Source organism: Amia ocellicauda, chromosome 10 (genome assembly GCF_036373705.1).
Source record: "Amia ocellicauda isolate fAmiCal2 chromosome 10, fAmiCal2.hap1, whole genome shotgun sequence".
NCBI classification, from domain to species: domain Eukaryota; kingdom Metazoa; phylum Chordata; class Actinopteri; order Amiiformes; family Amiidae; genus Amia; species Amia ocellicauda.
Window position 1 is genome coordinate 28,384,523 of NC_089859.1, and position 144,179 is coordinate 28,528,701.

Here is a 144,179-nt window from a genome sequence, read left to right on the forward strand (position 1 = left end):
TAAATATATCCAAGGACTTGGATTCACTTAAACTCAGATTATCTTTCCTTTTATTTATTAATTTATATTTGAAGTGGCTATTAAATTGCTGAGTTCCGCATTACAAGAAATAATCAAAAATTATTTCTGCTGTTTAACTTCTGATGAGAAATTATGTAGAAAATGATTGAGGTAGATATTCAAAGAGTCAAGATATCCTTATGTATTTCTCTGAGTTGTAGCCAGGTCAGTATAATAAAAAATCCCATAAAGTAGAACATTTACTAGTATTACCACTGTCACATCAGGAAAAAATAACATTGGTCTCACAGATGGAATGAAGCTTGTAATACTTTACTCTATGAAAATTAGTTCAGACATAAAATGCTGATGATATTGATTAGATTATTTAATACAGGCTGAAAACTACTAAAAGAAAATCATTTGTAGCCTAAAAAATAATCTATTTCTGCTTAGATTAAATTGGGTAGGTGGGAAGACAGCGATCAAGTACATTACTTGTTATACATCAATTGTTGTTATAGTTGTGAAATAAAGAAAAGCAATAGTTCAGGCAGGAATCTCACTTTTACCCCAAATAACCAACAGAACAAAACCAATAATATAAGATGTATTCAAATTAATCTTTTGTGCATCAAGGCTAATTCAGTTGTCTAACCTATTTCATAATCAATTGGGTAACCATATCCAATGCCTTTACAAAGGCAAATACTGAAATTGCAAATAAATCCGCATCCACCAAATGCAACTCCTCTGCAGTCCTCGCATCCTTTTTGTCTTTCCCCAACATGTGAGTGGCAGTTTCACTGTCATCCAGCCTATGGCTTGCCACTGGTCAGTCAAGTCAGCTACCACAGTATTAATATGCTGACAGAGCTACCTTAAAGGGTGAGGCCAAAGGATAGGCATGAACTGTGAAATGCACGCTGACGAAATCTTGTCAGAGCACTATTTATTATTTTCTTCCTTCAGTGTTTTATATTCCAAATTTTTTCTAGTCCTAATATGAATACATTGGGCTTCTTAAAGTGATTGACAATGAACAGCAATGGGACCGCACATTTCACAATGCTCAATGCTCATTGGAGGGCCCAAACCTCTTAGTACGCCACCAATACCTGTGACAAACTATGTTCAAAAGCATATGCATATGAATGGACTATTACAGAAGGCTAGAATACTCTCAGTGTACTCTGGCAGTATTAGACCTCCCTTAATTAAAAACATGAATTATATTATGGAGTTGCAAAAGAATTGAGTAGGTCTTTGCTTGAAGCGCCATTTGTAATGTATGTTGAAGCAGCTGATGAGAGATTGTCAAACTCTTGAAGGAGATTCAAGCTGGGTGAGATTTGGCTAAAGTGGCTGTATGTCCTCCGTGTGACAACTACCTATCAATGCGACTCCTTATCAGAAACCTACAGGGCACTTGACAACAAAGAATTGGAGGTATTTTTTTACCCAGCCTCTCAAAGGAGGCGAACACCCGCCAGGTGCAATCATACATTTCACAGCGCCGGCCCTGCCACCAGAGCAGCTTTGAATTAAACTCCTCAGCTACAGACCCACAAGTTCAGAGTGAAATTCTACATCCTCCAGGCTCCCTATTGTGTACAGAAGAAAATAAAAGTCCAGATAGTACAGTTTACTGGGAATATATCTATATCTATACTAAGAATTGTCCTTCCAGTTCTAAGAGTGTTAACTTATTATAAGTAAAAGATTAATGGTGCAAGTCTGAAGAGGAATTCGTTAAATAAATAAATAAATAAATAAATAAATAAATGCATACATACATTCAGTGATATCCTAGATTTGGTTCAAGATAAAGAACAGTTTAAATAATTAGATTAAATAAAGATATACTCAAAGAAACGTGTGGTAATGAGCTGAAATAAGTTAATTAAGCCTTCTTTTAAAATTTGTGAGTGAAGCTAAAAATAATTTCTGGAATAAATATGGGAACAAAATCTGAATTAAAATCTGATTTTCAGCCATTAGATGTACTACACATTTGCATAGTGGTTAAGATAGTTACATTAATTAACGGACATTCATTAGACCATGATCTGAGATACATATGAATTCAAACTTTTGTCTTTTGTTCTTTGCAGTTACTTCCATAAAGATTACTTCATTTCTCAAGAGGGAATTGAGCTTAATAAATGACACTGCATTGCCTTTGCAAAAATGCCTCATGAAGATTTAGGAAAATGAGAAAGTGGCGGAGGGAAACGGAAAGGTGAGGGATTGGTGGAGGTGAATTGTACAATGTTGGATGCCAAGGATTGTGGGATTATCTCCTATTTAAAATTGGTTGTTTTGATTGATTGGCAGATTGAATGGGTTGCGGTGAACCCGTTTTGTTCCCTATCTCTAGCTTAAGTTAATAGCTTTCAATAGAACAGAAATTCAGAAGAGGTGAGGCAGTAGATTTTACATTTCACTCTTAATCACTCCGATCTTTGTTGGAGGAAAATATATATATATTATATTTACAGAAAGAAATAATTCCTGTTCCATAGCTAGTCAGGTCATCCTCACACACTCCAATCAATATTTCATTTTAAAAATTTCAATATCTTTTATGCAAACTCATTTTCTCAAAGAAACCCTGCAGACTCCATCTACACGTAAAACTGTAATTCATTTTGAATAATAAATGTCTTTCCTATAAAATTCTTATAAAATGCAGCAGTTTCTGAAATACTGCTTGTCGCCTGCAGTCTTTGAGGAACTGACAGTGTGAAGGACTCCTTAAGCACTCCTTGCATATTCACGTGCCTCTCCCAAACTGGAATTTTGATATATTGTTTCTACTTAATGTGTGTTTATAAGCACAGTATTGGTTTGGAGTATTTTGGTACCACTACTGTAAAGAGAAACTAAAACATGGTGATCCATATGGAATAGGCCAGTGCTGCACAAACCCAATCCTTAAGGGCCCCTATCCAACAGGTTTTATAGGTAACCTTTAATGACCAACACATGGAACTAATTCAATGTGATCAATTAAGCAGGTGATTTGTGAAATGAAGTTATGTAAAGATTTGGTATAAAGAAAATTAACTACCCTGCTCAGCCCTCAATGACCAGAATTCCATTAATTGAACAAGTTAAGGGTGACTGACAAAACTTACTGGATAGGGGCTCTCCAGGACTTTATTTGACCACCACTGGAATAGGCCTTGAGTTTATCAGAATCATATTACAGCAAGATCCCCCCTCCTGATGTAAATTAATATAAATCTGTGATTAATTAATGTGTGATAGCGTTATGCAGCCATTAAGTGAATTATGATTTTTTTTTTAAATATTTTAAAAGGGCACATTTCCAAGTGCCATTGCAACTGCCTCAGATTGCAGTATAGTTTTATCATTCACTTCAGGGTCCACTAAGAGATCATTCTTAGATGTTTCCAACCTAGAAACCTGTAGAACATCACCCCCAGAGAGCATACATTATAGGCTGGTAATGAGGGATTAAGCTTGTGTAATATTTTATGACAAAGAAAAAAAGGGATAGAGGCCCAAATACTGAAATTCTTCAAAAACGATCAAGATACAGCTGTTTCAATGGGAACAATATGCTACCTCTCATTACCCACAGCTTCATCAAAATGCTATTAAATGTTCTAATTCTAAAGGCTATAGTTAAAAAAATATCAGTTGAATTCTCAGAATAAGAGCACAAATTAAAACATGAATGTATACATAGAGAGATGTTTTTCATGTTGTGAACAGATTGGATCTTCCTTTATATCGTCTCTTTTTTCCCCCTGGTATACAGAAGTAATCCCATGATGAAGGGGGAACCTTCATTTAACAGACATTTCTTGCTGCTAAATTCATTGCGTGTTAAGATCTGGTAGAACAAACTTGCATGCACAGTGTTAATAGCATTAGTGCTGAAGTAGATGTGGAAGAAGCTGAGATAAAAGATAAGTATCAGTGCAGTTATTTAATGAGTTCTTTGTCTCAGTTCCAGCTAATTACCAATAAATTACTCCAAGGAGGTTAATTGTGCGCTCAATGTATCTTTTAATCCTTCATCTAAGTTTATCTTCTTTACTTTTAGAAGTCCAAAATTTACTGAGAAGCAATTAGAAAATAATGGGGGGAAAAACACATCCCTTGATTACTCCTTTGTTGCAAATCTGAAATGAATAATTCATGTCCGAAAAAAATAAAATATGTATATATACATATATAAAAACACATATATATCAGTTTGAATATCATGAATTTTTTCCGAAAAAGATTTTTCCATCATGAAGATAAACACACAAAAAGGTCCTCACGGAGCCCCACTGAGTTTCAATGTACTTACACAGGCAAAAAATCTCCTGCATAGCTAATGCTGCAAAACTGAGCAAAGAAAATCAACTTAGACCGCAAATAGCATTACTAGTGGAGTATTTGAAAGGCTTACAAAAACAGCCAACAAGGAATGCACACACAATCCCATCATGCAACACAATGCTAGTGGTGTGAGAGGTTTTAAATTTCTGAACTTCTGTTTCAGTATCCCTTTATTGTGTGACACCCTGTCATTCTGTTTAATATTAGAATGGGAAACTACATAAGAATTATTAAATGCAGGGGACCTTTTCTTGTGTAACACAAACCATGTTGGACATCATCTAATTCAATTTGCACATCTGATACTTTTGACATAGTCTTAAACCTTAAAGAAAGGCATGATGTGTAATTTCTTCTGAAGACAAAACCGCTTTAGAACTATGACTTCCTCTCAGAGTTATGTTCTATGACACTCCTCTGCTGATATCAATGTGATACTTTAAAAAACATTAGCACGCAGCAGTAGAAGGTAGTCAATCTGTTGTCTGTGTGCACTATATAGATTACCCTTAGGCAGGACTTATTATTATCACAATTGTTTCCTAATGACTTATCAAATGCATTTTCCCTGTTGGTATTATTCCCTGTGCATAGAAAACGTGTTATTAGTTTATTTTGGTTTGTTTGTTTCTTCTATTAAGAAATCATAAAATGTGAAGTCAGATATTTATAATACACACTGTAAGATAAGCTCATTTGACTTCAAACAAATATACATAGACCTAATGAATTAATTCAAATTATTCCCACACTGCTAAACTTTTGGTATTAAAACAAAAAAATCTGCATTAAGAATCATGCTTCATGCAGCTCTGGTTTTGCATAACAATGATGTGGGAGTGATCATGTCCTTGCTGCATTAAAACAAAAATCTACAATTGGGGAAAAAAAATACTACAAATACTCTTGTTTCTAGACAGTTTCAAAGCTGTCTAAAAACCCCTGGAGGCTAAACAAAGCACGTACAGTAAAGTTTTGGTGACATGTTTCTCACAATCCATCAGTTAATTCCTTACTGCATTTTTCAGTTTCTCTAGCCGTTACACCAAACAAATCTTAGAAGACCTCCCTCAGCTTCCACCCTAGGTTTAACTTGAATAACAACCACTGTGGTTGGCTCACACTGACTTTCTGCCTGCCCCTAATGTAAACCAAACCAACTAACCTGTTCCCATTTGAGATATCTTAATTTAATACAGTGAGCTCTAAACCAGCCATATTCAGGGCTGCATTTTTCCTGTAGCTTCTCAATCTAGCAGCATGCAAATATATATATATATATATATATATATATATATATATTAATCCAGCTCTGAAGAATGAAATGAAGTTTGAAGATTACATATTATAATATAATTATTGATTTACCATTCATATTTGTCGAATGCATTCTCGGAGAAAGAGAAATGAAGGTGTCGACATTGTATTTGACGATACAATTTGACTTAAAAGTGACAACCCTGTATTTAATCATGCTTTGGAATGACAGACCCTACTTTATACAACTGATATATTTTTATGCGTCAAGGAGCTTTTGTGACATTCTTGCATAAGATTTAGATTGATTCTTTCTTTTCCTTTATCAGTTCACAATTATGCCAAAAATACTTTTACAGAAGTCTAGTGTGAACTAAGCTTTCATGTTTTCAGGTAGGTACAGATGCAATATGATTAATCTTATAAACCAAGATGTGCTACTCAATAACTCAGACCAAGTTGAGATTAACTTTAACTCTGAGCAGGTCCAATTAATTTAACAAATTATATTATAGCCTCATAACTATACACAAAGGGTGCCAACATCAGCCTACTAAAGCAATGCAGATATTATAAGACCTGTGCACAGACTTAAATTATTTCAATTTTGTGAAATATTAAAATATAATTTTCCATTCTTATAATTCTTCCATTCTGCAAGGAACGGTGTACAAATATATTTTATTTGACTCTAAAGGTATATACAATTATTGAATTACCTTAGAGATAGTCAGAAAACATTCTGGTCCTATAACCCTAACCCCCCCCCCCCTACATTAATAGCTCATTAATATGAAAAAGCATATTCATATTTACACTTGTATAATCAAATTAGCTAAATGTAAATAGTTTAGTGAAATGAAAGCAAGACCGGGTTGACACGCAAGTTACCACAATACTTTACTAATACGAATTCAGATTAGCAGTGAGGTTGATCTGCATGAATTAACATCAAGGCTGTTTTGTTCAAATAGGATATATGTTTATTAAGAAAATATAAATGGACAACACGAAATGGTAAAGGTAGGAGGGAGAAAAGCAGAGTGGATAGGATTAAAAGAGAGAGAGAGAGATTATCTATTACTCAAGTTGATTCGAGGCATGTAAAATAAAATAAAAATATTTTTTAACGCTACCCGTTCCTACACTTAGAGCCCATACACAACTAGGTTTTATGTAACTGTGATTTACCTAATTACTGAATAGTACATGAAGCTTACTACCTGTGTGGTTTACTGAGGTTCAGTTAGGCAGAGTTCAAATAGCGGGGAGGCGCTGTGGATTCCTTCCTGGGTTTCCACTTCGGTGTCTTCCAATCTTCCCGGGTTCTTCTCCCAGGTTCTTCCACTCCACTCCCAATTGTGCCACTCCGAATTGTTAATTTTCTGTTTTTATACATTTTAGACAAAGAGATTCTAATCTCTTTCCTTCCAAACTTCTGATTGGTCTGGTTTGGGGTAAATTAAATTTGAATCGAAGCCATTCCTCTCCCTTGATTCCTACAGAATTTGTATTGGGAGTGTGATGGCTTTGAGGAATGTGAAAATGGTTAAAATGTTACCTAGAGTTTCTAACTGTCTATATTGTCAAGTTTTAGTTCTATCAATTACATTTTCAAGTCCCTCAAAGCAGGACCTAACAGTTGATACCAAACAAGCCAGGTGGTCTTTTTCAGTAATGGTAAATTTGAGTCTTTTTGGAATCCCAGGGGGGCTGGTCTGATGCTCATGTCAGTGGAGGATCAATTAGGATGTGTGAATACTTCTTTTACCAAATGTTAATGTTGCATTGTATGTGAAATATAGATGGTCCAATGGTTGTTTTAGCTAATGGTCTTTCTTTTAAGACCAAACATGGCTTGAGCATGTTTTGGTTCTGAGGTAGAATTACTTAAGTGTCATTAACTTAGTTTTAAGTCACCTTTTATTGGTTGTTATCAAACTGAGGAAGAAGCTGCGTAACACTTCTGTTAGCAGCATGTAGTTTGTATTTGGGTTTGTTGCCCTGGTCTATGGAATATATAAAGTACCTTGAATGTCTGTGTTTCACAAAATAAATCTTCAATTGGAATGTGATGCTAGTCTCTCTGGAGACGGGGCATGGCAGCCCATTTGTCAGTTGGGGGGGTCCTTCCAGCATGGATGTGTTATCTGTCATACTTTGGTGAGCACAGGCCTCTCGTAAAACACAGAGCTTCAAAGCTGTCTCCTTAAGTCCTTTAGCACAAGCCTACATTTGTCAGTTAGAAAGGTATATGCATTTCAGTATATATTTGCCAAAATAAGGTTGTATGATTTACATAACATACATTCAGTGGCCACTTTATCGTGCTACTGACCTCTTGTTCCACCTCATCCCAAAGGTGCTCTATTGGATTGAGATCTGGGGACTGTGCAGACCATTGGAGTAAACTGAAGTCACTGTCATGTTCGTGGAACCAGCTTGAGATGATGCGTACTTTGTGACATGGCGCATTATCCTGCGCAAAGTATCCATTTGAAAACGGGTAGACTATGGTCATAAAGAAATGCACATGGTCAGCAACAATGCTTAGGTACACTGTGGAATTCAAACGATACTCAAATGGTATGAAGGGGCCTAATGTGTGCCAAAAAAACATTCCCCACATCATTACATCACCACCACCAGCCTGTACCATTGACACAAGGCAGGATGGATTAATGTGGTTTATGCCCAATTCTGACCTTACCATCTGCATATCACAGGAGAAATCAAGATTCGTCAGACCATCTGGCGACATCTTCAATTGTCCAGTTTTGGCGATCACATGCCCACTGTAACCTCATCTTCCTGTTCTTAGCTGACAGGTGTGGAACCTGGTATGGTCTTCTGCTGCTGTAGTCTGTCCGCTTCAAGGTTCGACAAATTGTGCATTCAGGGATTTCTGCACACCACTGTTGTAAAGAATGGTTATTTGTGGCCTTTCAAGGATCCTATCCAGTCTGACTTTAAATGTTCCCAAATTTTCAGCTTCAACCATATTGCTGGGGAGTTTGTTCCAGATTGTGACGACTCTCTGTGTGAAGAAGTGTCTCCTGTTTTCTGTCTTGAATGCCATGAAGCCCAATTTCCATTTGTGTCCCCGGGTGCGTGTGTCCCTGCTGATCTGGAAAAGCTCCTCTGGTTTGATGTGGTCGATGCCTTTCATGATTTTGAAGACTTGAATCAAGTCCCCACATAGTTTCCTCTGTTCCAGGGTGAAAAGCTTCAGTTCCCTCTGAATATGATATTCCCTTCAAACCTGGATATTTTTCTTGAAGTGTGGAGCCCAGAACTGTACACAGTATCCAGATGAGCTCTAACTAGTGCATTGTACAGTCTTAACATTACTTCCCTTGTTTTAAATTCTACACTGTGTTTTTCTACACAGGTGTCGGCCCACAACTGAATATTATCTAAGTCCCTTTGAATAGCCTGTGCTGCCGAGATTGTATCTGCTGAGCCACCTATTTTAGTATCATCTGCAAATTTGACAAGTTTGCTAACTGTCCCAGAGTCCAGATCATTAATTTAGATTAGAAAAAGCAAAGGCCCTAGTACTGATCCCTGTGGAACTCCACTAACAACCTCACTCCAGTTAATGAGTTAGTGACTCCTCTTATCGACACCCTCTGTATACTATACATCAACCAGTTCATAATCCATCTATTTACATTACCCTGAATGACTACAACTTCCAATTTTAGGATCAGTCTTTGGTGAGTTGCAGCCACATGATTCAATGTTTGGCTATTTGTGTTAACAAGCAGGTGTACCTAATAAAGTGGCCACTGAGTGTGTGTGTGTGTGTGTGTGTGTGTGTGTGTATATATACAGCTCTGGAAAAAAATTATGAGAACACTGATTTCTGAACTTGGAGTGGTCTCCAAATTTTTTTCAGAGCTGTATATATATATATATATATATATATATATATATATATATATATATATATATATATATATATTAGAGATGCACCGGTCCGATACAGACCAAAAAACACTGGATCGGATATTTGAAATAACTGATGTTGTAATCCAATACGATCCACTGAAGTCGAACCTGAAACTTCGCCTTAAAGGGGAACTCCACTGAAAATCCATATTTTCTCAGGTTATTCTACACCGTTCAGCCATAACATTATGAGCACTGACAGGTGAAGTGAATAACACTGATAATCTCGTTATCATGGCACCTGTCAGTGGGTGGGATATATTAGGCAGCAAGTGAACATTTTGTCCTCAAAGTTGATGTGTTAGAAGCAGGAAAAATGGGCAAGCGTAAGGATCTGAGCGACTTTGACAAGGGACAAATTGTGATGGCTAGACGACTGGGTCAGAGCATCTCCAAAACTGCAGCTCTTGTGGGGTGTTCCCGGTCTGCAGTGGTCAGTACCTATCAAAAGTGGTCCAAGGAAGGAAAAGCGGTGAACCGGCGACAGGGTCATGGGCGGCCAAGGCTCAATGATGGACGTGGGGCGCGAAGGCTGGCCCGTGTGGTCCGATCCAACAGACGAGCTACTGTAGCTCAAATTGCTGAAAAAGTGAATGCTGGTTCTGATAGAAAGGTGTCAGAAAACACAGTGCATCGCAGTTTGTTTGCGTATGGGGCTGCGTAGCCGCAGACCAGTCAGGGTGCCCATGCTGACCCCTGTCAACTGCCAAAAGTGCCTACAATGGGCACGTGAGCATCAGAACTGGACCACGGAGCAATGGAAGAAGGTGGCCTGGTCTGATGAATCAAGAGTTCAAGGTGTTGACTTGGCCTCCAAATTCCCCAGATCTCAATCCAATCGAGCATCTGTGGGATGTGCTGGACAAACAAGTCTGATCCATGGAGGCCCCACCTCACAACTTACAGGACTTCAAGGATCTGCTGCTAACATCTTGGTGCCAGATACCACAGCACACCTTCAGGGGGACCTACACAATATTAGGCAGGTGGTCATAATGTTATGGCTGATCGGTGTATAAGTACAAACATATTCTGTGGAGTAAGTTTTTCATGTCCAACTCATTCTATGAACCAGAAATCAGAGATCGAAAAATATGCCGTGATGTCACCGGGGTGCTAATTCTGGAGCTGGAGTCAATCACAAAATCATTCATAAATAACATTTTATGCACGTTCGATGGCACCAACACCCTATTTTTCTGAAATATTGTAGTAATTTTATTATTTATACAATTATTAAATTGTAGTAATAAAAAGTGTCGCCATTATTTTACATGATTATTTTATTCCAGGCACTGTGCAAACTGTGCATGCATGTCCTCCAAAGACTGCACTGTGCTGTAGCCTACATGTCAGTCCGCCGAATACAATAATCATGTAAAATAATAGCGACATTTTTTTAAAGAAGAAATTATGCCCCTCATTATGTAGTGAGGAAACCTCAGGGCTCATTTACACTAGAGATTTGTTTCGTATTCAGTACGGTTTGGTTTGAACAGAGACACCGAAAGAGCTGGTCTTGGTCCATTTGGCGAAATAACCGAGTTCGGTTGGCTTGAAAAACTTGAATGTGACACAGGAAGGTCTCTGTTCTTTTGCAATCAGTAAAAAACTCAAAATTTCACCCAATAACGTGTAGTTTTGACTGTACAGCAGTACCAGCGAGTTAAGATAACATGCGCATTTATATGTATCTGTTCAATTACTTATTGTTAATGGTAACATCAGTAATCTTAACACAATTGAATATTGGGGTACATTTATGAAGGATATTTCTGTATTTTTTTTCTAAATGGAATAAAATACAAGTAAAGTTAACATGCTTATATAGAGCGTAAAATTTGATCTAAAGATGTCGCATGGGAGTGAGAAATGTTTCATTCATTTTGTGGCTTTTTTGTACTTGTGTTTTTGTGAGAAATAAATTGTCAGAAATAACTAATTGCTGTAAAAATAATAATAATAATAATAAACTTGATGAATAAACCCCATTATGTTTAATTTATTATGTAAAGTAGCCCTATATGTTTAGAGGTATGGCAGTAGCAGTAAAATACTCCTAGACAGATATTTATGGGACGTCGCACTACTGTTGTATATTTTTATATAGGCAGAACAATCATCATGCAGCATCGCAACTCTGATTATAATATTCACAAGTATAGTAGCCTATTGTTGTATTCAATAACTGCATACAGTATGTTTAAATAGACAGTTGGATGCATTCACTATTAAGACTGTCATAGATTCTGAAACTGAATTGCTTTGCTGGTCAGATCTGTGCAGAATGCCAGTGAACACGTCCATTTGGCCTATTATTTGGTTGCACAAATGTGTTTGGACTACTGTATGTAGTTACTGTATTGCCTTCATATGTCTTTGTTATTGTACGCGTTATGCTGCCATTTCTTATATGCACTAATCATATAAAATGTAAATATCCGGTGTTTTATCAATATAAAACTAACCAGGCTCACTTGATTATTGCAATGTGAACACAAGCGATCTGAGTCCTGAGAAAACACGGAAGAGAACCACGAAAACGAACCCGAGTTCATTTCAAAATGTTTCTAAAACAAGGCAAGTGTGAACAGCGAGCACACTGATACATTGTTCCAAACCGAGTTCATTTGACCTCCTATTCACACTGGGTTCTTTTCAGTCACATAGAGGGCATAGAGGGCAAAACAGTCACATTAGAGGGATCTGTAAAAGATGGGCAAGTGGCAAGATTTTTGTAACACAGTTGTTACAGATGAAGCAGCTAGATCTTAGTGAAAACTTAAATGTATGACTTAGGACTAACACTGGAGATGCTATTTATGTTAATGTTAAGTTATTTGAGTTACATTGAAAAGTATTTTTTTAATGGAAATGCTTTTATTTTTAGATATATACTGAGGTTTGAGTTATTTATATTGTCATTTTTTAATCCAGCGTTTAATCCAGTAGAATCATATATATATATATATATATATATATATATTAATTGATTGACAGCCCTAATATATATATATATATATATATATATATATATATATATATATATAGTTATGTGAATGCTGCGATTTGAATTTTCAAAAAATAATAATTTAGAAGAGTTTGACTAAAATAAAAGGAAGCAGCATTATTGCAAAAGCCATGTTGTTGTGGGCTTTGTATTTTTTTCCAAGAAAGTCAAGGTATTGGTATTGGAAAAGAAAAATTGGTATCGAGCCATCCTTAATATATATATATATATATATATATATATATATATATATGTATTGGAATAATATATTTGTAACTGGATAACTGTATAACATTCCACAAAGATCATAGGAGTTTCTGGAATTTTCATAAGATTTATTGTTTTCTCTCAAAACATTTAAGAAAAACATTTAACTTCCATATCTTAAAGCCACCAGAAATGCACATCTCACAAAGACACAGACCATTGTGTTCAATATTAAAAAAAAAATTGGCTATAAATTTTGCTTTGGCTGATGTTATCACCTGCTACTTTGCCTCAAGAAGCAATATCATGGACGTTCAGTGTGTTACCTAAACTGCATCATTTTGTATCTAATATTTAATCACAGAATTAATACAAAAATAGCTAGTCATTAGTCCAGAACATTTTAAATGTTGTTTTAATATTATGTAGCTGTGGGATAATTCATATAATGATCTTTGATTTTGCTTGGCTTTTTTATTATTTTACTGAATTCCAGCTCACTTTCTCTTCTTTCAGAGTACCATAATTATCACCTTATTGTTGCACTAAATAGCAATAGCTCAAGGTTAGGGAGGAAAAAAAACATAAAATGTAGTTTATACCAATATAATTTTGAAGCACACAGAAGAGATTTGCTTACGGGAACTACATATTTGTGAATTTAAATACAGGGACTCATAAAAGCGGCACAGAATCGTATTGGTCTTTATGAAAATGGAAGTTAATTTGTTTTTATATGTGACTAAATAAAACATAGAGTGTTGTCTTATTCATAACCCTGATACTGAGGTCTAAATATAAAACCTTTATGGGACTGCATTAGGCACTAATGACAACACTGCGATGCAGTTTAATGGAAGGACACATAAGGAATGCATTATGTGGGGTAATATTTTATAAATACAAATTTGATGATATTGAGAAAAATGATTTCATGAGACACGCTAATGAACTATCTTAGGAAGGTGTGCGTTGAATGTTTAATCAACATCTTTAGCCAAACAATATAGCCAGTTTGGAGGACTGGCAGAGACAGCAGGCAACTGAACTGTCAAAGTAGATGCAAAATAAATGGCTCTTTGAATACGAAGGGTTAATTCAGTGTAAAACCATGCATTCAAAGGAAGAATGTGTTCTCCTGGTGCCATACAGAGAGGCCTCAATGATGCACACAGGGAATTGTAAGAACTAACTTGGTCTGAGGTTTTGTCAAAGCATTTCTCTACCTAGTTTAGTTTAGTATTACATAATTATTGATTAATTACGATTGAGGGTTTTTAATCATGGTAAAGTACTATAAAGCGGTCCCTAGCAAATTGGGAAAAATTGTTAACACGTATAGCTGTTAATTTCTCCGCATGTTGGAAAATATGTATATAAAGATTGTGTACTTATATATGTATATATAAAGTAGAACGCATGCAAATAGGTTCTAACTTATAAAACCCCAAACCCTGTATGTGTTGTCACAAGATCACCTTTGAGAATCTGTAATTCTTACTAGTGTTTTCACATTTCTGTTGAATGTATATTCTACTCTCTCATTGGTCAATATCTCCTGGCTGTCTGGCACATTAATATTGCTTATTTTACATGATATTACTGCTTTAAAGTAAGCTATTCCAGATCAGGAAACAATTCTTAACAATGACAATCTCTGTAACTTTGATTGCATTACACCTGGTCAGACGAATACAGATTTTCTTAGGATTCTGGTATAATACCATTTATATGTACCTTGTTGTATAACCATTGTTCAAACCTGTCCTTTAAACATAAATTACCATTCAAGTACACAATCTATCAAAAGATGCATACATTCGGAATCTAAAGCTTTGTGTTCTTATAACATAACTATATATTTTTGAATATATTTAGGCTACATAATTTAACTTTGCATACAATTTGAAAAGTAAGTTGTAAGCTGTCAAATGTAACACCAGTTGCATCTGTAGATTTTGGACATGGACAATCAGTCTCCTTGTGTCACTCACTGATGTAGCTGTGATATTATTTGCAGCTGTTGTGATGTTTACACTGCATTCACAGTATTTCAGTTCTTTACTCTGAGAATATAATCTTAATTATGGAATTATGCAAATTGGCATCAATGTCATTAAATCTACAAATCAAGTTTCAATAGCAATAACTGTGATTTTATTCTAAGGCATCAAAATACCTGAACTAGACAAACCTCTCATGAAAAACAAGGCAAACTATATATATATATATATATATATATATATATATATATATAGTAGTTTTTTTAATGTTCTTAACAAGTTATAATTCAATGTGTGCACACACTTTGAGCAAACTCACAATTACACATTCTGGGTCTTAATCATATGCCTCTGGTGAGTTTGAATTTTTATTCCGGTCAGCTACACTACTCTTTTGGGAAATTTAGCAAAGGGCTATTTAATTGGAATACTGGCCTGTATTTTACTTATTGCAGAATTGAAGCAGGGTCGTAATTACGTTAGTATTTGCAAACATATCCTAAGGTTTTGAATAGTACTACCAGAGGTGATTATTCACATGGAATGGCTGTAGACTTAACAGGCTGCGAGGTCAGGGTTACCTGCAGCCTGGCAATGCTGTTCTAATTTGTAGCAGAACAAGATTTGTGATGTATGATCATTAAATTAATAAACCTCAACCAGAATAATTCTGAGATTCTGGACAATACCAAGGGCCAATGTATTCTATAAGTGCAAGTAGAATAAAATGATGTTTTCTATGCACTTGGGTTACATTTCTTATGGGGGATTACATAATTAAGGCAATTTCATTCACATCCACTGTGCAATCTACTTCTTTTTACTACCACTAGCATTATGACTAATAATAATAATATTTAAAATGATCATGATAATAATGTGTGTAGTAGTAGTGGTAACTACTACTACTACTATTTCACCCAATTTAGCCACATTTAAATAAATTCAACCATTGTATGTTTATATTTCAACAATATCAGTATTTGACACTACAAGGCTATAATTGGGTAAAAGTAATACAGGATAAATTAACTCCTTCACTTATAGACACCCACACAAATAATAATAAATTATAATAACTAAATTATCTAGAGGTTTTTCTTTTGCATTTATTCATAGATATCTAGTTCACAGAAAGTACACTTACAGATGAATAAAACTAAGAGACGCTGAATCCTTCTCTCCCACACTGCATCTTTCATCAACATCTTGTCTCTTCAGACTTCATTTTGAGCAGATGATTACTTCACAACAACTCTAAATTAAACCTAAACTTGCAACCTACAAACATAACACTCAGCCCTACTATAAAAAAGCACCTCTTGTGCAAATGCCAGCCTAATCACAATGATTTGAGTTTCCAGTGGCATTGACAACTCTTTGCAACATTCTAAAATCAAGTCTAGTATGTAAAAATACAGTGCAAGCTCAGTATTAAACAGCAATGTTTTGCCCTAGGGGGTACTTTTAAAATAATGAAGTGCACAAAAATATTAGTACATCTAGATACATTTTATTCCTTACTGATTTATTTCAAGTGATAGTTTGGTCATGCTTCTGTTGTCACTGTTTTATAAACCACTACAGTGTGTATCAGACAATAATCCTACAAAGTTGTACATATCTTTAAAGGAAGTAAACATTTACTAATATATATGATGGACCAAAATTAGCCAGCCTTATGCTGTGACCTTGTAGCATTTTCCTATATGTTGTCAACGCACTGCTCATACTTTTGGCCATGTTTTGATGACAAGGCTGAAATAATGATATCAAGATGAACAAGTTTCAAAAACCTTCAAACCTACTTACTGGCACAGAAATAGCCCGGCCCCTTTGTAGTATTTTCTTTGTAAATTTGCCCATCATGCCCTAAGACACTTAAAATGGAACATACACAATTTTATGGGAATGCATTTTGTTTTAGAAAGCTTATTTATATTATATTATAGCCTTGGCTTGAAGAAAATCAAGTAAACTCCTGCTGTGAGACAGTTAAATGTGTTATATGTGTTTCTTGTGAAAATTATGTGTGAGCTGGTGGTATCAGTAAAATGTTTCTATTTCGTTAGTCAGTTAACCATTTCAAGTTCAATATCAGTGCTCTTTGCTGTCTCTGTTATGTGGTTAACATACCTTGACAGGTAGATTAATGTGTGCCATACGGAGCAATTTCTGAACATGAATGTTTGATGTTTCTGATCCCTTTGTTGTTTATGTTCACTATTTTCTAATTGTGGTGATGTTAAACTTGCAGACTACATTGTACTATCAAACAAATTCAACGACTATGCAAATCTCTGGATATTGAACTGGAGGTTTATAAAGATCTTGTAAAAAGGCGGTATTCAGTTAAAGAAAGAAAGAATTGAAGAATGCAAGAAAGATAAACAGCAGATAAATCTGACCTCTCTCCGGCATTCTTTTCTTTTACATATTTGGCTGGGACAGTGGACTTAAACTACCATTTAATCATCTGATAGCAGCTCCAAATAAAATAGTCTGTGTTTAGAGACTGCCTGCAGCTAGTGATAAGTACACTTTTCTCTTCTTTTGACTATTTTGACATTATTTACCTTTCAATTCCAGAACATTGGTTACTCTGTATTACATTACAGGTATATTCTATATTTTCTTGAAGTTATTTTTCTAATTTCAAGAGAACTGCACTAATATGATTTTTTATTTTTTATTAAATTCTTTATAATGCAATAGGTTTTGGACAGGATACAATTTTCTATATTTTTCACAATTTAATGTAAGTCATCTTCTGTAAATCACAATGAACATAATAATTTATCTGTAATTTGCATTTTAAAAGGAATTATCAAAATGGAACAAGACACATTTGAATAACAGATACATCTATTCACTTTCCTGCCACAAATCTATAAAAAGTCCTGATTTTAATGAAGGCACTATATTAGATTATATTGAATATTTTTAAATCAAAATTATATTACCAGTATTCAAATATAATACAATACAAACAAATACAATAAAATAGAATAAATATTATAATAAGGCTGGGGGTTGGTGTTAAGAAATTATGTAAAAAATACATACAGCTCTGGAAAACAATAAGAGACCACTGCATTTTTTTTTTTTAAATCAGCATCTCTACATGTATGGCAGCCATTCCATTCCATTCATATTTTTATTTGGAATTTGGGAGAAATGTTGTCAGTAGTGTATAGAATAAAACAGAAATGTTCATTTTACCCAAACACATACCTATAAATAGTAAAACCAGAGAAACTGATAATTTTGCAGTGCTCTCTTAATTTTTCCGGAGCTGTATAAATTCTAAATCTAAATAGATGTTTGGCTGGGACCATCTCAAAATTAAAATTATAGTTCTTCATGTCAAATTTGCATTAGGTGCAAGGAAGCATCCTCTGCCAAACAAGCAGCTGCCATCAAATACTGGAATTATAATTTGAAATTGGTGAGTAGATAACACTAATGATTTGATCCGGGCCGTTTAAGTTGTGCTAAAAACCTAAATTGTAGGCTAAAGGCAGCTTTTACACACACTGAGATGACTCAACCTTAACAAAGGAGGGAAAAACTGGTAAAACCATTCATCTGTCCTATACAGATATTTTGTTACCACACAATTCATAGTTTAAAAAGCAGACACAAAACCCTGTGAAACTCATCATCTTTACAATGCCTCTTGAATATTTTGCAATTTCTGTTATACGGTAGCATATTACATGATTCAATGGTTTCTATTTTTCTTCTTAGAATGCAATGTGCTGAAAAGTGACCACGGAAATGTGTCTGAGCTATTCAGCAATGAAAGGAGCTACTTCTGACCGATTTTGTTAACCTCTTCCATTCACACACTGACTTTGTACAGAATTTGTCCTGGGTATATTCCTCGTCTCAAATTCCCATCTGAAAGAGTTCAAGGCAACAATTGCAATGATGTAGCATAATATTGCAAGTGAAATTACGTCTTGAACATTATATTTTGTAAGTCGCCCTGGATAAGGGCATCTGCTAAGAAATAAATAATAAAATAATAATAATGTACAACACAGAAATGCTGTTCAAATTTAGAAATCATTCCCAAGCAAACACACACAACCACAACAACAGATCATAAACGTGTATATGAAAACTAGCGCTCTGGACCCTTGTGGAATGCAAACCTAGATTCCTTGAACTCTAATACATATGTACTACTACTGCACCAAAATACCCAGCCAGTGTATTCCAGGCTATGTAGATATGCACTTTAGACAGAATTCATCACATTCACCCCCGGGTTAGACAGTACTGAAGAGACAAGAGAACTACCAACTCCTGCCAGGCAGTGAGGAGACACAACACAGTAAGACCGACTCTCTCTCAGGACAGGGTTCAGTCAGTGTTGGTGTACTCTTTTAATTAAGTTGTTCTAATTCCCAGAGTGGATGTAAACCAAGGTCTACCAGACTATAATAAACATGCTATTGCTATACTATACTACAAGTGTCATAAATACCAGAAGGCATATTGTAGTTGGGGGTTTTAAATTTCTCCTTTAAAAGCTCCTCTTGTTTCAATTAACGTTGTAGAAAATGTTATTTGCTGAAACCCACTTCTTTTAAGGATGTCCATGAGCATCTATCCTTCAACGAGCAGCAAACCTCACTAGTTATCCCAACTGCACAGGTTATGAATGACCTGAGGTTATGATAATGTGACCTGTATATTCGTAAAGAAAATTATAAAAATGTTTCTTATATGCTGACATCTATTCTGGGAAAAAATGCATATTTAAAAATAAAAAGTACAGAGGAAGAAATATTATAAAAACCCTTAAGTAGTAATTACACTATTACATGATTTTGAATTAGCAGTTTGTATCCAGTTAACATGTTAATTATTAACATTTACTCCTGGCCTCACATAACAGGACAATAGATACATCTCTCAAACTGCACTACCTCACACCATTCTTTTTCATATCACAGTTTTAATTCTTCACAAGAGTCATCTTAAAAAAAAATTACAGCACAGCTTTTAAAAGTCATGGACTATTTAAAAGGTTACTGGCTTTCTATGCTAAACAGACAAAAATATCATCCTTTTAGTTCCAGGGTAGCTGGCTACTCTAACTTAGCTTTTCCCATTGAAGGTTTATGTCAATACAACATTCAATTTTTGTGGAAACTAAATACACAGCCTATTTTAACAAAAACTACACTGCTCTGATTTAAGGGATTTAAGGTCTTCTAAGAATAAACAAGCACTCCCTTAATGCATTATTTAAAATTGATTGTAAACAGCAAACAAATGAGCAATTGTTACATTTTGATGAAGAAATTCCAAACTTCTTACATAAAGCACAATTCTGTAATCATAAATAAAATAAAGACCTTTAAGCAAAAGTATTTAAGACTGATTATGCATCAAGCAAGACATATCAAATACAATTATATAATATAACTGACAAGGGTCATGCTAATCCTGGCTACATTATAAGAAGAAGCTTAACAGTACCTCTGAAATATTACAAATAAAGTGCATGCATAATTGGAAGTGCTGTGTGTAATTTAATATCGGTTCAAATGTGAAGAAATCTCATATGGATTTAAAAATGATAGCACAGGCTATAATCAAAACCTAGCACTGTGACAGATACAGACACCCTTGGTTGGTACAAGACATAAGAATGACATGCCATAGACTTAAACATTATAGACTAGCTTAGTTTTTATTTTGATTCTTTTTTGTGTTCTACATTGCAATTTAAGCCTTCTGTAACAACTTACATTATTCCCATACAGTTCAACTATTAAAATACTTCCTTGGTATACTGATGACTTCTGTTACCTAGCAACTAATTTCTTCCCTGACATAAGGTAAGTATTATAATACATACACTGTTTAAATGTGTTGTACTAGTAATACAATTTTCCAGATTTAAAAATGCATAGCTGGCTCCAATGTGGGGGTTGAAAATCAATATTCCCAATATCGCTTAACTTCACCAAACAATACTAATGTACGATGCAATAGCATTCTGCAAATATATATTACATTGTATGTTTAAAAAATGCTCCTCCGCATTTTAAAAGTGTTTCAATGGATTTCTCATGCGATTTAATAGGTGTTTCAAGGGGGCAAAACTCATTTCAATTTTTTTAGCATGACCAGTTGAATTACAAATTCATAGTAACATACTTCATGGTATTCCTGCAGCTGGGTTTCTGGAAAGCAAATCGCTTGTGGAAATGAAGCACATTGTCATTCTCCGAACATAAAATGTGAATCTCTGGCTTCTTTTCAGAATCAATGAATGTGCAGACATTTTGGCCAAAGAACCTGATCCCTTCTAACATTGATTGCAGCTTGAATAAAGCTCAGCTTAAATACCTGGACGGAACAGTTGAAGGTATTTGTCAATTAAAACTTAAACCAAACAAAGAAATAAGTATGACTATAAAAATCAGAAATGAAGGAGAAAAATAAAGGGACTAACCACAAATGTTTAGAGGAATACATTCCCATGGTGAATAATATATATGAATAGTATACAACTTTGTTGAAGAAAACATTAATACAAAACTATCAACACCAACAAATTATGAATGTCTATTGCTGGAGTAGATTGTGCATTCTTGATGGTTCTTCAAATTAAAATGATGAATCTGAATTTACAAGGGAAATGACTGTGCATCAGTTTCAATTTAACTATAATTTAGCGGATGGTAGATGATGTAACCCAACTCTATAATTATCAGTTTACAGTATTCCAATGTCATCCCTTATTCGTGTAAAACAATTGCATGCCCAAAATTGAGTTTTCAACTGATAAGCATTACTAAATTGTGTTAAACATGTGTTTTACACATATATTTGATCAGTGCACAAATTTTCCCATTGCTTATACCACTGCAGGAAGATTGTATGGTTACTCAGTTGTAATTTAGCACTCATCTACAGAAAAGATACATATATTTGTTACTGCTAATTACAATACATACTGAGTGTACCTTGATAAAAATACGTCATAATGTATTGCATTTCCCCCACAATATAATCTAAAATGAAATGGGAACTACTGCAACACATTTAATTTAACACAAGCTAAGATGCAAATCTTTCCATTTTAAGATGCAGAAGTAAAATAATATAACAATATTGTAATCTCTAGACATATCTGATGTGTACCTGTATTTCAGAAATGCGTAAGGACTCAACTTAAATAATATTGTTGCAGAAACAGTAGAAATCTGTGTGTGCAGTAACAATAATGATTAATAATATCTTTTGGAGCTGAATAAGATGATAATAAAATGAATCGGCATTCACAAATAATATAAGCAAGCAGGTATCTTGCATATTTGTCACAGTATAGAAAATATACAGCTGAAATATGGTTCACCTAAAAAGGGGGTTTATATGTGTGTAAGGGGGAGCATTATTTTAGTAGTAAGTGTAATGTACAGAAATAAAGACAAGACAGGGCTGGAAAAGAAAGCTGTTAAAATAAAATAAAATCCTGGATATACATTACAAACATTTGTCTTCAAAAACATTTTTTTCATTATTATCTTCAACTTTGGTCCTGTATTTAATTCGTTTTCTTCATTCCACAAGTATTTCAGGACTGCACGGTATGTCCTGCAACAAGATTATGCTGTTAAGTACAAAACCTTTTCTACACTATTTCTGCACAGGTTGCACATGTATTCCTGGTCTCTAAAAATGTCAAAAGCAAAACTGAATTGTACAGCACTCCTGAGAGTTATTAGTGCAAATCATTCCTTGAAAACTGCCTACCAAATGCGGAAATAGTTTGGGCAATTTTAGATATGTCACATGCAGTGGCATATTAATAGACAGTGACAGTTAGTTTAAATATATGACAGCTTCTGTGAATGTTGTTTCAAACCTCATGCAAGTAAGCTGGCTCAGATTGTTAATGATCCTATCCCTGGATCAGGCTAGCTGTGTTACCTCTTGGCCTGTTCTTATTTCAATTCTGGGAAGCCTGCAGTGGTTCATCAATGGCAATTGACAGTCTGCAAAGCATTTTACACTTTGGTCTGCTCCACATTTATCTTAAGCAGCTCAACTCTTAATAATTTAAAGAATAGCTTCCCAAAGAAAAATATGCCCTATGAAAAAGTAATACTCAGCAAATACTAGACAAAACGTATATTGAAGACAGCAGTGGCCACACCCAATCCAAACTCTTCACCTACCCAACAGTTGAAAAAGATGATTCTAATACTCTTGAAAACAATTGAATGTATTATTAAATGCAAATATTATGTTACACAATAACAGGTTCTGCTCAGATTTAGAGAGCTTTACTTAGTAAAGTTAGCACCCTGGAGATAACACAAGAGCTAAATCTAATTTATGATGACAGATGTGTCCTACACTACTGTTTGTGAGAAATTATGAATTTCCATTTGTGTGTTTTTTGAAACCACTGGACAACAACTGGACAATTCTCATAAAATATTATGGGAACATTTTAAATTCCCTTTAATTACCAAATATATATATTTAAAAAATCGTTATGTACTGGACTTGAGCAGGCATAAAGCCTCAGATATTTCAGGTTTTAAAAGGGAGTTTGGTAGTCCATAGACTGAAATAAAATATCTTATCTTAATTTGAAAACTTTGGTTTTGGGCTACCTAATAACCTAGCATTAGAATTGCATTCATCAAAGTGACTTGCCATTTATATATGCTGACAGATGTTGACAACTGATGCTTTATCATATGTCTTGACATTACTGCTGCATGTGATACCGTGCAACATAGGAGACTGACTGTAGTGACTCAAGATATACAAATCTTATCTTTCAATTGAGTGGCAATTTGTCATCATGAGAAGTTATTCGTCAAGCTCCAAACATATTAGCATGGGTGGTACCGTGGGGGGTTGGACACGGCATCCAGGCTTAAAGGTGGGGTTTAGGAACACATGGCAGGGCAGGGTGAAGTATGTGACATATTTTGTTAGTGTGTTGTGATCAAAACCTTGAGTCAAACTAAACATGGAAACAGGTCCCTCTCAACACATACAATTAAGAATAAGGTAATTTGCAAAATACAAGGGAGGAGAGTGGTCACTTTATAATGTGCTCATGCTGTGGGCTGATTGTTGAAACCTGTCAACCAGTTGGTCCTGGACCACTCCTCGTACCGCATCACACATGTACTTTACTGTTATGACATAGCAATATATACTATTCTTCTTTTATAATTGTTCTGGTGCAAGGCCCATCCCTTTGTTTAAAACAGTGACTATCTGTTTGAGTAGTGCCATTGTGTACTCTATTATAACAGGAGGTAAAACAAAGCACAAATAGACCTGCATGTTCTAAATGTATGGCAGTGCACAAATTGTTTAAAAGGGAGGGGAAAAATATTAAACTTACTTGTTGGTTTGTTTGGGTGGGGATGGGGGGACGGCCATGTTTGGTGAGGGAAAGGAGGGGATTACAGAGGCCATTTTTCTTAGGGTTTTTATGCCGCTCCAATACCATAATGCTCCTAAGAGTGGATCCAAGATATTTTTCTCTGTTTGGATAGTACAATATTTGTATTTGTACTTCGTTTGTAAGGTATGTCGGTTTATAGGTTTTGTTGTGTTATGTTTTTATTTAAAGAGACATTATGATGTGTTTCCTCTTGTAACTTATGTTTGCTTTTGAATGCATTTTTTCTGTTTGTTCCCTTTGGTGGGGAATGGTTTGATCTGAGGTAGAGACCATTGAAACTAATAGCATACAAACGGGATTAATGGAGTCAGTTACAGATAGCTGTTAGAGCTAGGTGGCATGAATACTAGTGCCCAACTTTGTACCTGCTTTAGGTTTGATGGTTTTCTAGTTTAATCAATTATCTTCATTACTTTATTGAAGTCATTATTTATTTTCTTCCTTATTTTGTTTTATAACACAAACCAATACAAGCTGATATTTCTTATGGAACCTTTGCTGCCTTCTCAAGAACTGTCCCCAACTTTATAATGCCTAACGTACAGCTTTCCACAATAATATATGGAAGAAAATGTACAACTGTATAAAGCCACCCTTTCCTGTCCTCCACATCAGATTCCTTTTAAAAAAAAGTTGTTTTCATAATACATTTCTGCAGGTTAACTGAACTTTTCATAAAACTAAACAAATGCTGTGAATACATTTTACAGCATACATATGATCATGTGGAAATTGAGGTTTTCTATTATTAGTTTTGTCATTCTCTGTTCTCCACTCTCAGACCTCAGATTTCACGGCAACAGTATTCAGAATGGTAAAATAATAACAAATACAGATTAAAACTTGTCTTTTATGAGCAGACTTCAGAATTCTTTAATGAGGCCTTGTAGGTAAATGTCAAAGAAAAAAATAAGATGAAAGAGCTGTGTAGTCCAAAAGTAAGGAAGACTTTCATGCCCGCTCCCATAATGTCCAGGAATGTTTGACTGACTGCTGAGGTCATTTTTTAAAGAGAAGATGTCAAAAATAGCCCGCGGCGATCAGAAGCATAAACATCTCTATGTATTTGCTCTGATGACAGGCTGCCTGTGAAGTTAATTTGAGAGATCAATCAAACATTTTAATGGCATTCCCAGTAAGAAAACAATATTTACTATTCAGCAAATTCATAGAGGCGCAGTACCTGGGGAGAGAGCATCTGCCATAATCAATGTTGCTTAACACCTAATCAAAGGTATATATAAATGTTATGCTTGTGTTTTTTCATAAATCATTGCAATTTTATACTTGCATTACCTGGCATGACTTAGCAAACTAAAATGAATGCATCATTGTCTGAAACCGTAGATTGGTGTAAATGTTTGCTTTGTGCCAAATATGCAGTAGTACACATTGACCTATAACATTCATATCAATGGAAATTTTACTAAAAAAATAATAATTTAATAGATGTATGGAAGTTACTAAAAATTAGCTCCATACTCAAATGTATAGAAAGATTCCAGAACAGTAGCACTCTCTAAAATAACATTTCCTTAATTACGTAGAGATGTTTTTCACATCTGGGTTAATTTACAGAGAATGCAGGACTTCTGAGAACATTGGTTTAGTTTACATTATTTGCAACCTTATGTTTCTTATGATTCCTTTTAAAAATGGCCTCAGTTTGATTTTCACACCTGCCTATTTCTGTAGATAAGATAAGCTACATCCATGTGAAATATTAATTATTTCAAAAGAAACTGCAGCTTATTCAACGTTAATGTATTCTTCATCCCAATGTCAATTTGATCTGTTTGGTATGGTAAGAAACAAAAGCCACTCTCCTGATTTCAAAAACACCCCTGTAGCTGAAACAAGATTTGTTTTCCTTGTAGTACGTCTTTGACAAGCAAATTATAGCATTGAAAACATCTGCTCTCACTTCATTTGAAAAGATTTTTTTTCATTATCTCCCCTGCTCCCCCCACATGCCACACACACATATTCTGAACTGGAAATATCCTAAAGCACTGCTAATAATTAAGCCCACTCTAACTAAACTTAGCAGAGGTTTGAGAGGGGGAACACAGAGCAGAGGAGGAGGAGATGAAGATGAAGTAGTGAACTGGAATGGATTACAATTTTAACCAAGCCCTACATTTTATATCATTTTTACAAATCAATGGATAATGTTATTCTGAATACATTACATACAAAAAACACAAAGCTACTAATCAATTATTATGCAACAATGAGCAATTCATAGAATAGATTAACTAAAATATTATGCTGACAGAATCTTACATTTCTTATTTTTTGTTAATAATGTTCTTATTGTTGCAAATTATTTTGCATTTAACTAAACATACATGTGTTTATCTGTTGAAAATAGCATCACCTTCAAATTATGTTTAGTTTGTTTTGATTACTTGCTAAACTCCAGTATGTTAAAAACATCCAGCAAGTTCAGTTGTTTGTATTCCCTAGTTTTGCTTTTTCTGTTCCCCTTCCTTTTAAAAGGTACAATTATATTTTTTTCAGCTTCTGAGAATATTATTGAAAAGCCACTAAATATCCTAAAATATCATATAGTGTTTTAAAGGCAATAAAAGTTTATTTTGCTCTCTTGAACAAGCATTCTCAGGAGAACACTTTTTGCTGAGGTAATAAAGTCTTATTGAACAACTCATTGGGGTAGATTTACAATTTAAAACAAAGCCAGTACAAAGACTGAGATGTCAGTGTGAAAGTGTGTTGAGCTGTTGTGAGTGCCCCATCCCTTACACATTAGTTAACTATTTAAGGCAGGTAAATGTATGTCCTGTATTTCTTTCAGCTGGTTTAATATTTGACCATTTTCACTCATAGGCACCAACCTTAGCACAACTTAGAGGTTCAACAGCCTGTCGTGCGACTCATCTCCAAGTGCTGCTATTAATGAGGCGCTTGTATCTGAGTGGACTCACACTACACACATCATTTGCAAGAAATATATAAACATACAAATACATTAAAAAAAACTGCATAAATATCAAGGTTAACAGAGGTTCTGTGATGGGATATTGCAATGAGTTGAAGCCGGAAAAAGGGATCCTAAATTTCAAAACAGTTCCTCATGGGAGAATGGGTCATCACCTTTCTCACAGAAGCAATGAACAGTCTTATAGCAAAGCTGCCGATAGGCCCCAGTGTGCAGTGACTCACTTGGCTTGCCACCTGCTACAGCCCAGATACGCTGCATGCAGGCGAAATATCCTCTTTTGCCTTTTCACAGCACACAGTCTGTGTGTATGCTGGATTGTTTTTCCTACCCACTCAGCATCTTGTAGCGACTCGCTTTATATATATATATAGATACACTCACCTAAAGGATTATTAGGAACACCTGTTCAATTTCTCATTAATGCAATTATCTAACCAACCAATCACATGGCAGTTGCTTCAATGCATTTAGGGGTGTGGTCCTGGTCAAGACAATCTCCTGAACTCCAAACTGAATGTCTGAATGGGAAAGAAAGGTAATTTAAGCAATTTTGAGCGTGGCATGGTTGTTGGTGCCAGACGGGCCGGTCTGAGTATTTCACAATCTGCTCAGTTACTGGGATTTTCACACACAACCATTTCTAGGGTTTACAAAGAATGGTGTGAAAAGGGAAAAACATCCAGTATGCGGCAGTCCTGTGGGCGAAAATGCCTTGTTGATGCTAGAGGTCAGAGGAGAATGGGCCGACTGATTCAAGCTGATAGAAGAGCAACTTTGACTGAAATAACCACTCGTTACAACCGAGGTGTGCAGCAAAGCATTTGTGAAGCCACAACACGTACAACCTTGAGGCGGATGGGTTACAACAGCAGAAGACCCCACCGGGTACCACTCATCTCCACTACAAATAGGAAAAAGAGGCTACAATTTGCACAAGCTCACCAAAATTGGACAGTTGAAGACTGGAAAAATGTTGCCTGGTCTGATGAGTCTCGATTTCTGTTGAGACATTCAGATGGTAGAGTCAGAATTTGGCGTAAACAGAATGAGAACATGGATCCATCATGCCTTGTTACCACTGTGCAGGCTGGTGGTGGTGGTGTAATGGTGTGGGGGATGTTTTCTTGGCACACTTTAGGCCCCTTAGTGCCAATTGGGCATCGTTTAAATGCCACAGCCTACCTGAGCATTGTTTCTGACCATGTCCATCCCTTTATGACCACCATGTACCCATCCTCTGATGGCTACTTCCAGCAGGATAATGCACCATGTCACAAAGGTCGAATCATTTCAAATTGGTTTCTTGAACATGACAATGTTCACTGTACTAAACTGGCCCCCACAGTCACCAGATCTCAACCCAGTAGAGCATCTTTGGGATGTGGTGGAACGGGAGCTTCATGCCCTGGATGTGCATCCCACAAATCTCCATCAACTGCAAGATGCTATCCTATCAATATGGGCCAACATTTCTAAAGAATGCTTTCAGCACCTTGTTGAATCAATGCCACGTAGAATTAAGGCAGTTCTGAAGGCGAAAGTGGGTCAAACACAGTATTAGTATGGTGTTCCTAATAATCCTTTAGGTGAGTGTATATATATATATATATATATATATATATATATATATGTAGTATAATTTTATTTTATTATCATCATCATAACCATCACCATCAGCCCATTTCAATCCACTGCTTGATGAAGGCCTCCCAAGATGTTTCCACTTGACTTATTTATTTTATTACTTTGAGTTGTGGCTTTCCACTGTGTACACCTGTCTATCCACTCGCTTGAGACTCAACATTGAGAGCTGGGCTCGAGCTTCTCAAGACTCGGCTCGAAGTCGAAGTGCAGCTCGGAGACTCGAGATTCTCGACTTTGCATTTCCTCTAGCTTTTCTTGAGAAACTTGTAATTTCTCTTGAGAATAATAACATCTTGTTGAGCATCTCTCAAGAAACGGCAAGTTTCTCTACATTTTATTGATGGATCTCGAGCATACCTGCTTCTCCTCCAGCCATCTCTCGAGAACTAGTGGTTTCTCTCGAGAATAGCATTCCTGTATGTTTCTCGATATTTTCCTGATGCATCTTGAGATTAGCCTTCTCATCTGTGAGTCAAGTGAGTCACTGCACACTGGGGCCTATCAGTAGATTTTCTATAGGCTTTCTATAAGTGCTTCTGTATAAAAGGTGATGTCCCGTACTCCCTTGGGGAATGTTTCCTCATTTCAGATGATCAAGGTTTCATCTGCAACCCAACATTATTACTGCTCTCCTATTATAGTAAAATTATAGTATATCATGCAAAGAAGCAATAGTGACATTTACTAATACCTGGTGTTTAGGCCTTTTTATTTTTGTTGGTGCTACTAGGCACTTTCACACTACCATTTCTGATCCAGATCAAATGCATCAGTACATTTGAGCATGATCAGTGGTGTTGCGTTTACACTGCCATTTGATCAGAATCAACTTTCAGCCTCCACAGGGGTCTTTGCATGCACACTAGCCTGCAAGTCCTAACTTCATTATATGCATATATTAAATTAGTCATTTAGAACACAGCTATAAAAAAACGTTGTTATATCTTTTCACGAATTAGTAAAGTAAAACCAACACACTTGCATATTTTTTCGCAATCAAAGCATTTAAAATAAATATACAAACTTTTTTTGCAAACATTTAGGTCCATAAATATTTGGACAGTGACACAACTGTCAACATTTTGGCCCAAGAACCAGCAGCATCTAAAGACAGCCGCAGTCCAGGCCTGGCAGAGCATCACCAGGGAAGAAACCCAGCATCTGGTGATGTCTATGGGTTCCAGACTTCAGGCAGTCATTGACTACAAAGGATTTGCCACCAAGTATTGAAACTCACAATTTAATTCATGATTATGTTAGTTTGTTCAAATAATTTTGAGCCCCTAAAATTGGGGGGACCACCTACAAAAATGGGTGTAATTCCTACACCGTTCACCCAATTTGGATGTAACTACCCTAACATTAAAGATGAAAGTCTTTAAACTCTGTTTCCTTTCAAATCCATTGTGGTGGCGTACAGAGCCAAAATTATGACAATTGTGTCACTGTCCAAATATTTATAGACCTAAATGTAAGTTACTCTTCGCACCCAAAATATTTTAAATTAAAATACAATTATATATTTTTGTTAACATAAAGTAACAAGCTATTTAGTGTTAATTTCAACAATACTTTATTTATACTAAGGAAAGTAGGGAAGGGTCTCTTATCTGTGAGACTGCTGCACATCTGCCTCCTGCCTTTAAAACAAACAAATATATATTTAATGTATATATTAAATTAGTCCTTCAGAAGACAGAGCTATATCTAAAACAGTCTTTATCTCGTTACGAATTACGAACACATAAAACCAACTCACTTGCACTTCACAACCAAAGCATTTCAAATAAAAATTCAATTATGTATTTTTGCTAACATAAAAGTGTTAATTTAGTGTTAATTTTAACAATACTTTATTTATAATACGGGCAGTAGGGAAGTGTTCTCCTGCTCCACTGATGTGAAGGGTGTATGTCTGCTACCTGCCCCTTAAACGCTGCCGCAGTGCATGCCAGAACTTGAGCCAGTGCATTTGATCTGGATCTGTACCATCTCCCTGAGAGGTGCATTTGATCAGATTGCTGAGCGTTCACACTGCCATTGTTGAGCAGAAACAAATCCTACCAATGCATTTTATCCGGATCAGAAATGGCAGTGTAAAAATGCCTACTGTTAGGATTACTGTTTAAAATGTACACAGAGTCTGTCAGTCTAACATGCTTTGATATGAAAATACAAGGAAAAAGAAATGCCATATCAATGAAGATACCTTATGAGAAACAAATAAAACAATGCAAAACTTTCCACTACTATTCTTATTTAACTCAGTATTCAGTTCGTTTTGGAAATACAAAAACCCTTGCAGTTTGATAGATTTTATTTTCAATTGTATAAAAAGGGCTGTGTATGTCCTTTCTGTTATACAGCTCTCTTTCAGATACATGTGAGAATGAAACAACAGAAATCCTATCTATGGTTCTAAGAGAGATGACTGTGAAATGACGTGTGAGTGGAATTATTAATTTACTGTTGTGTTTCTACTTTTAAATACATGCCATCCTCTAGCACACAATAGACTGGCAGCACAAATCTGCTTTTACTTTTACTGTGTTGCAGCACAGGCAACTATGGAAAAGATCTACATGAGATGGAAATTGTGGTATGCTTACCAAGAGGGTGAATTAAGGATAACACTTGCATGAAGCAAGATCAGATTCAGTGGTATGACTCCCCCGTCTATTGGAAAACAGCATCAAGACATTGGAAAGCACACTAAAAGTGGAAAAAGGAAAAGTTACAAGACAAAGTACAAACTGTTCATACCTGCATTTTCGGACTACTTTAGGAACAGAGGAAAATCACCAACAGATCAGTCCAGGGCCAAGATGAGTCCTTCAGCAGCACTGAAGCAGGGAGGGGAAAAGGAAAAGACTGTCAATAGAAACTGCATTTTGTAAATGGTCCCTGTTTGTTAAATAGATGTTTACTGCTACTGCTGGTTGGTGCCATGTTTCCCTGTGTTGAGAGGTTTTAAACAAAGAGCATTCTTGTGTCTGACTAAACATGGGCAGCATTATCCTGTATGAAGCCCTGTTAAACCCTTCTATGTCTTTGATTATTGATTGTCACTTTTAAGGGAATAAATAATCTATACATAATCTGCACTTGTTTGTTTTCTGAAAATCGTATGCTTCCCAGTGATGTAATTTGTTACATAGTGTTGTATACACAGAATCAAATTATAACTGTATTGCTTTCAAATTAAAAAGTAGACACCGTAATATTGTAATAATAGCCATAATCATATTTTTTTAATTAACATTATAAACAGAATTAGTTCTCTTTTGTTGGCTGACAAAATAATCAACACAGTGATGGTATTAAGATAATGATCTCATGAACATGAACATGTAATGCAAAACTACAACAGCTGTAGGTAAAGTTTCATTTTGAGGATCATAAATAATAATTTCACTTATGGCTGACTTTATTATTATTTGCATTTTGGGGAGGAAATTGATAAGACCCATGGAAAACATGTAAATAGATTTTTAATTGATATGTTATAGATTGTTAATTTATGAATTAATTCAACATATACTACATGCTTAGTTGTACAGTAATTAATTTAGAAAAACAATCTAGTGAACAGGCACGACCTAGAGTGGGAAAATTAAGATAAATAGCTGAACACACTTTTTTTAACTGGCTATTTATTTTTATTGTTTCCACTTGTATACAACAGAGCACATTTGATCATTAGGAGTCTACTACAGTTTACTTCACCTGGTTATTAGTTTTCATTTTGATCTCCCCTCACTGAGAAACACAGTCTTGTGTGTGATTGTTTTGTTTCTGTTTAATTGACTTCAGAAATGATCAGACTGCGTGTCTGTGTTATTTGCATACTAAAACTAAATAAATAAATGCATGGGTAGCACAGCAAGACACTTCCACAACTAAGTCTTTGCAAGTAAAAATACCGTACAACATTTTGGTTAAGCTAAAACAAGAGGCAACTGGTTGACATACTGGTTCGTGCACTACTTTGTTGGCCTTAAACAAGGAGCTGAGTCCAAATATAGAATATGTTCTATACTATACAGATTTCCCTAGCATTTCCTGACATCCCCATGTTGATAGTGTATGTGATTTTATTACCATGGAAACTTAAAAATGGCTGCTGCCCCCCCTTATCTGAAAATATATATGCACTGTGGGTGGGTTGAGGGGGATTTGAATCCAATTAAAAAAACAGTTAAATATAGAGAATGTATGGATCGAGACAGCAGTAATTGGCAGTGAGATGTGGATATCAAACAGAGATATCTAAAATACATACAATCAGGAACCCCATATTTTTCAATGTTCATTTGTAGTGAAGGCTTTGGGGTGTCCATGCTGCTTTACTGGGGGAATTGCTAGGCAAATGTAACATACATATAAATGAGCAAAGCTAGTTAATTGAAAAGTAAATTAATTCAATAAGTCTGTAGGCCTTCAATCAGGAATTATTTTAAAGACTTGAAAAACAAACAAACTGTTTGACCTGACGCATAAGTACACACATACAGACATGTATAGATACACTCACCTAAAGGATTATTAGGAACACCTGTTAAATTTCTCATTAATGCAATTATCTAACCAACCAATCACATGTCAGTTGCTTCAATGCATTTAGGGCTGTGGTCCTGGTCAAGACAATCTCCTGAACTCCAAACTGAATGTCTGAATGGGAAAGAAAGGTGATTTAAGCAATTTTGAGCGTGGCATGGTTGTTGGTGCCAGACGGGCCGGTCTGAGTATTTCACAATCTGCTCAGTTACTGGGATTTTCACGCACAACCATTTCTAGGGTTTACAAAGCATGGTGTGAAAAGGGAAAAACATCCAGTATGCAGCAGTCCTGTGGGCGAAAATGCCTTGTTGATGCTAGAGGTCAGAGGAGAATGGGCCGACTGATTCAAGCTGATAGAAGAGCAACTTTGACTGAAATAACCACTCGTTACAACCGAGGTATGCAGCAAAGCATTTGTGAAGCCACAATATCTACAACCTTGAGGCGGATGGGCTACAACAGCAGAAGACCCCACCGGGTACCACTCATCTCCACTACAAATAGGAAAAAGAGGCTACAATTTGGACAAGCTCACCAAAATTGGACAGTTGAAGACTGGAAAAATGTTGCCTGGTCTGATGAGTCTCGATTTCTGTTGAGACATTCAGATGGTAGAGTCAGAATTTGGCATAAACAGAATGAGAACATGGATCCATCATGCCTTGTTACCACTGTGCAGGCTGCTGGTGGTGGTGTAATGGTGTGGGGGATGTTTTCTTGGCACACTTTAGGCCCCTTAGTGCCAATTGGGCATCGTTTAAATGCCACGGCCTACCTGAGCATTGTTTCTGACCATGTCCATCCCTTTATGACCACCATGTACCCATCCTCTGATGGCTACTTCCAGCAGGATAATGCACCATGTCACAAAGGTTGAATCATTTCAAATTGGTTTCTTGAACATGACAATGAGTTCACTGTACTAAACTGGCCCCCACAGTCACCAGATCTCAACCCAATAGAGCATCTTTGGGATGTGGTGGAACGGGAGCTTCATGCCCTGGATGTGCATCCCACAAATCTCCATCAACTGCAAGATGCTATCCTATCAATATGGGCCAACATTTCTAAAGAATGCTTTCAGCACCTTGTTGAATCAATGCCACGTAGAATTAAGGCAGTTCTGAAGGCGAAAGTGGGTCAAACACAGTATTAGTATGGTGTTCCTAATAATCCTTTAGGTGAGTGTATATTAGACCAATGGTATACAACCCTGGAGTACCACATTCTTAAGTTTGATATAATCAGCCCATATTGATCCACTACTGGATGAAGTCCTCCCCAAGATGTTTCCACTTGTTTCGAACTGTCGCTTCTCTTTTCATGTCATGCCTTGCAAAGTTTATTAATTAATCTTCCTATCTTCTATGTGGTCGTCTTCAATTCAATAGCTTCCTTTGATCTGTTCTTCTTGCAATGTGTCCGGACCATTGACATTTTAACATTTTCACTCTTTCAAAGGTGTCACGTATTATGGTTTCTTTACAGATCCATTCATTTATTTTTCTATCTTTTCTTGTTATTCCAAGCATTTTTGTTTCTGAATCATCAGCACCTTAAGGTCTTGAAAATGTTGTATAATTGGCTACAGAATTAGTGGGATTACATAGTCAGGAGCTCAGTTAGACAATATGACCCACCAGGATCACCACCAAGTTAGACTAATAACCACAGATAGACTTACTGAAATACAACATCAAAGAAAGTACTAACCTGAAAGTATTAATCTTCCATCTTCCATTGCTAACCTACAAATAAACGCAGCAGAGGGCATTGAATGCTGTTGTTAAATTGCAACATCTTCTGATCAATATACCTCTCCTTGTTAACTATCACACTGACACCTGCAGTTGGTAATCTCTCACATACCCTCAGCAGCATATTGCTACCTTTTTCTTTTTGTGATTTCTTTCCTAATCATCTCCTAGAGCATATTTACCCTGGCTCCATTCTTCTCAGAGCCATTAAGGTCAGGAGTCTGGTACGATCAGGGTATCAGTTTAAAAACATGTTGTTTTTGTTTATGATACTTATCTGGATAGATTTAGTTTGTCTGTGTATTTTATTGTCAATACCACATTGAAAATATACATATATTTATATATATATATATATATATATATATATATATATATATATATATATTCATATAGCTCATGTATAGCTCATGTTCCTATGTCTATTACATGATATGCAAGAATGAATTAGTGTTGTGCCTTTATAAACACAGGTTTGATTTGAAGGCTTGGGATGCTGTTGCTGGTGTACACACAGATGATGTGGTAAAGACACATGTTGACTCTTCCTAGTGGTATTCAAAAAAAAAAGTAATCGTCAGTTCATATATAAGTGCACATGTATATACTAATTATGTGTCAGAAATTCTATATAATTTAAGTGGAATATTCAGGAAAGTAATCAGTGATGCAAGTCCCGTTTTATTTGCTGAATGCAAGACAATTATCCAACAAGCACCTACGGTGACTGTTAATTAGTTATACTTTAGAGACTGCTACAGCAAACAAGAGAACATTTGTCTTACTTCTGAGGCAAAGTGCTCAGGCATCAGAAATGAAACTGTTTCATTTGGAATGGAAAGAATTGAATGGTAGCTTACTTAATTGTGCCTAAAACTGCAGAAATGTAAAGGTACACACTTTGAGTCCAGATCTCTATTTTCAATTGAAACGCCTGCTACTCTTTGATTTTCTTTTAAGCTAATTTAGCAGGATACAAGGTGATATTTTAGTTTAATATAACTATCTATTACAATTTCTGTTATGAATCACTTAATTATCAGTGCAGTTTTTTTTTACTCGTCTGATGGCATATATAAATTCCACAATTAAACTATCCATATCAAAGGATACAATACAGAAATATCTTTGGGAAGATGTTATGATGCAAAGAGTTCCAACGTCAATGTTTGTGGAGAAAAACATCACAAATTCACTCTTCATTCAAACCAAGAAGATTGGTCAAAGGAGCATGGATTTGTCTTTTATTCTCCTCTGTGTATTTTATGTTAACTGCTTTACTGTTATACCATTCATGTTTTTCAATATTTTTACCAGAACTCAATAAATAGAACTGACAAATACCCCCAGATGTATTCACAACACAAACAGTGAAACATGATGTAGACAAACCAAATGTCTATTTGTTATTATATTGTCCATTACTCCATGTGTAAGTGACAACTTCTCAAAACACTTACAAATAATTGAATTATAAGCTTTCAGGTGCATTGATGTCATGATTCAGTTTAAAAGCTTGATCTTTGAGGTTGCTGCTAAAAAGAGAAGTGTCTTACTTCAATATAACATTCTTACTACAAGCAATGTCCCTGTATGGAGATAACCATATTAATTGCTGTATGACGGAAGGCCCATTCAGAGACATTAGATATGATCTTTTCAATCTAATAAGCATGTTGCAATAGTGTATAGTAAAAGTTAATTAAAAAAATACAGAATCTACAACAAAGTAATGATGAAATCACGTGTGTGTACTAATTTCAATAATGCTTACCAAATTTACAGTACTACAGCTAGAGACTCTGAGAAACAGCAGAAATCAGAAATAAACAGTTGTGTGTAAAAGGGGTTAAAACAAATGCAGCCACAGATTAAGGGAAAACTAGAGAGATGTGTATTAAAACATGAATAAACAGTAATATTAGTGTTATTGTTAGCATTATAGCGATTGTGTGGGCATTGTCCACTGGGGTTTACACCACTGAAATGTTGTATATGTTAATTTACTATTATTATTATTATTATTATTATTATTATTATTATTATTATTATTATTATTATTATTAATAATAATAATAATAATAATAATAATAGGCTGGAGGTGTTGGCCAGTGACAGTGTATGCATTTAAAACACAAACCACCACAATGAATTTGGTAGCATTTCCAATGTATGAAAATAAACAGATTCTGTTCCACTGAGTTATCCTTTTAGTAATGGACAGGGGTGTTCCACAAGTGCGCAGCGGTTCTGGATCAGCCAAGACTGGGGTTAAGTCTCAAGGCTCTGTGACTTCATACAAGCATCAGCAATTCATGAGCTCCTATTTAAAAATAAATAAATACATTTAAATTTTAGATCCCAAAGACAGCGAAAGGCCCAGGAGCAGCCATTACAAACAAACCCTTGCTGTATTTCATAGCATCTGTTAAATATTTAATTCTACAGACTAAGGGGCAAATTGATTTAACTTTTGGAGTTTTGGAAAAGGCCTTTTGTGAATCTAATAAACAGTAGAAGGTTAGATTAATATTTACTTAGATTTAATTGAAACCTCAATGATGATCAATTCAAAACAATTTGGCTTGAAATGTATTTTGGCACTGCATGACTGTTGTTTATGGACCCAGGCAGAGTGCAGATTTAATCAGGTCCTGTCTTTTTCTCAGAAAACATCTAAAGTGGTCCACCACCACCAATACCACCTCTGACTGGTCTGTTTTTCTTAAAACAAATAAGCAATTAGTCACTTCATATAGGAAAATCAAAAACGTGTAATTGTGATTTAGTTCAGTCATGCATTTTAAATATATTCTGCATGCTGCATTTTATTAGATGTTTTGTTTTTGTTTTCATTAAGAAAGGTATAAAATGTAACCAAATATATTGATCTAGTAAACAATATTTGAAGGACTATTTAAGGTTAAACATCTTTATCATCTGGGAATGACCACTCACCACTTCGAGTTATACATGCTTTTCCCTGACAGTAAATTGATCATATATCTGTGGGATAATCCCTTGGCGCTTGAATTGCAAATCAGGTGTAATTGCAAACGTCCACTACCAGAATAATTACATTTTGATACAATATAACCCTTAGTCTCGTATTTAATACGTTACTTTATAGTTGCCGATGGTACTGTGCGCTTAAATCTCGTTCCACACGCCACTAATGACAAATTATTTTAAAGAAACCTGGAATTCAGTCGCAGCATTGGAAAGTGTGACGATACAAAGAAAACTGTATCCTGTTCAGGGATTTTTACAATGTATACATTCATAAGCAATCGCTAAGCAACGCAGCTAAATTAAAATCAGTTCATTTAAGCAAAACGCCATGCAGAGGTTTACGCGTCTGTTAACAAAACGCCCTGAAGTTTAACATGATCGGATCACTGTTCCTGATCTCCAGCACGTTACGCGATTTACAGCGATAATAGCATCCTCCATGTCTCTGAGCTAAAGTCTATGCTATGCCGATTATGTAAAATAATAACTCCGCACCCGGGTTATATTCCTGTTGTGATGCAGGATGCATATACGCAACCACTACCTCACACCAGAGATCATCATTACGGGGGGGGGATACGCATTTCCTCTGCTTTGGGGGAAATATAGGACCACGTGGGTACCTGCAAAACCCCAAGAATTGTAATATGATCCTGAGTAGGAGGTGTCCAGGGCTGGGGGGGTTGAGGCAGACTCGGAGAGAGACTGGGGAATCCAGGGGATACAGACCTCCTCAGGAAAGACGTCCAAAAGGAGAAAGTACAGAGGGCATGGCTTTAAACAGGGAGCCTAATGGAGGACCTCTCTCCTAACTGCTGCCATTGACTAACTTAGCAAATAAAGCTTTTTGTAATGTCATTGATAAGGAACACACGGGTATTGAAGATTTGTGTATCCATTTTTCTCCGATGACGGTGACTCTACCTGATATAAAACCAGAAGCCCCCCTTTTTGTTTCAGTCTGGTGTGCTTGAAAATCAAACGGAAAAAACAACATAGAGCTGTTATTCTCCAATTTGGTCTTATGTCCCCAGTGTACGACCCCCCCCCCCCTTCTGCCAACCCTTCTTCTGTATGTTCAGTCATGTCTTGCTTCTGATGCACTCGAATATAACCCAGACCAACCTGTCTAATACATTCAGGCGATTCTGTCAGGTCTCTCAAGCTGGCTGGCTTGAAAGCTGCTGTGGGTGTCTGTCCTGATCTGCATTTTTACCCAGAGCAGGGAGCCGAAAGTCGTCAGGCAGTTCCTTTGAAAGACTTTGCTAAGAGACTTGTTCGTTTTGCTTCTTGAATCAATCAGATTCTCCAAGAGAGGCCGTTTTTTGTAATCGCATATGTTCATTTCTTTAAAAGCAAGGGCAAGACAGGCGATCACATTTACAGTCACGGATGCTATTTTTTTCACAGCGATCTGCTTTATGGTTGACTCCTGCTCTGTCTAATGTAGGATCATCGCCTCTGATCGCAGACCCCCACAGCCATCCTCCAGTGAGTTGCACTTCTCTGATCCTCTGCTGGGTTGCCCTTAACTCGTTCATTCATCTGTTCTCCAGATCGCCTCCAAACGAAGCGACCACTTTTGCCATTCCCATTTTTATTTGGTGTTGCATGGCATTGCGCGTTGGGTTTTTACAACTTCCATCTCTTTTCTGGAAAAAGGAGCATTGCGTTCAGAAGGCGGCGGTGCATCTGTTGAGTAAAGCGATAGGAAACTCGTTGGGTCTCACAGCGAGAAACTTCGGCACAACATGTTTCAGGATGCGGCTCCTTGCACCTCTTTTCTCGGCTGGATCCTTTATTTTTTCTTCTAAACTGAAGAGAATGTCTCTGGCACCGCCTGGTAAAACGAAACTAAAGATATAAGTCGAATATACGATCTGCTTTCATTTCAATACTACCATATGTATTATGTTTGATCATTTGTATCAGTTTCCACCTTGAACTCTAGTAGTAGCATCACAAAGCCAGGCGATCTCGTTTGCTGGTTGTTGATGGCACTACGCACTGGGACGACTTGGTTTGGGCAGGTCTTGCGCAGAGTCTCTCGGCTGCAGGGCACCTGGTCCCGGCGATCGAGCAGCCTCTTGTGTCTCTCCTCTTCCCAGGAACAGGAGCAGGGAGCCGGTAACAGGGAGCACAGCTGTCTCCCCCCCTCTAGCGATCATCGCCCTCGCCATCCCCACCACCACGATCTCTGCCCCTCCGGGTCGGATCGCTGCCGGAGTCTCCCCAGCTGCTGCTGCGCCTTCTTGGAGAAGCCGAGGGGACATGAGCCCCTCCGTCGCCGGTTCCTGGTGGCCATGAAGCGGCAGAACGTGCGGACCCTGTCCCTGATCATCTGCACGTTCACCTACCTGCTGGTCGGGGCGGCGGTCTTCGACGCCCTGGAGTCCGACTTTGAAATGAGGGAGAAGGAGCAGCTGGAGATCGAGGAGAAGCGTCTCCAAGGGAAATATAACATAAGCGAGGACGACTATCGCAAGCTGGAGACCATCATCATGGAGGCCGAACCTCACCGGGCTGGGGTTCAGTGGAAATTCGCTGGTTCGTTTTACTTTGCAATCACAGTCATCACCACTATAGGTAAGTTCTCGGTGAAAGTTATTTGGGGAATAAAACTTGTTACACGCGAGCAATTTGAGCCGACACAAAAATGCTGAGTAGGAATACAACTTTCTTACATGCATCTTTGAATTTGGTGTCTTTTCACGGCACTTCGTAACAGTACTGCCAACATTGTGAGGACAAGTTGTGTCCCCTGACGATGCCTACAATACTGCATGTTGCACGGAACTGTTAATGCACCAAAACGGGCATCTTAACTAGAGGAAGTATGCAAACTGAATGAGCAACACGTATCTATGCATTTTAATGTTTTAGCCTCGATATTGGAGTAGATATATTTCTTTTCCGAACATCTGTGCTAGATAAAACTGAACACACACATATCTATAATAATATCGAGTAATGTCATCAATATATAGAGGATTAAGTTATCCTCTGCAAGACTGTACTGAGTTGTAGTAATGCACAATTGTCCTGTATTCTGCATGTATGCAAGTGATACCTAAACCAAAGAACATATAACATGGCACAGTCTGCTGTGTATTCGGTGGTTGAAGGGGTTAAACATGCTAGCTGTGGATAAATGTTACATAACGGGTGTGTCTTTTCTGCTGCTCAAGATTTGTTTAGCTACGCATCACGTAAGTTATGGACATCGATAAAGCACGCGTGTTTCAGTTCACCTTCATTGTCATTTGAGAGGTTTGCATTTTTGGACGCACAACGACATGCTAGATAGCTCCGCTTTCCTAAACTTTGCAAGGTTGAAGAATTGGGACAGCACCGAGAACAGAAAGCAATATAACGTGTTACAAGTCTTAGATTGCACTTTACGAATGCCCTTTTTAACCTGGGATGACCTGTGGTGTCTCGTTTAACACAAGTCATGTGAAATGATTGCTGAATGTTAACAGGTAATGTGGGTAACTTTTGGAGATATACTTTTAAAAGAAACACCAATAAGGGTTATTTTTCATTCTGTGTAGGATTACATCCTATAAATGGCCAATACAAAACACACCAGAGTTGCAGCACACCTTTGTGGTAACACGTTTCTCCTTGGAATTTGTTGATTTTAGCCCAAAATGTATTTATTTATAACATGACTTGATAATTGAGTTATTGTGTCCTGTTACATCTAATGGAAAACATGTATACCACATACAGATGCCCGTATTCAGAATACATTTTGATGGACATCTAGAATTTAAATTGAGCAACATCTTAATCCGCAATTTGACAGCCTATATCTTCATCACAAAACAGATTTAGACAATATATAAACAAATTAACATAAAACACACACACACATATATATATATACACACACACACACACACACACACACACACAAATGCACGGTTGCATGGTGTATTTGATGACACTTTTGAGTTACCAACATATATAGCACCAACATATACACACACATTAACATATACATATATGTTTCCAAAGATAAGTTGTTAGAACATCTAATTTAAAAATGAAAATAAACAATGCATTTACAATTTACATAAACATTTATATCGCGTGTTTATTTTGTGATTTTAAGTCACGATGCTATTATACTTTGGCAATAAAAAGGGCAGCACTTATGAACAATAAATGGTGTGACGTTACATTTATTTTTGTGGTTCTTAAGGCTCCAAGTTAAATGAGATCTCATTTTTGATACACTGATATCAATACATTATAAACATTGTACTGTACTGTAAAGAACCAGATACATTTGTTTTATGGTTGACTGATGTGGCTTCTGCGCTTGTTCTATAACGAGATATTGTCAGAATAAAAAGTGGAGACTATGCTACTTCCGATTTATTTTTAGTATATCTTTATTAACGACGACGAATGTACTCAATTAACTGCACAAATATATGTATTGTTACCCACTCAGGGATCTGCTGTAATATGAACATGACTAACTTCGTTCATCAAAAAATAAATTATATTAAAAAAGTAGTACTAGATCTTTCCCAACTGTTTGCGGAAGGCAACTTCATCTTTCTGCTGTTAAAGAACGAGTGTATCGGTCGCGTTCTTGAAGCGCAGATTTCCGCAGTTCTGCGCGGATCTGCGCTGCTCCACCAATGGGATCGGGGAATTCTGCAGCGCTGTGAAGATCTGCGCTACAACAACGCCACCCGAAACCTCGACTGTCATGAACTGCAGTTGCTGTTGCTGTTGCTGTGGTGCTGAATAACAGCTCCTAACATACACCCTCGTCTCAGGAAAACGCTTCAGTGATGATGAAATTCACTGCACTTGTAGAAGTTCACAAAGCACCCGCACATTCGGCTTTCTGAGCTACAAAACTGAGAATGTACCATATATCTGTGCCGAATCGACACCAGGTTTGTATTCACACAGCGTTTGAAATGTCTTACTTTTAATTCGAAGTAGAACTTGTTCAACCTCTCCATCTCTCTCTCTATGTTAAAAATAGTAAATACGTCTTTTTAATTGGAAGGTCAATTTTTCACCCATTAGCGCAAACTGGAAGCTTTTCGCAATCGCTTTACTAGCAGTTTTATATGGGGGCCCCAGAATTGTGGTGTTGTTTTTACCTTAGAGAAAGAGCAGAACTGTTATTTCAAACTGACCATACTGGGACTGTTGTAATTGACAAATATGGAGTATACGTTTTAGGTAAGACTGTGTATATTTTTAAATATGTACTTTAATTATAATATCCCTATTGAAACGAACATGTATTGAACAATAGCAATAATACAAACGTTCTGACACATGAAAAAAAAACATGAAAGAAAAACGTCAGCACATAAGTATTCCTCGTCCAGCAAAATGGGGTTGCAGCATATTTCAGTAATTTCTGTGGTTTTGTGCAACAGCTGTTCCAACAGAACTAAAATAAATGTATCTAATGTTGATAATGTGGAGCACACTGGAAAACAACGGGGAACATGACAATGCCTCATCAAGCAGTCCTCATGTTTTAGTGTTGTTTTTTGGTGGTACAGTAAACAAAAAATTTAGCATATCTGTGCTAAGAATGCACTTTATGTACTATGTGTTGTTTGATTCTACCGAAAAGCAATGTCAATAGTATGCCAGAATATGCTATTTTTAGCTTTGACTGTAGTGACAGTGTAGAAACACCTGTAGCTATGATAATTTATTTCTAAAATGCAGTCCATTTAAAATGTGCCCCATTAACATTGTACTATGCATTTTGATAGAAAAGGAGATTACAGCTCAGTTCAGTTTGTTACATATTGCCCAGATTATTTATTTTTATTTTGGTATTTTAGATCATAGCCTTTACGTGCCTCACATACCATGCTGTTGTTTTCCACGCTCCCCTTCATTGCGTTGGGTTAAAGAGGCTGGTGTATTACCATGTTGTACTGTAGTACAAATTACCAATAACTGAACTCTGATTAAGTTATAACACAAATTGAGCGGGACACTGAAATACAGGTTTATGGTGTGTAGTATTTAGTTTCATTTTAAACGTTGTTTCAAATGCAAAGAATAGACTTCGGGGTGGGGGTGGGGGTGGGGGTGGGGGGGTATTAGGTTTAAATACGAAGATGAAACACACACACACACACACACACCACGACTTTGCTGGCTCGTTTCCCTGCAGTATGACTGATGCAGTCTGAGATGCACTAATTGCCGCTCTGAGAAATGCTGGTATTCTGAGCATGCCTGGAGGGGCGGACTGATCTGCAGTTTCCCCCAAAGCAATCCGTTTAAAATCCTGAAAAGAAGCCTCTATGTTGTGGATGATGTCATTGCAAGGTAGTAATTCTAGAAAGTTGATTCATGGCTGCATCACTCACTTAATTATACAGAACACACAGACTCAAATCCAGGAGTATAACTCAATATGTTTGAAATAGGGGGAGTAGGGAGGGAGTGGATCCTAATTGTTTTATGCCCTTTCTGATGCAATACAGACGACAAAAAAAAAAAAAAGCATTTATTATGTTCTATTTTTGAAGGTTTTATGATTTTATAAAATCTAGCATCTTTTACCTATGTGAAGTTCACTTATATACTTTGCTGGCCACTGTCTTATTCTAAAACGCAGGCTGCGGTATAAGATAAGCAAACCTTTACATGACTGACCTTACAGGGCCTGACCTTCCTCTTTCAAATCAGAAACACATGATTAATAGCTATGAGAGGAACTTTATTAAGTGCATGTGGGGCGGTCCGGCAGAGACTAATTAACAGTAAAATAAAATGTTTCACAGAATAAATACAATCCTCTTTCATGAAGCTTTATTCTTGTTATCGGATCTTTTTGTACAGTCCAATCTTTTTATCCATATGTGTATTTAGTATTTTTCAATATTATAGGTTTAAAAAACAGTTCATAATGTTAACGCAGACTGTACTGTACGTTCGTGAGCAAGTCATGTTTTAAATGTGATTATTTAAAATAAATCCTCGGCGTTTACCAATACCGTATAGCCAACCTAATGTATCCTTCATAGTTAAAAAATAATAGCCATTAAACAATGATGTAATGACTCCTTTTCGAGCTGATTCGGGGTCTGGGTGTAATCTATTAATTTGTCTTCGGTATTTCTTCTTAACTATGTGCAAATGAAATTGAATTGGCTTGATCTTGACAACGTCCCTCTCTTTGCCCGGGAAGTCTCAGTCCTATAGCAGTGCGTTGGCGACTGGCCATCCGGGTCCCACACGGCCGTGCACACAAACTGCCCGGATGACCGAGGCTGCGGAGGACGTGCACAGATGCAATGAGCTGCCATGCGTGAAACCAGAAATATTATTCCCACCCCGAGCATCGCTTGTTATTATGTTTGTTCAGTGGCCTTTGCATGAACGTGAATTACAACTTGCTTTATTTGCAGGTCTTAAACTCCCGACAAACGTAATACTAGGCCCAACACGAGCTCTTTTTATTGTTTAAGGCTTAAACAAACCATGTCTTCCACATAAACCTGTCTGCCGGGTGGTGTGGTCTGTGGTAGGCCCGGCTGTACTGTCTCTTGTATGCCATTTTGTTTTTGAGTGGGTTGCCCAATAGCAACATAATGTCTGGCGGGGAGCAATGGTTATGACTGAATTCAAGGTAGTTATATTTAAAATGAAATGCGTCACAGCGAAAAGATGCTAAAACAAAACACGTTATACCACAATTGCTGTTTTCTTAAATATCCAGTCTCCTTATTAACGTGTATTGCAGTTCAATTTATTGTATTGTGGTACACAAAGGTTAAAAGCTTATAATAATAATAATAATAATAATAATAATAATAATAATAATAATAATAATAATATGGAATTTGTGGAGAAATCATTCAGTATCGAGCTCACACAATTGAAAGTTTCTCTCGACTAGGACAATCGGCTCCCATGCCACGGCAAAATATTTAGCAACTGATACATACATAACTCAACCACATAAACATTGTGTATTTTGTATAAATGTGTTGTTGTTTTGGAAAAGTATCAGATATTTGAAGGAATTACCAACCTTACAGAGCAAGAACACCGCTCGACGTTGGTTTTCTTCTCCACACAAAGCTAATTGCTGGAATCTTTCCACCGGCCTCCCTCGTCGATGGACATGTACCGGCTTCACCCAGCGCCCCCCTGGGGTCAGTATGGACAGCACATATTGGTTTTCATTTTCAATGGCGTTAGTTACACATCCCCGTTCAGTCTGAGGGAGGTATGGATTCCAAGATGCTCCCATGCTTGCTTTTGAGGTAGCAAATTGTGTTTAAACGGAGTTTATGGAAGTAAGTAATGTTGAATTCCAGAGGTTATATAGGCGTTTGTTAACTTGTTAAATAGACTGGAAATGGTGTCCCGTGTGCTTTAGTTTTCAAAGGCTTTTGCGAAGAGTAAGGAGGTAGTTTCCAAACCTGTACGAATACAAACTGACCATAAAATAAACATTTACAGCAGTAAATCTGTTTCTCTGCCAGGCATCCTTATTTATGTGATGTCTTTGTTCATACTTCAAGCATTGTGTGTATCGTTGTGCTACAATGCCAAGGGTCCATCAAACATTTGTTTTCCTGCGTTGTTTGCTATTTTTCTTCTGTTACACTTTAGTCGTCATCACTATTTTGACAAATTATGCATTTATTGATATGTAGGCCTATTGTTATATTATTATTTTGATTTTATGAGCCAGTATTTAAAGTTGATTAAAAATAGGCTGTTTAATAGGTTTATTTTGTCCGGGGTAATATTATAAACAAACTGTATACCTGAACTGAAAAAATAATACTAACAAAGAATAACTGACCTTAAAGTTTGGTTCCCAATGGATAATCTACTTTATAGTCAAGCACTAGAATTATTTTGTTGTTTTTTGTACAGGCACGAGAAATCAACCCCCAAAACAAAACAGAGAAAACCAGCTAAACATTGTGGTTAAGTGAATTGGCTAGTTTTGAAGTCTCTTGCACACAGATGTTTGATTATTCAATAATTCATGGTATGGCCTCAGCGATGATGCAGAAGATTCTGACCACAAGCAAAAATAAAGTTTTCCACTTGTAATTTTACAAGGTAGATTTATAATTGCTATAAACTGGGGATGTGACTGATACGACTTTAAAAAAATTCTGCACTCAATAGAATTAGAGTAAACTTTTCGGGAATACCCACACTTACACACACAGCTTACAAAGAAAATGCCTTGTAACTTAAAACAGCCTTGGTCCAGTGTTTGATCCATATTGATCCAATATGCCATATACAAAGAATTCTGTAAATTTGCATTTATAATAAAAGTAGTACGTGCTGTACCATTATTTTCTACTACATTATAATGGATTTTTTCTAAAAATATGAAACCACTAATGTACTAATGTAATTGCTCAAATTACATTTCTAAGAAAGAAATCTGAGCATGTATTAAAAATGTTTTAATTAATGCATGGTATGCAACTAAAACCACTGTATTGTACATTAACTAAAATATATTAAAAAATCACAATTAAAAGCTGAATGAAAATAATTTAGAATGCAATTCTACTTTGAGTTATTAAGAATACAAAAATATGATTATATTTTTGCAAACTTATGTTTGATTAATTTTATATTTAATTTGTTCAGGATCTGCACCTAAACAATACATTTTGAAATCCATAAAAATATTTAAATACATTTATCTGCACTGATTTCTACCAACAAAAATGTTAGAGGGGGGGTTCTGGCTTTTATTATTTTAAGTTATATTATATTAAAAGTAAAGATTAATAATTCACCCACATAAACTTTAATTTGTTTAAAATATTTCTGAGTCTGTTCTTTAGTGATTAAGTAAAGCTGTTTAATATATTCTGTCGTGCTTTCCTCACAGAATTCAGGCTTTATTCCAAACTGACGCTCATACAGACTAGTAACCAGTGAAGTATATAGCTTAATCTGCACTGCAAGAGGAGTTCTTTATCTGCCGAATCCCTCAGGAGCCCCAACAGTACACGTTTTAGTGTAATCTTCAAACACTTACTTTCAAACTTTCAGTGTTTTCCATAATTAATTGTCCAGAACACACAGCTATCTTCTTCGTCAATAATGCCCACCCTGTTGCTCATGAATACCCAAATAACATTTGCAGATAGATTCACCTTTGAAAATGCAAATATCTGTTTAGACATTGTTAGGAACCTGTAGAATATTCACTGACATTTGTTTACAAATATACAGCAGAAATTACTAGAGAGTTTACAAAGTTATACAAATTGTTTATGGAAAAATAGAAAAAATATCACAGAGCTTTCCAAGTATGATCCAGCGATTGGAAGTCATAACCATGATAAGATCCTCCACCCCCAATCCAAGCTTGTTCATAGCTGCTGTTTAGCAAAGACTGAGCTTTGAACCAGTGAGCAAATTATAATAGAATAGAATATATGTTTTCTCTTTTAATGTAGGTGTTGACAAGACATTTCAACAATCTAGCACTGTAGGATTAACTTCTTTATTGTACACTATTAAGTTACATTGTTAGACTGTTACCCTCAGGTGTGATCTACCCATTTGTTTAAATAGCCACAGTTAATCTTTGTGGAAAACGAATGGGTTCTTGATCTAATGAACAATCACTGGGGTTTTCTCCTGCAGCATGTACTGATTGAGACAGAAGACGATGTATTGGTCTGAATACTTTTCTGTTATTTTTGTTGTTGTTATTGTTCCCCTGCTCACTGTTGTCTTACGGTATGTCTCCCAAGATTATAATTCTAGCCTTTTTCTTTTTCAAGAAAGTGTTTTAAAAATCATTGTATTTGAAATGTGGACAAAATGTATCTCTCTGGTAAGGGGTGGAGGGGGGGATTTCTTTTAAAAAACAACATTTATCCAACATTAACAAAACATTGAAACAAATATCAGACTATATACAGTACTGTGCAAAAGTTTTAGGCAGGTGTGAAAAAATGCTGTAAAGTAAGAATGCTAATAGATCGGCAGATAGGTTGGCCCAAACATCTTGGAGAACTAACCACAGTTCTTCTGTGGATTTAGGCAGCCTCAGTTGCTTCTCTCTCTTCATGTAATCCCAGACAGACTCGATGATGTTGAGATCAGGGCTCTGTGGGGGCCACACCATCACTTCCAGGACTCCTTGTTCTTCTTTACGCTGAAGATAGTTCTTAATGACTTTCACTGTGTGTTTGGGGTCGTTGTCATGCTGCAGAATAAATGTGGGTCCAATCAGATGCCTCCCTGATGGTATTACATGATGGATAAGTATCTGCCTGTACTTCTCAGCATTGAGGAGACCATTAACTCTGACCAAATCCCCAACTCCATTTGCAGAAATGCAGCCCCAAACTTGCAAGGAACCTCCACCATGCTTCACTGTTGCCTGCAGACACTCATTCGTGTACTGCTCTCCAGCCCTTCGGCGAACAAACTGCCTTCTGCTACAGCCAAATATTTCACATTTTGACTCATCAGTCCAGAGCACCTGCTGCCATTTTTCTGCAGCCCAGTTCCTGTGTTTTCGTGCATAGTTGAGTTGCTTGGCCTTATTGCCACGTCGGAGGTATGGCTTTTTGGCCGCAATGCCTTCCATGAAGGCCACTTCTGACCAGACTTCTCCGGACAGTAGATGGGTGTACTAGGGTCCCACTGTTTTCTGCCAATTCTGGGCTGATGGCACTGCTGGACATCTTCCGATTGTGAAGGGAAGTAAGCATGATGTGTCTTTCATCTGCTGCAGTACTGACCACTGTGTCTACAGTCCTCAACGTTGCCTGTTTCTTTGTGAGCTTCTTCAAAAGAGCTTGGACAGCACATCTGGAAACCCCTGTCTGCCTTGAAGTTTCTGCCTGGGAGGGACCTTGCTGATGCAGTATAACTACCTTGTGTCTTGTTGCTGTGCTCAGTCTTGCCATGGTGTATGACTTTTGACGGTAAACTGTCTTCAGCAGCCTCACCTTGTTAGCTGAGTTTGGCTGTTCCTCACCCAGTTTTATTCCTCCTACACAGCTGTTTCTGTTTCAGTTAATGATTGTGTTTCAACCTACATATTGAATTGATGATCATTAGCACCTATTTGGTATAATTGTTTAATCATACACCTGACTATATGCCTAGAAAATCCCTGACTTTGTGCAAGTGTACCTAGAAGAATTGATGCTGTTTTGAAGGCAAAGGGTGGTCACACTAAATATACTAAATGATGTAGATTTTTCTTCTGTTCACTCACTTTGCATTTAGTTAATTAATACATATATTCTATTAACATGTCTATTTTTGAAAGCATTCTTACTTTATAGCATTTTTTCACACCTGCCTAAAACTTTTGCACATTACTTTATATTTATAATTTATCTCACAAATGTTGACAATGGTTCATATTTTGTAAACAATTCTTCCAATTGTTGACTGAAGAGACCAGTAAAGGTTCACTGCTTGAAGAGCAAAAGTCCATTTATAAGCTGAAGTGTGTTTGAGACGATTGGGCAAAGTATTTCTTTATCACAGACAAGCTCACGGAGGTACAGGGAATTGACAACAGTAGCATGAAAAACATTTCACTTCATATATTCTAAGATGTAGAAAGGACACAGGAAACGTTCAACAAGAATGAAATGCCTCCCAGTTATCAAACAGGGTTAAAAATTATGTTTTAAGAAAATAGAATCTATATGATAGTGTGCTTTCTTTTATCAATTGTCATTATAGTTATATATTTTTACATTGTACATATACATATTTGTGTAACTGTTGTGAAACCCTTGGCAACATATGAAGGTACATTCAAAATTAAATGTATATATATATATATATATATATATATATATATATATACACTCACCTAAAGGATTATTAGGAACACCATAGTAATACTGTGTTTGACCCCCTTTCGCCTTCAGAACTGCCTTAATTCTACGTGGCATTGATTCAACAAGGTGCTGAAAGCATTCTTTAGAAATGTTGGCCCATATTGATAGGATAGCATCTTGCAGTTGATGGAGATTTGTGGGATGCACATCCAGGGCACGAAGCTCCCGTTCCACCACATCCCAAAGATGCTCTATTGGGTTGAGATCTGGTGACTGTGGGGGCCAGTTTAGTACAGTGAACTCATTGTCATGTTCAAGAAACCAATTTGAAATGATTCGACCTTTGTGACATGGTGCATTATCCTGCTGGAAGTAGCCATCAGAGGATGGGTACATGGTGGTCATAAAGGGATGGACATGGTCAGAAACAATGCTCAGGTAGGCCGTGGCATTTAAACGATGCCCAATTGGCACTAAGGGGCCTAAAGTGTGCCAAGAAAACATCCCCCACACCATTACACCACCACCACCAGCCTGCACAGTGGTAACAAGGCATGATGGATCCATGTTCTCATTCTGTTTACGCCAAATTCTGACTCTACCATCTGAATGTCTCAACAGAAATCCAGACTCATCAGACCAGGCAACATTTTTCCAGTCTTCAACTGTTCAATTTTGGTGAGCTTGTCCAAATTGTAGCCTCTTTTTCCTATTTGTAGTGGAGATGAGTGGTACCCGGTGGGGTCTTCTGCTGTTGTAGCCCATCCGCCTCAAGGTTGTACGTGTTGTGGCTTCACAAATGCTTTGCTGCATACCTCGGTTGTAACGAGTGGTTATTTCGGTCAATGTTGCTCTTCTATCAGCTTGAATCAGTCGGCCCATTCTCCTCTGACCTCTAGCATCAACAAGGCATTTTCGCCCACAGGACTGCCGCATACTGGATGTTTTTCCCTTTTCACACCATTCTTTGTAAACCCTAGAAATGGTTGTGCGTGAAAATCCCAGTAACTGAGCAGATTGTGAAATACTCAGACCGGCCCGTCTGGCACCAACAACCATGCCACGCTCAAAATTGCTTAAATCACCTTTCTTTCCCATTCAGACATTCAGTTTGGAGTTCAGGAGATTGTCTTGACCAGGACCACACCCCTAAATGCATTGAAGCAACTGCCATGTGATTGGTTGGTTAGAAAATTGCATTAATGAGAAATTGAACAGGTGTTCCTAATAATCCTTTAGGTGAGTGTATATATACAGTGAGGGAAAAAAGTATTTGATCCCCTGCTGATTTTGTATGTTTGCCCACTGACAATGAAATGATCAGTCTATAATTTTAATGGTAGGTGTATTTTAACAGTGAAAGACAGAATAACAGCAAAAAAATCCAGAAAAACTCATTTCAAAAAAGTTATAAATTGATTTGCATGTTAATGAGGGAAATAAGTATTTGATCCCCTATCAATCAGCAAGATTTCTGGCTCCCAGGTGTCTTTTATACAGGTAACGAGTTGAGATTAGGAGCACTCTCTTAAAGGGAGTGCTCCTAATCTCAGCTCGTTACCTGTATAAAAGATACCTGTCCACAGCAGCAATCAATCAATCAGATTCCAAACTCTCCTCCATGGCCAAGACCAAAGAGCTGTCCAAGGATGTCGGGGACAAGATTGTAGACCTACACAAGGCTGGAATGGCCTACAAGACCATCGCCAAGCAGCTTGGTGAGAAGGTGACAACAGTTGGTGTGATTTTTCACAAATGGAAGAAACACAAAATAACTGTCAGTCTCCCTCGGTCTGGGGCTCCATGCAAGATCTCACCTCATGGAGTTTCAATGATCATGAGAACAGTGAGGAATCATCCCAGAACTACACGGGAGGATCTTGTTAATGATCTCAAGGCAGCTGGGACCATAGTCACCAAGAAAACAATTGGTAACATACTACGCTGTGAAGGACTGAAATCCTACAGCGCCCGCAAGGTCCACCTGCTCAAGAAAGCACATGTACAGGCCCATCTGAAGTTTGCCAACATCTGAATGATTCAGAGGAGAACTGGGTGAAAGTGTTGTGGTCAGATCGAAAATCGAGCTCTTTGGCATCAACTCAACTCGCCGTGTTTGGAGGAGGAGGAATGACCCCAAGAACACCATCCCCACCGTCAAACATGGAGGTGGAAACATTATGCTTTGGGGGTGTTTTTCTGCTAAGGGGACAGGACAACTGCATCACATCAAAGGGACGATGGACGGGGCCATGTACCGTCAAATCTTGGGTGAGATCCTCCTTCCCTCAGCCAGGGCATTGAAAATGGGTTGTGGATGGGTATTCCAGCATGACAATGACCCAAAACACACAGCCAAGGCAACAAAGGAGTGGCTCAAGAAGAAGCACATTAAGGTCCTGGAGTGGCCTAGCCAGTCTCCAGACTTTAATCCCATAGAAAATCTGTGGAGGAGCTGAAGGTTCGAGTTGCCAAACGTCAGCCTCGAAACCTTAATGACTTGGAGAGGATCTGCAAAGAGGAGTGGGACAAAATCCCTCCTGAGATGTGTGCAAACCTGGTGGCCAACTACAAGAAATGTCTGACCTCTGTGATTGCCAACAAGGGTTTGCCACCAAGTACTAAGTCGAAGGGGTCAAATACTTATTTCCCTCATTAACATGCAAATCAATTTATAACTTTTTTGAAATGCGTTTTTCTGTATTTTTGTTGTTGTTATTCTGTCTCTCACTGCTAAAATACACCTATCATTAAAATTATAGACTGATAATTTCTTTGTCAGTGGGAAAACGTACAAAATCAGCAGGGGATCAAATACTTTTTTCCCTCACTGTATATATATATATATATATATATATATATATATATATATATATATATATGTATATACCAGAAAGCATTTGATTCAATATGTACAAACTTACAAACTCAGTCACCAGAGCTTTAAGACATCAAAACATTGAGGAACCTATATACCTCTTATTAAATATCTATACACGAATGCTACATCAGCAATCCAATTCAACCAAGACACGTAAAAGGAGTATGTCAAAGAGACACAATCTCTCCAAAACACTTCATGGCAACTCTTGAAAAAGTGTTCAAGACTTTGGACTGGGAAGAAAACAGAATCAGCTTACTTGAACAACTTACAATTTACCAAAGACATCATCATATTTGCAAAAAACACCAGAAGACCTGCTGCTTCAATTTCAAGAACTCACTGATGCAAGCAAGAAAACTGGACATAAAATGTACCTGAGTCAAACAAAAGTCATGTTTAACAGTTTTGTTAAATTAAAAGAATTTGAAGTAGGTCAATGGATAAGTAAAAAGGTTGTCTACTTTGGACAACAAATTAGTGCAGATGGGAGATATTATTGAAGAGTAAAATAGGAATGGAGTACATTAGGAAGGAACACCACACTGCTGAAAGGAAATCTACCCACTTGCCTGAAGAGAAAAGTATTTGATCAATGCATACTTGCTGGTCACTTAATGCAACAATGATACAGAAATTGTGCACGATACAAAGAAGAATGGAAAGATGTATGCTTGAAATAACAAGAAGAGATAGAAATAGAAATTAATGGATCTGAGAACAAACCAAAATATGTGACAGAAGCAAGTGGAAACATCTTGGGGAGGCCTTCATCCAGCAGTGGATCAATATAGGTTGATAGTGATGATATATATAGTAATATTGTTGCTGTTTTTAGCCTCTATTCAGTCAGCCTCCTTTATTGCCTTTATTACCAGCCGGGTTGCAGCTGATAAATATGCAGTGTATTTTTCCATTTCCAATTAATTTGTGCCATAGAGGTGTTTTTCATGTTCTCCATTTATGTATTTATTGTTTTGATGATTCTGTTTGAAATATAATGCACCATATTATGATTGATGCTCTGAGAGGTTAAGAATTTCTGTACTGTACACAACTTGGAGATTTTCTGGTCTTCAAGAACATAAAGGCTCCAGCTATGTGTACAAAATTGTTTTATTTTTTCCAAGTGCTTTTATAGCAGGTGGGTCTCACGTTGACTGTTGGCAATTTCACATTTCCTAATAATTGGCTGCCTTTCTGTGCAATTTTACAGCTAGAGAAAAGACAAGTATATATTTCCCTGACAGTGCAGGGTTCCTTTATGTTTTGTCTGGTGTAGAATTTAGTTATTTCAGTTTAAGTGTAAATTTCTGTATTCAGATGTGGACATGAGTTTAGAATTGTGGTTTATTACTGCTGTCACACTTTCGCTCTGGTTTTAATACCTAGAATTTGCAATTGTGTGCCCATAGAGGCAGAGTTAGAATTTGTAAATACAATTGTATGAGACATAATAAGAAATATAATAAAGGCAGATGTCAGAGATGGCAGGTGCACCGTTTCTCTACAAAATACATAATAAACTATTGTGGAAAAGCTAGAAAAGACACTGATATACACAACTATTCAGTAATACTAATATGCTGTCTAGAAAACGAAAACTTTGGTGTATTAGGAAAAATGAAACTAGACTGAGATCTAAAGGATATCTGCAAGGTGCAAGCTGTGGTTGCCTTGGAGACACTGTGTATTTTGATCACGTTTGCGGCACTAACTTAACATTTCCATCCTCCACACTGCCAAGCAGTCGATTTTCCTCATTTTGGTGATTAATTGCTTGAAATGTTTCCACCTCTGAAGCTTGTGCTACACTCAGTAAAACCACAGAGTCGAGAAGAGCTCTGAAAGAATCACTACATCCAAGACGTATTTCACTTGGGCTGGACATGTTTGCCTTAGCCAGTTTTAGAGAACTAACAGAGCCGATAGTACAACTGGTGGTTGAAAATTCACAAGAGTAAACAGTGCAGTTGAGCTTCTGTGTGGCTGTCAGACTGAAACCAGCAGTCTTTAGTGGTCTTTGGCATCCGTTGGCTTTAGATCAAACTGAGCTGGAATTCTGTAGTGAATTAAAACTTGCACAACCTGCCAACAAACCTTTTTATTTTTTTAATCCACCCATTCAGCTATCAGATGTGTTGTTGACGCTGACAATGCATATATGTACTTAGAATATTGTACAGGGAAATGCTGAGTCAGGGGAATCCACATCACAGGATTACAATCAGATATTTTGGTGTATGCCATGACTTTGGTTATTGCTTTGCGGGGGCTTAATGCTTTTCTTTTATGGGGTTTCATTGTAGGAGGAGATGCAAGTAATAGACTAATTGTGGTTGGGGTTCTCTATTGATTTTTTATAGTAGCTACAGAAATGCAATGTGTTACATAGGTAACAGAGCTGTCTGTTCTTCTCTTATACACCAACAGCTTGCAGAGGTAGATGCACTTTCAAATATATATTGTACAGCTTTGTCTTTACAGCTATAGTGTAAGGAGTAAGTTCCGTATGTGAGTGTTTAAACTGGTGACTAGGACCACATGAGTCAGAGGCAAGGAGATTGAAAATATCACCTCTGCAAATAGTGCTGTGTCATCAGTATTAGATATTAAATCCAGTCTGGGTGATTTAAGGCTCCTGTCTGTTTTGTAACTGCTGCAATCTGGAGTACTTCAAATCATATTAGAGGCCAGCATCTTGCCCAAATCTATGCAATAATATAGATGCATTTTTTAAATTATGTTTCTTGTTCTTGACGAACTTGATGAGTTTGGGTGCTATTCTATGTTCCTTCTACGGTCTGTTGCATATGCAAATACATAGTTTGTATAGTATTAGAAACCCAATGGAACTGATTTGATTGACCTGTCTTGTACAGCACTTTGTGTGTCCTGTATGACATGTTTGCTGTTCTGTACAATGGTAGGTTGGTACTGCAATTCTGTTTGTTGCAAAGGCAGGGAAAACCCTTCTGGACGTCCTTCAGCTCCCTTATGTAATGATTTTTATTATTTCAGTCTGACTATAAGTGTTTGCTTGGAGGCTTTCCTAAATCTGCAACTCAGAAATTGCTAGTCCGCTGGTGTCCATGGTGCTCTTACCATATCTTATGCAAACAGAACTGGCTCTTAGTTTCTTTTATATTGATTTTAGTGACTTTAATAGAAAGCAAATTATCTCAATGAGCTGTTGAATATTAACAAATCTGTAAGTTAACAGAGCACCTTGGTAAGATATATGTTATTTTAATAATTTGTATGATTATAAAGTTTTAGCGTAAGGCACACTTATAAATTTCAATTAAAGAAGTGAATTTATAGTATCACCTTATCACGAATCCTGGAATCTTGTAAAACTCAATTTCTGTAATAATTCGACGCAGACACCAATTCCAAAGATATAAATTGTCAAATTTATTCAAAAACAAAGACTAAATGTAGCACTACACTAATTATACAAAAGGGAAAAACTAATTAAAATTCAACTCTAGATCAACAAATCAAAGACAAATCACTTCCGTGACCAAATCAAAGACCATGGGATCACATATGATATCACACAATTCATTAAACAAAAAAGGTTATAAACACATTGACTACAATACCGGTTAGTAAGATGAAGGTGAGTCTCTCATTAGTTTTGTTAGTCAGACATTCAATAACTACGCAGGTTAGTATTTAATGTCAGGTAACTTCTCGTTATATATATATCAGTCTCATTTACGTTTAGGTGCCGAGAAAGATCCTATCATTACTTGTTACCACAATTTCCCTTAACTGATTATTATTCAAAGATTAAGGATAGGCAGGGCCACCAATAATCTAATGTCTATTAACTTGTGTAAATTTCAGACTAAACAGTTAAACAGGAATGAGAAGATATTTCTCGGCGTTGACACATTTTATTTCTAAAATTATCAACAAAACAGTTTAATGCAACACACATTTATATTTAAGAAACTAAATGATATTACACATTCTAGAGTTATGAATCACAGATTAACATTTCTAATTGATTTCTCAAATGTCATGAATCATGAACTCCAAACTGTTAAACTTATCTGAACTTCGTCGCAGAGAGGCCTCTCTGGCTTCGGGCTCAGATATCAGCACACGGCACGAGGTCCGTGTGGTTGGAACAAAGGCAGTCCGGTTCGGCTTTGTCCAAGAACTTCCACTCAGTCGATGCACCTGGAAGTTGGGGTTTCGCGAATGTAGAGTCTTTTCCAAACAGATTTTCCACTGGTTTGAAGGCTCCAAGGTTGTACACAAAATCTTCTTGGCAAGCAGGGTCTCTCACCGTACTTATTTGAAGACAAAGTCTTTGAGGAAAGCAGGGCCCTGTTTGGTTCCAAGGGTCAAGTTTCTTAAGACTCAATAGCTATTTAAATGACTGACACTTTCATACTCAGTCGACTCCAATTGTCCAGCTGTAAAACTCCACTGATCAGGTGGGCACAGGCGGGCAGCGCAGTCTGTAAAGTTCTTCATTTAATAAAGTCCTTTAAAAGAATTCTTCGTACGGCTCAATCTCCTTCTCCCAGTTTAACTCTTCTGTTGCCGGCAAAGACTTGGTTGGTTTCTGGTTCCGGTTCTGGCAACAGAGCTACAGGTTGAGCTGTGGCAGCGAGTTTCTGGTTCAGGTGAGAGAGAGAGAGAGAGAGAGAGAGAGAGACCGTGCGTTGTTCTTTATACGCCTGTCAGATCAATAGGTGATTGGTTCTTGAGTTTTTGAGATTGGATTTCGGTTTCAGCCCCCAGTGTCCTATTGGAGGGGGGCTTGATTTATGACTGATGTCAATCCATGCCATCTTTTGGAAATGCCAGTTGGCCCGGGTTCATAGCTCTGTGTCGGGATTTCAGCTCTCGTCCATTTCAAAGAGTTTTTATTACCTACAGGCTCCCTTCCCCAGACATCTCACAGCAGGATTCCAAACTATTTGGCCTATTCTCGGTGCCATCCTCCCAGACTGTCACTTTGATGTAAACCAGTCCCACACTTTAAGGAAATCTGATAACTTTGGGGGGAGAGGTCTTCTTTGGATCAGTGCTTCAGCTCAGAGCTAAAATGCTCTTATCAAAATACATCCAACATAACGCTACAAAGTCATTAAGTTATAATGTTTTTATTCTTGTTTTTTGTTGTTGGTTTCCTTTCCTTTCTACTTTCCCCCATTTTAATCATGCACTTGTCAATATTCTTAAAATAACAAATTTATTTTTAATGAATGTCTGTGTGTCAGCATCAAAACATTGGTAAATCACAATCATAGCTGCCCCAGTTATCATGTGTTGCTGAGGATTTGCAGAACCCTCGTCATTGTTTCAGTGCCAGTGTTTTTTAAAGAAGGGAAGACACAAAGATATCCTGACATTGAAAATATCGGTGGGAATTTTTTTAAATTCCAGTTTGCACTGTGCCAAACACAATGGCCTGAGATGAAACAGGTGTGTTTTGTTATGTGTTAAATATCCCCTCATGTGGACTAGCTATTATTATTTTTTTCTTTCCTGCTGCTTTTCACCACTCTGCCATTTCAGGCCTCTTTTGATGAACACATAGATCCATGCTGCTACTTGTTGAAATCCTTCTGCTCTGGCTGTTGTCATTAAAAAATCTATTTTCATTTTTCCATTTCCTTTTTGCTCTTCATCCCAATCATTGAGCACTCATATGGTAGCCAAGATTATTGTAGAATATGTTCAGTGCTATGATCCACCCAAGGGTTTCAGACTGGTGTCATAAACTTCAAGATCAAAGGTTAAGATGCTTACAGACGTCATAGGGATTGGATTATTACCTCTTATGATGTTTAGCCATCTGCCATAACTTAAATAATGGCTTCCAAGTTCTTAATTTACTTAATACATTCTTCTGTTGTAGATCTATTTTTTATTTAGTTGTTGTTGTGAGTTTTTTTCCAGGATAGACATTTTTTACTTGTTTTGTAACCTAATGATTGCCTAATTCCCTGTCTGGTAATGCCATTGTGAACTCTGCTTTGCCTGTTTTAATAATTGTATTGATTATTAAGAGATTACTTGCCAGGGTGTAATGGGATACAGTCTGTATTTGAACAGATTATACAGAAGAGTTTCAGTTCCAATATTGTATTACAGTATACAGCTTAAAAAGTGTAGCTACACCATTAAGATCAATACAAGTTGTCAACAATCAGCAAAGTCTGGAAAATCACAAGGCCCTGCAGGCTAACTTTTGAGAGTGATGTATTTATCCTTGACATCTCTGACTCCATCTCTAAATATGAGTCCATCATTTAACAAAAAGGCATCATATCAACCTAACCAAACCTCAGGGTTTGTTTCTGTAGTGTAACAATGCCCATCCCATTGCTAAGATGGTTGATGGGTTATATGATGTTAGGTCTTTTTGTATCACCCCTATTTTTCGAATGGTTGGATGTAGGGGGCGGGGCTAAGATGGCCAAAGTACAAAAGCTGGATCAGATTTGGGTGGAGGTTAACACCTGCCCATTTGTGGTCCTGGTTTGAGGATTCTTGTATTTTCTATTTGATATGTCTACAATTATTTATCATGTGTGTTTGCAATTACTACACTTGTTTTGTTCCTGTATGTTTAGTTTTTGTCTGAAAGACAATAAATGTGCCTGTTTTTGAAGGTTTGCTATCCTTGTTTGTAACTGCCTGACCTTGGGACCACCACAGTTTTATTTTATATCTGAGAAGCCCACACCTATTGGAAATCAACTGGGTCATGTAAAATAAAAATAGCAGACATTGTTTGCTTTGTTCTAAGATTGCCTATTTGCAAAGTCCAAAAATGTGCAAGTATGATGAGGTTAAGGAAATAACGAAAGAGAAAAACACTTCATTTGAAGTGTTCTGGCCATATAATTTTGCTGTATCATGTGGTGATCTTGGTGGTGGTTTCTCTCTTTGCCACAGCTGTAGTTTTCCACCAGTCACTTCTGACTCTGTATTGTATATTCCAGTAATATTTGTTTTGTTTGTCATGTCCTAGTCTGGCAATGCTGAGGTCTTTGATTTCCTTAGTGATAGTGCAGCTAGGGATGCAGATGCTTGTAATAAAACAAAACACTGCTAAAAAAAAAAGGAAAAACTTTTTGAATGTATGATATCTTCAGGCTTTATGCCCAATGAATTATTATTTTGATTCGTCAAATGGCTCAGTTCTGTATTTTCCTTTATGGGTACTGCAGTGACCACACCCTTTAAGTGTATTGTTCTGAGAGTCCTATGAAGGGCTATAAAGGAAGAGCAATACACTTCAGTTTATTTCAGTGTCCAGTAATATCTTGATAAATATCTTAAAGGCCAGTATTTTTTGGGCATCCCTCCAATCAGTTTATAGTATGTGTCTGGCGAAATAATAGTGCATCTTAACCAGTCGTTTACTCAGCTGGACACATGCATCTTGAAAAATCCTGATGGAAGGGAATTTTTGATTAAAAGTGGGGACCATGAAGTGAAGTCAATATTATTTTTCGGAGCCTGAAGTCAGTTGTGCTGATCTTTTTTGGCAGGCAGATTAGACCAATTTGCTAAGTGGGAAGAATTTCCTGATAGCAACATGACAAGACAAATTTCAATGATATATATATTTTTTTTACCAAAATTGATGTGTCCTATTACAGTCCCCTTTAATATATTACACAGACAGATCACTAAATTATTTGTTTTCTCGTTCTGTCAGATAAGAACAGAAACAAACACATTTAAAATATTTTAAACAATACACTGTTCTGTCAAATAAAAAATCCAATGCAAATGCAAAATATGCATATGTAAACTATACAAACACCTTCCATAACATCAGGTAAAATAGTCAAGATTAACAGTTGCCAAAGAACTAGACATCAAAGATAATTCATTTTAGATTAATTTATATTATTAATGTTCTACTTCTTTGTGAACATTGAGAAGATGACAATATAACGGAGGATTAATCCTTTGAATATAAGTGTCATGTACTGTTTGAAAAGAATATAATCTATAGTTTACTTTTGTGTAATTGTTTTATTTTGAGAAATACTAGTTTTGAGGGTAGAATATGAAATATTATATTATATAATGTGTTTCAATTTTACATCAGTCGTTACTCAAAGAATACACAATTTTCTTTTCCTTCTCATCTCTATACAAACACACTTGAGAAAATGTTAGAGAATGTTTTATCCATAAAGGTATTTTCACTGGTTGAGAGGGATATTTTGAATTTATAATACATCAAATGACGCAGTTAAGACTTTTAAAAATTGATTTATGTAGTTTAAATATTGTATACCGGGTTAAATCTATATATGATTTCATCTTGGAGGAAACATTTCTTCCTGAGTGATACAAATCTTCAAAGATAGTAAAGTAATGATCTTGTGGGATGTGGCTGTATTTCATCATAATCTTTATAAAGGAGTCCGTAGGGAAAGATCAATTACGAGTGTGAAGTCTTTTAGCTGATCAAATACATATTTTAGACCAGTGCCTAATTGAAATAAGAAATTCACTTTTATTTTCTGTGGTGTTCTCAACTACATTGTTAATATACTTTTTTGGATTCCTTTATCTTGTGAGGCTTAGGATCCTCAAATTAAAATTCATGGTGCAAGTCTCCTTTTTTCAAGATTTGTTCAGGTAAGAATAAAAATGTGAGACAATAATCCTCGGTACATATGAAAAGCAAACTGAAAAGTTAATAGTAAGAACAAGATAGGTGATATATCAGATAAGCAGTTGTCAAAGACAAGGCAGGTTGTTAAGCCATTATGTCAGCTATGACCTCTTCATAATTAAAGTTTGAGCTTGAAATAAATATGTGATGAAGTCCATCTATTTTCCCTTAGTCATGCTTCAGTTAGAGATGAACGTCCTGATCAGCATTTGTATTGACAGGAGTTATGCAAGCTTTGTGTCACAGGAAGTTTCATGCCATCATTTTGAAGTCATACAGTGAGGGAAAAAGTATTTGATCCCCTGCTGATTTTGTACGTTTGCCCACTGACAAAGAAATGATCAGTCTATAATTTTAATGGTAGGTGTATTTTAACAGTGAGAGACAGAATAACAACAAAAATATCCAGAAAAACGCATTTCAAAAAAGTTATAAATTGATTTGCATGTTAATGAGGGAAATAAGTATTTGATCCCCTATCAATCAGCAAGATTTCTGGCTCCCAGGTGTCTTTTATACAGGTAACGAGCTGAGATTAGGAGCACTCTCTTAAAGGGAGTGCTCCTAATCTCAGCTCGTTACCTGTATAAAAGACACCTGTCCACAGAAGCAATCAATCAATCAGATTCCAAACTCTCCACCATGGCCAAGACCAAAGAGCTGTCCAAGGATGTCAGGGACAAGATTGTAGACCTACACAAGGCTGGAATGGGCTACAAGACCATCGCCAAGCAGCTTGGTGAGAAGGTGACAACAGTTGGTGTGATTATTCGCAAATGGAAGACACACAAAATAACTGTCAGTCTACCTCATTCTGGGGCTCCATGCAAGATCTCACCTCATGGAGTTTCAGTGATCATGAGAACGGTGAGGAATCAGCCCAGAACTACACAGGAGGATCTTGTTAATGATCTCAAGGCAGCTGGGACCATAGTCACCAAAAAACAATAGGTAACACACTATGCCGTGAAGGACTGAAATCCTGCAGTGCCCGCAAGGTCCACCTGCTCAAGAAAGCACATGTACAGGCCCGTCTGAAGTTTGCCAATGAACATCTGGATGATTCAGAGGAGAACTGGGTGAAAGTGTTGTGGTCAGATGAGACCAAAATCGAGCTCTTTGGCATCAACTCAACTCGCCGTGTTTGGAGGAGGAGGAATGACCCCAAGAACACCATCCCCACCGTCAAACATGGAGGTGGAAACATTATGCTTTGGGGGTGTTTTTCTGCTAAGGGGACAGGACAACTGCATCGCATCAAAGGGACGATGGACAGGGCCATGTACCATCAAATCTTGGGTGAGAACCTCCTTCCCTCAGACAGGGCATTGAAAATGGGTCGTGGATGGGTATTCCAGCATGACAATGACCCAAAACACACAGCCAAGGCAACAAAGGAGTGGCTCAAGAAGAAGCACATTAAGGTCCTGGAGTGGCCTAGCCAGTCTCCAGACCTTAATCCCATAGACAATCTGTGGAGGGAGCTGAAGGTTCGAGTTGCCAAACGTCAGCCTCGAAACCTTAATGACTTGGAGAAGATCTGCAAAGAGGAGTGGGACAAAATCCCTCCTGAGATGTGTGCAAACCTGGTGGCCAACTACAAGAAACGTCTGACCTCTGTGATTGCCAACAAGGCTTTTGCCACCAAGTACTAAGTCGAAGGGGTCAAATACTTATTTCCCTCATTAACATGCAAATCAATTTATAACTTTTTTGAAATGTGTTATTCTGGATTTATTTGTTGTTATTCTGTCTCTCACTGTTAAAATACACCTACCATTAAAATTATAGACTGATCATTTCTTTGTCAGTGGGCAAACGTACAAAATCAGCAGGGGATCAAATACTTTTTTCCCTCACTGTAGCTGTAATATGTTTTATTAACAGATGCCCTTACCCAGGGTGACATATTGGGTGTTTGTTGGAATGTTTAATAAAAAAAAGCATATTTTTGTTAAAAAGAAGTCCTTGTATGCTTTACTACGATAATTTAAGTGATCCTTTTTTCCCTTATTCCTTTGTGATTTTACATCTTGACGTTGCTCTGTTGCAGAACAAGCCTTTCAGAAGATTAGCATGGCCAGCTGTTTTGAGCTGTTGTGTTCAGGGTTACTGTTGCATTCAAGTGTTCAGGCAAACATTTTCAAGTTATTCAAATTGGTGACCTCAGCTTTGTGCTGCAAAGCTAGATGTACTTTTTGTTCCAAATATATTTTGACTCACATAAATATGAGTTTTGCATACTCTTATATTCTTTATATTTTTCTGTGTCTATATTTTTGTAATAAAACTTTGTTTACTGAGGTAAAGGCAAGTACGGTGAACAATCAACATTTCCTTATGAGTCCTTGAGCTTCAGTTGAGAGGATATTCTTGCTGTCTGTGCTAAAGGATGTGCACTAATTAAAAATAAGATGCTGGGGTGGTTTCTCCCTCACACTGGCATCAGCACAGGACATTTTCTGTGGTAAAAAGGTATCTGCTTCAATTATAGTTTTGTCTTTGATTTGGACGTAGAGCAATCACTTCATCCCCACCCCCCTCCAGATTATCTATAGGGATTTGGTAGAAAAATAAATCTGCACTAATAGGTCATACTTGTATTTTAAATCCTTTTCCAATTATCTCATATGAATGCAACAGCAAGTCGGAAAAGCTAGAATCAGTAATCAGTGACAGGTCATTTTTGCTAGTAACTTATTGATCCAGGAACCTCATCAAATCCTTTCTTGAAGGGTCCTAGTGAGTCAGCACCCACAGTGCTGGTGGGCACTTGCATAAATCTCCTTGCATAAAGTATTGCCTCCTGTTCCTATTCCCGCACATAGTGGCTTTAACGTCTGTTATGAGTCCCTGCTGTTGTGATCTCTGTGCTTTGGCTGGAGTACAGGTGTAGTCACTCACTTTCAATGTTCCCCTTCATTCCTCTGTTGTGTGCTAGTTGGCCTGCACTTTAGTTCCAGAACTATTCTGGTTGCAACACTTTTTGTGTGTAACTCACATTGTGCACACACTCTCTTCCTCCTTTCGTTATTATGACATTATTATATTATAGTACGACAGGCTGAAACATCAACAACACTTTCTGCTGTTTAAAAAACAAACAGTAGGTTTAATTTAGAAGGTGCAGTATTTGTGTGTACAAAGAGCATTCAGTGCACACTGAAAGAAGAATAAGTGAGGGAAACTAACCTAATCTAACCTAAGGTATTCTCTATGTTGCTTTTTGATTTACGAAAAGCCTTATTGGAAAGCTTGACTTTGTAGTTGATAAAAGCAAACCTATTTGATTATTGTGATGGATAAAAAGAGTCATGTTTCCACTTCAGGTTATGAAAGTAATGTTGTCTGTTGAAAAATTGTTGTAGTAGAGTCCTCAGTAGGCTTTTTTCAATTGAGATATAATGGGCATATCACGAGATCCTACCAAAATAGAATATTTCTAAGTCTCATTTCTATTTTGCCTGAAGCACTGCTTTGTTCTTTTTTTTCCTGATTTATGCAAATATGTTTTGTTAATATTTATTTTTTATTTGCAACACACGTTTGTATATATATTGCCAAAATTTGTCTAATTTCCTGGGTGCTCTTGTATATTTATTTATATTTAGAAATGTTATATATGTATGTATGTGTGTGTATATAATTATTATATGTATAATAATATATATAATATATATTTTTATAGTGTAAACAAAAGTAAAAACCTGCAAACAGGCTGTGTTTCTCTATTCCTTTTATGTTTTTACCAAACACTAAAGCATGACACTAAGGAAACACTTTGTGAAGGCCAGGAGGAGTTAAAGGCTGAGCAGCAGCAAGACAGAAGTAAGACCTGAGGGCTGTAATCAGATATGGGCACAATGCCAGATCACTGCACAGAGAAATTAGCCTTTGAGGTTCAGTTATTTGTTTCTCATAGTGTGTCCTTGAGGCTTGTAAAGTATAAGGCCAGGCCCTGTAACAGCACAGTATTGCTTAGTGGACATGGACAAAGTTGAGAGCTTCAGCACAGGTTAAGAAAATAGGCTAAGATTGAGTACAGAGCTCCACCTTCAGGTTTTATGGGAAACTCCAAAGACTATATATACTATAAACATCTTTTATCCTAATGTCTTTGCCATGATTGGCTTTATTCACTGGTCTGGTCTAATTTGATGTAGATGAGTGCCGATAAACAACACAAATATAGTATCACAGGAGATCCAATACAATAAAGCTGAGACATATCCAGAAGCCTCTTTCACTTGAAAAAGCACCACCATGACTTACTACTATTGATGACAACAGAAAAACACAACTTAGAACACAGTGCATTCCCCGTGTCTGACTAGGTTCATGTGCCTTAAAAATGTATTTCCCTGGATTTTGCGATCATTGTACCATTATTAGTTCAGGTTTGTTTATTTGTTTATTTACACATCTATCCATCCATCCCTCAGCATTTCATTTTTGTATTTTAAAGGCTTATGCATACCAATAAATGATATGATTAATGAAGATGTAGCACAATGGTATTTAATAGTAGAGTTAAAAAAAATATGTGAATCCATCCTCACAGTTTCACATGCCCACATAATCATCATGTTAGCAGAAGTTATATACAGTCGCAAGGGTTATGTCAGGGGCATTCTATATTCACTGACTTGTGTCTCGATTGTGTGGAATGAATTAGGTCATGTACAAATGGGTCATAACACATGAGTAACCATGCCATGCATCTCATTAAGAGTTAACACATGTTTTAAACAGACAAGTGTCAAGTACACAGTGGTCTGGATGCATAACCTGCAGTCTCGCTTCTGCTTATCCCAGAATTTCTCATATTCTCTTAACTCAGAGAGTCTTGCGTTTCTACATCAGTTCAAGTCGGGATCGAGATGATGGCAGAAGAAGTGGAAAAGACAGAAATGAGTCAAAATGTGGATTAAACCAAAGATAATAGAATAGAATAGAACAGTATATGATTAACTCTCTACAGGCACAAAACAAAAAATCAGGAATGGGATAAAGTGGTAAAGAAGAGTCCCCTTTCAAACACTACATACACTTTTTGGAGTAAAGAGCTCACCTGTGTAATATTTAGCACAGCACACAGACTTAAACATACTCAATAATAGTTGCCAGGAGCCATGCTACTAATCTATTTTGCTTAGTTGTGTGTGAAGGCTCTGTTTCAAGGTAAGCTAATCTAAGTAAACCTAAGCTTGCATGACTCTTCATTATGAGGCAGCAGGATATATAAAAAGAATTGACACAGAGTTAGTGATGGTGTCTTTGAGGAGGCATTTCGCTAATCCTTGTTGCTAAGCAGCACTTGACGACTTGCTGTGATGTGAACCATCGAACATTATTAGACTTTTACGGCAAGCTTGTGTTCGGCGTTACAGTCACAGAGCTGGCATTAGCTCAGGAAATGAAAATGATAGGTTGTGAATGCAACCCTGGTTATCTGAAACAGGAAGCACTGCCCAAGGGGGAGGGGTTTCTGCACACTTCCATAGGAACCCGATCGAAAATGTCACTCTAACAAAGCTGCTATTGGCCCCTGTGCACATCATTCAGAACAGGTCCCTTCCCACATCCTGTTCTATAAAACGTGGTGTCAGCGCAGGTTTGTCCTCTGTTGCCGGGAGCTAGGACTCCCGGCTGACCTTGCAACCCTTCTGCAGTGCTTTCTTTTTCAGATAACCGGGGTTGCATTCGCAACCTATCGTTATCTATCAAGTCGGAAGCACTGCCCAAGGGGGAGGGATTACTGTATAACAAAACAATAAAAGGGAGGAGGCAGCGAGCTGATAAGTGAGCCTGCCCTGAGGTGACCATTAACGGGAACTGTCTAGAATCAGCATATACAAAGCGGGGCTACAGAGGTTAACTCTTACGCCCTCCGCTAATAATAGCAATGCCGGCTGCTCTACTAGTGCAGCTAGGAGCGCGGCAGTAATCTAGTTGCAATCAAGCAACTTATGCAGCCTCTTTTTGCTCCAAAGTGAAGGGAGGAGGATGAAAAGCCATCAACTCAATAGGCCTGTTGACATGAAATGGAGACAGCACTTTCGGGAGGAACACAGGGTTAGGCCACAGCATGACCCTGGAACCATCTCCAGTCACACGCTGGATGTACAGACAGGGCGTGTAACTCACTCACGCATTTTGCAGAGGTGATTGCCAGCAAAAACGCAGTCTTAAGTGACACTAACTTCAGCTCAGCTGAGTTCAGTGGCTCAAATGGGTCTTGGGAAAGTGTGTCCAGCACTACATCAAGGCGCCATGCGGGCAGTGAAGGGGTGCGAGGAGGCCGTAGCTGTCAAGATTCTTTCAGAAACTGTGTAGCCAGGAAATGAGACCCAGGGGGCTCGCCATCAATCTGGACATGACATGCAGAGATGGCCGCCAGATATACTTTGAATGTGGATGGGGACTTGCCCTGGTCCAACAGCTCTTGTAGAAATTGCAATATGACCCCAATGGGGCAATTAATTGGGTCTTGACCGCCGTCTTGGCACCAGGTGCTAAACATCTGCCAGTGGTAGGAATACTGCGACCTCGTAGAGGGAGATCTCACCAACTGAATAGTGGCTACTACCATGTCTGACAGACCCCAGGAAATCAAACACTCCCGCTCAGGGGCCAGGCCCAGAGCTGGAGGAGGCCCAGATTGGGGAGCCAAAGCGTGCCCTGCACCTGGGACAACAAGTCCGCTCTCACTGGAAGCTGCCAAGGCTCTCCGTGGAGGAGGGCGATCAGGTCTGCAAACCAGAATCTGCAAGGCCACCGTAGGGCTATCAGCAGAACTGTCACTCGTTCTCTCTTGTATATTGAGGCAACTCTCTCTGGTGTGAGCAGAACAAACCAGCCAGTCGTCTAAAAATTGAGGACGTGGACACCCTGATGGGGTGGGGCTAGCGAGAAGCCAAAGGGGAGAACAGCAAACTCAAACGCACAGCCCTCAAAGGCGAAGCGGAGAAACGTCCTGTTCACCCGCGCAATGGGGATGTGAAAGTAAGCATCTTTCAGATCCACCGTGGTGAACCAGTCGACAGGCTTGATGGTGGCAGTTCAGGCGCCTCAGATCCAAGATGGGGCGGAAACCATCATCTTTCTTGGGCACTAGGAAGTATGGGGAATAGAATGCCTCATGCTGCCTCGGAGTGGGCACTTCGCGGATTGCTCGCTTCTCCAGGAGAGCGGCGATTTCGACGCGAAGCACTGCACAGTGCAATGGGTCCATCACTCGCGTCCACACCAAGACTCGGAAGGGGGGTGGACATGTTTGAAACTGTAGGGAGTAGCCAACTGATATAATTTGGAGCGTCCAAGAGTCTTGGGTGCAGTGTTGCCAATTTGAGAGTTGCTGGGGGGTGTAAGGGTGGACCAGAGGCTGCTGGTATGCCTCAGGGACGGGGCTCGGGTGGTGTGGGAGGTGGGGTTGGCCCAGGCCTCCTCTTACCATGAGCTAAAGTGGGCTGCTGGGGGCCAGGGCGGCAAGCCTGGGGGAGCGCCTGCCTGCCAGTGAGATTCAAGATCGGCAGGAGGGCGGGGCTGTTGCCTGGGCTGTGGCCTGGGAGCCGTGATCGGGGGGCATCCCTGTTGGCGCACTGCCGCAGGCTGCCTACGCTGCTGGGCCTGGGGTGCAACAGGGTAAACCTGGGTCAGCTGCAGGGACTGCTCTCTCTCTTGGAGGGTGCGTGAGAGCATCTCCTCCACAGTAGGGCCAAAAGTGAAGCCCGGCGAGATGGGGGCGTCTATGAGGCAGGTCCTTTCGGCCTCAGGAACCTGTCGTGCCTGGGACAGCCAGAGCTGGCGTCATGCCGCCACAGTGGCTGCCAGGGACCGCCCAGTTGCCCTTGCCCCTTGACGCATCACTGTCACCAGCTGGTCAGCTGCCGCCACTATCTCTGAGGGGGTGGGGTTGGTGATGCGTCGTCACGCTCCAAGGGCTCAGCCAGCTGGGCCAAATACAGGGCCAGCAGGCTCTCAGTGTTTCTGAGGCGGGCCACTTGGGCTCTTTTTCTCTACATTTTGTTCCATGTATCCATATATGTTCAATACTTTGGTGGTAGTATTGCACCAAGCTTTACTGCCTCTTGCTTTGGAATTTTGAATGTAAAATGGAACCCTACTGTTATCCCTTGCTTTAATTCAGCTATATACTCTACTTGACATAATGTCTGTTAAGAAGTAACATCTTCTGGAGTGGGTAGTTGCAGAGTCATGTAACAGTCATGCATAACACATGATATGTATCAAGTACAAAATACAGATGACACAGTGTCTTTAACCATGGAGGAGTGTCTCAGGGATGAAAATCCTTACACTCACTGTGATCCAAAAGGAAAGTGGTTTTATTGCTTTTTTCAAGAGGACATGAACAGTATGATATGCAAGTGCTAAAAAAAACAAAAAAACATGGCGGTCAGCTGGCACAGCAGCAATACACAAAGTTAATTCTGTAGGAAAGCTGTAAAGTTGTGTGAAGGTTTGGTACACTTACACTCATTCACGTCAACAAGGCCTTCAACTATGTAAGGTGAGCATTTCTGTATTCTGTCTGAAAACACTTACTGTGATTCTTTTGGTTATCATACATTTTTATAGTTGACTTTTAGGAGGCTGTGTGTGCATCATGACTAGTCAGCCTGAAATAGTTTAGAAGATTACACTTGTGATGTGTGGGTGTCACAACTTGTCACATTGTTTAATAAAGCATTCAAAAAATATTTTGCAAGGGAACGAAAAACAATTGCGAGGCAATGCTAAATAACTTGTGTCCCCTTAGGGGTTCTGTAAACTCCCACCCACTACTTCCAAAAAATATATATGCATATGTTAATTATTAGTTGAGTCAAAGGAGGATTTTTGCTGGGTAAAGATATCTTTCCTTACTCAGTTATGCTAAACCTACCCAAATCTTTTTATATTAATACACAGAAGAAAATAATCTGTCCTCAAGTACTGCCAGTAATGAATTTCTTGGACTTAGATTTGGCATTTGTGAGATTTATAATGTTAAATGTATTCAGGTGGAACTAGACCTTGGCTTGGTGTAATGCAAATGTGTGTGACAGGTTGATTGTACTGTTATTGATGTGTGTACATTACTTTTGAGTAAAATATTAATGAATATTAACGGGAATTAATTAGTTAATGAGATGCAATGCAGTAAACAACACTGTGCATGTAAGTAGCAGGATGCATTTGTACATAGTTAGGACATAAATAGTCAACAATATAAAACAAAAACACATATAATGCAAGTTACTTCCACTTGTTTTTTGATATATAGATATAGATATATACAAACACTTTCTTGTTTGTTTTTACAGTAAGAAAGAAGTAATAAAATCTGGTATAGGTACACATTGATAACCTCTATAGATCTCTAGCATCAACAACAAGCTTACCAACTAAAGCATCATCTTATATAAAAAAGAGCTTCTGAATGAAACAGGATGAACTGTGTTTACTAAAAAAAAAAAAATCTGACTGCCTGTCAACAAAGTGAGATTTCTGTCTGAGATTTCTGAAAATATTGCAGTGCCTTCTGCCTAAAATATATTGGAGGAAAAAGCTTACACTGTGTGCTTCAATACAATGGAGAATAATAACAATATTTATGTATGGTCTTTTTGTAATGTCTTGCCTTCTGTGGAAACTGTGAAGCAACTGGATCTCAACAGTTTCCTTTTGCACAGTATACATTTAACTGCTACTGGAGTGTTTATTGCACAAATTCACAGGGGTCTAAAGCTGATTTTAGGAAATGCATTTTTTGTAATCGAAAAGTACTCCCGAATGCAATCATCTTATTTCATTGTGGAAGGGAGAAAATGTATTTATTTTATACCGCATCCAAAACAAACACAGCTGAGTATTCTTCTTGCTAAACCACTTCCTTCCGGAGTCCTTCTGGAGCAGAGACCCAAATTGCACAGCAGTTCTTTAATACATTTGCCTGTAAGGATTTCCAAAAATATAAATTAATTGACTGACAGTCCTTTCTCTTACGAAAGTGGACTCTCCATACGTGGCATTCATCCGACACATTGCATTCAATAACCTTAATTCGTTTTGTAGTATCACTGCCTACTTGTATATTAGTTTAAGTCCTTACAGATTTTCTGCACTGATGAAGGTGTATCGCTTCCATTTCTTCTGTATCCCCGTTCTATTTATGGTTTTAATGAGCTTGCTAATTATACCAAAATCTAGATTATTTAGATGACTCTATTCTTAAACCTACAGTTATAAAGTGTCAGTGTGCACAATTATGCGGAAAAAATTAAGTTTAAGGAATAAAGGTTTATAGCAGTAGGAATTATCTTGAGAGGTCATTACAAAAGTTAAAACAAAAACAAATAAAAAACAGCAATATTCACAGCATCCCAAAGGAGGTGAATAGAGATATAAAAAGAATAGGGGTGCAGCTACTGAGAACAAAAGCAGAAACAAAATGTAGTAGAAATATGTCTCTCGTGCAGACACTTGTCAACTCAGTTTTTAGAAGTTCACTTTTTTAATGTTCCCTTTAATGAGTTTCTGAGAATGGACGGATAATCATGTTAATAAGAACTTAATGAGATGCATCTGGTTGGTTCATTAGGCAATTTGAGTTTTTGAAAACACACAGATTTGTTCTCCATAATAGTATGTTTTCTTCGTCAACTCTAACAAGACACATTACATATACACAGAAAACCCAGAGGTGTCTAAGGCAAACATTACATCTCATTAACCATTGTGCTTAAAGCCAATTTTCATTTTCTTCTGTTAAATGACTAGGTAATGTCAATCTTATTTTAAAATAGAAACATTAACTACATAAATAACTACAGTAAATAAGCATAGAAATAAGTACATAGCATTAAACAGTGCTTGCTTGTAAAGTGTCAGTTTAAGGTCACTTAAGAATTAACTTACAAAATACATCTGCTAAAAAGACACATTTTGTAGGATGCATCTCAAGTAATAACTTAGATCTGGTCTTTCAGCTTTGAAATGAAAATGTAAGCAGACATATATATTAAAACAATGGATTTGATATTAAATCATCAAAATCTATCTAAACAAAGCATTTATGTTTGCCTATATTTAGTTATACTTACCATTGCTGAAATGTAAAATGTCTTAATAACTTGTATAATCCATGAAAGGGAGAAAACGATAGTTTTAACAAATATATAATTGATCTGTGTAGGAGAGAGACAATTTAATGTGCCTTTATTTTTAAAACACCTATTGTATTTGCAGATATGGAACTGCATTGATGATGTGCTTTAATTCCCTTAACTCTTCCTTATATATACTTCAAGAATTAAAGTTTCCAAACTTAGGAACAATTCAAAACAAATGAATCCTATTTTAAATAACAGAGTGCTTGGAATAGTTTATATTTATTGTCAAGTAATGTGGCAAACTTCACACCATTTACAAAGAATACAACTGGCCGCTAATACAACTGGTATTAGCTAATAGTGATTCCAGAAACAAAATCTCTGAAACTCTTTTCCAGTCACATCAATGATCTGAAGTACCATCATTTTTTTCTAATTCTTATATTATAGTATTACTTTGAAAATTGTAGAACTCTTGTGTGCCAACTGTAAAGGTAAGGATTTGCAATGTCCTTGTACTGCATTTTCGGTAAAGTGTTCCACTGTCATTTCATTTTAAATGCACAACTTGATCCTCCACGTCTCAGTGCCAGTTTCCAATAATAACATTTAGGTCTGGTGCACTCTGGGGAGAATAATAAAAATAAGACTTTCTATCTGAGGCAATGGGATGGAGGACCCAACATAGCATTAGCCTCACAAATAAGGCAGTGTTGACTGGACATTCGCTTACATCCCGTGTCCCAGAGGTAAACTTTGGCACATGGAGGATTATGATCTGTCAAATCCCATTTCCTTCTTTACCTGTAAAGTAAGCAGCAAACTGAAGATTCACTATAAGTTAAAGATACTTTGGTATACAAATAAATAGGTATAATAATAATTATTATTTGTCTGATGTCACAAGATATTTCATTATTAAATGTTAATGATCATGGAATAATTCAAGGACAGCTAAACTGTGGTGAATTAAAATGCCAGCCTGCCTTCACTTTTCCATTTCCTGTTCCGCTTCAATTATAAAAAGGAAATACCTGCTGTAGAAGAGATTACGTTAGGATCAATAGCACATGCCTTACTCTTCCACTTAAGAATCCTTTAGGAGTTGGCCCCTCAACCCAGAGAGAATTGCCTTTATCTATAGTTAGTATTTGGGGGTTCAGACCATTGCTTCATCTATTTTACAGCTTGTTGAATGGCAACATTTAGTTTTTCTGTAATAAGATTCTGTAACTTAGATAATACACATTAAATTGCAAGTAACCTTTCCATTTTGTTGTTGTTGTTGTTTATTTGTGTTTGTGTGTGTTTATGTGTCCATATTTGTGATGAGTAACAGGTAATGTATTCTGTTATAGTTTTGCGAAAGAAGTTGCATTGAAGTTCAGCTCTTTCATATCACAGTATTGAAGATGGTTTTTAATCTCTCTCCCAAGCTGGAAATTATTTATATTATTCTTAAAAGCCGGGTGAAGCTTTACAAATTCTAAAAATAAAACACTTTACTGCCATTTTTCAGAATAGCTGAGAGCAATCAACAGCTTTCATTGTAAATTAATGTTATTAATTATTTCTTCAACACAATAACATGCCAGAGAGTAACAGTTATATTGGCCTCAGGTAAATAACAGCACCTTTATCTTCAATAAACATAACAAAAAAAGGGTAAAACCTTATACTTTTGTTCAGTTTTAAAGTCAATAGCTCTTATCTTTTATAGCATTTCCACACATATGGAAAAAGCTTCTGTCTCTCCCTTTACTCCCTTAAGGATAATATTGGCTTCACGCTGTTATCAGTATTCTCTAGTGAGTCTTTCCATACACTAGCTACAGTCTGTTTTCCAGAGGTAAGAAACAAAAGGCCGATTTACAATGGCAAGAACCTGGGGTTAAATGGCATGCTCTTTAGCAAGCAAAACTAGGTTAAGTATTATAATAATGGTTATAAGTTGTATTAGTCATTCTAATAAATGCTTTCTATGGTATTCTTGCATGGTTGACTGTGAATCATATTGTGCATAGTTCATCTCCAATAATTTGTAAACTATACATTAATTCTTTGCTGGTTTTCTGCACATCTTGCCATCATAATAATTCTGGTGGATATAAGCTCATGTTTTCCAGACTTTGTTTTCAGATAGGGTTACAACTGGACATGGAGTGGAGCTAAGGTTATGAATTCAAGTTAAGGATGGAGCTAGGATTAGGACTAGGGTTTGTGTTGTAGCTATGGTTAGGAACAAGAGCTGGTTTAGGTTGGAGCTAGGATTAGATTTAGCCAGGCTTAGGTCTAAGTTCAGGACTAGGAATCTAGAATTGAAAGAACAACAGAAAAGTGGTAATGCAGCAATTTCATAAGCATTGTTTTTTAAATAACTAGCAAATTCCTGTACTAATATATCCAAATTACAAATAACCTCTAAATGCCCATCTGTGAGACTAATGTTCCATGTAACTCTCTTGCAAAACAACAAACATATCATAAGTGTTGATCTAACTATGCATACTTTAGGAAAGGCTGCATAGTCCACTGCTATTCAAGTGTCATAATATGCTTTAAATTACATGAAAAGCCTACAGCCTATATGTTCTCAACACCATTAAATAGGAACCACAACATTATGCTCCCAGCTTTGTGACATGGTGTTATTATGTTGATAGATGTGTGGGTTTCACCATACAACTCCATCAATACTAACCCTGCACTATCCAGAGCATCACAGAAGATATTGACAGTCATGGTGCCTTTCTCAAAAACTAACCAGTACATATAGCAGATGACCCATGGTATAATCCATTAATAGAAAAGGGAGGATTCTACCACTATATATGATTACATTTATACATACATACATACATACATACATACATACATACATGTAGGCTACATACATGTGACACATTGTGGGGTATAGACAAAAACAGTGGGCATATATGGAGGGAATGGACCCCCCCGCTAGAACTCTCTCAGCATGCCTCTATGGAAAAACACCAGGAGGACACCTTTTACCTCAGGCGAGCCAACGCACCTCAACCCATCAGGCAGATGTATTTAAGGAGAGCGCACACCATACTACAATGCACTGTACCTGAAGGGGAGTGCAGGAGGGCATTAGGAGTGCTTTCAAATGAAAGAAGATTACCTGGACATTGACCTCACTATGTTTTGAGATACTGATTAGGAAAACTGACCTGGACTGGACACAAGACCAATGTACAACCCACCACCACGGATTACAACCCTAAGACTGCCTGCTGGATTGGCACCTTTTATAGCCATTTTAATGGGGAAACGAAGTAGTGGCCCGAGCATTGTCAGGGACATGGACACAGTGGTAGTAGGTGCCCAAACGCGGGCTAGGATTTGGCTTCCTTTTTATCGCTTTTCTAAAGGCTCCTTTATTCTCACTGGACAGCCTGCCACATCAGAGGGCTTTGTCCACAGCTTTCAAGCCCCTCTACACACACACACAGCCCTGCACTGTGTCACAATATATAGACAGGTAGGTAGGTAGGTAGGTAGATATAGATATGGTTTGTGTAATGTTCTTTAGTACAATGAAAGCTCTTGGTGTTGTCCTTTCCTTCTGGTAACATAAAAGGCTTCTTTCGGCAGACAATATCCAGAGCAAAGTTTCTTTGATCTTCCATAACTTAGAATCAAAGAATGTCATAAGGACATCTATTTGGGGATGGTAATTCAGCTGACAAATTGGTCCGATGTTCTTTTTTATTTTCAGAAGTATACATTATATTAAACAACTAATGCTAGCAAAGCCAGACATACTGTGGTAATACACACTCAGTTCTGCTGACGTTTGTAATTCAATCGAGCATTGGTCGGTGAGCTTTATGGCATCAGCAGAGTCCTTTGAGTAAATCACTGGCTTGTGTTTGACTCACAGGTATCTGCTATCTTTCATACACCAAAGTATACAATTTGAAAGCAGCAGTCTTCACAGTCCTTTCATCTTAAACAGATTCAGAGGCAGGTTTCAAAGAGCTCATGATAACAGTACGCCTAAAACCTTTATTATGAAATATGAAATATTCAATTTATACTGTATGTAGTATTTGAGATAGGAGTAGTTTCTGAAAAATATATTGGTTACTAAAAATTGGTTTAGAAAACCTCAGTTAAATCAGGAAGACTATTTCCAATGATGATTAAAAGAAAAAATAAAGAAATGCAACAAAAGCATTATTGCCTCAAAACACGATGGGCAATAATTCCAAAGGACAAAATGGTACTTTCATTTTAATAACTGCAAATACATTATAATACAAAATATGTACCTGTAGTTTTGTCTCTATCCTATACACTCACCTAAAGGATTATTAGGAACACCATACTAATACTGTGTTTGACCCACTTTCGCCTTCAGAACTGCCTTAATTCTACGTGGCATTGATTCAACAAGGTGCTGAAAGCATTCTTTAGAAATGTTGGCCCATATTGATAGGATAGCATCTTGCAGTTGATGGAGATTTGTGGGATGCACATCCAGGGCATGAAGCTCCCGTTCCACCACATCCCAAAGATGCTCTATTGGGTTGAGATCTGGTGACTGTGGGGGCCAGTTTAGTACAGTGAACTCATTGTCATGTTCAAGAAACCAATTTGAAATGATTCAACCTTTGTGACATGGTGCATTATCCTGCTGGAAGTAGCCATCAGAGGATGGGTACATGGTGGTCATAAAGGGATGGACATGGTCAGAAACAATGCTCAGGTAGGCCGTGGCATTTAAACGATGCCCAATTGGCACTAAGGGGCCTAAAGTGTGCCAAGAAAACATCCCCCACACCATTACACCACCACCAGCAGCCTGCACAGTGGTAACAAGGCATGATGGATCCATGTTCTCATTCTGTTTATGCCAAATTCTGACTCTACCATCTGAATGTCTCAACAGAAATCGAGACTCATCAGACCAGGCAACATTTTTCCAGTCTTCAACTGTCCAATTTTGGTGAGCTTGTCCAAATTGTAGCCTCTTTTTCCTATTTGTAGTGGAGATGAGTGGTACCCGGTGGGGTCTTCTGCTGTTGTAGCCCATCCGCCTCAAGGTTGTAGATATTGTGGCTTCACAAATGCTTTGCTGCATACCTCGGTTGTAACGAGTGGTTATTTCAGTCAAAGTTGCTCTTCTATCAGCTTGAATCAGTCGGCCCATTCTCCTCTGACCTCTAGCATCAACAAGGCATTTTCGCCCACAGGACTGCTGCATACTGGATGTTTTTCCCTTTTCACACCATTCTTTGTAAACCCTAGAAATGGTTGTGCGTGAAAATCCCAGTAACTGAGCAGATTGTGAAATACTCAGACCGGCCCGTCTGGCACCAACAACCATGCCACGCTCAAAATTGCTTAAATCACCTTTCTTTCCCATTCAGACATTCAGTTTGGAGTTCAGGAGATTGTCTTGACCAGGACCACAGCCCTAAATGCATTGAAGCAACTGACATGTGATTGGTTGGTTAGATAATTGCATTAATGAGAAATTTAACAGGTGTTCCTAATAATCCTTTAGGTGAGTGTATATTTATGTTAAATCCTAAACTTGGTATTAGCAGTAATGTCTTCTGCTGCCTGGCTTCATTAAAATGCTATGCCCAATAGCAATTAAATACAGCTAGACACTCAAGAAAATTAGAGTTAGATTAACCTCTACAATAGATGCACAAAAACGTGCACTTCAATAGGCAAAATGGCACTCAGGTAGTAATTAACCTAGCTGTGGAAGTGAAAGAAGGGATTTGCTTATTTATTTGCTGGAGGACAAAATAAACTTGAATGGTTAAGAGGCATCGACTCATAACAGAACACTATTCAGGTAGCTTTCTCTGACTGCAAGATGGTATGTCAATCAGCATTTAATCTTAACACTGTAAGGACTGCATAGTTTTGCTGTAAGCTGCAAAAATCCTTGATCATCATTTCAAACAAAGGTAGGACAGCTCTTTTTTTTTGTTTCTTGTTTTTAGCAACTTTTTGAATACAATACATTATTGTGGGAACCGATTATACAGCTTTTATAGTATGTTATTTTCAATATTCACACTGTAACTGTATTTTAAGACATGAAAAGAAAGGAAAAGGTGAAAATGAAAAATACCTTTCCTCACTGTAACTTTTTTTCTATCTGTCATCCTTTTATCCAAATATTGGATACAATGCATAACTGAGTCTCTACTTGCTTGCAAATCAAAATCTATGTGTACAAATTACCTACACTTTATCAATCCAAGCATTACTAGCTGGGATAAGTGAAAACATTTATAGATGTCCAAATGACAACATTATCATCATATTAGGCTGTTGTGAGGATAGAGCATAATCCTGAACCCAATTATTTGGCTTATATTGTGGCTGTAGACATACCCTTTTTTTGCTGCTGTTATACGGTTTGCTGAAAAAAGAAAAGAAAGCAATAACAAGCAGAGTTTAATGTGTACATTAACCATTCAGAAAAGTGTTTGATGGCAAGGTTTAAGACACTGCACACTGTACATATTAAAATATCAGTTATTCTCCCATTAAATAATTGGATCCATTGTATATATCTAATCAATCACTCCATGTTGCATTGATATTGTGTTAAACTGATGGATAACAGAGAGCATAACAAGAAAGAACATGTGAAATATAGGAAATCAAAGCTAAACAAACAAACATATTCAATAAGTGAATGAAGGGAAAAACAAAACTAAATTTCTTTAGGGAGGGCATCCCAAGTCACTGAAGCAGAAGGTTGTAGTAGACTTGTAGGGTTTTGGCGATAAAAGCAGTCCAGTACAGGTTAGGCACTGGGTCAAGGGTGTGTGGGTGCCGTTTTTGTTTCTAAATAACATAGGATTTACAAGATAGGACTAAGTAGGATTTAAAAAAAATGTATTCAGAACTTTGCGCAAAGCCAGAGAAAGGACTCTGAATTCATCTGTTGAAGGTTCCTTCAATTTAGTGTTCATGTGGTTGAATTTGTGAGGAAGCTGAAGTCTTCTAAAGAAACACTTGTTGATTCCACAAAAGTGGGATATGCAAGCGCTTCGACAGCTCATTGTCTTAATAGCCGACAGATTCTTGCCACATGTCTCAAGTAGTGGGACCACAGTGAGCTTTAAAAAGCAGCTAATGTTGCTTTTAATACCAACATCTTTGTTGAAAACCTTAAAAGGGGTCAAGAGTCAGTATTGCAGAAGAGATGGCAAAATAATTGATTTCAACATGTTTTTTTTTTTTTCGTAGGTTTCTGTCAGCTTAGTTGTGACTTTTATTGCTTTTAATATTTATTATAATAAAGACTGGAACAGTAAACCTGCTTGGTTTGCTACCAGCTCAAAAGCTCACCCCCATGGTATTACTATTCAATTTCCCAATTTGTTTATAACATATACCTTCAATCATTGTATTATTTTTTCCACTATAAAAACACCTCATTACAGGCAAGTGTCTGTGTATTCTGTGTCTGGTGCACAGTGTGGCATCTTCACTTGCAAGCCTTGCAAACATTTTATTTTTATTTTAAAAATTGAATCCTGTGCACTTTAGTAATATGAACAAAATTGCAATTACATACTTCCACAGAAATGGAAATGTGTATAGGAATAATTTATAACAGCAAAAAAGCAAAACATGAACCCTCTAAATCATAGGATTCTATAATCATGTAAACCTAAGGCACAATCAAGAAACTAAACCTTGAACAATGCTATTACTTACTCAGCACAAACTCGGATGCTTTGCTTACAAATAACAACTACTCGATGTTTGCCAGCAATAAGGATTTTTAATAAAGAGTCGTTTCATAGTGTGCCATTTATGGAATTGCTGCTGGTTTTAATAAACAGTTTAACCTTTAAATCATACATTATTTATTGATTATTTATTTATTAGCAGACATTCTTACCCAGGGGACTTAGTTTTCACACCACATGCACATTTCACAAAACATAATGCAGTTTCAGCAAGAAAGTACAATATATGCAATATTAATCCTAATTAAAAGTAAATTGATTTAATTAACTACAAAATACAGTCCATTATTCTAATGTTCTGTTTCTCAGTGCCTGATAAGTTAAAAATTGTTCTATAGTGCATACAGTTACGTTAGCTTAGGCTTATTTTGAAAATGGGGCAAACACATCTACACACATACGTGAATGAATATACATTTGGCCAATACCATTACAATTTTTACATAATAAACCAGGATGAACAGATTCAATCTGATTGTTTATTGATTTCATGTTTTCACCTTACTTCCTTGTATTATACATCATTCTTTATTAGTTTTATAAAGCCATTTCTTAATGCACCTGTTTGAGGAAAGACAGTCACCTCAGGAGTTATACAGCCTAGGGAGGAGAATGACACCAGTGTAGCCATGGAAACACGCAAAAGGGACTGAACATTTCCAGTCTCACTTGCACATTGTAACAAAGCAAAACATTTGATATCAACATCACGAACAATCAGTACGACTTATACTATCAATGAGTATATGACTATAAACAAATACAGTTAAATTAGTAAACAGTGATCCTGTCATAAAATACAGACACAGTACACACTGCAGAAAACAGGGTCTGCCTCTGTTAAATGTTTTCATATTTGTTTAAATTGAAATGAAAATCTATTAAGAAAGCCTTTTCCTTTATTGTACCCTACATGTGTGACTAATTCAATCCCAGAATCCTAATAATAATGTCCTGCCTATGAAAACAGACTTTTACACATTAAATGTGTGTGTGAGTTTGTGCGTGTTCTTTAAAGTAATGACTCAGGGCCAGGAGGGTGCATTATTTAAACTGTTGAAAAACTCTAAAACAGATTAAAATAAGTATGTTTGCTTCCATTCTACATACTACAATATCAACCCCACCCCCCCACAAAAACAAAACGAAAAACAATTGCAATTTTCTTATTCAAAAGACAGGCTGTTCTAGCTCAGCGGAACAGGAACAGCAAAGATGGCCTTCATTACAGTAACCATAAAGAAGGAGAAGCTGGTTCTGATTTAATGAGCACAATAATTATTAGTAAGTGAAAGCAACAGATACATTGCATCTGGTGCACACTAACATATTTTGTCTTAGTGATGTTATGCAAATGTATGGTAGTTGAATTCATTTTTTTTCCATCTGTGCAATTAATTCTACAATAAGAATGCTCTTAATCTCAATTTACGGAAATCGTTAAAAGAGCAAGATTCTTTGTAGCTCAGTGAGAGTAACATGTTTTATTAGAGGTGTATAAGTGAGGATATTTAGGTAATAAAGAGCTGACAATTTTATGGGCCGAAAAGACAAATGTTGGATGTTAGATATATTCTAGCCTTTTTAAAATTCTGGTTATAGACAGGTACATCTCTTTCTCACACATTCACACACACAGAGCAATTCATTACTTTATCAATAAGATAATATCCATGGAAAATACTGCTATGAAAGATATACATTTTCAAAACCAATGAGCCAGACATAATGCAAGAAGTATGGATCCCAAGAGATGAAAAAAGACCTAGAAGATGACCATATAAAAGATAAGATGAATGAGAAGATACGTTTTGCTGGTGTGACCTGGAAAAGAAACGCTGTACAATGAAACAATTGGAAACATCTTGGGCAGGCCTTCATCCAACAGTGGATCGATTAAGTATGACGATGGTAATATAAATTACTTCATAACTTGCCCTTTTATGTCATGGTAAACTGTTAATCAGAAAGCCTTTGCAATTTTGTGGTATGCAATCCATTAGTATGTGGATTACCCCACCTGGAAGTCAAATTACGTATAGGATCTACTTGCTTTCTGAATTTGTATTCATGTACAGAACACAGTTAATACAGACATCATAATCTATAATGTAGTTGTGTAAGTTGATTCTGTACAGATTTGCCTACATTTATTCTTTGGTGAAAATCGATTTGCCTGGTGAACAACTGGCTATGAATATAGGATTGGCAGAATCTCAGTGAAATCAAGAGGTTTCTGTAGGGATGTGGGTAGGTGTTATGCAGGGCTAAAAACAAAACTAAATACATATCTAGATACTACATATTGTTTCTGAAATGTGCTGTTTGAGGGAACAAATGATAAACCCATACAAGGGAAGAAGTGGGCTCTTATTGAAACAAAAAGTATTGCATTCCCAGAGCTTGTATTTATAAACCTAGTCACTGAATATTATCTGTGCAATTTATGAAAGAATGTGATAATCTTAGGTTCATTGAGTTGGGAAAAATCTAGAAAATCTAGATATATCTATAAATATATTATATCTTGATGTTTCTCTTGAGTAAACTGCGCAAAATGCTACGGTCTTTGATAAAGCCAGGCTTCTTTTGGGGCTTCATTTCTATCTGGGTACTACTGTGCAAAAAATAAAAAAGTGGGACAAAAAGAAAAGAAAGGCACATTTCAAATACTTTCCTGCTTTATCTGAGCCACTTTGCTTTAAACTCTGGAAATAAAAAATATTCAAATCAGGCCTGTGCTCTTTCATTTCCATCATCCTTCACCACATTGTCCTGGGAATTGGGTCCCAGCTTGAACTGAAATACTATAGAATGGCATAGTCCAGCCTCTTCAAAACCTGGAGTGAGATTTATTTTTGAATTTGAACTTTCATTTCAAAGTTTTGAAAAAAAAAAAAAAAAAAGGTTTATGTGACACCTTTGATTTTTTTTTAATTTTTTTTAGTCTTAATGTGGGGGGGGGAGCAGATGTTCATTCAACATAGTGTTTAATGTTTAATGGATACGGCCCTAAAGCTTTCTAAACAACAAAATTAACTTGATTGGGTTTGACGACAGAGACCATAATGATGCCTGGAAATATGTTCTACCCATATGAAGCGACAAAGTAGATTTTTCATGTAGACACACCTGAGGATTATTGTTATGTACTGGAGAGCAAGCAGCTCCGTTCCCTTGACAACAGGAACATGGGATTTTATTAAGACTGTACAAGGTACCCAGTATCCATGAACCAACATTACGACAGTTACCTTCAATACAACATCTTAAAACACAATGCACCAGAATCTATAGTCACAGACATACAGTAAGGAGTGACAGACACAGACAGGTGAGATACTAATGACACCAAAAAGGAAGCACATTAGCAAGCAATGTGATCGAGCTGACTAAGAAACAAATATCCTGTTACTATTTTCACTCGTTTTTTGTTTAATTAATTCAGATACCTCTTTAATGTAATGTTTTTATAATTCTCTTTTCCTTTAGATGTATTAACCTACCTTAGCGTTTGGGAGAAAAAGGACTACAAATAGATATTGTTTAGTATTATGGTGGCATTCAATCGGGAAGAGTGGCAGAATGCGTATAGCTTGAAATGTCTATATTGGCAATGGCTGGGTTTATAGCTAATTGCGTGGTATGAGCCCTATCATTTTCAAGATCTCCAAAAGTAGTTAAAGAGAAAATACCCAATCATATACTCTTCCCGATCCTGTTTTCCGAATAGAAATGGAAGTCTAATATCAGTGGATGGTTATGCTTTTGAATTATTCTAACCCTAAAACTAATCATGCCAATATTTTGCAGTGGAATTGATTAAGGCTAAGATTAGGGTTAGATCTTCTGTTAAGCACCATTAAGGTTATTTAGAGCTCACAAACTGTAAAAAAATAAAAATAACATTTTAGATTTTAATGTAATGTCTTGTTATTCTACATCACCTTCTCTAAGTTTAAATTGATCAATTAAATTGCTTTGTTCTGTGTATTTCTACCATGCAATGGCAATTACAACATGATTTGATTAATATCAATGCTGTTTAATATTTATGTCTCAAAACCTCCTGTATTGGTGACCTATGTGTGAGTCATCAATCTCTTCTGGGGAAATACAGAGTCATATTAGCTTTTAATGATAGCTGTAATTTGAGAGCAATTCAGATGTTAGTATTTTTTCAAGTGTAGTTCAGTATCATAAAAAGTGATAATCACATATCTTATGAGCATTGCAGCTCATTACAATTCTGTATTTTTAGTTTCCACTTGATAAAGTACACTACTCTGAAACATCTGTGTCACTGCCTAATCACGAATCAGCCATGCAGATGTTCTGATCAAAGAACAAAGAATAAATTATATGTAGCAACTGCATTAACTGTAGCATAATTTCTGTAAATAAGTAATGATAACAATCAATAACACTCCTGCTAAATGAAGAGGAACTCCACTGAAAGTTTAAAAACAAGAAAAAGAGGTCATGACAGGGTGAATGGTGTAAAAGGGTTGACCTTTTCCAAATGTCTGCACATTTATTATTAATATTATTATTATTATGATGTCGGACTTACAGCTACATTTTCCCCTGCCTATTAGATCACCTCACATTTCCTTTATTCTTTGGGGATTTGTGTGGTTATGTGCGTTTTACTTTCAGAACGGTTGCCACAGATATAGAGAACTCATAGCTACCCACCCATACAGTGGCAGGGTCTTCTGGCCTTAATGAAAAAAAAATTGTGACAGTAGTACTATTCTTCTGGAGTGGGGGGACGACGACTGACAATATGACTCCTGTGTTGCAGCCGTGCCAGACTCAGTGAGCAATTGGAAATTACAGCTCCAGATAGGGAGGCCATTTTTTGATTGTGGATGTCAGACTAGGGACTGAAGAAATCATAGATCCGATCCTGCTTGCAGAGAAAATAACAGGATTTATAAACTTCAGAGCAACCAAATGTTCTTTCAAGTGTTTGAACAATGTCTGTAGTTAAACATTTTTTTTATTGTGTTGTTCACATTCTGGATAGTTTTTAAACATGTGCGAGCAATGCAGTCTTTGTAAAATCTCAGCTGTCATCTAATAAGACACCCCTCTATTTTCAAAACTTGTTTGTTTCTGCTACTTACATTCAGGGGCACCTGGCACATACCTGCTAGTAAGGTCTGAAGCTGCAAGAAAAGCCAAACTTATTGGAAATTGGATTTTTTTAACTGAAACAAACCAACTGAAATAGACACCTGACACAATTATCTGGAAAACAAATACAGAACTTGAAATCTGGATTTGAAGTGATTGACTGCATTGCACTGCAAAAACAAACAAAACTTACCAAACTTAAATCTGCAACTTTGCAAGATTTCACGGCATATATAAAGGACCCATGAAAAGGGTGTCTAATTACTCAGAGGGTCTCATTTATTCTCCAGTTAATTAAATAGACAACATAGATGATGATACTGTTAATAATATCATTCAATTACAGTGCTCTAAGCATTATGGCCCCTGGGAAGCCATTATTGAACGCTGATAGAGAAGAGGTATAGCTATAAAGGGGCCTATAAAACAAAGCCTCTCTCTGAAACAGTGTGGCAGACCTGCCCGCCTCATCACTGCACCTGTGATATATGAGTGCTTGGAAGCTGCGGCAGGAGCAGAGGCATGGTAGAGCTCCCGGGACCGGTCAGTCATCTAATTATTCTAAATCACATTTTCTTTCACACTGTCAGCTCCTATGAAACAATCTGAAACTGTCAAGAAGTTAACCTAGTCTGAAGGAACATATACATACTCCATATCAATAAAGGAAAGCCTTTTTTTGTGCTTATTTCGTTAGCATTTATTTCAGTTATAAAAAGGAGACCATTACATTTTGTGAAATTTTGCATGGGTTTCTCTCATTCACAAATAAAGTAAGAATGAAAAAGTTACAACATGAGGTAGTCTTTATGTGCATATCATATTTTGATATTGTATTTCCACTTGTTTAAACATTGTGACGGATGTGGCCCTCCTAACATTTAAACATGCAAGAAAATGTCTTACCATATTAATATATATATATATATATATATATATATATATATATATATATATATATATATATATATATATGTATATATATATATGAAGAGGAATCTCAACAAAAGTACAATGCTTTACACTGTATTGGCTCATTAACCTCAAAGTGAAAAGGTATTGGACAGAGAGTCTATTTAAATGGATCTTAGTCCTCAGGATGCAGGAAGACAAATTGATCCATTAAAACTAATGGCTGAAGATTTAGAGGATGATTTGGGTGAATCTGGAGCATAAGTTGATAACAGAACATTACAGTAATCCCTGAATAAGAACAGCATTAATGGTCATAGGCCATGTGCACACAAACCTGGAAAATACAAAAATCTACATGCATACAACACACAGACAATGAGCCAGATTAAATAAAAAATGCCTTGACCCACCCACTAATAGAAAACTACAGAACTGTACTCAGTTGCGGCTTCATTTTTAGTAAGATGCCACTTTCTTCTAATCATAAATGTAACCGCTATGATGTACAGGTTTGTAGTTTTCTATTAGCGCGTGGGTCAAGTTTTGATTTAATTCGGCCCAAGATTGATAAGTCCTTTGACTATGACCAAAATTAACTGGTTCATCCTTCTTTATAGCTAAAGTTATGGTGTGGGCTGACTGTAACACTTCAGAGTGAGCAATAAGGTGGTTGTATATAATGACAGCACACAGAACAATGGCCCTAATGATAACTAAAATGTAAGCTGACATTCAAATAAGCTTGCCATTTAATGAACATAAAGTGTTTAAAGGTTAAAACATAACAATTAAGGTGATACTTATTGTTTTGGTTGCCGTTTTAGTGGACAGTGAAAAAAACATTTTAGATGTCCTCTTGAAAAATCATTCACTACCACAGTAAGATTTATTCTAGAGTCAAAATGTGATATAAAGTAAATAAATAACAGTACATCCAGATTCCACTGGTGGAAAAATATTGATTGTTCTGCTCAGCCCTCTCGGGAAATAAGTGGGTTGAATTGCTGGCAGTATTCATTTATAGACGGCACTGTTAAATGTGCTGGAATCCATGCCTGACACTCCCACAAGAAAACCTGGCATTAAGGTAATTGGTGTTCTATTCATTGCTCTCCAATATTTTGAAGTACATAATAAAATTGTGCATTGGTTGTAGTTGTCCATTCCACTGAAATGGCTTGATACAGCTGAATGTTGTGTAGCGGTTCCTAAACGCACTGATTTCTGACTTTGCATTTTCTGTATTTTCTGTATCATTCTTTGCTGTGCTGCAGACTACTTATTGGGCAAAACATACTAAGTGGTATGCTGAAAAATGTGCAAAAGTAGATCTGTGATGTGAGATAAATAAACCAATACATTATCTCTGATAAATCAACTGAAAATATGATACTAACAGTTCTGTAAGAAAACAATATTTCATGAAGTCTTGTGAACTATAGACCTAATGTGGAATTATAGTTGGGCATAAGCTGCAAAACAACTTCTTACAATTGGTATTACTTAGCAATATAAATACACAGCATATAAATACTTCTAAATTCTAAACAACTAAAAACTAAAACTACATTTGCTGCATTATTACATACAAAATTAATACTACTGGTGGTAAAATAGAGTTCCAATAAAGTGTATTTTAAAGGAAAGTAATTCAAATGGTGACTGGCATCTTCTCAGGTCATGCACTTTTGCCCAAATCATACTTTCAGTAGGTTTATTCACTGTGATAATCTAGAATTGTAGAATGAATAATAATTACAATACAATCATAAAACCATCATAATAATAATTAAAAACACATACCATCTACCAATATGGTGTATAACAATCCTCAAGTCCATAGTTTAAAGAAATCAAACTTTTTTCTGGCTGCTCTACCTTACAAGCAAAAAAACAAAACAAAAAACAACACAGACTGCTTACTCAGTCTGTGTACCCAGAGGAATATGCAGCATCATTCAATAACAGTTCAGAGACAGAGTTTAATCCTGCTAGGCTGCAGGTTAATAATACATTTCATATTATTAATACCAGAGGGCTGGGGAGTAATAAAAATGGTGATGGGTCCAAATATAAATAAATAAAGATGATATAAATAAAAGTTACATGGTTAAAGGATGTCAGTGGTTTTGAAAGCCTTGACTCAGAAGCTTAGAAGTGTGGCAGCAACTGGTTTAAATTAAGTGTGGGTAAAACTATATTTCTTCTTTAATCTTCATTCTACTTGAAGTAACGCAAAACTACAATTTAAAGCTATAACTATAGCAAAAGTTCAGTTATGACTTACTATACAAACTGCAAATCAACACCATATATTTTTTTAATAGTAATTATTCCAGTCTTTTACACAGCATACAAAAGAATATACAGTAAACTATGGCCAGCCCTGTTGTAATTATTCTCTTATTTTGATATATGGATTTCCTGCCAGAAAATGAAAGTGCTGTAATGACACAACCCTATCCAAACACACCCACTTACAATTCTGCTTATCTTTGCATGCTTAAATACATTTTAAGTGATCTGAGTATTTTGTAATTACATCATATGTTGGGAAATACTTTTTTTTTTATTAACATTCCTACTAAATCTGCTGAGTATAAACAAACATTACAGGAAACATATATAAATGTATTGGCTTTCCATCTTTGAACATCTATAATGTTGATTTCACTTATCCTGGATACCAAGCATTACAAGAAAAAAGGGAAGCTCATACACAATGCCTTGGACCAGTAATTATTTGTCATTGGTTAAAATAAATAAAAAAATTACTAAGAAACAGTGGGAGGCCAAAATGATAGATAAATCCAGAAACTGCAGATGGAAATAGCGGTTTGTGGGTGGAATAGGGAGAGAAAAGTGAATTGAATATGGCCTTAGAGATTTGCAATATTGCTGCCTCCTATCACACTGTAACAGCACAGGGCTGACACCCAAATCATCTCCCCCACAGTTACAGTACAGTAGAAAGTTTACAGTTAATTTCCAAGCTTCTCAATCCTGCTTAGATACATGGCTACTGTTACACATTAAATGAAAATAAACATTAAGAGGGACGCTACGGCGAAACATGAAAAAAAAAAAATGTATGTAGACATCTAAAAGATATAGCCTATATACACTCACCTAAAGGATTATTAGGAACACCTGTTCAATTTCTCATTAATGCAATTATCTAACCAACCAATCACATGGCAGTTGCTTCAATGCATTTAGGGGTGTGGTCCTGGTCAAGACAATCTCCTGAACTCCAAACTGAATGTCTGAATGGGAAAGAAAGGTGATTTAAGCAATTTTGAGCGTGGCATGGTTGTTGGTGCCAGACGGGCCGGTCTGAGTATTTCACAATCTGCTCAGTTACTGGGATTTTCACACACAACCATTTCTAGGGTTTACAAAGAATGGTGTGAAAAGGGAAAAACATCCAGTATGCGGCAGTCCTGTGGGCGAAAATGCCTTGTTGATGCTAGAGGTCAGAGGAGAATGGGCCGACTGATTCAAGCTGATAGAAGAGCAACTTTGACTGAAATAACCACTCGTTACAACCGAGGTATGCAGCAAAGCATTTGTGAAGCCACAATACCTACAACCTTGAGGCGGATGGGCTACGACAGCAGAAGACCCCACCGGGTACCATTCATCTCCACTACAAATAGGAAAAAGAGGCTACAATTTGCACAAGCTCACCAAAATTGGACAGTTGAAGACTGGAAAAATGTTGCCTGGTCTGATGAGTCTCGATTTCTGTTGAGACATTCAGATGGTAGAGTCAGAATTTGGCGTAAACAGAATGAGAACATGGATCCATCATGCCTTGTTACCACTGTGCAGGCTGCTGGTGGTGGTGTAATGGTGTGGGGGATGTTTTCTTGGCACACTTTAGGCCACTTAGTGCCAACTGGGCATCGTTTAAATGCCACGGCCTACCTGAGCATTGTTTCTGACCATGTCCATCCCTTTATGACCACCATGTACCCATCCTCTGATGGCTACTTCCAGCAGGACAATGCACCATGTCACAATGGTCGAATCATTTCAAATTGGTTTCTTGAACATGACAATGAGTTCACTGTACTAAACTGGCCCCCACAGTCACCAGATCTCAAGCCAATAGAGCATCTTTGGGATGTGGTGGAATGGGAGCTTCGTGCCCTGGATGTGCATCCCACAAATCTCCATCAACTGCAAGATGCTATCCTATCAATATGGGCCAACATTTCTAAAGAATGCTTTCAGCACCTTGTTGAATCAATGCCACGTAGAATTAAGGCAGTTCTGAAGGCGAAAGGGGGTCAAACAGAGTATTAGTATGGTGTTCCTAATAATCCTTTAGGTGAGTGTATACACACACACACATTTATATACACTGATCAACCATAACATTATGACCACTGACAGATAAAGTGAATAACACTGATAATCTCGTTATCATGGCACCTTTCAGTGGGTGGGATATATTAGGCAGCAAGTGAACATTTTGTCCTCAAAGTTGATGTGTTAGAAGCAGGAAAAATGGGCAGCGTAAGGATCTGAGCGACTTTGACAAGGGCCAAATTGTGATGGCTAGATGACTGGGTCAGAGCATCTCCAAAACTGCAGCTCTTGTGGGGTGTTCCCGGTCTGCAGTGGTCAGTACCTATCAAAAGTGTCCAAGGAAGGAAAAGCGGTGAACCGGCGACAGGGTCACGGGCGGCCAAGGCTCATTGATGCATGTGGGGAGCGAAGGCTGGCCCGTGTGGTCTGATCCAACAGACGAGCAACTGTAGCTCAAATTGCTGAAAAAGTCCATGCTGGTTCTGATAGAAAGGTGTCAGAACACACAGTGCATCGCAGTTTGTTGCGTATGGGGCTGCGTAGCTGCAGACCAGTCAGGGTGCCCATGCTGACCCCTGTCCACTGCCGAAAGCACCTACAATGGTACAATGGGCACGTGAGCATCAGAACTGGACCACGGAGCAATGGAAGAAGGTGGCCTGGTCTGATGAATCACGAGTTCAAGGTGTTGACTTGGCCTCCAAATTCCCCAGATATCAATCCAATCGAGCGTCTGTGGGATGTGCTGGACAAACAAGTCCGATCCATGGAGGCCTCACCTCACAACTTACAGGACAGCACAGCACACCTTCAGAGGTCTAGTGGAGTCCATGCCTCGACGGGTCAGGGCTGTTTTGGCGGCAAAAGGGGGACCTACACAATATTAGGCAGGTGGTCATAATGTTATGGCTGATCGGTCTATATATATATATATATATATATATATATATATATGTGTGTGTGTGTGTGTTATCAGTATTAGAATATGTTGTACTAGGCATGTGCAGACATTAATTGTCATTAATGTTTATAAATATAGGTAATAGTATTTTACAGTTTTGGTTTTCTTTTCTAAAAACATCATTTAAAGTAGGGCTTCAACGATCAGTGTCGGGCAGAGATGGCAAAAAAATCACCTTGGCCGATTGGCCATCAGACTGATGGTGCTGATTTGTTCTACTCATGTGACTTTAACAAAATATGAATGACGTGCACAAACTGTGATCGGGAAATTAAGTGCCTGCATTGTTCTTTATATGTGCTTTGAATGTGCCTGACTATGCAAGACTGCCGACTGTCGATCAGGACATTATTATTATTAATTGATGGAGTTTGATGTGTTAAAATAGTTTCCTTCTGACACTTCAGTGGAATATGCGATACAAATGGCCATTGTGCTGTCCTGATCCACACTTTGAAAAAGGTCCACACAGCCGGCACTCTCGTGTAACCAGGCACATTCAAAGCGCATATAAACAACAAAGCAGCATGGCATTTAATTACTGCATCGCAGTTCGATAGATCCATTATTATTATTATTATTATTATTATTATTATTATTATTATTATGTAGTCCCTGTCCCAGTTCTATTAATAAAGCCTAATGCAATTTAACGGAACAAAGTCCATTTAAACAAACACAATTGGCTATAGCCTATGTATATATATGTTTTTAAATGCATTGAAATTAAGAGTTGAGATTTTTGCGACAGTGCATGAGATGGACCCTCAATGTGTTTTATTGCTTCTGACATGTCATGCACATGTGGAAAATTAAGCCACTCTCGCAACAGTAGTTAAAAGTTGTCAGCTGTTTTTGTATTTGCTGATGTTAGTGCAGTTGTACAAAAAAAAAACCCCGATATGAACACAAGTGCTTTCTATCTCATGCCCCGCTCTCATTCTATAGGTAAATACATAATAGAAAAATATTGGTATCGGATGACCGGATATCAGTATCGGTATTTATTTTAACTGATTTTCATATCAGTGCATCCCTACATTAAAGAGTATCTTGCCAATAGAATCAGTTGTAATGTAAGAAAGGCAACAGCAGGTACAGGATAACCGAGAAATAAAGACTGGCCACTCAACAAGTTGTGATGGCAAACATGCTGTAGACACTTACCTTCAGAAATCAGAAAAGAGGAGGTAATGAATGTAAAAGTGTTATCACCATCCCCAGACCTGGACTGGAAGTCACAGATTTGAAATGATGATAACAAATACTTCTAGGTCTATTAACTGTGAAAAACACCTGTTTATCTTATGCTGTCTTATGTTAGTGAGTAGGATTGGAATTTAATTGACACACCGTACTTTATGCTATATTGCTTTGACAAAAATGGGAATTCACAGGGGATGAGCTCAGCCCTTTATACTATTTTTGCAATTAAAAGCATAAAAAGAACAACAACAACCATGCATATGTGCGTGTGTGTTCTTGTTCAGGGAGTTTCAAACACTGTGCCACTGTGCAGAATCTGCCAGGAAAGTGAAATATTGTAAGAGAAGGCTTATACCATTCGTGAATACTAATACTAAGCTAATTTAACTTTTTTTTTTTCAAAGCTTCCATAAAAAAATAATTTCTTATTCTCCTTTCATGTTTTTTTAATACTTTGGTCTCATTTTCATTAGGAGCTGTAAAGAAAAATACGATGGTTATTTTGGCAGACTCAGCAAATTTAACCCAGGCGGGAGGCCATTTCGCAGGGTAGCCTACAAGATGGCATTCAGCCAGTATGAACCAGGGCCTGAAGAGAATCTCTTATTAAGCTAAAAGCTTTTATGTTGCTCCCTATTATCAATAACTCCTAAGTTCTCACCCCTTGTAAAGAACAAGAGAGGAAAGAACTGATTGATTGAACATCTTAATAATTTCTAGGCCCTAATAAGATAAATGGCACATCTAATTTTCTTATCAGATTCCTATTTCCCATTCATGTAGGCAAGAGCAGAGGGCTTTTATTTAAATAATGTACTGGGATGTCAAGACGTCTCGAGTAAATATACAAGAAAATGTATTGATACTGTATAAAATGACAGCACTAGTGTAATAATGCTTTGTGTAAACAAATCGCACCGTTTCCGCTGATCCAGGTTATGTTTTTTTTAATCTCTCACCTCACCCACACATAATTTGTCTTTACACATAATCACTTCTACGGTATAATGACGAAATCTTGTTTTTGTTTCTCCTCAGGTTATGGGCACGCAGCACCTGGGACGGATGCGGGTAAGGCCTTCTGCATGTTTTACGCCGTGCTGGGGATTCCTCTGACCCTGGTGATGTTCCAGAGCCTTGGCGAGCGCATGAACACCTTCGTCAAGTATCTCCTGAAGCGGATCAAGAAGTGCTGTGGCATGAGGAGCACCGAGGTATCCATGGAGAACATGGTGACAGTGGGCTTCTTCTCCTGCATCGGTACCCTTTGCATCGGCGCGGCAGCTTTCTCCCACTATGAGGAGTGGAGCTTCTTCCAGTCCTACTATTACTGTTTCATCACATTGACTACCATAGGCTTCGGGGACTTTGTGGCTCTGCAGAAGAACAGAGCCCTTCAGAGGAGGCCCCTGTACGTGGCCTTTAGCTTCATGTACATCCTAGTTGGGCTGACCGTCATCGGGGCCTTTCTCAATCTCGTGGTCCTCCGCTTCCTGACCATGAACAGCGAAGACGAGAGACGTGATGCCGAGGAGCGGGCGTCCTTGGCAGGGAACCGCAACAGCATGATCATTCACATCCAGGAGGACTCCCAGCACGGGCGGCAGCGCTATAAAGCAGAGGTGACGGATCTTCAGTCTGTCTGCTCTTGCATGTGCTACCGTTCCCATGAGTTCACCAGCCGTGTGGTTTCCCACCAGAACTCCTTCAGCTCACAGCTGAACCCCCAGTACTTTCACTCGGTCTCGTACAAGATCGAGGAAATCTCACCAAGCACCTTGAAAAATAGCCTTTTCCCCTCTCCCATCAGCTCAGTCTCCCCTGGCCTCCATAGCTTCACAGACAACCACCGACTAATGAAAAGAAGGAAATCCATCTGAGCCTCTAGTACTACTTAGCCTTCACTTTCAGTCATTAGTTTCTAACCCCCAACCTCTTTTTAGTATTTGTTTTTCATTTCAGGATTTTGTTTCCTCTGTTTTGGGAAGATAATACCAACTCTGAAATGAACAATACAATGTTTTTTTTTTTTCTTTTTCATTTTGAAATTCTGGGGGAAACAAAGCATGAAGCATGGATACTTACTTTTCCAGAGGAATGGTGAATTTGAAAACAAAATACGCCTTACCATAATCAACCCTTCCCTCTTCCCAGCCCTCTCCCTGCCCCTCCCCAACCCATTTTGGGTGGGTTAGAATTAATTATATTAACCTTGGTATCATGCCAAATGTTGCACACTGAAGCTTGGGGAAAGCATCTGGGAATAATAATTACAAAAGGGAGTATGCCTGTTTAACCCTAACTTGAATAGATCGCAATTATATGCGATTTCAGTGCCACAGTTAAACAGATCAAATATATATATATTTAAAGAGCATCAGGTATTATTTTCTATAAGCAATTATATTTAGACAAAGGAAACTGGTTGCTTTGACATTAAAAATAATAACAAAAAGACTTAAAAAGCCAAAATCTTGTTGCCAATCAGAGCATGCGCATTAAAAGCAGTCGTATAACGGGTGTGCCATGGTTATTTGATTTGATTTTGTTCGATTTCCTTTTTTTTCTAACAGCAGGTTAAATATATAAATATAAATATATATATCAATCTATTTTTGTTCAATTTCAGATGTGTAAAATATGACAATGGAAAAGGGGGCAGCAAGATTTTTTTTTTTTTTTTTTTCTTTTTTTTTTAAGCTTGCCAGTTAGGGGAAAAGTTAATAAAACGCATGCACTTTGTAAAACTGGTATGCATTGAGTAAAACTAAAATAAACTAATAATAGTGATCTAGCAATGAAATTAAATATTAAAAGCAAATAATCTTGATTTTTTTTAAAGGTTTTGTTTATTTATTTTACAATTTTAGATAATTCCAACAATTAACCAGAATAGGAACTGTTTTACTTATTTGGTTTTGCTACTTTTTTATTGTCAGTTAAACATATGAATGATTTGTCATGGGGTTTATTACAAACATTTGCTCTCAGGTTTAGAATGGATAGACTTTTGTGTTCCAAGCTTCCCCAATAAATTTACACTGGGTTGGGAATGGGGGACATAGGGGTCTTGCAACAATAGTGCATTAAACTCTCCCATCTGCAAGATTAATGTATAAATATTAATTTATTTTTTTAACAAAGACAAATTTTCCCAGGAAAAGCTCATTGAGATGCATCATCTTGTTTAGGAAGGCATCCTGGTGGAACAGGATAGATTGGGCAAGCTTCTTAGCACAGCAGAGCATTAAACAATTTAAATTTAAAAAAGGTGGTGTAATAGTATACAACTTAGAAGACTTTATGAGCAATTCTGTAATTAAAAACATAATGAAGGAATTACATTTTTGTTGATATGTTCTGTCTCTGCCTGCTACCAATCATTATAAATATACAGTTGTGGACAGAAGCTTACACACCAATGCAAATCGACCAAATTTTTTATTATTGTGAGTAATGGGAGAGATTATACAATACAGTGAAAATAAAATGAAAAAAAAATATCTTTATTAAATTAAAGTTTATGTAATGATATATATATTGTGTTCAACAACGTGTCCGCTTACTTGTCCATAACTGCAATTTTATAAAGGAATACACATTTGAAGAACTGTATATGTGCCTTTTAAAGTCACAAAACATCCGTTCTGTTTTATGGGTTTCCAATAACTCCTACATATATAGTAACACCAAGCCACAATACAAATCTAACAAGTTAAGTCACCTGACATTTTCTTTCTTTGTGTGTGTTGTGTGTTCAACAATGGCTATCATTCAAACAACCCTATAACAGTGGAGTACATTTGCTTATCTAAAAAAGAAAATCAGAACATTGCTTTATCCCACCTGTAAAAATAGAAAGTAAACTATTACCTGATTATATTATGAAACTGAAAAATTATTTAAATGTCAGTTAACAGTAAAGCCCAAATTCATGGGGTCAAACAGAAACAGTGAGATAAAAGTTTGGCTTGGGGTCTATATATAATCATCTATATATAAACACCAATAACCAATTCAGAGCGCCTTGCAACTTAACCAAAGTTTCTTGTATGCCATTTATTGAGAACATAGTGTCCTGCTTGGCATCTTTTGTTGTGGTATTGGAGGTAAGTTTTATTTTAAATGAGAATGTTAAAGTGAGGGTACAAAAGAACAGATTAAATCACAAAAAGTTATTTTATGCTCAAAATGTACTTAGAAACATTTGAAAATGACAAGCATTAGAATATTGTGTCTGTACAAACCTATTAATGTGTGTACATGTGTACCATGCTGAAGGAAGCTAATTGCCAGCTTTACAGAGTTGCTCATAAAAGGCGTAATTTATTAAGTAATGCAAAGGTCTTGTTTCATTCCAAAGGAATTTATGACACAACAGAGGGAAAATTCAGTAAGCCATTTACTACAAATTGTCAAGGGCAGCCTTTTTTTGTTTCTAACAAACCAAAAAACTAAAAAGTAAAAAAAAAGAATAATTAAAAAAATAAATAAAGGCTTTATATTTAACAAAGTACAAGTTGTAAAGGTATTATTTTAATAGTAGATATTATGACTTCAATGGATATTTAGGATTAGATTAGGTTAGAATGAAAAATGGTGATAATTAAATTTTGGGGTAAAAACTTAATGAATTTCCCTCAGTGACTGACAGAACAAACTGGTGGTAACAACCCCGATAGGAAATATCTTGAGGTGAAGGTTAATCCACAGTAATGAGCCACTACATTTAACCTGTGCCTAAGCCCCCATTTTATTGAAAATATTTATATAATTTCAAGAGATTTTATTTATGTATTTATTTGTGTGCCTAAAGAGGATAATATTAAATACATATTTTAACGAAGCTACCTGCATTTGGACATGATTACCTGAAAGAAAACAGGATATAGTGATGCATCTCTGTGGATAATGGCCTTTTTTATTTAAACAACATGTAAATTGTTGGAATTAAACTTTTTTTGTATTTATTTATTTTTATATTTACTTTATTCTTTATTTATAATTCTGTGCAGCAGCTACCTGCATGAACTGGAAGTCTATTTTTGGAATGCTTGGATTAAGACGGTTATAAATATTTCAGTGTATTTTTTTTCTTTTCTTTTTGTTTTTTAAATAAAAGAATGGCAGGGCCTTCCTTGTTTAAACAGTGGTATGGAAGTGTATATAATGGCTTGGCTTTGCTGTTCTAAGCAAGTGTTAAAGAAACAGTATCCCCACATGTAATGTTGTTTTCTAATTTATGATGTTTTATTTCACTCACAGTTCAACAGTTTTCAGTCATATCTGATGAGGTTAAACCAGTTGTGACAAGAACAAAAGTGGTAAAATTGCACTACTTCTTGTTTCAAATTAAAATAGAGATGTATTTTAACACACATTTAAGGTCATTCAGTTCTTGCTCTTGCTTTTTGTTTATATATATATATATATATATATATATATATATATATATATATATATATATATATATATATATATATACTTTTTAGACATTCCCTTTCCACAAAAATGAAAGTGCTCCAATATATATAGAGAGTAGCATAAAGATATAACTTACATATACAATTTCCCAAAGTAAGTTTAGAAACAAAGGAAAAAAGAATCACCCTTTCTTTTTCTTGTGTGCTTGGTTGCAGGCATCAATTTGTCATTATGTGTTGTTCAATTAGTGCTACCATCCCTTATTAGGCATTATACATAAACCCCCAAACTTGTAACTCTGCCCTTCAGTCTACAGTGCTCACAAAACACGGTAAGCATCTTCACTACCCCCTGAACAATAGGCTTCAGCGGCTTATCTGATAAGCAGTTTTTTAATATTGATATCACGCAGAAAATATTTGTAGACTCTATCATTTACATATTTATTATATCAGCAGCAAATTACATACATTTTGCTGCTAAAAATATCCTCAAACCTAAAAACTGCCAGTGTTTAATTGCCAAAGCACATCCGCGCCAAGCTTAAGTGTACTTGCTAAGCTTATCACAGGAAAATGAGCTTTCTCACTTCATATTAGTTCTACCTCACGGGGGAGGAAGAATACAATGTCACTGAGTATACATACTGAATAGAACTGATTGATTTGCAAGGTTCATTATTTTTCTCTTATGAACCAATTCATAACTCCTCTAATGTAAGCAATTTGTTGCTAAATAAAGCCCTCTTATCTTTTTGAAGCAGTGGTAAAAACCCGCATAATCATTGTTATAGGTCTGGTATTACGAATGTGTACAAACCGGTTCTCACTGTTGGCTAATACATTTAAATGGCAAATCTAGGATGACATTACCATAGTGTGGGTCACTTTTTTGACTTGACATTTAAAGTATAATTGCATTTAAATTAAAACAAACAAACACAGAATCCAATGTACTTCCTGCTGTACATGTGGCTTGGGAAACTGATTCATCATACCTCAGTGCATTACCTACAGTAATATTAATGATTTAAAATTGCTAGAGGATATTTACTATATGTACTTTATTTAAAACATCAATTTTGAAACAAATTTTAGAATGTATCAATAACATCCATGAAATGCCAATAGCCAGATCTTTGAAGGTTTTTACACCACTAGTATCACCAAGCAGGGAAATTAAAACCACCATCCAGTCCAAGATTTGTTATTTATGAATGGAAATTAAGTTATTAATTTAACTGGGCAGTAATGTTCCCTTAAAAGCCACGTATGTTTGCAAAACAAATCTATTAATCACACACAACAGATTATGTCAAATAAAAAGGGAAGCCTATGTATCATTTCAGTTGCTGGAGATTTAGGATATAAGGCTATGAGGCAAATCCAAAATTAAATTAAAATGAAGCTTAAAGACACACATGGGACAGTATAACATTTCCCACATTTAGCTTTTTAATAACTTCCTGCAAAAACTTGGAATTACAATTATTTTTGAGAGAAAATGTAAACTGTACATTTCAACATGGGTTTATAATTACATTATTATTATTTTTTTTTTTGCAAATCAGATCACTAGTTAATTTGTATGCGTTAGTTTTGCAATTATATGCTGAGCCTTAGTTAAATATATATTTACAAAGCCCTTTCAGCAGAGCCTGGTGAACCCTAACTGCAGATGCAGTGTTAACAATGCCAGTTGACTAGCAGAAAACATGGGTGCTGTGGCTTTCCTCTGGTTGATGTCCAGATTCTGCTGCCTTTATTTAGCAAGGGAAACGCCAATGGTCAGTCTGACAGCATGTTGTGAAGGATGCATGTGTGCATTGTTGGTTTTCCCAGGTTTGTTCTGGAGAAAAGTGGTGACTCATGTATCAGGGATGTAAAAATGGATTCTTGATGGCCACCAAAACAGTAATATTCACTGTATACTGTGTCTAGTCTGCATGTCTATCCTGCTATACACCCACACTCACAATCACAGATAACATAATACAGAACACTTAAATGGTTAACCGAACAAATAATAGTGGAAACCAATTATCTTGTGTTATTGGTCTTGGCAAAGTTGTACATTTATATTATTTACCTATCTGTGGAGGAAACTCTGTGAACTCTATGAAAACGGAAACATGTTCCCTACGCTTCAGTAAAGCAAAATATTAATTAAGTGTACTTGCTTATGTTGCAACAAAATAGCTTAGATACAATGCCTGAACTGTTTGCATGAGAGACTTTGCAAACCAAAAAACAATAAAAAAGGGTTTTTTATACTCTGTAAAATAAATAATTTGAAAGCACATGTGAGATTAACGTATCTTATGCAAGGATCTTCCATGACACCTAGAAGAAAGATTGATACAACTTGCAACATTTACTTTATGTTTGTTGTCTGATTGATCTTCTATATGTTTTATATCCTTAGCAAACGTTATTTGTATTCTTCAATACAAATACAATACAGTTAATATGGAGCCGATACTTTAGATTCAGATTCAGATTCAGATTCATTTTATATTTTCTTCTGTTGGAGCCTTTTTCATTTTAATTAACAGTAAGCTTTTTGAATGCCACAATCTCACATGGTAGCTGCAGCATGATTGAATTATGTGTTCCATCAACTAACATGAGAGGAATTTATTTTGATTTATCGATCTTCATTGTCCACTGTTGGCACTAATAACAAGTGCTGAGGAACCTTAATTTAGATAATAGTGTGTTTTAGTTATCCTAACTGAAACCCTCAAGAAAGTACAATTATCACCTTCACACGAAGCATGTCTTACAGGTAGTATCAAGATGTTTTTAAAATGTTTTTTTTTGTTGCTGTTATTTGTTTTGTGCATTCATAAAACATTTATTTTCTTGAGCCACTTTCATGCACATTATCCCTTTATTAATATTTTGTTTTGATTTTGTCATTTGAAAAGTGAAAGGGGATACTGTGGCTTTAGCAAGCTGTGATAAATACTGTAGAGAAACAAAAATGTTTACAACTGAAAGTAGACATCAAGCCCATGTACAAAATGTAATTATATAATGGGACTGCATCTTTTGTAATGAATGCACTAAAAATATTCTGTAAATATTTTACATTGTCTTTACAAAAAAAAGAAAACTATTAATTACTGTAGTGTTGTAAAATAATGCACTTTTTCTATTTTTTTCATTAAAAAGACTATGGCACGTTTTCAAATGTATTTTTTTTTCTTTCATAAGCAATGGATTTGGAAATAGTGTTCATTTCCTCTAATTCAGCACTATATATTCATTAATAGCAAAGTATTATGTGGTCTTTTGTTTCAAGAAAAGAAGGGATGCCTAATGTGAAAGATATTAAAACTTTTTATTAACTAGACTATACACAGTTTTTATAAACCAGACAACTGAAGTCTCTAAAACAATTACTCTTTCAGTGCTACACTAAGTATTTTCTTGTCATGTTTTATATTGAATTTGCATTTTGCAAAGAAACAGCTTTTAATATCCAGGCAGCTCGAAAAAGAAATTCAATCACATTCCTTTATTGGTATATGTCTTTAACAGTGCAAGGATGACTTCATTCTTTGAGGACGTAAAAATCGAATAACCAGAACAGAGTTTGACAGCTCTTTACATTGTCAGACTTCAGTGTACATTGTTTTGTAAGAATGTCACTGAAAATGAAAAAAATCTGAAGGGGTTAGGTGTAGTTAAATAAAGTAACTAACATTTAAAATAGTTTTGAGTCATTTAGAATATTAAAATATTATAATCAGACACCATGAAATTATATCTGCAAGTAAAGTAAACTGTTCAGATTCTTAATCTAATTGTAATTTACAAGATATACTCTGTATGGGACATTCAGTCTCTGTTTTACCAGTCTGTTTCTTAAGGGAAAACGTCATTAGTATTTCAGCTGACAAGGGAATCTTAATAACAGATATGGATTTACAGATCTATTCTCTCAAAATTTTGAAGGTCACTCTGAATGTCAGTCACCAGTCTAATAAAGAGGGGACATCAATAAAAGAAAGGTGTAATGGGGCTCATCGTGTACTTGAGCTCATTACGCTGATGTAACCCCTCTGTAAAATCAGTAGAGTGTGTAAACCTCCCGCGTCTGGAGACCGGTCATTTGGCATGGCAGTTTATCCTCTACTGGGGTGGAGCTGTCTGGTGTGGAGCACTTGGAGGAGCACACACTATAGGCAAGAGATTTGTGGTTCATTTGTAGGCTATTGATCCTAGAATCTGTCTGAATTCATTCCATACTGACAACTCAATTCCTTAAGCAGCATCACTTGTACTTCAGTTATTTCTGTGTGCATGTCAGTGTTTGCGTTTGCTAATATTCTATTTGCCACTAAAACCGACATCACATCCAGGTGCTTTCTGCCAATCCTGCCATTGAGTCTGATGCTGAAACCTAGCAACCAGTATTGCCAAGCTACCGAACCTTAGAGAACAAGGTTCAGGAGAAAATCTTGGAGTCGGTCCCCAGCGTCCATATGGTGAGTAGGCGTTAGTGTGGTGTGTGCTGCTACAAACCAGCTTCTACTCATTCAAAGCTGAAAGTTCACATGCCTCCCAGATCAATCTGAAAAAGCTAGTCACCAGACTGCTACTAGTAAGACTAACCTTACATATCTCTCTACGGTACAGTTTTTGATTAGGACTGTCTTTAGTCTTTACATGAACTGGTTCCTTTTTCATAATGATAATCACTCAAACTCCCTTCAGACAACAAACCAATTGAAGAGTTCAATATGAATAACTTCAGGCCTTGAAACACAAATACATATGGGTCACTGCAGTGCATTAAATAATAGGATCACAAAACCCGGAAATGTATATTAACTAAAAATAAAAATAAAAATATCAAACATTTTTTAAATGAATATATGCCACTTTATAAACTGTTTCAGCACAATAGGCCAAAGGAATAAGACAATTGTTCACAGTGTATTTTATGACTTATAACTGGGCTTTATTGACGGCTAAAATTCCTTTAATAGATTAAATAGACTTTAATAGATTAGTCTGTCATTCCTCTTATAGCACAGTCTCTGTGCTGTGAAATCATGGTCTCTAAGGTTTATTTCAGATTCATATATCCATTCCATCGCAAAAGTGCTCTATGGGATTGAGGTAGGACTCTGGGCAGGTCAAAATAGGTTTTCAATGCTATTCCCCTTGAAGCCTTTCAATTCACACCTAGCTTTGTGACCAATCTATTCATTCTGGCAGTACACTGATGTACAAAATATCATAATACACAGTGGTTTTCACTAACTAAGCCCTTAGCTTAGTTTTCACAACCCAACCAAAGAGCATACTGCAAGAAAACATTTGTTCCACTCTCTTGCTTTACCATTGTCTTATAATTTGTTCTTATAACAGCTCATTATTTTCCTCTGTGGGAAAACTGCCCAATCCAGAATAATTTTAGTAGATGGGTAGCTGTACAGTTTACCCACAGTGCAAAATCAGGCTAGTAATGTTTAATTATTGGATCTGCTGGCAGACTGATTGTTTTCATCCATATACTCCTCACAACATCTGTCCCAATATTTGCAGGTTGTTGGTGTGAAGAGATCAGGTTTTTCACAGGACTCACAATGGCTGCAAAAAAATAAATGACTCACCTGCAAACTAAACGGAGTCAAAACTAAACAATGTACCAGTATGTTATTTAATTGTATGATGTCTAAATTAGCTTTTAAAAATGAGCTTTAAATGTTTTCCCATCAGAAAGTATCCTTCTAATTAAAATGCCAATCTAATAATTTCTGAAATAAAGCATCATGTCCTTATGCACTTTTCGAAACAAATGTAATTAATATTTTTCTCATTTGCATTTGAAGCAGAAGTTTAATCTGACTGTGCCAATTAACTTCTGTTTTTTAATTATTTATTTGAGAATCGGTTTGAATTATCAGGACTCTCAATGACTACACGTCTAAATTATTTGCATAATTAAATAACTTCATAATGAACTGGGCTAAATTAACCTTTTTTAGAGACGGGGAAGGAAAACCTGATGTGCTTTTTAAGCTTTACAAAAATGCCAATTCACGTTTTTATTTGAAGCACTCTTTAATTCATTATCTTCATTGAATATATTTGTTTTTTAATATTATGTTCATGGTAAATCACAAACTACATCACTTTGGAAACTTGTTTCATAACGAGTTTTCAATTCAAGTGCAACTATTACAATTCAAATGCATTATAATGCCAGGGACATCATGATCACAAGATGCCCTTGATATCCTCCTCTGTTTTCGACTCATGATATTTACACGCATCCAAACAGAGACCGACACCTCAGGTCATCTCTGTTTTGTCTCACTGGACGCTTGTTCAGTAGGGCTTGCAATTAAGGTGAATCTCCCTGACTCAATTTTCCATTCTCGGCATGAGAGAGAGTGAACAGATCAATTCAACACACCACAAGTCATTCTATCTATGAACTAATTCCAGCAACAGGATGGCTTACCTCCCAATAACTTTTTCAAGGTTGAAATTCCTAGTGCATTGTACAGCCTCCAAACACGTACCAAGCTGATCATATAACTGCAGAAATATGTTCTGTTTTAATCCAATATTTTGAGATTTTCTTTCTTCTATCTGCACATGTTTTAACTCAAATGAAATGGCATTCACAAATGTTCAATCTAAATGTGGAATGTACCACTTTACTAATGTGGCCTTGAAATTAAACTTGCTGCCTACGGTTTTCCGAAAGAAAGGAAATAGACAAAGAAAGACAAAAAGACCAACAAAACAACAATTCTTCCTGTAGTCCTGAAGGATAAACAGGTAGTCTTGTCCATATACAATATAAAATTGGCTTCACATGTACAGTCTCAATGGCAGTCTGAAATCAAACTCTTGTGTTAACTTGCCACTACAATTTAGTAATGGGGAGTAATGTTTTTGCATTATTATTTCATTTGCAGGTAGTGTGAGGTTCTTGGGATTCCAGTAAGCTGTTCGTGAGTACACCCAGAACATCACAGATGGTGCGATTCAATATATCCCTCCACCCTGTCGTGCCTTATTGCATACTTAAATCACCGAACTAGACTAATCGTGACTGTTTATCACCTTGAACTTCATCTTCATATGTCTGTTGTATCAAAGCCAGAATAGGATTTTATCAAATGGATTCCATATATCCATGAATTGATTAATTTCTGAGAGGAGACCAACTTCCATGGTATTACTTCAGAGTCAGCAAATGAAATATGTTATCTCTATTATCACAGAGCTGTGCCATATTTTATGCCGTGTTGAACTAAACACCACCACAAAAGCAACATTCTGTGAGAAAGCATCTTAGGTTCCTATAATATTTATTTAACCCTTTCTTAGCTTGTTTAAATTACTATTGCACAAACATTAAAGCCTAAACTAACCACATAACCAACCATTTAGTCACCTAAAAACTAAAATCTAATGGTGGCAATTATGCTTATTTGGTATTTATCCCAAATTAGCATAGTTAAGAGTTTAATACCACGCTTGATACAAGGTTAAAAAAGCAGTATGTTAAAATGTCTTGTAAGTGTGATACTGATAAAAAAAGACTACTTCTACTTTTAGACTCACTATATATATATATATATATATATATATATACACACACACACATATATAAGAAATGAGTTGCAACTCGTTTTCCCCTGACTGCCCATGACTTTGATTGAATATCTAATCTGCCTGCACATGCTGTCCACATAAACAAGACACGGGTTCCTTGAGCAGACAGCTTTGCCCATGTCATTTCCTTCATTCTGTATAGCAGCCTCTGCAAACCTAGACCGTCATCTCCTCTGCCTGTGATGTAAGTGTTTTCTGTGGTTTGTCAAATGATTATTAAGGTTTACTTTCTCTTCTAGAGCAACCTACTGTAGCGTAAGGTACACTTATAAATTTCAATTAAAGAAGTGAATTTATAGTATCACCTTATCACGAATCCTGGAATCTTGTAAAACTCAATTTCTGTAATAATTCGACGCAGACACCAATTCCAAAGATAAAAATTGTCAAATTTATTCAAAAACAAAGATTAAATGTAGCACTACACTAATTATACAAACGGGAAAAACTAATTAAAATTCAACTCTAGATCAACAAATCAAAGACAAATCACTTCCGTGACCAAATCAAAGACCATGGGATCACATATGATATCACACAAATCGTTAAACAAAAAAGGTTATAAACACGTTGACTACAATACCGGTTAGTAAGACGAAGGTGAGTCTCTCATTAGTATTGTTAGTCAGACATTAAATAACTACGCAGGTTAGTATTTATGTCAGGTAACTTCTCGTTATATATATATCAGTCTCATTTATGTTTAGGTGCCGAGAAAGATCCTATCATTACTTGTTACCACAATTTCCCCTTAATGATTATTATTCAAAGATTAAGGATAGGCAGGGCCACCAATAATCTAATGTCTATTAACTTGTGTCAATTTCAGACTAAACAGTTAAACAGGAATGAGAAGATATTTCTCAGCGTTGACAAATTTTATTTCTAAAATTATCAACAAAACAGTTTAATGCAACACACATTTATATTTAAGAAAACTAAATGATATTACACATTCTAGAGTTATGAATCACAGATTAACATTTCTAATTGATTTCTCAAATGTCATGAATCATGAACTCCAAACTGTTAAACTTATTTGAACTTCGTCGCAGAGAGGCCTCTCTGGCTTCGGGCTCGGATAACAGCACATGGCACGAGGTCCGTGTGGTTGGAACAAAGGCAGTCCGGTTCGGCTTTGTCCAATAACTTCCACTCAGTCGATGCACCTGGAAGTTGGGGTTTCGCGAATGTAGAGTCTTTTCCAAACAGATTTTCCACTGGTTTGAAGGCTCCAAGGTTGTACACAAAATCTTCTTGGCAAGCAGGGTCTCTCACCGTACTTATTTGAAGACAAAGTCTTTGAGGAAAGCAGGGCCCTGTTTGGTTCCAAGGGTCAAGTTTCTTAAGACTCAAATAGCTATTTAAATGACTGACACTTTCGTATACAGTCGACTTAGTCAATTGTCCAGCTGTAAAACTCCACTGATCAGGTGGGTACAGGCGGGCAGCACAGTCTGTAAAGTTCTTTATTTAATAAAGTCCTTTAAAAGAATTCTTCGTACAGCTCAATCTCCTTCTCCCAGATTTCAGCTCTCGTCCATTTCAAAGAGTTTTTATTACCTACAGGCTCCCTTCCCCAGACATCTCACAGCAGGATTCCAAACTATTTGGCCTATTCTCGGTGCCATCCTCCCAGACTGTCACTTTGATGTAAACCAGTCCCACACTTTAAGGAAATCTGATAACTTTGGGGGGAGAGGTCTTCTTTGGATCAGTGCTTCAGCTCAGAGCTAAAATGCTCTTATCAAAATAACCCATCATAACGCTACACTACCCACTAAAATGAATATGAGTAACCATTGCACTTACAGCTAAGGAGACCAGAACTTAAATACCAGAGCAGGTTAACCTGGTGCTTTTGCATTTTCATCAATGTAAAAATGAAATATTCCATCATATAGGTAGGTATTTGCTGTGCTGAAGACCAAACTGATCCCTGTCCCTGGTCCTGAAATCTCTGTGGGCTCAGTGTAAAAATAGTCTGTCTGTGTACCAACCCCAGCAGCTGTTTGTCAATTTCTAATGCCACCTATAGCCCAGAGAGGGACAGGGTTCCTCTCTAGTTCTTCAAATCCAAAACTGCATTCTAGATTTTTTACAGCTTTTTTTTTGTTGTTGTTTTTTTAATACATGTATGTAATTAACAAAGTCCAAATTAAATGTCACCATCTATATTCCATCCTGTAAGCCCAGGGACACAGAGGATGTTTTTTTTTAAGCCATCACCTTAAAAAAGTATAAAAGAAATGTTAGAAATGTTGCTGACTAAATGTTTCATCCCCTATCATATCATATATGAATTAAGAACATGGACATATATATATACACACACAGTACAATATATATTTTCTCCTTTTTCTTCTTTTTAATTCAGACTTCATTGGCGTTTCTTACGGTTCTAATCTCAAATAAAATTACAGTGAGCTATTGCAGTGTGAATCCCATGTGCTCTTAAAATTAGTTTCATAAAATGCCCAGAGGCCCCAGAGATCCAAAGGGTCTCTATAACTCAGGGCCCATAGGCTATTTCATTAACTGAGGAGCTATGGCACTTTTCTGTCAGTCTTTGGGCTATATGAATGAAATAGGCAGATCTGGGGCTCAGTCTCTAAGACAGGGCATTGGGGGGCTATATCATTTACACTTAATATATACATATATGGTATATATATAAACCTATAATACAGGGCACCTAGCACCGTATCTTTAAAGCAGAACCCTACAAGCAATGAATTGATTCCAAGTGTGATATAGATGCCTTGTGCTTGATCTTTATTCCATGGGATTTATAAATGACAGACGCCCCTGGAGGCTCTTTCATTAATACAAGGTAGGAATCAATAAAACAGAGACCCAGGACCCCAACATTCCTATTAATAACAACTGGTCCTGTTGTTTTCCTACCAATACCGTAGGGGAACCAAGTCCATATCTTTTTCACACAGGGAGATATGGCAATACAGCAGGAGTGCTAGACTAAGCATCACATTAACTATTTTTTCTGTAAAGTTATTCTGAAAGTGTATTGCATAGGCAAACATTGGACTACTACTGCGTGCAAGGTGCCTGAAAAAACATAAATCCATGCGTACAGTGCAGTCGAATTCCAACCACAATGTATACACAGAAAAGTGTCCTTTAATGAAACAAATGTTGTGATTCAGATTTATTAAATAAATACATATTTTTTCCCAAAAAACAAAAAACAAAAAAAACAATGAGCTCATCTAATCATACAGGTTGACTATGCCCTAGGAATCCTATTAAGACCAGTTTGTTATTAGTATTGGATTTTGGGATAGATTTTAAATACCCACTGCTCTAGGCAGTCTATACTAATGATTGAGGGCCCTGGGGGCTCTTTGAGTAACAAAGCCACCCAAGGGCTACTTTAGTAATAACATCTACTGTGTAGTCTCTATTGATGACCTTGGATCATTTTAGTTGTGCTGAAAACAAAGGAAACTGTGTCTCAATGATACAGATTTCTGAGAGCTGTATTAATAATTGAGTGGCCTAGAGGGCTTTAGAAATAACACCCAGGGACTGAATGCTATTGATTGTGCCCCTAGGGTTCTGCCAAGCTGACATCAGCATCACTTAATTCATAATAAATATTGTATGAATCATGATAGAAGAGATATTATTAGTGTTATTTATACACCTGGAAATCTGATTAAACCTTTGCAATGCTTTCGTCTTTTCAAAAACAGGAATTGTATTATATACCCCTGCTAGCTTACACTGTATGCATCTATACTTTAGCTTGCTATATTATTATTGTTTAAATCATACATGCCACATGTATTCAGAAAGTAAAACTGACCTCAACTATATGGCACTGGTGTTCATAGACCTCCCTCTGTATCTCACAAAATGCAGCAGCAAACCAATTTCTCCTTTTTAGCTAGTCTAGTCTTTTTCTACTAAACTATTTATATGCAGCATTAATTGGTCTTTTCACAGTTGTTAGATTTCCTTTACCTTGAAGTGGTGTAATTCGGAGTACTACTAGCCAAATGGGCTTTGATGCGTGCTCTGCATAATAGGTGTGCAAATTACCGAGTGTCATTTTACAGCTCCCATGGTAAATTCTTAAGAAAAATAAACTAAATTTAGACTCTGGATCTCATGGTTTCTACATGTTAGGTCACATATACAGTAAAGGTAGTCATGGTACTCAATATGATCCTGCATGTTACGTTGCATTATTAGACAATAAAAGTATCCTTATTTTTTTTAAAGATCCCTTGGTAGCAATCTGTAGTTGCTCCACTCACTGCAAGCAACACAATAATTAAATTGGTCATATATAATTTCAAGCAGAATTCTTATCTGTTTATTCACTGCCTCCTGCAGGGGAAAAGGGATAAGGTAATATGTTAGGATGTATTAAAATGTATAAATTGAGATTAGACTAATAATTAGAAATGTGTCTTGCCAGGATCAAGTAAAAAGACTTACAGTTACAAATCCAGACGTATTCTAATCTGCCATCTAGATAACAGAGTGAGACTTGCAGCAAAAAATTATTTAGAAGGCATTTGGGTTATTTCTAAAATGAAGACGATAGTGACAGGAAGGTGCTGCTGTAGATGAGTTAATTGGATTCAGGCACGAGAAATGACAAGAAATGTACGCAATAAACTGGATAAGATGCATGAGGTGATCTGCTGAAGTAGTTTGATGATATCATTATACCATGACCTTTGAGTCACTGACATTGCAATTGAGAAAAATCTCCATTAACTACACTTGGGTGCAGCTCCGGAGCTCTTATTTTCTGACAACCATACATCAGCCAGCTTTTAGGAGGGGCTGGCAAACTTTATGAATGTATACAAATAATTCACATGTTTTAATATTAGGCCTACATATAAAACATACTGTACAGTAAAGCAACAGATGAACACATGTGAAATACTTGTAGATTTCCAAGTGGTAACAGGTTAACCAAGAATAAAATCTCTGTTTGGGATTCCAATTTTTCTTTAGAGAATGGCTGAATATCAGATATTATAAAATACAATTTTTCTTCATATTTTTTGTAGTGTTTATAGTGGAACTAGGCACAACACACCACTGTAGAAGGCAACCTAAATCATAGCTTGCCTGTGAAAGTTGTATTTAGACTAAGAACTCTACAAATTGTGTAATACAACACTGATGCATGCATGAAGCTTTCATTTTAAATGTGTTCAATGATTCCGGAGAGTTATAACACCCAATATTTCTGACAGATCAAGACACTTAACATGCACATTGAAGAGGCAATGCCTTAGACCTTTACAGTGTGGTGTCTCTCAGAATGTTACTTCTTACCCAGCTAGGTTAAAAAATATATATTTATACTTATATATATATATACTTTCTTAAAATTTCTTAACAACCACATACAGTACTATATTATTCTACTGATGGGCAGTACAAAGAATTACCTGATGATTATCCTCTTGCTTTTCCATTACTGGGCTAACCTGATAAGAGACAGTTCCAACATTCATCCACAACTCTGGACACTCTGACTGCTGTTATTAGTCAGGGTGATACTGCCTGCAAAAGGCTATTTTTACACTTAGATTTATGGAGCAATCCAAGCTCCCAAATTAAGCGTGTGTTCAAAAATGTGTATTTCTTTAAAAGAGGCATCGCAAAGTGCTCCTGCTTTGAAGGTCTAATTCAATGCACTGCAGTTCCACAGAAACTCATTACTGACTAGGGGGAGTTTGTCTTCCTTTTTTTTTTTCACTAGCTGAATGCTCAATAACATTTTCTTGTGGCAAACAGCTTTGTAAATTTAAGAATTTATACAATTATTATGCTAATAAATATTTGAAAGACCATCCATCCATTTTCTACACCGCTTGTCCTGGTGAGGGTCGCGGTGGCAGCATACTAAGCAGGGCAGACCAGACCTCCCTTTCCCCAGCGACAGATTTCAAGTCCTCCTGGGGGATTCCCAGGCATTCCCAGGCCAGCCGGGAGATATAATCCCTCCAGCGTGTCCTGAGTCGGCCTCGGGGTCTCCGCCCAGTGGGGCGTGCCCGGTAAAGCTGCACAGGCAGCCTCCCAGGGGGCATCCTTACCAGATTCTCGAACCATCTCAACTGGCTCCTCTCAATCCAGAAAGGTAGCGACTCTACTCCGAGGCTTTCCCACATTACTGAGCTCCTCACCCTATCCCAAAGGGTGAGTCCAGCAACACTGCGGAGAAACCTAATTTCTGCCGCTTGTACCCGTGATCTTGTCCTTTCTGTCATTACCCAACGTTCATGACCATAGGTGAGGATGGGGAGGTAGATTGACATGTAAACCGCGAGCCTTGTCTGAGGACTCAGCTCCCGCTTCACCACCACGGAATGATACAGTGCCCGCAATACTGCAGATGCTGCAGCGATCCGCCTGTCAATCTCACGCTCCCCCTTTCCATCACTCGTGAACAAAACCCAGAAGTACTTAAACTCCTCCACTAAGGGCAGCTGCTCCCCCCTAGCCTGGAGCGAGCAATCCACTATTTTCGAGAGAGAACCATAGCCACAGACTTGGATGCTGATTCTCATCCCAACCACTTCACACTCGGCAGAGAAATGTGTGTCGGAGATCACAGTCAGATGGGCCAAGAAGCACAACATCATCTGCAAACAGACATGAAGTGACAAACAGGAGAAGCACATCCTGTTAGGTTCGGAATTGATGGGTTTCTTTCTTTATTGTGTGGGGTTACGGGCAGGAATAATTTAGAGTGTAAAGAGCGATTGGGAATCGTGCTTGAATTGTGGGCTTTCATATACTGGACTTTTGGAATACTTTTACTACTTGGCTAGTTTTAATGGAATGGGACTGTTCCTGGCTATTTATAAATTATTTGAATGTTTTCCTGACTGTTGTCCATGTTAATTGTTGTCTTAAGTATTGCTGCTATTTATCAATTAACCTGAATGTTTTCTGACTGTCCATGTTAATTGTTGTCTTAAGTATTGCTGCTATGTATCAAACACCTGAACATTTGTACTGATGATGGTCAATACATGTTCTATTTGACTAATATCTGGCTCTGTGTCGATGTTTGGAAATACAACATAACCAAATTACTGATTTATTATTGCAAATGAGTGGTTCACCTCATAGCGCTCTGGCTTTATGGGTATAGTTGCAATGGTTTCGCTACTGTGTCCTAGTGACAGTTTAAATTAAAATAAATGGTAAATCGTGGTATTTGCCTGGCACCCCAGACAACCGTTACAACCTTGAACGTTTTTCCGAGAATACGGACACAGCTCTTGCTTTGGGAATAAAAGGACCGGTTGGCACACATAAGCGGCCCCCACCTCCCACAAGCTATCCTGGGGAACACGGTCGTATGCCTTCTCCAAGTCCACAAAACACATGTAGACTGGATTAGCATACTCCCATGCCCCCTCAAATATCTGTGAAAGGACAAAGAGCAGGTCCGTTGCTCTGTGGCCTGGACAGAATCCACATTGTTCCTCCTGAATCCGAGGTTCAACTAACGGACGAAGTCTCCTCTCCAGCACTCTGGCATAGGCTTTACCAGGGAGGCTGAAGAGTGTGATCCTTCTATAGTTGGAACTCACCCTCTGGTCCCCTTTCTTGAATATGGGGACCACCTCCCCAGTTTGCCAATCCAGAGGAACTGTACCCGCCTTCCACACAACATTGTAGAGGCGCGTTAGCCACGCCACCCCGACAGTGTCCAGCGCTTTCAACATCTCCGGACGAATGTCGTCTACCCATTGCCGCTTTACCGCCATGGAGGCCTTTGACTGCTGCCACAACCTCAGCTACAGCGATAGATCCGATCTCGCCGGAGCTATCCAGCACTGCCTCCTGTGAGGAGGGTGTGTCCACCAGGTTGAAAGGTTGAAAAAACAACACATCAAATAAGAGGCAATATTTAACAAAATATATGTTAATTGTTTTACGGAAATAGATGAGTCATACTTCACACTTACTTTCAATAAGTAATTTCAATCTTGGGCATTGCCTTATCCATAATTCAGTGCTGGGGAGTAGCTCACTAAAAGTAGTCAGGCTGTAACTTGCTACTTTTTCACTAGCTTTGCAGTAGCGAATTACTTTTATTTTTGTGTAGTTCTTAATATTAGTGAGCTACATATTCCAGGAAAAAAAAATAGCTGAGGTTACTGTTACTGCTGTGTTCAATGCTACCATTTTGTTTTTGCAGAAGCTCAACAAACTTTTTTTTGGGGGGAGGGGTTTGAAAGACTGAGCTGACTTGGCATCACTGCCCTCTCACTATGTATGGCTTAGAAGAAAGTAATTGGCTGTTGAAGTTAATTTATTTGCTAAGCAATTTTTTATTTTATTTTAGTTATAAATGTGCATATTGCTAAAAAAGGTCTTCTCAACTGTTTTAGTCTTCCCCCTTCATAGAGAAAGGTAGCAGCCTCTCACCCTGCCACATCTGCCACTCCTGCTCAGTCATGGCGAGGTCCTCCCTGAAGACCGCCCAGCAGCAGTGTCATGCCTTTGGGCAGTGGTCTCCAGCCTGTTTGCCCCCCTTGTCTTCCTCCTTGATGGTGCCCTGCCTGCACTCAGCATCCAAGCATGACAATGAATTAACGTAAACCAAACAAATTATAATAATAATCTACTGGAAAGAATATCTTCATCAAGTTGACCACAGTTTTGCCTGCCAGTGCAGCCTTTGAACATCTCAGATTCTCACTTTGAAATTTATTCTGTCACATCAACAATTTACAAGACTAGATTTTGGATCTCTGTACAGTTAAAGCTGATACAAGGAACTATAAGGTTGCATTTTAAGAATCTTTGACATTTCACAACTTCTTAAGTATGGAATATTATAAAAGGAAAAAAAGTCAGAACCCTGGCAAATGCATGTCGTTCTTTGTGTGAAGTATTCAAGAATGTAATGAAATCACTTTAATACCTGCTATGGTTTTCTAGTTGATTTTGTTTTTCATTTTAATGTATGTATTCAAAAAATTAAAGTAGCTTCGAAAGTAGCAAACTATTTTTCAGAAGAACCTTTAGCTTTAGCTTTTTCCGGAGTAGCTTGCGACTTTAGCTCTAGTTTTATAAAGTAGTTTCCCTAACTGCCATTATTCTGAAACATTCTTCAGTATGATAAATAGACTAGCTGATCTTGGAGCTGGAGATTGATACATGACCTTTTCAGGCACTTCCTCAGTAGGGGTAACTGTATTACAATAAGGCAAATCAATCCCAGATGATTCTCTTTTCCTATACCCCTGGGAGTGGAGGTGTCAATTTTGCTCCCCCACCAGGATCTAAAGAAACATTTTGAGGCTTGGACACAAATTGGCAGTGTCACAAACATATGGAACCACCTGACATCAGGACATTCATTGATTTATTATGGATAATAGTTAAATAGATTTTTGTTTAGAACTCTCAGAGAGATCTGAGGTCATCATAAAATATTGTAAAGACATCTTAAATTACGCACAAGATAAGGTATACTAAGCATGTGTGTAAATAGTAAAATTAACTAATATATGTAATCATATGGAAATGACATGATGCCCAAATATCTGCTACATATAGTTTTATTAATATATCAGTCCCTTCAAACCAAATATCACACCGATCAGCCATAACATTATGACCACCTGCCTAATATTGTGAAGGTCCCCCTTTTGCCGCCAAACAGCCCTGACCCGTCGGGGCATGGACTCCACTAGACCTCTGAAGGTGTGCTGTGGTATCTGGCACCAAGACGTTAGCAGCAGATCCTTTAAGTCCTGTAAGTTGTGAGGTGGGGCCTCCATGGATCGGACTTGTTTGTCCAGCACATCCCACAGATGCTCGATTGGATTGAGATCTGGAGAATTTGATTCATCAGACCAGGCCACCTTCTTCCATTGCTCTGTGGTTCAGTTCACGCTCCCCACGTGCATCAATAAGCCTTGGCCGCCCATGACCCTGTCGCCGGTTCACCGCTTTTCCTTCCTTGGACCACTTTTGATAGGTACTGACCACTGCAGACCGGGAACACCCCACAAGAGCTGCAGTTTTGGAGATGCTCTGACCCAGTCATCTAGCCATCACAATTTGGCCCGTGTCAAAGTCGCTCAGATCCTTACGCTTGTGGTTATACAATTAGGCAAAGAATTGTGTGTCTACTTTATTCAATTTTCAATAAATTGTAGAGATGGTAGCAACTCTCTTGGAAAATGTATTCAGAAAAGCCAATTAGTTTGGGAATTGAGGAGTTTACTTGATTTAATTTGATTTCTAAGAACAGAATTTTATGCATGTTTCACAAACTTCAAATACATTTTGTCCGTAAGACTGATTGCAATAATCTATGCAGTTTTCATTCTGAAACCAGATTCATAGTTTTAATGACAAATTTGTCAAACAGGCATAGAAAAAATACTTCTGCTGTATTTTGTCTGCATATTACACCTTAGTGAATGTTGTCTCTGGAACAATGACCATAACAAAATTATATTCAGTGTCTCAGTTCTATATCCAGGAGTTATTTTGAAGGCTCCCCCATTTAAAATTAAAGAACAATACGATTTGTTTTTAATGATTTCATACAGCAAAAAAATGAAATCAAATGTACTTCTCCTCTGTTTCTTTTAAAGTTTTACTATTCTTTTTAAAACAAATAACAAAAAAGAACTGCATATGAAAAAAATAATAATAATGCTTTTGAAAGCTTAACTAATCTTTTTGGCTTGAAAAAGCCCTTTGGAAGATGCAGAAGGTGAAGAACTTTATAAGGACATCTCACATTAATTCCAGTTATTCTATTTCTATTTATTACTGGTCACAAAGGTTCGTGCAAGTAATATAGTTTACACATCACATGAAACATAAGGATTTAGGAATATAATTATCCTCAATAATTCAGTGTGAAATGCAGCTTCTTTTGGACTACCTTGAGTTACATTAATTTTCTAAATAAAAACTGAGTGTCCATTCTCTCATTCTATGATGATGTTGAGCATAGTGTAAGGTTATATAAATACATACACATGCAGTAAGTTGGGTGATACCATTGCTTCAAGCCCATTTCTCATTAGAGATCTAAGCAAAAAGCAACCCTAACACAAATGAAGACCAGCAGGTGGTCTGCTCCTCTGGAACCACCCCCTTTACTTGTCATAGCCTTGAGCTTTCCATCTCTGATCACTCTGTTCTGTTTAACCTCACCTTGTCTCTGTCTCTCTCTTTGCTCAATAACTTACAGGAATGTAAGAAAGAAACTGCTATTTTTATGTAATTGCTAGCCTCCAAACTCACTCAACAACCGGCATCTGCTTCTGCCAATGCCTTGGTTGTGTTTTATGATAACCTCCTCTCTTCATCACTTGTCTCCATCGCCCCCTTGAAGCATTGCACCATAACCTTCTCCCACTCAGCCCCTTGGTTAGACCTCAGCTAAGGTCTATGAAAGTTACTGGTCATCACCTTGAGCACTTATCTAAACGAACTGGCATAATGGTTCAAGTCTTAGCATACAAGGAACATGTCTTACATGTCTTTTCTACGATCAACAAGCTCTTACATCTTGCTGTATCTTTTCCATTCCCACTCTGTGTAATGTCTTCCTCTTTCTTTCAAAACAAAATTGATCTTATTTATGCTCAGGTCAACCAGACTCCTCCCATATCCACTGTCTTTGCCCTTCCTCTCCATCGCTCTGCCCCTCTTGTTTTTCACTCATTCTCCCCATTTGATGATAACTTTGTAACCGAGCTTGTGTCAAAATTCAGAGCCACAAGTTGCCTGCCTGATCCCATGCCCTCCTCTATCACAGTGAAATGCCTTCCTGTTCTATCCAATCTTCCGGATCAAATCATTCATACCTCATCATACCTCACTACTTGTCGGTCCCTTCTATCCTGAAAACAGCTGCCATCACATCAGTTCTTAAAAAAACCTGGTCTCAACCCTGATTATCTCAATAATGTCGGCCTATTTCCAGTCTCCCCATTCTTGTGAAAGTCCTAGAGCACATTGTTGCTCTTCGAGGTCTTTCAGTATGTATTCCTTACTAATCGTAGTTCTGAAACAGCACTAGTTAAAGTCTTAAATTATCTTCTTATTTGCAGCTGACTCCAATCAACAAGATATTCTCATACGCCTCCATTTAACAGCTGACACAGTTTGCCATACTATACTTCTCAACCATTTGGAATCTCTCCTTGATATCTCTGGCTCAGCCCTCTCCTGGTTCCAATCGTATCCATTAGATAGACAGCAATTTATCTCCATCTGAAACTACAAATCTGCCCCAGCTCCTTCATCCCATGGGCTCCCTCAGGGCTTGGTCCTTGGGTTTCTGCTCTTCATCATCTACCTCCTCCCACTTGGTCAACTTATCCAGAATCATGGTCTCAAATTCCACTGTTATGCAGATGACACCCAGATTTACCGAATACTGTTACCCTGTAACCTTGCATTGTATATAGTTAATTTGTAACTTAGTAGAGCTTGCTTGGCACCGCTAGTTGAGTAGGTGCGCTCCTGCTTCTATTGTCAAACAGAGACGGTGTAGGTCTACCCATTCTGCCTTGTATATAGTTTGTTTGCATACTCAGTAGAGCGGACATTATCTCGCTCCTATGCTGGTATTGCACGAGGGCAAATGTTGTTGTACTCTAAGTTGTACTATAATGCTTAAGGGTGTCTATGCCCACCAATATAGTCAAGATTGCTGTGGTGCTGCTCCTGGTTCAGAGCTAGTAGAGCAGGCTTAGAGCTGTTTCTATAAATAAGCGGAAGTTGCTAAGTGCTGTTGCCCTGCCATTAGGCTGCTGATTATTTGCGTTATGTATTTTCCTAACAAAAAGGTGTCCTCATCTGGTAGTGTCTGACTGTAGTGTGTAAGAGCTATGCTCTGCCCTGGTCAGTATTATTTATTGTATCCCAGTAGAGTTTGACTGTTGTCCTTGCTCCTGGGTATATCCTACTCTGATATATTCGATGTAAAAAAAATAAAAATAAGTTGAGGCTCCCCTTAGCAGGTGTCAGCATTGGGGCAGACTTCCTTACCAGTCTGCTGTCCTCCTCCCTTGCAGTGGTTTGGTTATACATTAACCCCTCCCTCTTTGGGTAGTATTCTCAGCTTGAAAGATAACGATAGGTTGTGAATGTATTGGTTTCCAAAGGTTACAAATACATGACAGTTCCTTATAGGTTCATATAGTAATATGTTATTTTCATAATGTATTGTTTATATTTCTGGCAATTATTAAGATGATAATATGGCTGCATTCTAAAACAACAAGCTCAAGATGAGAAAAAATACACAGAGGCACAACAAATACAACCAATGAGAAAAAAACAATTTCAAAACAATATATGTAACCCTATCAAAAGTATCAACAAATTATCTGATAATGTCTTATGTTCATACACAAATCCATCACGAAACATCATATATTTGAGCAGTTAAGTTCAACTGCTTGGTTCAAATGCTGCATTGTACACTAATTGAGGTTATGGATTCTAAACCTTCAGTGACATGAGCAATGATAATCTTTTATTTTCCTCTTTTCCTCTCAGTGACCCTTAAAGATACAGATAGACTGCAAAGTCATTGTATGCTGTTGTTGGCCAAAATAGACTTTTCTGATTTAATAATCACTCATTAATAATAACAATTGTTATTTTCATTAATTCAAGCATCAACAATTTTTATATTTTCTCGGAAACCCTTGATACTTCATCAAATTAGAGAGAGAGGTGAGCTTTCTTGTTTATTGGGTGCTAAACTAAAGCAAGAGAGCATCTGAATATAAATATTGTTATATACAGCTTCAGAATTAACACTATTTACATTAACTTTAATATTCATCTGTGCATTTCATATCTCATTGATTTTGTTCTGAAATTAAACTTGGAAATGTAAAACTAGAACATAAATGTGGCTTTGCCACAGGACCTAAATGTATGACCTTGAGGTTCTGCCATCACTCATATGGTTCTAATTGTTTTCCTATTAAACATATTTTGCCAAGTCCATACCCACATAAGAGCAAACACTTTATTTTTTATCTGTAATTCAAATTCTTTCATCATTTTCTATAATTAAAAACTACATTTAAATAACACCTGAAGGGGAGTTCTGTGTTGAATGTTTTTATGCCACAGTGCCTGTTTTTCTCATCTCACCTTTAAAATAAAGTTTTTTTTCTATAGCTCAGATAGAAATGTCTTAAATATATGTAAATTATTATGCACCTGGTGTTTACACAGTTTAAATGAAAATAATACAAGAAAATAAAATACTTGCTTTATAGAAAATAGGAGGATTGCTAATTTCCCTAATTTCACTTCTTGTTTTCTGGTTTCATTTCCTTATATTAATAGCATACATAAAATAAAGCCCAAAGGGAAATATGCTTTTGAGTTTGTTGTTGTTGTTTTAATTTTTGTTTTTGGATGCCACACGCTCTCCACGTGTTTTTCAGTCTGGACAACACATTTTCTTGAATATTTAGCCTATTTTACAAAAGCTTTGAAATGGTGATAGAGTGGACATGTTGCAGGTACTCTGAACTTATCCTTTTGATGAATATGTATTTTTTCCAATACATAAATTAATCTGCTAAGCTATATTTTACCATTTATTATATTGAAATCACTTCAGGTTACTTTTGTTCTGCTCTATCTTCTTATTAAAAGCCTGCCTACTTAATTACTCTTTGCATAATCAATCTACCTACTTTTAAAAATACAATACTTTGAAGCTATATTCGGCAAACATTTGTAAGTATTGAAACATTTACCATATTCATCAAATATGTATTATTGTATAATCATTTTATAGTTTGTACAAGTATGTACGTTAAAGAATATTGTTTCAATTCTTTCCTTCCATTTCCTTTTTTGGTACAAGAAAATAATACACTGCCACAAGCACAGACAAGTAGTTTAGAAGCAATGTGTGTGTTTAGCATGATGACATTTACAGTCCTCTATGAGAAAAGCTGGGTTAAGACAACAATTTGAATTGATAGGTTGTGACAAACTGACATCAAAGCCACAATATTTTTTCTAGTCATGAGATGTTGAACATCAAGTGTGGGGATAATATAACTCTAGGTTTTAGGTTGAAGACACCAGAGGGCTGTTGGCTCATTAGCCAATCTAAGCAAACAGTATTACATGGTCATATGGAAAAAAGGCTCATCTGTGTTCAGTTTAATAGTCAACATGGCTTAATTGAATAGTTTCAAAAGACTATTAAATTATCTTTAAATGTATAATTTGTTTTCTGTACTTATGTCATATTTAACTACAATTAAATCCTTAATGTACATATTATTAACTTTGTAATACTCCTACTACTAATACTACTGTGTTATTGATATTATATAAATTGTTCTTGACACAAGGTCTATTTATTGGCTTCTCTTAGTAATTTTTTTTATATCAATTTGCAAATGGGTATAAAGAAAATAACTATGATTTGCACATTAAATATCATGATCCTGTGGATTCTGTTTTATTTTAACAGTGAGAACCTAGCTCATACTTCTCATGTAACAGTATATTTTTCTTTTAAAAGTGTGTCTCTATTTATTTTGTCAAGTCTCTAAATATATGGCAAATAAAATGTGAATTGTTTTTGGTTAACAATTCACAGCATCATCTGTTTCTATTTTCCAGGGAGAAAAAAGTGCATTTAAACAAATGTATTTAAACAAGTTTTACCAGGCCATTTCTTGACTTTGTATGCTTTTCTACCATTAAAATAAAGTCTCACAGTGATTAATACATACACTTATTTAGCACCAAACTTAACTCTGTTGCACATCAATTGTACCTTAAGGAAAATGTCAATTTATAAGCAAGGTTAAGTCGATTCACCTAGAAACTGCATTAGACTACACTGTGATAAGATTTTATATTATTAGATAGGGGATTGCCAGAAGAGGAAAAGTGGTTTAGAAAGATAACTACGAAAATTGGAATGACCAGCATCATTCAACTGATGCAAGGAAGACGACAGAAATAAACCTTCTTTCATCTGAAGGAAACTATAAGCTGCTGTAAAAACAAGGCTTATCACTGTGACCAGCAACAGGCAGTGTGCAAGTTTCAAAGTCATCTGCCACACATTTGAAACAATCTGTTGTCTTGGTGTGATGCTATACTTTCTGTCCTCAAATGCAAGCATTAGTCAAGGTTACTTTGTCCATCGTTATTCAGCCCTGTGGGAAAAATTCAGTTAAAACAGGCAGCCTTTACACATATCTGCTGGTAACTCTTTGTAAGACATAGTACAAATCAGAAAAGGCTGATTGGTTCTACTGATGCATTTTACATCCTCATGCTCCTAATGCTGAATTAAAATTCAGGGAGGATCACTGCATGAAGAATAAGCTTCATGGAGAGATTAATCTAACTTTGCCAACAAAATGAAAACAAACAAACCAAACACAGCAGTAACAGAAGTTCAGCCGATAATGATAGCACAATTCTGGGAAAAAGAAATGTCAGCTGTCAGAAAGTATGTCAGAAAGTAATATTTGTGCATGGTTTCCATTACAATTTACACTCACCTAAAGGATTATTAGGAACACCATACTAATACTGTGTTTGACCCCCTTTCGCCTTCAGAACTGCCTTAATTCTACGTGGCATTGATTCAACAAGGTGCTGAAAGCATTCTTTAGAAATGTTGGCCCATATTGATAGGATAGCATCTTGCAGTTGATGGAGATTTGTGGGATGCACATCCAGGGCACGAAGCTCCCGTTCCACCACATCCCAAAGATGCTCTATTGGGTTGAGATCTGGTGACTGTGGGGGCCAGTTTAGTACAGTGAACTCATTGTCATGTTCAAGAAACCAATTTGAAATGATTTGACCTTTGTGACATGGTGCATTATCCTGCTGGAAGTAGCCATCAGAGGATGGGTACATGGTGGTCATAAAGGGATGGACATGGTCAGAAACAATGCTCAGGTAGGCCGTGGCATTTAAACGATGCCCAATTGGCACTAAGGGGCCTAAAGTGTGCCAAGAAAACATCCCCCACACCATTACACCACCACCACCAGCCTGCACAGTGGTAACAAGGCATGATGGATCCATGTTCTCATTCTGTTTACGCCAAATTCTGACTCTACCATCTGAATGTCTCAACAGAAATCGAGACTCATCAGACCAGGCAACATTTTTCCAGTCTTCAACTGTCCAATTTTGGTGAGCTTGTGCAAATTGTAGCCTCTTTTTCCTATTTGTAGTGGAGATGAGTGGTACCCGGTGGGGTCTTCTGCTGTTGTAGCCCATCCGCCTCAAGGTTGTACGTGTTGTGGCTTCACAAATGCTTTGCTGCATACCTCGGTTGTAACGAGTGGTTATTTCAGTCAAAGTTGCTCTTCTATCAGCTTGAATCAGTCGGCCCATTCTCCTCTGACCTCTAGCATCAACAAGGCATTTTCGCCCACAGGACTGCCGCATACTGGATGTTTTTCCCTTTTCACACCATTCTTTGTAAACCCTAGAAATGGTTGTGCGTGAAAATCCCAGTAACTGAGCAGATTGTGAAATACTCAGACCGGCCCATCTGGCACCAACAACCATGCCACGCTCAAAATTGCTTAAATCACCTTTCTTTCCCATTCAGACATTCAGTTTGGAGTTCAGGAGATTGTCTTGACCAGGACCACACCCCTAAATGCATTGAAGCAACTGCCATGTGATTGGTTGGTTAGATAATTGCATTAATGAGAAATTGAACAGGTGTTCCTAATAGGTGAGTGTATGTGTGTAGTGTTATTTTTGCTATAGGTACCATTTGCAAAAAGTGATGCCCTAGATAACAGTTTAAGGCAGTCCTATACCTACACTGCTCTAGGGACATCTTACATTGATAGAGCAGTCATACATTTACTATACCTAACAGGACCTTGGGCAGAATCAATGCTTTATACCAGGGGTAGGCAATTTCAGTCATTGAGGGCCAAAGGGCTTTCTGGTTTGTATTTCACCATGGGGCCTTATTACTATATTTAAGTGATTACAAGGAGAAAAGAAAGAAGTAAAATTGCCTGTAAATTCTGGTCTTAGTTACTCTTTTATAAACAGGCTACCTTGAGTACTGGAACTGCTTTATACTAAACTGAGGCACATGTATTCCCCCTGGTCTTGATCACCATTGAGCACCATGGTGCAAATTTCAAGACGTTCTCTTAGCCATAAGCAGAATTTTGTGTACAATTGTAGAATGTTGCAGTACTGAGTGATGGTCATTTAAGGAATTCATTGTTGTAAATGGTCAAATAAAATGATAAACCACACAGACATCCATAAGAAAATTAATCAGATTTTAAGTGCTTTACTTTTTGTTTTTTTAAGTACAGCTATGAAGTATAACAGATGAAGTACATGAAAATGTAGGAAGGAGTGCGAAGTTTCCATGGCAACAGGCCTAACACGGTTCAATTTCAATGCACTAACCTTTTGCACAGGCAGACATAATTAAACAGATTTCTTAAGCTTTGATGTCAATGAAATACAGTGAATCATCACTAAGTATTTAAATGAAAGACACCTGTGAAAATCCAGGTTTATTTGATTGTGCTCTGAAAGGTCTAGTTGTATGCAATAAGAGAATGGCTTTAATTTTGAACTGATGTGCTAGTTATTGTACCTTATGTGTAGCTTTTTAAATATAAAATTAAAGATAAATTCAGACTAAAGAATGTGCAGAGTAATAAAGATAAAAATGACACACAAAACAAATGAAATGGCTCTTAAAGTTTTCTATTTTACCTTCTGAAGTTATAATCTTTTTAATTAATTGTATTCTAGTAAGCTGGCATACAGCATCACTATACTGAAACTTTTGATAAAAAAAAAGAAATATTAACTTATTAAAGTTTTGGGGGAAAAGATTTTCCACCTGTACTGTCTTTGGGTGAAAAATCTACCCTGAGGCCTTCAGAACTTCAACTGAATCCCCTCTGCTGTTGAAGCAAATGGGGACGATGTTGTTGATTGTCATATTCTTTAACCAATCAGATTTCAAGTTTGCCATGTTGGGTGTATTCTTTGACGCGCCAGAGCCTTTTCTAGCTTCCTAGCCCTCTACGTTAGCATTTTCCGCATGGCTTGATCAGAGGGCCAGTTAGCTAACTGAAGTAAAACTAGGTAGCATATAATATTTAAGACATTTACAGTCCTCTAAAAACTAAGATTTATTTAAACTTTCTTTCATGACGTTTAGCTGTTTAGATGTAGTGCTTTAGATTTTTTGTTTAGATTTTTACTTAGCCCTGTTGTTTTTTAATGCACAACGGCTGAAGGAGGAGAAAAAAATTGATTTGGTGGCAGATTTACTGGCCAAGCCTTTTTCGAGAAGGACCATTCAAGAAAAGCTGGAAATTGTGAGGAAGGGTTGACCAACCCCGGAGCTTCATCCTGGTGCCGGGCCTGTTACTAGCTATTTATTATTGTTATTGCTTGATTTAGATCATTGCTGCTGGTGTGAATGATGTTCAGATTCAGTGGCCTGGCTGTGCATTTGAGTGTGCGTGGTGGCATGTGTGTTTAGGCGCAGCAGCTTGGCTGGAATCTGTGGGGAAGCCTGTTGAATCCTGATTGTGTTATTTGTGTTTTACGGCATTTGTGCTTGCTTGGTGGCCATATGAGTAAATGTGACTGGTTGTTGTGAGTTTGTTCTTGTTTCTTTGGTAATGACATTGATTTGGGCTACGTGATGTCTATTTGTGATGCAGCATCCTGTCATACTGCGTAATAGTGGTACATCCTTGATGGTTTCAGTCACCACATATTCATGTCTCTGCAATTAGTGTATTGTAACTCTCATAGGTGTTGAGCCTTGTGTTAAATCACTTTATTCCACTCAATAAAGGTTACCGTCACTGTGAATATGGGGTGGTTACGTCGAATGACAATAGCCTATAGCCCTAGTGTCATGGTGAGGTTATTCGAAAGCGGTTTAATTGCGGGAGGATAGCACTGAAGGCCTAGGTTTAAAATACACGGCCCACCACTGAGAGCAGGTGACATTTATTTCTGACTCAGCTCAAGCCTTCAAAATTTAAATAACACACTAGAATCTGAGATAAGGGACTGGAATCATACTGAAACATATTATTTTGAAGGAAAACCAAACTATTCTGCAGTCAGGATGCTATGATAATTTAATTAATCACTGAATTGCCCTATTGACTTGTCAAAAGTAATTCAAACAACAGCGTATTGAGAAACTGATATTTTGGTATAACTTAGGCCTGGTTTTGATTTGGTTTTGAAACCATACATTCCTGGTTATTAATTTTTCATTAAAAGTTTGGTATTTACCTTGATATCTTAAGATTCTATATTTTAAATGTGATTAACATTTTTCTCATTACATTTCATTAACTTTATTTACAAATACATAGTGGAAGATTCCAACTTCCCAAATGTAAGTTTCCAACCTAACAACAAATGCAAAGAAAGAAGAACAAGCCCAGACCAAATCAAAACTTTGACATGCAAATCATTAATTCAAACTGCAATGGTGGTGTCTTTTTGTTTGAAAGAGGATAAGTCCTTCTACTTACTGCACACCCACTTTAAAGAACTGCTTTCTTTTTAAATTGCAATTGGCAGGGAGGTCACAGTTTTGATTTGGTCTGGCCCAATTGCTTCACAGCATTACCGTTATGAACTCAACAATTGTCAAGAGAAGTCTAAACTTGTCTGAGGTGACACACAAAAGCAATATATGGTAGTGACAGAGGACAGGAATCTTACATGAGAATAAATATGGATAGAGACTCATCAGAAAATATGATCAAACTTGGTTCCAATGTAGATTATACCATTTACATACATTTAAGTTTCAAAATAGGTTGTCTTTCAAATCAGGAATACTACACAAGGAGGGTGGAGTTAATCCAGTTACCATGATACTTCATACAAAATATTCGACTGTTAAAGCTGCCTATAGGCCAGTCTGCATGTCATATAAACAACTCTTCCTGTTTCCTATTTATATATAGTGCCCTCTGCTGAATGATACTTCTTTTCCATTTCATCTTGGATCTCTACAGACGTATGAAAGTTGTCCTTATAATTACATTGTATTAAAAACTAATTTTAAGACTTTTATTACTGTATGCAGTATTATTATTTATATAAAATTCCATGAACCTGTCTGATTGTAAAAATAATGTTACTTTATAAGCAGTTACATCTCCTCAATGACCTCAAAACAACTTGTTATACATTTACTAACATCAACACCAATTCCACGATAGTAACACACCACCAAGACACATTTGCTCCCTCCTCTTTTTCTCCCACCTGACTTTTATAACTGAAGAAGGCGATTGGCTGCATAAAAAAAATGATTGACAAGTGTCTTCTGCAGGTGATTGCGTCCTCAACTATCTAGACGACTGGCTGGTGTGTTCACACTCCAGGAAACAGGTTCTGAGCCACACAGATCTGATCCTCGACCCCCTCCTCCGGATCAACTGAGAGAAGAGCCGTCTCATGCCAACTCAACAGTGAGAGTTCCTTGGGCTGTGTCTCAACTCCACGGTCACCACACTGGCAACAGAGAGAGTTGCTTCCCTACACACTTGCTTCTCCCTTTTCAGGTAAAGAGGCTGCGTCAAGGTGTCCCCTTGCCAGAGGCTGCTGGGCCTTCTTGCAAACCCTACCGCTCAGCCTTCTAAGGATGGGGCCTTTGCAACTATGGTTACGTGCACTGAGAATGCACCCGCAATGTCATCTCTCTCGCACAGTGACAGCGACTTGAGTGTGTTGGAAGGTGCTCCGTTGGTGGAGGAGACCTCTGAATCTAACCCTCTGTGTGCCCATTGGGCTGATTTGTCACCAAGTGGTTCTGATCACTCCAACCTTCCAACCAAGGTTGGGGCACAGTCTACAATTGACAGGGAGTCCAATGTCAGTGGAAAGAGCCTCTCAGACCTCTCCACATCTCCAGGCGGTGTTCCATCATCTCCAGCACTTCTTGTTGATTCCTTCACAACAGTCATGTGCTGATAAGGACAGACAACACAGTTTTGAGATCTATAACACGGTGGTTGCCTACATCAACAGGCCAGTGCAGTTTCACCTGGCATGCCATCTGCTACTCTACACAGATCTCCTCTTGAGGGGAGGTCCCACAGCCTCGAAGTGGAGCCTCCACTCTCTGGTGGTCCAGCAGATCTAGAGCCCCTTCGGAAGGGCAGAGGTGACCTCTGAGAGAACACTCATTGCTCGCTGTGGTTCTCTGTCCAAGACCAATCCGCAATGCTGGGAATTGACGCACTGCCCCACATGTGGCCACGCAGTCTCCTCTATGTGTTCCCCCAGTCCCTCTCTTCCAGGTGGCCCTGGAGAAGATCAGGCGAGAACGTGTATTAATACTGCTGATCACCCGCAGGTGGACTGTGGTTTGCGGACCTGGTCTCTCTCCTGTGTGGAGAGCCGTAGCAGCTTCCCCACCAGGCCAATCTGCTATCCCAAGAGCATGCCTGAATCCAGGCCTGCTCCAGCTCTGGGCCTGGCCCCTGAGCGGGATCGCCTAACTGCCTTGGGTCTGTCTGATGTGTTGGTAGCCACTATTCAAATAGGTGAGAGTTCCCTCCACGAGGACTTTTCAATCATCTTGCCAGGACAAGGGCCACTATTGTTTCAGAAATGGCAGGCTACGGCCCTTCATGTAGAGCTAGAAGCACTTTGAAAGACCCTATTTGAGTCACTACACTCCACTGAACTGAAGCTACTGTCATTGAAGACTGTGTGTCTTTTGGCTATTACATGAATTACATGCGCTCTTGGTACACCCCGTCTTGTGGGATAGCAGATCCGCCCGGAGGGGAAGCTGCAAAGGCTTTCCCTTTTATTAGAAATAATTAAAGACTGAATTCCCTTTGATTAGTGTGAACAGTAAATGGAGCACAGCACGGGCTGTGCAGGTGTCAATTGCTCCTGTGCACTGAGGTGTTCTGAGGGCACTGTGGACCACACTGTTCTGTGCTGAATACAGGAAACAGGAAGGGCTGATTGACATGGTATGACATGGGGACTGGCAGCTTTGATAGTCAGATGTTTCGTTTGAGGTTCCATGATAACTTGCTTAAACCCTCACCCTTTGGGTAGCGTTCTCAACTTCTTAGATAACTGTTATTTGCAACTCTGGGGAATTGGTATGAAGTTTCTGAATTAGAAGGATGATCAATTATTGCCCCATTCACTTCAGCTGAAGTCTCTTGATTTTCACTTGAATTCTCTAACCAGACCTTAGTTAGCTGCTTACATGATAAAATCAAGCCCCAAGGTGGTGCAGCTGCAGGGCTTAATTATATTTTTAATTATAAACCCCATTAGGTTACAATAGCAGAGAATTTTATTGTAAGTTTAATTAACAAAAGGGAAATTATATTTAACATAGTCGTTTCAAGGAATCTACACTCTGTGCTTTATATAATTCACCTTCATTCTGTCATAACAGATGGAATTTTTGTTTTTTGTTTTTCAGGTTTCCAAATTGTGACACAAATAAACTTGTTCAAAATATGAATTAAATTCTTCCAACAAAACCACATTTTAAATATATGTTAACATATATTCTCGGCCATAATCTGCAAATAACCTGGCTATTCCTAGTCATCCACAGACTCAGTCACTGGTATATTTCTATTTATAAAGCCATTCTGGGTTTGCTACCTTCTTATTTATATATTTTTATTCTTAAAAAATGTGGTGGGTCTCTGCTCACAGGACTTAATTTTGCTAACTGTCCCAAATGTTAGAACGGATTTTGGAAAAAGGGGTTTCATGTACTCTGCCCCATCAGTTTGGAACACCTTACAAAATAAATTTAAATTGGAAAAACTTGTCCCTCTAGGTATTTTTAAATCATTGATGAGGGATTTTGAGGCTGATTCCTTGACTTGTTAATGTTTTTAATTTGCTGTTTCTATGATTGTAATTTATGGCTGTGATTTCTTTATTTTTCTTATTATTAGAGTACTTGTATTTGTTATATTGTATTTTGTCATTTTAATATAACGACTTGCTGCTGCCTATCTTGGCCAGGACCCTTTTGGAAAATAGATTTTAAAACCCAATGAGCCTTTCCTGGTTAAATAAAGGTTTAATAATAAAAAATAGATCCTAGTTTTCTTGTCATGGCATTGTGCTGAATATGTACAACTATTCCATACAATAGCTAAAAAAAAAAAAAAAACCACTTACACAGCAAGAGTTCCTTAACCTCTTTTGTTAATTAATAGAAAGGACCCAGAGAAAATAACATACATTTCCCACACCAGACTTTATATTCATACAATTTTCTTGTTGATGATTATTAAAGCAATTGTTTTAAAACCACATGAATACACATATGTCTACAGTTACTTAGTTGTTAAATAATAAACTGATATAATGCATTCCTATACTCCACAGGTTTAAAGTTATATGATATAATGTTATCCAGTTCATGGAACTCCATTTTTCCTTCTATAACTGAAATCAGGACAGAAAAAAAAAATGTTTTCACATTTTCTGTAAAGGTTCTCTTTTTCCATTTGCACCTCCACCCAGCATCTCCTACATGCTCTGCTCTGTTCCAGTTGTTCTTTTCCTTGTGGTTGGCTTTATCTACAAAGCACTGTTGAAAAAACCTTAACCAATACATGATTATGCTACTGGTGTTGAACCTTTAAATGCCTTCATTTGCACTTCATCATTCAGCTTGTCTTAAGTAATAGCCCCAATGGTTAAACTCACTGGGTAGCATTGAGGAAAGCACATTTTTTAAACTACACTGCATATTAATGTCTAACGTGCACATTATGAATTGTTTCACTGGTTAAAACAGTCAGTGCAATCACAATATTAATTTATTTGTAGGATGTGTACTGAATAGCCTTAAGATAGATGGCATCTAATTGTCTTGCACTCACATATTACCTCAGCTAATATTATTAAAAACTAATACATCTGAGCTTAAAAAGTCATTTTTATACTATTATAAAATTTGAAAAGGAACATTATTTGCCTCAGGAGTTAGTGTATTCTCAAGCCATGCTGTTGAAAATGCAAGGGACATTTTACTCAAATTTGATATAAGTTTTGAGATATATAAAATACCTAAGGCATACGTCCCAAAAGGACCTGTTCTAAAGTACTCAATTTAAGCATGATAAGTCATAGACTATGATCTTCCATTCCAAAGTTTATTTTCCTTCTAAAAAAATAAGCAATGTCAACCCTAATTTATTAATTACATTTTACATTGTAAGACAAATGTGCTCTGTACTTAATTTGTAGTTAATTATATAAATAATGTTTTGCATTTTAAGAGGGATTGTTAAAAGTGATTACAAGAAAACTTTCACTTTCATTTTATTGGAAAGAATTAAAGACTGAATTCCTCTTGATTAGTATGAACAGTAAATTAACTCCAGTGACAACTTGTGAATCAGATTGTATTTCTTGGACAAGATGATGAAGCATAGAAATTTACTATAAATTACACATGGGGCAATTTACAGAAACATTTTTTCCTAAAGGCAATACGCATGAAAGCTTCAATGCATCTATATATTTTACAGGCAGTTAGGGAAACATTTGAACACTACATATGATGTGTTCACTGAAGTATACAAAGGTACAAATTGGTGTTCTGTGCCATGGAGCTGGGAGGTTGAGGTATGTGCCTTACATCATTCACAATTACAATAACAGATTTTACATGTACCATACAACCATAAAACTATGGTGTTCAATTACCTTCGCTTAAGACATCTGTTATCATTGGTTTAGATATTGATTTACCATGATACAAACCATATACTGTATAGACTAGAAGATGTAAATTGAATTACATAGATTTTGAGGGAGGGCAGATATATCAGTTCATGTTGTTCAGTCAAGGAACTTCTGCATTGGCAACATCTGATAAAGGCAACAACTTTGCTTTTATCTGAATCAATTGGTGGGCCATGAAGACATCTTTATTTAGGGATTGGCGAGTACCCTTGTGTGTCTCTACTGACCCCTTTTCCAGTTGCAGGAAGTGAGAAGTCTCTGGGTGCCGGGCTCAATTTTTCACTTGCTCACAGTCCACTTAATCCAATAGATATACATGTATTCTGTCTTGCACAAAAAGATATTACAATTTTAAATTGATTATTTCAGATTTTTTATGCAATTTCCAGTTAATTTCTCATTACCGCAATGTGCCATCAATTCAAAAAGATGGTAATCTAATGTATTACAAGTTAAAAAAAAGTGTATGTTGTGTCAAATGTCTAATAGTCTATACAAATCATTTATTTAAAAAAACTAGACATCATCATATGGATAATATAATGAAAAACATGGTGTCCATCAACCCATTTCTCATTACCACAATATTTGTTAATTGCGCTGTCAAAATCATAACAATATTGTCAATAAAGTTTTATTTTCCCATGACGCATCAACAAGAGGAGAAGATCAAAGATGGACACAAAGTATGCTAGTCTCCTTACTTGTATTCACTAAAAATGTAGTACTTGTATCTAAACTCCATTCCTGACACTATAGATTCTTATTATCACTACTGATAATAAATTGGTATCATTATTATTTTTATTATACATTTTTGATGCTGCTGATGAGTTTCTAGGTTAATTCAAGTCTCCTGTTTTGGCGCCTAAATTCATCAACAACATCTCCATAAATTAGTTTGAGGTCCTTAGTTATGTACAGGTGTGCAAGCCCATTAAGTCTTTTGTCTTTCATTGTGGAGGGCAAATATGTTTCGAGTAGTTTTAGCTACTGAATGATTGCTCCCCTGTTGGTGTCATACCATCCTTGTGAAGCATGCCCAAGTTTTCCTCATATACACCAAAGAAAATCAACACTGAAGGTGCACTGCATGTTCATTTTCTTACCTCCAATTTGAAATTCCTGACCCGTGACTCAATCTGATGCTTTACAGAGGAAAGGTTGCAAAGAAAAAATCATAGATTCTGCTCCAGTTTCACTTTCATTATTGAAGCTGGATATCAGTCAAATTGAGGTAAAGAAATTAATGGAGATGGTTTAGCAACTCCGGCTTCGGAACTCAGGTATAGTCTTGGGCATGATTTAAAGAATCACAGTTTTTCCAAAATTTCCATTGCCCCCCTCCCCAATAAATATGCCACTGTTTTTCCTCTTAGACATTACTAATTCGATTAACTGCAAATGTCTGATTTTCATCCATCTAATAGAAGAGTTGAGGTCAATAATCCATAAAAAAGGTGTAGTTCGATTGTCTAAGACAGGGATGGTGAACCTGAGGCATACAGAGCCGTATAGGTTGTAACCCCAAGTGAGCGACTATGTGCGTTTTATGTTTGTTTTGTTGTTTGGCCAGCCTGTCCCTCAATTGTCTAAACCAGTCTGTATATTTGGCAGTGACGGCACCACCCCCAAGTAATTCAGCAGCGCTCACATTATTTTCTGAATATTCATGTTTTAGGTTGGGTTCTTGTACGCAGATTTTCACAGTTATGCGCAGAACTGCAGAATCCTCTGCTCCCATTGGTGAAGCTGCGTAGATCCGCTAAAATCTGCACTTCACGAACGAGATGTTAGTGTTATGATGACTGTTTATGCTGCGATGGGCACTCTGGGAGCAGGAGGAAAATGACAAAAACTGCAAGTCCGTCATTCAAGTTAATCTGTTGTGATTAATTGTGGTCAACACAATTGTGGTTAGTTGAACACATGGGGGGAAAGCATTTTGTTTACCGTTATCTCCTGTATCAAATGGAGAAATGGCCACAATCATTCATATTTAACAAACCGACAATTTTAAAACTTCATAAAGTTGGAAAAAGAAAGCTGTAAATTCTCAAAAATAAATACATTATGCCTTTGATTTGTACATTTGTGCACACTCATACGCACGGTAGATTGATACCACTGCATAATTGTTTTCTTAAATCATAAGTGCCACACAATGTATATTAATCTACCAGTTTTAGTTATTTTAGAAAATGTAAAAACAGTAGATATTAAGTAAATATACGTTGAAAAAAACAAAGGTGCATTGGTAATGACTGAGTGCAAGTGCAAACAAGACAAGAAACAATAGGGAAGGGTTACTAATGCAGCCAAACGAACTTCTACTTCTTGTATGTAACGGCAGGGCAATGGGAAAATCATAGGTTGTGATTTTAATGGGATTTTTAAATGTACTTTAGCATTATAATCCTCAAACGTAATGCATGATGAAATGTGATTCATGCATTTTACTGGACTGTAGCAATACTGCAACATTTAAATGATGTATTAATTGTATGATGCACTTATTCTTTATTCTTTGATGTTGTGACATGGTGGCATGGTGTTCCACTATAAACAATTAAGATTGATTGATTTAATTTGAATGAGGATATATTCCAAAAATTATCAAGCTAGTGAAGTGCTATTACTATTGCTTTTTATATATGTAAATTGACAAATTACAACAAAAAATATATAAAAATATTGGTTAAAAATATTTAGCCCCTGTATAAACTTTTATATCCCTTATTTATCATTGGTACCCTTTGGCAAAGTATACAAACCAGACTTTGGGCTCTCCATTCAAAAAAGGTTCGCCATACCTGGTCTAAGAGATGCTCTAATTTGCACGCTAGGGGCATTGAATTGAAAATGTTCTGCTCATGAGCCCCCCAAATGAAAATCCTCTATCCACCACCAATACTTGATACTTATTGTCACGGTGACAAGACCACAGGACGCGGGAACAGGGGACCCAAGTGCAGTGCGTGGTCGGACAGGCGCGGGTCGTGTGTTGGCATATCAGGGCAATCAAGGGCTAGGCACAGACGTGGTCGTGGTCATAGGTGAGGGGTCACGGAAACAAGGGAAACAAGGCTACAAGGAGAGGGCACAAGGAGAATGCTTAGAGTTGCAGATAAGACTGGCAAAACTTCGCCTAGACTGAGGGAAGTGAGGGGATTATAAAGGGACAGTAAATTAGGTGCAGAGCGAATGGAAGCAGAGGGTAAGAACAAGAATGCACAAGGGTGTAGAGGAATGTTAATTGGATGATTGAAAGATGAAACAGTGAGAAGTCAAAGAAAAGGCAGGGTAATGGCGGCCTCTAGCGGGGATAGAGCGTAAGGGCTTGGGAACCATGACAGTACCCCCCCTCCACAATTGGCGTAGCCAAACCGGGCTGGACACGGTGGGGACGGCACAGAGGGAGTGGCAAAATAGAAGTCGGGAAGGATCAGGAGGTCTGGGAGGCGGCCACAGGATAGGGACTGGGTCGGGAGGTCTGGGAGGCGGCCACAGGATAGGGACTGGGTCGGGAGGTCTGGGAGGCGGCCACAGGATAGGGACTGGGTCGGGAGGTCTGGGAGGCGGCCACAGGATAGGGACTGGGTCGGGAGGTCTGGGAGGCGGCCACAGGATAGGGACTGGGTCGGGAGGTCTGGGAGGCGGCCACAGGATAGGGACTGGGTCGGGAGGTCTGGTAGGCGGCCACAGGATAGGGACTGGGTCGGGAGGTCTGGGAGGCGGCCACAGGATAGGGACTGGGTCGGGAGGTCTGGGAGGCGGCCACAGGATAGGGACTGGGTCGGGAGGTCTGGGAGGCGGCCACAGGATAGGGACTGGGTCGGGAGGTCTGGGAGGTGGCCACAGGATAGGGACTGGGTCGGGAGGTCTGGGAGGCGGCCACAGGATAGGGACTGGGTCGGGAGGTCTGGGAGGCGGCCACAGGATAGGGACTGGGTCGGGAGGTCTGGGAGGCGGCCACAAGGCAGGGTCGGGGTCAGGCGGAGGAGGTGCTGGAGGAGCGGACAGAGCCGTGAGAGACTCGGAGGGCGGAGCCGTAGAAGGCGGACTGTATATATAATACAATACAGTGTTGTGAATGACAGCAAGTTTTAAAAACAGAAATAAAAGTGATGAACTTAATTATTACCACAGGTATCTGTTTAAGGCCCATTGATCCTTTAGATATAAAACATATATAATTACAACTCACTTATTGCAGTAAAACAGAATAGAACTGCTCACTCTATTCCCAGCCTGTATTGTCCCATATTATTTGTCAGAAGCATGAAAAGAAACACTACAGCATGGTAGGTGATTCATCTAGTTCAAGCCCATTGAAGACACAAGCCTCCCAAATCAAATGTTGTCATGATTTAAATTTTATGTAATACCTGGATTAAAAAAATAATTTATAGTATCCCCATGAAAAAATAAATACATATTTTCCCAGCAAAAGTACTATAAAACATCTTTGCCCACCATCAACAAACTGGGGTAACAAATTAGCACTGTGGGCTCCATTCTCGAACTATGGGTTCATGCTGAAACAAAGCAACACATCTGAAACCATACTGAAAGACCACATTTAAAATCCCACCTTGATAGAGGCAAGATAAAGGAGATGGTAAGGTAAAAAAAATTAAAGTAAAATCATGAATAAACCATAAAACATGTATTAATTATTTACTGAGTTTTCCATGAGTACTGGGTGGTTGCAGACAGCAAAAGGAAACATTAAGCATGTTCATTATTTGGTTGTTAAGACAGTGTTATTATTTTCCACCTGGCTGCTTGCTAGATGAAAATCAGCAACTAAACCCAACTGTTAACATCCAATCTATAATTACTGACAAACACCTGATGCTCAATTACAGGGCATCAAAGCATTGAAACCACAAAAAGTGTGCTCAATTATAAGATCTTTCAGAAGAAAGAAGATGCCAAGTGATATCAACTACATGTACATTTACTACTAGTACTACCTCTACTTCTACTTCCACTAATAGTACTCCATCTGTAATGAATGCTATTAATAACTTTTGTTCTCATGACAGGAATGGCCAAATTCGAATGAGCTCTACCTTAAGCTGAAACATTTTCCAGTGTAGAAAATGTTGATAAAGTGAGCCATGGACACTTATCTGAAGATCTTTTCTGCAGCTGTATTTTTCAAGTTAGTGTTTAATAGGTGGGAGGCCGTGCATAGCAACGCTATTTATCCCTCCACGCACCCTAATAATTAAACTGTCAGCCTTGGACGTCAAGGACCTAAAGAGGCGACACAATAAAAACAGTGGTAGAGGAACTGAGACTATTCTCAGCATTAAGCCTGTAATTTTTTGCATCCCAAATGATCATGTTTATAGAGCCAATTGCCTCCAAGGACAGTTTTGCCATCTCAATGAGCTATTAAATTAACAGGTGCTGAAGCGGACCTCACTTTAAACAGCTATCTCTGAACTTAAGAGACTTAAAAGGACTAAGGTGTGATTCTGTTCTTTAAAATATTGTGTAACACAGAGATTATTCACTGTCATCTATGTTTGTGGGTATGCACCAGAGACTGGTGAAACATGTTTTCTTGCAATGTACAATGCTACTAGTTTATTTTTACTAGTACTGAAAGTAGCCTAACAATTACTTGTTAATAGTATATCACTCCTCAATATGCAAGAACAAGTTCAGGGACATTTACAACAGACTCCATTCATATTTTTCCCTCTCTTTCTATTGGAGCATTCTTACCTCTCCTGTACTGCTTTCAGTTATACACCACTATTATTTTGTTATAAAATTGGAGAGAAGAAGGATGCATCCCGTGAACTAGCATCTATCAAGCCTTTGTTAGATGTGCTGTAGAATCAAAGATAAAAGACTTTAAAAACAAAGACACCGATGTCTACCTGAGTTTAGTGTCTAAAGAGACTACCTTGTACATTGTGTTATACCAGTGTTAACAGTTTTACTTTCTGTTGAGGAAGCAGCAACTTTTTGAACACCTTTGTCATTCCTAAATAAGTGCTCCAACCATATTTAATACAACAGCGTGGGAGTTTCAAATTGAAAAGAAACGCTATCCTAAAGGATTTGTGGGAATCATTTGCACTCCCCGCACTCCTCCAGGTCTTATTTCATGTGCTGACCAGCTTCAATAATGCAATAGGTCATTTTTCAAAAGTCTCTAAATATCTAAAGAGTATCACCAGCCATACCAAGCATGACAATATCGATCAAAGGCATATCTGCGTAAATCTCTGGAGAGCCATCTTCCCTTCCTTAAGAAAACAAGCATCTCGTTGCTGAAGGTTACATGGAAGCAGACAACATTACAGAATATATAAAAATGTCAAAGGTGCTCTTATTCTCGTCCCTGTAAACATGGAATCCTGGAGATGTGCACCAAGTGGTCCAATCTGGGCAGGGTACCACCAGGAACAAAATTGGTGGCCATCTGTCAATAGTGCTCATAGAGTCCTTTACTAGCCCTAGGCTTCAGTGTAATACTTCTCCTACCTCACCTGCTTCAGTCCAGCATGCAACTCTCCTCCTATTTAATATAGACATCTCCAAAGATACACAGGCAGTAAATTAACATTGCACAAAACAAACATATGTCAAGCATTATGCAATAATACTTGTGGTGAATGACAGTGTTTTATCATCTTAATTAATCGTAATTCTCCCCAGAAGAATTAAACTGCGTCTTACTTTTTGTATTTGTATAGTTCTATGTGCAGGATTAAGTAATTAACGCAGGGACAGTTGATAACAAGTAAGAAGGAACTGTGCTACAAGTAATCAACCACTAAATACATTCATCTTCCAAGCCCCCCTCCCCGCACACACACACAAAAAGCACAGTGCAAAACAGAATATTATGCTGGTATTGTTACACAGAGGTTTCCTCCAGTGCGTGTTTCCCCCCCTGAATTCCCCCTAATATTAAGGAGATATTTTTCCTGAAAACACAAATTAAAATTTTGGCACAGTTTTGGTGCACAAACAATAAGCCTTTTTCCTGGAAAAACAACAGCCAACGTGTTTTTGAATACAAAGCAATTACATACTTAAATCCTGTGAGGAAAGGAAGCCTATTGTAAGAAAATGAAGAATATCTCTATTGTTACATCTTTGTTGATATTTAATCCTGATATTTGCATGATAAAATGAACAAGATCTTGCTTTGGCTGAGATGTTGCATGTAGTATTATGATCAGTAATGCCTATTCTTGCAAGCAATCAAATGTATTATTACACATGTATTGCTGAAATAAATTATCCTACTGCTTGCATAATGTCCTTTGAGATGAAGAACCCAATGCAGATCACCCAGAGAGATTACTTCTTCTTCTTCCCATTAGACATTAGTAAAGCACCACAACAGTTACTTTAATATGTGTTGTACTTGACCCTTCGTTTAACTTATGATTTAAGATGAATCTACAATGTTTCTCAGACTCCTAAGCCCCGGGGTTCCTCCAGTAGGCACAAGTATCCATATTTCCTCTCTTTGCTATACTGCGGAAGTGTATGTATAACCCCATTCATACTGAAACAATTGCAGGCAATTTGGCGGCATTTTGTTGCCAGCAAGGTCTGTGTGGAATGGGTTACTGAGGGCATATCGCTGTTTGCAATTTTCCGGGAAGGTTCCAAGTTAATTGCCGGCAATTTGCCGCCAACGGGTCTGTGTGAATGGAGCTGGAAAATGATTGCCGGTGTTCAGTCGAAACATCCTACCCGTCAAGTTGTCCTACTTAATTTTTGTTAGGATTTTGGAGAACGCCCATAAATCCGTGCTACCTGGACTGCATTGGTTTGACGTGAGGTATTACATGCATTTGTTTTTGTTAAACGGTTACTATATTTAAACTTATTTTTAAAAGCATATATTTATAATTGCAAAAGCATGATATTTAACTTATGTCATTGTTGGGTTGTCCAAGTAGCCAAACTTTGGTCATACCAGTACACGTTTAGGTCTTACTTAGTTATACCGTTATTGCTAGGCGCTAGCGATAGGTCTATATAAACACTGATAACTTGCCGCAGTAATGTCTGTAATTGAATTGATTCGTCCTAATTTTTGACATTGTTAAATTAGGCAGATTTACAAACTATTTTCACTGAGGGGTGACGTTTCTATCAATACTAGTCTAAATGTGTAACATTGGCTTCATTTGTCTATACACATGATGCGCCCATTGGTAAACTAGTTACTAAGACCTTACTGATGGCTACACCACACATTGTCCTTACTTTTGATCATTTGTACCATTTGTTAAATTTAAATTTAACACTATAAGACTCAATTGCACGTTTTCACTACATTTACACTTGTGTGTATTACATTTCAACGAAGATATTGCATCTATTTCTATGTATTAGTCTACCCTCAGGAAATGTGTCCAATGTCAAATTGCCCATTCGTTTCAGGTAGTCTACATGAATTGATCTTGCTTGGATGCCTTAATAAATGTTTTATTATTTGATGTACAATATAATTGTTTTTGGCAGGTTTGATTTATATGCAGTTTATTCTTTTTAATAATTGCAATAGTTATGGAAAAGAAGTGGGATGAGGTTTATGCTTTGCCGTCTGTGCAATCATACCCTGATGGATATGATAAAGCCCAGAGGCAGAACCTCAGAAGATACGCCACCAAATTCAAAATCAAGGGTTAGTATTTTAAGGACTAGAAGATTTGATCTTCAGTAATACAAGTTTTTAGCAAGTCCTATTAATGCAATTCTGACCTAAGGGATTTCACTTTACACTTAGATGGAGAACTCCTGTTTAGAACCAGGAGGGCTATCAAGAGTATAAAGGAGGCCAGGAAACTCTTTAATGAGTTTCATTCAACTCCGACTGGTGGGCACACAGGCATAATCAAAACCAGATCCGCCATTTCTTACAAATTTTACTGGCATGGCATGTCAGTTGACATTGACAATTGGGTATGTGTTTTCATAGTTAGCTTATTTTTTCTAAAAATCTGTTTAAACAGTATAGCTATTAACAAAATATTTTCTAAAAGGTGTTGGAAATCCATTGACTGCTGTGGATGCATTACAGTGCATTAAGGTAAAAGAGTGCAGTAGCATTTCAATATTGAGCAGTGCAATTACAAGTACACATGAGATTAACTTTAACAAGTGGATTCTGTTTTGCTGGTGTCTGCTGTCTGGGAGCTGATTGGGATTGACTTAACTGGACCACTCCCCAAAACTGCAGACGGCTTTCAGTACATTCTCACAGCAACAGACTCTTTTTCAAAGTGGGTTGAGGCCTTTCATTTGAAAACCAAATCCGCTGCTTGAAAGGCACCTGAGCTCTACTATATACAGACATGGCTGTCCAATACGAATCCTCTCAGACCTGGGAAGAAAATTTGTCAACTAAGTAAGTATATTTTTGTAAAGGTTCTAACAGGAAGGAAGCGGGAAGCAGGTTGGCAGTCCAGATAAATCAGCTTTTATTTTATACTGCAGGTAGGATGTTTTGACAAGGTGTTTTGGCCTGCCACATTGTGCTATCCAATAGTATCCTGAACAGGTTGTTTTGGCCTATCAAATTGTGCCACCCAAGCCTATACTGCTGGTAGGATGTTTTGACAAGGTTTAATTTAACAATAACATGATAATACAATGCGTTATTATACCATTAACTGCCACTAAATTACGACATCATTACTGATTTCTCTCAATAAAAAAAAACGGCAAAGGCTCCGTGTAGTCGGTTTACGCTATGGTAGGATACTCTGATGAAGTAGGACAGCTCGACAGAACAGAAATGACGTGTCACCTCCTTGTGTGTCGATGCACTGCGTCAGCTAACTGACGTAACCAGTAGGGGTCAGAGTAGGGGCGCATTTCTGCGACCACAATACAAAGGTTAAACCACCTTTGAACAAGAACTTGTGACCGTAATTAGAAACGGACCGGGTCGTTAAAAATGGCAGAGGTTGAAAATAATGCAGTTGCAGCAATTCTGAGTGTTACTGATGAACCAACAGGTTGGCGTATGCAATGCTAACTATTGTCACACATATGTCAGATGTTATATACCAATAAATCATGCAAAATATAATCTTTATACATGTGTTACCCCTCACACTGGGTTCATTTGAAATGGAATCGGTTTGGTCTGTTTGTTGTGACATTGTATTCGTCACTGCGCTGCTGCACACTGTCTTGTGTGCAAACTGCGCAGCTCGTCACTCGAGCTTGTTTTCGTGATTCACTCCGTGTTTTCTCAGGACTCAGATCATATTGTGAGCTCGGTTCCTTTTGTATTTACATTTTACATGATTAGTGCATATAAGAAACAGCAGCATACAGGGGCGTTGCAAGGGGGTAGGCATCCTAGGCAGTTGCCTGGGGCCCCGGGCTGAGGGGGGGCCCCCAAATGGGAACCCCCCCCCCCACTTGGTCCTCCACCCCCTCCCCCCCCCGCTCTCACGGGAGAAAACTCCACCAAATCCCCCCCTGCCCTCCCACAGCATCACCGTCAGGAATTATTTTGCCTGGGGCCCCCACATACCCTAGAATCGCCTCTGGATACAACCAAATACACGGGTGCGTTCACGTTGTGCAGGATGTGCGCAGATCTGACCAGCAAAGCAATCCATTTTCACAATCTGACAACAGTCTGAATAGTGAACACGTCCAACTGTCTATTTAAACACACTGTATGCAGTTACTGAATACAACAATATGCTGCTATACTTGTGAATATTATGATCAGTGCACGTTGCGCTGCCAAATGGTGATTGTTTTGCCTATATACAAATATACAATAACACAGTGTGACGTCCCCTAAATATCATCTAGGAGTGTGTTACTGCTACTGCCATACCAAACAGAGAACTATTTTAATAATACATTCAATTAAGGGTTTTTATAGCAATTTGTTATTTCTGACAATTATTTTCTCACATAAAGAACAAATAAGCAGACTGAAACATTACTCGCTCACACGCAACATATTTTGATAAAATTGTACGCTCTGATGTATTAACTTTAATTTGCATTATATTCCTTGCAATACTCTTGATGAATATACCCCAATGTCCAATTGTTGTCAGATTACTGATGTTACCGTTAAGTAACAATACGTAAATGAACAAATACAAATGCGCATGTTATCTTAAGTGGTACTGTACACGATTTTGGGAGAAATGTGTAGCTCGTTACTTTTTGAAAAAGAACCGAGACCCTCCAGTGTCAGTTTCAAGTTTTCCAAACAAACCGAGACCAGCTCTTTCAGTGTCAGTTCGGTTCGTTTCGGTTCGTTTGCCAATCGA

General features: G+C 37.4%; 1 protein-coding gene across 1 annotated transcript; it reads left to right on the forward strand.

The window, feature by feature from the left end:
* Nucleotides 1-39,947: 39,947 nt before the first annotated feature.
* Nucleotides 39,948-96,461, forward strand: kcnk9 (potassium channel, subfamily K, member 9). The gene is made up of 2 exons (XM_066714611.1): nucleotides 39,948-40,780; nucleotides 95,033-96,461. Exons 1-2 carry the CDS (start codon nucleotides 40,189-40,191, stop codon nucleotides 95,872-95,874), a joined length of 1,434 nt encoding a protein of 477 aa, XP_066570708.1. The 5' UTR covers nucleotides 39,948-40,188; the 3' UTR covers nucleotides 95,875-96,461.
* Nucleotides 96,462-144,179: the final 47,718 nt, after the last annotated feature.

Bases quoted from the DNA above. Each gene is read 5' to 3' on its own strand.
- kcnk9 (XM_066714611.1), top strand. From the start codon at position 40,189: ATGGCACTACGCACTGGGACGACTTGGTTTGGGCAGGTCTTGCGCAGA. The intron at 40,781-95,032 runs GTAAGTTCTCGG...GTTTCTCCTCAG, and splicing joins CACAGTCATCACCACTATAG to GTTATGGGCACGCAGCACCT.